At 46.9% G+C, this 135,494-nt stretch overlaps 2 protein-coding genes and 1 long non-coding RNA gene across 3 annotated transcripts; all 3 read right to left on the bottom strand.

The window, feature by feature from the left end:
• Positions 1 to 23,838: 23,838 nt before the first annotated feature.
• On the bottom strand, positions 23,839 to 118,200 carry Igf2r (insulin like growth factor 2 receptor). Its single transcript, XM_041680038.1, has 48 exons — positions 117,965 to 118,200; positions 94,158 to 94,297; positions 93,265 to 93,389; positions 92,411 to 92,509; positions 85,993 to 86,125; positions 83,803 to 83,932; positions 82,267 to 82,372; positions 78,027 to 78,189; positions 77,715 to 77,877; positions 76,819 to 76,922; positions 72,991 to 73,155; positions 70,657 to 70,797; positions 69,542 to 69,685; positions 68,540 to 68,677; positions 67,824 to 67,971; positions 67,133 to 67,310; positions 66,294 to 66,409; positions 65,686 to 65,854; positions 64,757 to 64,936; positions 62,653 to 62,754; positions 61,170 to 61,271; positions 59,289 to 59,484; positions 50,176 to 50,340; positions 49,427 to 49,570; positions 49,166 to 49,341; positions 48,813 to 48,900; positions 47,948 to 48,163; positions 46,158 to 46,288; positions 45,856 to 45,953; positions 45,254 to 45,390; positions 44,326 to 44,516; positions 43,197 to 43,323; positions 42,541 to 42,660; positions 42,063 to 42,319; positions 41,512 to 41,730; positions 39,080 to 39,229; positions 38,208 to 38,369; positions 37,172 to 37,379; positions 36,726 to 36,872; positions 35,789 to 36,023; positions 35,136 to 35,272; positions 33,609 to 33,723; positions 32,463 to 32,609; positions 31,782 to 31,969; positions 30,474 to 30,660; positions 28,821 to 28,964; positions 27,838 to 27,907; positions 23,839 to 26,618 (listed from the first exon to the last, which is right to left on the bottom strand). Exons 1-48 carry the CDS (start codon positions 118,120 to 118,122, stop codon positions 26,205 to 26,207), a joined length of 7,473 nt encoding a protein of 2,490 aa, XP_041535972.1. The 5' UTR covers positions 118,123 to 118,200; the 3' UTR covers positions 23,839 to 26,204.
• Positions 103,864 to 104,393, bottom strand: LOC121466373 (60S ribosomal protein L26). Its single transcript, XM_041680039.1, has one exon. The coding sequence runs from the start codon at positions 104,336 to 104,338 to the stop codon at positions 103,901 to 103,903; it is 438 nt and encodes a 145-aa protein (XP_041535973.1). The 5' UTR covers positions 104,339 to 104,393; the 3' UTR covers positions 103,864 to 103,900.
• Positions 118,201 to 131,183: 12,983 nt separating the features above from the next.
• LOC121466325 lies at positions 131,184 to 134,875 on the bottom strand. Its single transcript, XR_005976761.1, has 4 exons — positions 134,828 to 134,875; positions 134,570 to 134,638; positions 132,964 to 133,081; positions 131,184 to 131,311 (listed from the first exon to the last, which is right to left on the bottom strand). It is a non-coding gene; the product is annotated as an uncharacterized LOC121466325 (long non-coding RNA).
• Positions 134,876 to 135,494: the final 619 nt, after the last annotated feature.

Raw genomic sequence — 135,494 nt, 5'->3', positions numbered from 1 at the left:
TTGTGAGCCTCAAGAAGCAAGCAGCCCTGTTGAGAAGCTCATGCAGCAGGAAGTAAGAATGGAGGCCACACAGACTATGGCCAGTGACAACTGAGACCCTTGGCCCTAACCACAGGAACCAAATCCTGCCCACCACCAGGGAGCTCAGGGCCTCACCTCTCCTTACGCTCAGCCCTAACCACAGGAACTGAATCTTACCAGCCACCAGAGAGGTTCAGGGCCTCATCTCTCCTTACCCTCAGCCCTCAGTCACAGGAACCGAATCCTGCCAGCCACCAGGGAGGCTCAGGGCCTCATCTCTCCTTACCCTCAGCCCTCAGTCACAGGAACCGAATCCTGCCAGCCACCAGGGAGGCTCAGGGCCTCATCTCTCCTTAAGAGTTCAAACATTTAAAAATTCGCTCTCTTTAAAATGCCCAGTCTCCATGCTGAGGTCCATGACGCGTGTTGACTCGGCAGACCACATGAAGTTCACGATCCGTGTTGCCGCCGACTGTGAAGGGCAAGGACGCTACTGAAGACTCACAGTTGAGAAAGAGAAACATAGAAGGTTTCTGTGGTAATCCCTAGCCTTACTCCCCACTCCACCCCCAAGCCCCCCCAAATAACAGCCTAGACAAAAAGCCATCAAAAAGAACTCTTAAAGCTTGTGATAAGGATGCTGAAGTGTAGCTATCTGCAGAGATGGCTTCTGGAGGGGTGCGGGCGAACAGATTCGGTGTTCTTTAGGGAGCTGGCCACTGGGAGTTTGACCATGCCACAGTGAGGATATGGGCAACACAAATTGGACTTGTGTTTTGTTTGTTTGCTCATTTGTTTGTTTCTTCTTTTGAGGACTCACAGGGGTTAGAGGGCAGAACTGGAAGAACTGAGGAGTGAGCATGACCAGGGTTCATGATGTGAAATTCCCAAATGATTGATAACAATATGATGTTAAAAAAAATGTCCAGTCTTTTAAAATCCAACTGTGGGTCCCTACAAAAATAAGTTAAATACTTTCATACTTCAAGAGGGAAGAATCAGGGTACAGTCACAAACTGAACAAAGCCAAACCAAACTCTATCTGTAAATAACTCAGTATCTTCTGGGCTTCTTCAGAGATTGGGTGGCTTCTCCGGCTCCGTTGTCTGAAGCACACACAGCTCATCTTCCAGGCTCCAGCTGGGCTCCAGTGCATCACTGCTGCTGTTCTTGGTGGTCATTCCGTGGTACTGGCATCTCCAAAACACTGGGTTCTCTGCTGCAACCGGGCTGCACGTTCACCAACAGCCTCTAATAGGCTTTCTTCATGGTGCCAAGCCTCAACTTACCCTTTCAGTCCTGGGGTTACATCTGCTACTGAGGCTGTTCCTTCCCCAGTGGTCTATTCTGGCCTCTCACACTGCCAAGCCTCAGCTGCTCTCCAGACCCCTTCCTGCCTTTGAAACCATCACTACCAGCCCAACAGTGGTGGCGCACGCCTTTAATCCCAGCACTTGGGAGGCAGAGGAAGGCAGATCTCAGTGATTTCAAGGCTAGCCTGGTCTACAAAGAAAGTTCCAGGACAGCCAGGACTGTTACAAAGAGAAACTTTGTCTTGGGGGGATAAAAACCAGTACCACCTGGGTGAGCCTTAGACTACCAAATTCAGCTGCCAGCACGAGGGAAAACCTTGGCCACCTCTGGAACACAGCTTCTGTGTGCTGACTCCTAGGGAACCACTAACTTCTTAGCTCTCGCTGGCTAGCATCAATTTTCCCAGTAAAGGTTTTACATTAGTGTTTCTGATCTCTTATTAATCACAGCCAATTCTTCAGCTCCACATAACCAGAACCACAGATTCTTCACAAAAGGCCCAGTAGCATCTTTGCTTACCTCTGAAACTTCACACGGTCTCTAGCGTCTACATTGTTCTCAACATGCTTTTGTCTTCCAAGACAATGGTCTTTTATCCTGGTGCTTGTTATTATTTTTAATAAAATGCTGATTGGCCAATAGTCAGGCAGGAAATATAGGTGGGGCCACCAGGCAGGAAGTAGAGGCAGAGCAACAAGAATGCTGGGAAGAGGGAAGTACAGTCTGCAGTTGTGACCCAGACACAGAGGAAGCAAGATGTGACTGCCTTGCTGAAAAAGGTACCAAACCACCTGGCTAACATAGATAAGAAACATGGGCTACTCTAAGTTATAAGAATTAGTTAATAAGAAGAGCCTGAGATACTGGGCCAATCAGTTTATAATTAATGTAGACCTCTGTGTGATTTCTTTGGGACTTAACAACTATGCGAACCTCGGACAGGACATAAACCTCAGCCAGCAGAAGGAAGATCACACTGAACAGCTCACTGAGCTCTCAACACTCAATGGATTTTCTAGACCGAAGTTCCAAAGTCCTTCCACAGTCCTCCCCCAAACAACACGGCCAGGTCTGTCACAGCAACACCCCACTCCTGGTACTTGTCTTAATTAGGTGAAACACCACGACCAAAAGAAAAGTTGGGGAGGAAAAGAAGCCTTCCACTTCCACATCCATTATTTATCACTGAAGGAAGTCAGGACAGGAACTCAAACAGGGCGGGAACCTGGAGGCAGGAGCTGATGCAAGGCCATGGAGGGGAGCTGCTAACTGGCTTGCTCCAAATGGCTTGCTCAGCCTGAGTGCCTATAGAACCCAGGACCACCAGCCAGGGGTGACCTCACTCACAGTGGACTAAACCCTCTAACATCAATCACTAATTAAAATTATGGTATGCTTGCAGCCTGGTTTTATGGGGCATTTTCTCAATGGAGGCTTCCCTCCTTTCAAATGACTCTAGCTTGTATCAAGTTGACATAAAACCAGCTAGCACACATTGCTCAAATTATGCGATTTACAAGATTGAAAGACTGATTAAAGCTTGGGGCCGAGGATGTATCTCAGCTAGCAAAGGGTTTGCTAAGCATGCATGGAGTCCTGGATCCAATTCCTAGCACCTCACAAATCGAGGCTGGGACTTAGTCCTATATTCCCAGAACTGAGGAGGTGGAGGCAGGATGACCAGACACTCAAGGACGTCTTACACTCACCAGCCTGAGACCTTGTCTCAAAAAGAGAAAAATATATCAAACAAAGCTTAAAATGTAAGTGAAATTTAAAAATTAAGTGTGTGTGTGTGTGTGTGTGTGTGTGTGTGTGTGTATAAACACACACACACATTCTGGGCTCTAGGAGGGCACGTGACTGTAGGAGCAGGTCCCTGGGCTGGTTTAAATGAGAAACATCACCAAAGGTTCATGCATTTGAATATTTGCTCACAGGAGCTTTGGCTGGGTCCATGCCCCAAGGCACCTCCCCTTCCCTCCCCCCCCCCCACGTCCCTGTAACAGAGGAGGCCTCTCCTCTGTGGTGCTAATCTCAGTCTTCAACTTCCTGCTTGCTCTTTTCACCTCTGAACTGCAGTTTTCATTTCTTTCAGCCCTGCTTGTTGCTCTTATTATCTGTGGAGCTACATCAGGATTATCAGAAATAGCCAAGCCGCAGACTTGGCCAACGCTAGGCTATCTGGAAATTTCCCTCCGCCAAAGAAGCTAGTCCATCACGCTCTAATTCAGCTTCATGTCCGTTCTCAGAACATGGGCAGAAAAGAGCTTGGTATTGGCATAAAAACAGACACATAGATCAATGGAATCGAATTGGAGACCTTGATATTAATCCACACACCTATGAACACCTGATTTTTGACAAAGAAGCCAAAATCATACAATGGAAAAAAGAAAGCATCTTCAACAAATGGTGCTGGCATAACTGGATGTCGACATGGAGAAGAATGCCAATAGATCCATATCTATCCTCATGCACAAACTCAAGTCCAAATGGATCAAAGGCCTCAACCTAAATCCAGTTACACTGAACTTGCTAGAAGAGAAAGTGGGAAGTAGTCTTCAATGCATGGGCACAGGAGACCATTTCCTAAATATAACACCAGTAGCACAGACGCTGAGAGCAACAATTAATAAATGGGACTTCCTGAAACTGAGACACTTCTGTAAAGCAAAGGACATGGTCAACAAGACAAAATGGCAGCCTACAGGATGAGAAAAGATCTTCACCAACTCCACATCTGACAGAGACTGGTCTTCAAAATATATAAAGAATTCAAGAGCCGGGAGGTGGTGGCGCACGTCTTTAATCCCAGCACTTGGGAGGCAGAGGCAGGTGGATCTCTGTGAGTTCGAGGCCAGCCTGGTCTACAAGAGCTAGTTCCAGGACAGGAACCAAAAGCTACGGAGAAACCCTGTCTCGAAAATCAAAAAAAAAAAAAAAAAAAAAAAAAAGAATTCAAGATACTAGACATCAAAATACTAAGGAACCCAATTTCAAGATGGGGGATAGGTCTAAACAGAGAATTCTCAACAGAAGAGTCTCAAATGGACAAACGACATTTAAGGAATTGCTCAACATCTTTAGTCATCAGGAAAATGCAAATCAAAGTGACTTGGCGATATCTCACACCTGTCAGAATGGCTAAGATCAAATACACTGGAGACAGCTTATGCTGGAGAGGATGCAGAGTAAGGGGAACTCTCCTCCACTGTTGGTGGGAGTGCAAACTTGTACAGCCACTTTGGAAATCAGTATGGTGGTTTTTCAGAAAACTGGGAATCAATCTGGATCAAGACTTGTTGAGGGTGGTCCTTCTGCTCCTCCAGCCAATAGCCGCTGAGATACCAGCCCATTGGGGTCTGGTCTCTCTCCCTTTAAAAAAGCGGCCACTTCCCTTCTCACTCTCTCTTACTTCCTGCTCTGCTTCCGGGGACTAGACTCCCTTCCTGATTGCGCAGAGGGCTGTTGTCTGGGACGGTGATCTGTAAGTTTTTTCCCCTTTAAATAAATAACCATTCTATTAATCATGATTCTAAACTGGTGTGGGATTGTTTTTGACTTACACCTTCGCCTTCATCTGGCACCCAATGTTTGGTTTTAGGACCCCTCCTTCCCCCGCTTGGCTGCCTGCCGCCAGTTCAGCTTGGCGCTAGCCCTCCCTCCCTCAGCAGTGGCCTGTGCCTTGTGACCTGTGCCTTGCGGCCTGTGCCTTGTGCGTGGAGCCAGCAGTTTAATATAAATTATCATGCAGTGGCTTTTCTTGCTGCAGTTCTTTATATTTTCCCTTTAGACACCTCAGATTGACTTCAAGTCCCCACGTACCCTATCGTTTGCCTCCCCAAATGGATTTAAACTCCACAGGCCTGCATAATCTCTGCCCGCATGGTTTGCTCTTTTCTGAGTTGTTTTCAAATCTCCCTTGCAAGCGCAGCTCTTAAGCGGCGCAAAGCAGAGCATGCAGTTGCCGGTTGCCGAAAGCTGCAACCCCTCGGGAAGACTCTGTCACATGGAGGCATATTCTTTTGAATATTCTATCATTTAGGAAGAATATGGCACTCCTAAAAACCATACAATCTTTACTAGAAACTCATGCAGGTCAGGAGACTCAGGATTCAAAAGAGACAATAATAAAAAGACTTGAAATGATTGAAGAAATTATTGAAGCTGGTGAACAGAGTAAGAAGGCACAAGGACAGGATACAATGCCACCACCAGCTATTAGAACTGGCTTACCCAGGGTTTTAGCGACATACCCTATACTTAATTCTGACAAAGCATCAACTTCTAAAGGCTCAAAGGGAGTCAGAGAAGCTAGATGGACGCCAATAGCAATGAATGATCTAAAAGAAATTGAGCAAGCTATTGTTAATTTTGGCTTGCACTCTGCATATGTTAAGGAAATGATAAGGACTTGGACTTCTAATGCTAGAGCTACCCCCCATGATTTCCATCAGTTAGTGTCTGCAGTTTTAGATAATGGACCTTCCTTGATGTTTGGAATCTATTTCAGAGAAGAATCCAAGCATATGGAACAGCAAGGAAGAGCAAAAGGTGTCGAGGTTTCCCAAAATCAAATTCTTGGTGCAGGAGAATATGCTGATCCACAGGTCCAAGCTTGAAGGCGTAAGTCACAAACAATGCCACACCAATTCGGGGTTATGATTATTAGGGTGGTATTTATTTAAAGGGGAAAAAACTTACAGATCACTGTCCCAGGCAACAGCCCTCTTCGCAACCAGGAAAGGAGTCTAGTCGCAGGTAGAGCAGGAAGTGAAGAGAGAGAGGAGAGGGAAGTGGCCGCTTTTTTAAAGGGAGAGAAACCACGCCCCAGTGGGCTGGTACCTCAGCGGTGATAGGCTGGAGGAGTGGGAAGACCTCCCGCAACACCTCCCCCTTTTGTTTAAATAAGAGAGTTCTAAACCTACTATGAAATTATATACAATAAGTACAAATATCCTATTCTAACTAGCTTAGGTCTTGTATAATAAATAACTTGGCCAAGTCATGAGAGAAAGTAACTACATTTATATAGTCTTCAACCCCATCGAAGATCTGAGAAGGGAAATAATGTTACCTGGGTAATTAGGAAGTTCAGTAAAACAACTTCCAAACATGCAACAAATTACAGAGACAACTAGCTACCTGGGCAATCACCCAAAGTCACATTAGCAGCGTTGAAGCAACCAACTTTGGCTAAGGCCTAACATAACTGACATACCATTTTCTAAGGCAAGCAACTTTTCAAAACTATCTTACCCTGTCTTGGCAGGATATGACAGTCCTGTTTTATCCATTGATGCATGCTCTGTATCTTTGTCAGTTGTTGAGGTATGGGCATTTCTTTGCCCAAACTCCAGTTCTGCCAAAAAGAAAGGCTCCAGGTGGAGTGTCTTTGGTGCTCAACATTCTCTCGGGAATAGAGTGGTGTTGCCAGGAGCAGTTGTGTCTCACTACCACAAAATTCTGAGTTAGATTAAAGGCCATTTTCTACAGCTCTTTGAAGAAGTTGAAGATTATCTATCTATACTGAGTATAATCTCTATGTATCTAAAGAACCTGATTAGTCTATTATAAATGACAAACTTAGATGACTATTAGTCTATATAATTCTCAATATCTATCTAACTTAAAGACTAAGACAATAAACGACTATGAAACAAATGAGGACAATGACCTCCATATATAAACAATGTACAAATATACATTGCAGTAGGTAAATATATATCAATACACAATCATTATATAAGTATCTTAATCAGAGGTAGAAATGTACACTGCAATATGGTAAATATATAATATATATATATATATATATCAATACAATATATGTCAATACATAAAAAATGTTTTAAACAGAGGTAGAAACATGCATGCGTACGATAGTCAATATAATTTAACTTTGTATCAATATACAAGAATCTATACCAATGTATTTGTCTAAAAACAGTAACTCACAATTACAAATCTATTATCCCATCATCCCTCTTTTTTTTTTTCAAAATGATCCCTGAGCGTATAAAATTCCTCCCCCAACCCTCAACCGTATACTAATTATAATCAACCCCTAAATGATGTCCCTAAACCCAAGGGCAAGTTTTACTGGGAAAGGGGACGTCGTCCTCTAGAATTACTTCCAGCTGTCATGGGGGCGACGTTCTTTCTGGGGGATCCTGTGAAAGTGAAATGATGGTTAAATTTCAAGATCAATGTCTTTTAAAATTGCCAATAGTCTCTGAGTATTTTGTGCAGGTCTGGCCAAAATGTTGTATAAGATGTGCACCATTTCAGCTAACCAAGTTGGAACTGTCTTGTGCAGCTGGTACCAAAAGCAGGTCTTGTAGTAGCGCTATCAGTATCATGATGTCATATCAACCAGGTGGAGTTGTTGTTATGGGGCCCCATCTTCTTCCTGGAAACTTCAAATGTCACTTCAGGAAAAACTCATTGTTCATTATGAAAAACTTAAACATTAATCATATAGACATATATAGACATATATATATATTCAATGAAAGACATGATAGATATATTCAATGAAAAGTATGATAGATATGAAGAAAAGCAAAGATGTTTTCTAAACTCATATTTCTTTCTGTCCCATATCATGGCTCTTGACATGAGACAGAAACTCCAGAAACTCTGGGTTTTTCTCTTACTAACAGGCTTGGAATTGGAGAGGGAGTGAGCCAGAGTCCAACTTCAAAACCAGCTTTATAAATTTAGAAATATGGTTTAATATTACTTACACAACCCATTCAGTTGTCTTGATATTTCCTATTGGGCAGGTATTTTTCCATCTGTCAGTATCCAAATATCCAGGGTCCCTTGAATTTCTCAAAGATGAGTGTTTTCCTGTGGAGATAAGAACAGAACCCTGCCCCCATTCTATGTTTTTCTTACCACCTGTATGAATATCATCATTGTGGATGAGTTGTCATTTCTCCTTTCCAAGAGGTTTCTCCTCTTCAAATCGAAACTTTATTAATTTTGATGGTATCCACAATTTTTCTTCTCCTGTGGAAACAAGAGCAAAACCCCTTCCCCAACGTAGCACATCTCCTGGCTTCCACTGAGAGGTCAGCACATCTTTGAAATAAATCGGTTGATTTAGTTCAGCAGACTTTTCCATTATCCAATGTCTTTCTGCTGCTGTCGTTCCTTTCTCATTAGCGTTAAGAAAATTCAAGATTAATAAAGCATTATGTAATCTATTTCTGGGGGTATTTTCAGTCCCTTTCTGTTTGTTCAGCATATCCTTTATAGTACGATTTGATCTTTCTATAACTGCCTGACCTGTAGGATTATTTGGTATACCAGTAATGTGTTTTATATTATAATAATCAAAAAAGCGTTTCATTTTCTTAGATACACATGCTGGACCATTATCTGTCTTTATTTGCGCAGGTATACCCATGATGGCCATAACTTCCAATAAATGTGTGATTACTGAATCAGCCTTTTCTGAGCTCAGGGCAGTAGCCCATTGAAAACCTGAATACGTGTCTATGGTGTGGTGTACATATTTTAATTTACCTAATTCCATAAAGTGGAACACATCCATCTGCCAGATTTCATTTCTCTTAGTACCCTTTGGGTTACTCCCTGCAGGCAATGGTGTTTGATTATAGAAAGAACAAGTAGGGCATCTCTTTATAATGTCCTTAGCTTGTTGCCAAGTAATGGAAAATTCTTTCTTTAGGCCTTTACTATTGACATGATGCTTCTTATGAAATTCCGAGGCCTGCAACACACTTCCAATCAATAATTGATCAATCTCAGCATTGCCTTGGGCTAGAGGACCAGGCAGACCTGTATGGGACCGGATGTGTGTTATGTACATCGGACAAAGCCTGTTCCTGATTATGTCTTGTACCTGGATAAACAATGAAGTCAACTCTGTGTCATCTGGTATAAATTCAGCGGTTTCAATATGCAAGATAACTTTCTGCATATTGTGAATCTGTAACTATATTAAGAGGTTCTTTAAAATCCCTTAGCACCATAAGAATGGCATATAATTCTGCCTTCTGGACAGAATTATAAGGGCTTTGTTCCACCTTACTCAATTCATCTGACTTGTAACCTGCTTTCCCTGATTTATTTGCATCAGTATAGAACGTACGGGCTCCAGTTATTGGAGCATCACGTACAATTCTAGGAAGAATCCAAGAAGTTCTTTTTATGAGATTAAGTCTATCACTTTTGGGATAGTTGCTATTAATTTCTCCCAAAAAGTTAGCACAAGCTCTTTGCCACGGTTCATTGTCTTCCCATAACTTTTTTATTTCGTCAGTAGTAAAAGGCACTATAATTTCTGCTGGGTCTATACCTGCTAGTTGACGAAGTCTCAGCTTACCTTTTATAATTAATTCAGAGACCTTTTCCACATAAGTTTTTAATTTTTTACTTGGTTTATTAGGTATAAATATCCACTCTAAAATAATATCTTCCCTCTGCATTAGAATCCCTGTAGGAGAAATTCTGGAAGGCAATATGACTAGGATGCAGCTAAGATTTGGGTTCACCCTATCCACATGTGCCTCCTGTAATTTTTCCTCAATCATTGTCAGTTCCTTTTCTGCTTCAGCTGTCAGTTCTCTTGGACTATTCAAATCTTTATCACCATCTAAGGTTTTGTTTAAATGAACTATTAGATCAGGTGTTATCCCAACAGCTGGTCGTAGACTGGAAATGTCTCCTAACAATCTTTGGAAGTCATTAAGAGTCTTTAACCGGTCTCTCCTAATTTGTGCCTTTTGCGTTTTAATTTTCTCTAACCCTATTCTGTAACCTACGTAATTAATAGAATTTCCTCTTTGAATTTTTTCAGGGGCAATTTGTAATCCCCACCTAGGCAAGACTTTCCTTACTTCTTCAAACATCCTTTCTAAAGTATCTTTATTTGAATCAGATAATAAGATGTCATCCATGTAATGATAAATGATGGACTTGGGGAATTGTTTACGAATTATCTCCAATGGCTTACTTACAAAATATTGGCACAGTGTAGGACTATTGAGCATACCCTATGGGAGGACAGTCCATTGATATCTCCTATTAGGCTGAGAATTATTGTAAGTAGGCACTGTGAAGGCAAATTTTTCTCTATCCTTTTTTTGTAACGGTATAGTGAAAAAACAATCTTTCAAATCAATAACTATAAGAGGCCATCCTTTTGGCAACAGAGAAGGCAAAGGAATTCCAGATTGTAGTGGGCCCATAGGTTGAATTACTTTGTTGACAGCTCTTAAATCTGTCACCATTCTCCATTTACCAGATTTCTTTTTTACAACAAACACAGGAGAATTCCAAGGGCTGGTTGATTCTTCAATATGGTGAGCATCTAGTTGCTCTTGCACCAGCTGTTCCAATGCCTGTAGTTTATCTTTAGCTAGAGGCCATTGTTTGGTCCATATTGGCTTCTCAGTTAGCCATTTTAAAGTTAGGGCCGTTGGTACCTCTAAAGATTTGGTATTTGCTGTATGTTCTTGTACAGCCTGAATGGCTGGTGACCTTTTTCCATAATACCTCATCATATCCTTCCCAGAATTATGAGTTCCTGGAAATACAGGAATGTTAATCTGGGTATTCCATTGCTGTAGCAGGTCACGGCCCCATAAATTTATGGCAATATTGGCTATATATGGCCTTAGTCTTCCTATTTGCCCTTCGGGCCCTATGCATTCAACCCATCTTGTGCTTTGTTTTACACGAGATAGGGTTCCAATTCCCAGGAACTGAACATCTACCTCCTGAAGAGGCCAATTCGGATGCCAAGATTCTGGGGTAATGATACTTACATCCGCACCTGTGTCTAATAAGCCTTCAATAAAAGTGCCATTTATACAGACTCTTAGCTTTGGTCTTCGATCATTAATAGAAGTCTGCCAAAATATACGTTTATTCTGTCCTATTGGGTTTTTTGACTCATCCTCCACACGTAATTCTTCATTTAGACCAGTACTACTTTTTACAGCAGAAATTGGAGCTTTTAATTTTCTTGGTGAGGCACGTTCTCCACTGTGACTGGGAATGACTGGGCCACTGTTGGCTTGGGGGCCTGCGAGAGGCCCCCCAAGGAGTTTCCCGATGATATCGGATTGCCCCGTCTGTCTGTTGTTGACCTACATTCGTTGGACCAATGCCTGCCTTTACCGCATCTCCTACATATACCTGAAGGCCGAGGTCTCCTATTTTTGTCATTCCCAGAAGAGATATTATTCCTAGAAATTCTTTGCCTGCAATTCCTTTGCAAATGTCCTAATTTACCACAATTAAAACACCTGGCAGTTTGATGTCTCCTCATTGCTTTGGAAATCGCTTCTCCTACCCAAGATTCATCATTATAGCTAAACGTCTCAACATTCATCGTACGCTGAATCCATTCATCCATAGGTGCTGATCTAGACTTTGAAGGCCCAATTATCTTTTTGCATTCTATGTCTGCATTCTCAAAAGCTAGAGATTCAAGAAGTATTCGTCTAGCTTCTGGGTCTGTTACCCCTATGTCCAGAGCCTTAATTAATCTTTGCAAAAAGTCAATAAAGGGTTCTCTCTGTCCCTGCCTAATTCTGGTATATGATTCAACCCTTTTTGCTGGATCTTGTATCCTATTCCAAGCATTTAAAGCTGCTTGGTGACATAGACACAGTACTTCATCGTCATAAAGAGCTTGGACCTGTGGATCAGCATATTCTCCTGCACCAAGAATTTGATCTTGGGAAACCTCAATACCTTTTGCTCTTCCTTGCTGTTCCATATGTTTGGATTCTTCTCTGAAATAAATTCCGAACATCAAGGAAGGTCCATTATCTAAAACTGCAGACACTAACTGATAGAAATCATGGGGAGTAGCTCTAGCATTAGAAGCCCAAGTCCTTATCATTTCCTTTACATATGCATTGTGCAAGCCAAAATTAACAACAGCTTGCTTAATTTCTTTCAGATCATTCATTGCTATTGGCGTCCATCTAGCTTCTCTGACTCCCTTTGAGCCTTTAGAAGTTGATGCTTTTTCAGAATTAAGTATAGGGTATGTCGCTAGAACCCTGGGTAATCCAGTTCTAATAGCTGGTGGAGGCCTTATATCCTGTCCTTGTGTCTCCTTACTCTGTTCACCAGCTGTAATAATTTCCCCAATCTTTTCAAATCTTTTTATCATTGTCTCTCTTAAATCCTGAATCTCCTGACCTGTATATATTTCCAGTGATTTCACTGAGGTATCAATTTTTTGGTCCCCATTCTGCACCTGTGATTCCAAAGCTTTAATTTTTTCCTTCAAAGATAACATATCCTCCTTAAACTTTTCTTGTATATCATGTAGATTCCCATCTTGGAGGTACATTCTGTCTGTTACCTTATCAAAACTTTGTGATAAAGTCTGAACGTCAAATTCAACAGCCTGAACCCTTTCAGGTAACTTTCTAATACCCTTGGATATGGAATCAATTTTGTCTGTAATAGTATCCACTTGTTCAGATAACCTCTGATTTTCAATAATTTTAATCCTGTCAATTAATTGTTCATTATTAGTTCGTAAAGATTCTATCATTCTTAGGAGTGCCATATTCTTCTGTTCATTATTAGTACGTAAAGATTCAATCGTTCTTAGGAGTGCCATATTCTTCCTTAATGATAGAATATGGAAAAGAAAACTGAAGGCTAGTAACAAGCAAATTAAGGTATCCCCATAATCATATAAACCTTGTATGATGTAATTCATTGTATTAGTAAATATAAATTTACTAATCCATTGTATTAGTGAAAACAAAGCAGTAAAATTTGCGTTAGAAACAAAAACTGCAATATTACCTATTATCCAGCAGGTGGCACTGTTGCAGAGTCGCGGTGAAAACATGGTCCTGTTTCAGTGCCTTAGTAGATGTTAAAAACTGGAAAATGCAAGTTTCTCAACAAAATAAATCTAATTAAATCAATTCCTGAGACGGAACAAGTCACCCTGAGGGGTTGCAGCTTTCAGCAACCACGTGCTCTGGTCCGTGCCACTTAAGAGCTGTACTTGCAAGGGAGATTTAAAAATGACTCAGAAAAGAGCAAACCAGGCGGCCAGAGACTACGCGGGCCTGTGGAGTTTAAATCCACGTGGGGAGTCCAAGGCCTCTGGTGGCTGAGGAAGGAGGGGCTCCCGCCAAGCCGAACTAGAGCCCGCCAAGCCCGCGGCCGCCAAGCTGAACTTGCGCCCGCCAAGCCCGCAGCCGCCAAACCGAACTTGGGGCCGCCAAGCCGAACTCGCGGCTGTGAGTGGGGAAAGGAGAGGTTCTAAAACCAAACGTTGGGCGCCAAAATGAAGGCGTAAGTCACAAACAATGCCACACCAATTCGGGGTTATGATTATTAGGGTGGTATTTATTTAAAGGGGAAAAAACTTACAGATCACTGTCCCAGGCAACAGCCCTCTTCGCAACCAGGAAAGGAGTCTAGTCGCAGGCGGAGCAGGAAGTGAAGAGAGAGAGGAGAGGGAAGTGGCCGCTTTTTTAAAGGGAGAGAAACCACGCCCCAGTGGGCTGGTACCTCAGTGGTGATAGGCTGGAGGAGTGGGAGGACCTCCCGCAACACAAGCTCTTTATGAAAATGAAGTACTGTGTCTATGTCACCAAGCAGCTTTAAATGCTTGGAATAGGACACAAGATCCAGCAAAAAGGGTTGAATTATATACCAGAATTAGGCAGGGACAGAGAGAACCCTTTATTGACTTTTTGCAAAGATTAATTAAGGCTCTGGACATAGGGGTAACAGACCCAGAAGCTAGATGAATACTTCTTGAATCTCTAGCTTTTGAGAATGCAAACATAGAATGCAAAAAGATAATTGGGCCTTTAAAGTCTAGATGAGCACCTATGGATGAATGGATTCAGCATACGATGAATGTTGAGACATTTAGCTATAATGATGAATCTTGGGTAGGAGAAGCGATTTCCAAAGCAATGAGGAGACATCAAACTGCCAGGTGTTTTAATTGTGGTAAATTAGGACATTTGCAAAGGGATTGCAGGCAAAGAATTTCTAGGAATAATATCTCTTCTGGGAATGACAAAAATAGGAGACCTTGGCCTTCAGGTATATGTAGGAGATGCGGTAAAGGGCGACATTGGTTCAATGAATGCAGGTCAACAACAGACAGACAAGGCAACCCGATACCATCGGGAAACTCCTTGAGGGGCCTCTCGCAGGCCCCCAAGCCAACAGTGGCCCAGTCATTCCCAGTCACAGTGGAGAACGTGCCTCACCAAGAAAATTAAAAGCTCCAATTTGTGCTGTAAAAAGTAATACTGGTCTAAATGATGAATTACGCGTGGAGGATGAGTCAAAAAACCCAGTAGGACAGAGTAAACGTATATTTTGGCAGACTTCTATTAATGATCGAAGACCAAAGCTAAGAGTCTGTATAAATGGCACTTTTATTGAAGGCTTATTAGACACAGGTGCAGATGTAAGTATCATTACTCCAGAATCTTGGCATCCGAATTGGCCTCTTCAAGAGGTAGATGTTCAGTTCCTGGGAATTGGAACCCTATCTCGTGTAAAACAAATCACAAGATGGGTTGAATGCATAGGGCTCGAAGGGCAAATAGGAAGACTAAGGCCATATATAGCCAATATTGCCATAAATTTATGGGGCCGTGACCTGCTACAGCAATGGAATACCTAGATTAACATTCCAGTAGTTCCAGGAACTCATAATTCTGGGAAAGATATGATGAGTTATTATGGGAAAAGGTCACCAGCCATTCAGGCTATACAAGAACCTACAGCAAATACCAAACCTTTAGAGGTACCAACAGCCCTACCTTTAAAATGGCTAACTGAGAAGCCAATATGGATCAAACAGTGGCCTCTAGCTGAAGATAAATTACAGGCATTGGAACAGCTGGTGCAAGAGCAACTAGATGCTCACCATATTGAAGAATCATCTAGCCCTTGGAATTCTCCTGTGCTTGTTGTAAAAACGAAATCTGATAAATGGAGAATGGTGACAGATTTAAGAGCTGTCAACAAGGTAATTCAACCTATGGGCCCACTACAATCTGGAATTCCTTTGCCTTCTCTGTTGCCAAAAGGATGGCCTCTTATAGTTATTGATTTGAAAGATTGTTTTTTCACTATACCATTACAAGAAAAGGATAGAGAAAAATCTGCCTTCACAGTGCCTACTTATAATTATTCTCAGCCTAACAGGAGATATCAATGGACTGTCCTCCCACAGGGTATGCTCAATAGTCCTACATTGTGCCAATATTTTGTAAGTAAACCATTGGAAATAATTCGTAAACAATTCCCCAAGTCCATAATTTATCATTACATGGATGACATCTTGTTATCTGATTCAAATAAAGATACTTTAGAAAGGATGTTTGAAGAAGTAAAGAAAGTCTTGCCTAGGTGGGGATTACAAATTGCCCCTGAAAAGATTCAAAGAGGAAATTCTATTAATTACCTAGGTTACAGCACAGGGTTAGAGAAAATTAAAACGCAAAAGGCACAAATTACGAGAGACCGGTTAAAGACTCTTAATGACTTCCAAAGATTGTTAGGAGACATTTCCAGTCTACGACCAGCTGTTGGGATAACACCTGATCTAATAGTTCATTTAAACAAAACTTTAGGTGGTGATAAAGATCTGAATAGTCCAAGAAAACTGACAGCTGAAGCAGAAAAGGAAATGGCAATGATTGAGGAAAAATTACAGGAGGCACATGTGGATAGGGTGAACCCAAATCTTAGCTGCATCCTAGTCATATTGCCTTCCAGAATTTCTCCTACAGGGATTCTAATGCAGAGGGAAGATATTATCTTAGAGTGGATATTTATACCTAATAAACCAAGTAAAAAATTAAAAACTTATGTGGAAAAAGTCTCTGAATTAAGTATAAAAGGTAAGCCAAGACTTCGTCAACTAACAGGTATAGACCCAGCAGAAATTATAGTGCCTTTTACTACTGAAGAAATAAAAAAGTTATGGGAAGACAATGAACCGTGGCAAAGAGCTTGTGCTAATTTTTTGGGAGAAATTAATAGCAACTATCCCAAAAGTGGTAGACTTAACCTCATAAAGAGAACTTCTTGGATTCTTCCTAGAATTGTACGTGATGCTCCAATAACTGGAGGCTGTACATTCTATACTGATGCAAATAAATCAGGGAAAGCAGGTTACAAGTCAGATAAATTGAGTAAGGTGGAACAAAGCCCTTATAATTCTGTCCAGAAGGCAGAATTATATGCCATTCTTATGGTGCTAAGGGATTTTAAAGAACCTCTTAATATAGTTACAGATTCACAATATGCAGAAAGTTATCTTGCATATTGAAACCGCTGAATTTATACCAGATGACACAGAGTTGACTTCATTGTTTATCCAGGTACAAGACATAATCAGGAACAGGCTTTGTCTGATGTACATAACACACATCCGGTCCCATACAGGTCTGCCTGGTCCTCTAGCAAAAGACAACACTGAGATTGATCAATTATTGATTGGAAGCATGTTGCAGGCCTCAGAATTTCATAAAAAGCATCATGTCAATAGTAAAGGCCTAAAGAAAGAATTTTCCATTACATGGCAACAAGCTAAGGACATTATAAAGAGATGTCCTACTTGTTCTTTCTATAATCAAACACTGTTGCCTGCAGGGAGTAACCCAAAGGGTACTAAGAGAAATGAAATCTGGCAGATGGATGTGTTCCACTTTATGGAATTTGGTAAATTAAAATATGTACACCACAGCATAGATACATATTCAGGTTTTGAATCGGCTACTGCCCTGAGCTCAGAAAAGGCTGACTCAGTAATCACACATTTATTGGAAGTATGGCCATCATGGGTATACCTGCACAAATAAAGACAGATAATGGTCCAGCATATGTATCTAAGAAAATGAAATGCTTTTTTGATTATTATAATATAATACACATTACAGGTATACCAAATAATCCTACAGGTCAGGCAGTTATAGAAAGATCAAATCATACTATAAAGGATATGCTGAACAAACAGAAAGGGACTGAAAATACCCCCAGAAATAGATTACATAATGCTTTATTAATCTTGAATTTTCTTAACGCTAATGAGAAAGGAACGACAGCAGCAGAAAGACATTGGATAATGGAAAAGTCTGCTGAACTAAATCAACCGATTTATTTCAAAGATGTGCTGACCTCTCAGTGGAAGCCAGGAGATGTGCTACGTTGGGGAAGGGGTTTTGCTCTTGTTTCCACAGGAGAAGAAAAATTGTGGATACCATCAAAATTAATAAAGGTTCAATTTGAAGAGGAGAAACCTCTTGGAAAGGAGAAATGACAACTCATCCACAATGATGATATTCATACAGGTTGTAAGAAAAACATATAGAATGGGGGCAGGGTTCTGTTCTTATCTCCACAGCAAAACACTCATCTTTGAAAAATTCAAGGGACCCTGGATGTTTGGATACTGATAGATGGAAAAATACCTGCCCAATAGGAAATATCAAGAAAACTGAATGGGTTGTGTAAGTAAAATATATTAAACCATATTTCTAAATTTATAGAGCTGGTTTTGAAGTTGGACTCTGGCTCAGTCCCTCTCCAATTCCAAGCCTGTTAGTAAGAGAAAAACCCAGAGTTTCTGGAGTTTCTGTCTCATGTCAAGAGCCATGATATGGGACAGAAAGAAATATGAGTTTAGAAAACATCTTTGCTTTTCTTCATATCTATCATACTTTTCACTGAATATATCTATCATGCTTTTCATTGAATATATATATATATATGTCTATATATGTCTATATGATTAATGTTTAAGCTTTTCACAATGAACAATGAGTTTTTCCTGAAGTGACATTTGAAGTTTCCAGGAAGAAGATGGGGCCCCATAACAACAACTCCACCTGGTTGATATGACATCATGGTACTGATAGCGCTACTACAAGACCTGTTTTGGGTACCAACTGCACAAGACAGTTCCAACTTGGTTAGCTGAAATGGTGCACATCTTGTACAACATTCTGGCCAAACCCCCACAAAATACTCAGAGACTATTTGCAATTTTAAAAGACATTGATCTTGAAATTTAACCATCATTTTACTTTCACAGGATCCCCCAGAAACATCGCCCCCATGACAGCTGGAAGTAATTCTGGAGGACGATGTTCCCTCTCCCAGTAAAGTTTGCCCTTGGGTTTAGGGACATCATTTAGGGGTTGATTATAATTAGTATACGGTTGAGGGTTGGGGGATTAAGCTCAGGGATCATTTTGGAAAAAAAAAGAGGGATGATGGGATAATAGATTTGTAATTGTGAGTTACTGTTTTTAGACAAATATATTGGTATCGATTCTTGTATATTGCTACAAAGTTAAATTATATTGACTATTGTATGCATGCATGTTTCTACCTCTGTTTAAAACATTTTTTATGTATTGACATATATTGTATTGATATATATATTGTATATATTTACCATATTGCAGTGTACATTTCTACCTCTGATTAAGATACTTATATATTGTTTGTGTATTGATATATATTTATCATACTGCAATGTATATTTGTACATTGTTTATATTTGGAGGTCATTGTCCTCATTTGTTTCACAGTCATTTATTGTCTTAGTCTTTAAGTTAGATAGGTATTGAGAATTATATAGATCAATAGTATTCTAAGTTTGTCATTTATAATTAGACTAATCAGGTTCTTTAGATACATAGAGATTATATTCAGTATAGATAGAAAATCTTCAACCTCTTCAAAGAGCTGTAGAAAATGGCCTTTAATCTAACTCAGAGTTTTGTGGTAGTGAGACACAATTGCTCCTGGCAACACCGCTCTATTCCCGAGAGAATGTTGAGCACCAAAGACACTCCACCTGGAGTCTTTCTTTTTGGCAGAACTGGCCTTTGGGCAAAGAAATGCCCATACCTCAACCACTGACAGAGATACAGAGCGTGCATCAATGGATAAAACAGGACTGTCATATCCTGCCAAGACAGGGTAAGATAGTTTTGAAAAGTTGCTTGCCTTTGAAAATGGTATGTCAGTTATGTTAGGCCTTAGCCAAAGTTGGTTGCTTCAACGCTGCAAACGTGACTTTGAGTGATTGCCCAGGTAGCTAGTTGTCTCTGTGATTTGTTGCATGTTTTGGAAGTTGTTTAATTGCACTTCCTAATTACTCAGGTAACATTATTTCCCTTCTCAGATCTTCAATGGGGTTGAAGACTATATAAATGTAGTAGTTACTTTCCACTCATGACTTGGCCAAGCTATTTATTATACAAGACCTAAGCTAGTTAGAATAGGATATTTGTACTTATTGTATATAATTTCGTAGTAGGTTTAGAACTCTCTTACTTAAACAAAAGGGGGAGGTGTTGCGGGAGGTCCTTCCGCTGCTACAGCCAATAATCGCTGAGATACCAGCCCATTGGGGCGTGGTCTCTCTCCCTTTAAAAAAGCAGCCACTTCCCTTCTCTCTCTCTCTTACTTCCTGCTCCACTTCCAGCGACTAGACTCCCTTCCTGATTGTGCAGAGGGCTGTTGTCTGGGACGGTGATCTGTAAGTTTTTTCCCTTTTAAATAAATAACCATTCTATTAATCATAATCCTAAACTGGTGTGGGATTGTTTTTGACTTACACCTTCGCCTTCAAAGACCCAGCAATATTACTGCCGAAAATATACCCAAAGAATGCACAATCATACCACAAAGACATTTACTCATCTATGTTCATAGCAGAATTATTTGCAATAGCCAGAACCTGGAAACAACCTAGATGTCCTTCAACCAAAGAATGGATAAAGAAAATGTGGCACATTTACACAATGGAGTATTGCTCAGTGGTAAAAAACAATGACATTTTGAAATTTGCAGGCAAATGGATTGAACTAACAAAAAAACATCCGGAGTGAGGTAACCTAGACCCAGAAAGACAAACATGGCATCTTGTCACTCATAAGTGGATAGTAGATGTAAAACAAAGGACACACAGACAACAATCCACAACCCCAGGGAAACTAACTAAAAACGAGGACCCTAAGAGGGACACACATGGAGAGTGCCAGGAAAGAGAAATGGTTAAGCTCTCCGGGGCAAACTGGGAAGGGGAGTAGAAGGGGAGGGAGAAGGGTTGAGAACATGAGGGCTTGAGATCGCCCGAGTTGGGGGAGGGATGGAGAGGGAGAACAATGAAAGAAATATCTTGACAGAGGGAACTATTGTGGAGTTAGGGAGAAACCAGGTACTGGTGAAATTCCCAGGAACCCACAAGGATGATCAGAGACTCCCAGCAATAGTGGAGAGGTTGCCTGAACTGGCCTTCTCCTATAATCAGATTAGTGACTGCCCTAATTGTCATCATAGACCCTACATCCAGTAACTGATGGAAGCAGATGCAGTGACCCATAGTCAAGCACTGGGCAGAGCTCCTGGAGAGCTGAAGAGAGGGAGCAGGGATCATCATATGAGCAAGGGGGTCAAGATCATGACTGGGGAAACCATGGACAGCTGACCCGAGCTAGTGGGAGCTCAGGGACTCTGGACTGACAGCTGGGGATCCTGCATGGGCCCAAACTAAGCCCTCTGAATGTAGGAGAGTTTGTGGCTTGATCTGTTGGGAGGGGGGCTGGCAGTGGAACCACAACTTATCCTAGGTGCATGACACTGGCCTCCCTGTAGGTGGTGCTGTTTGGGGAAGCAATGAAACCTGTAGGAGGAAGAGCATTGCTGGAGGGAGGGTGTCACTGGGGGTGGTCTGTAGTCTCACCTCTCTCTCTGCCCCCGCCCCCGTATGTAGATTACAATGTGATCAGTCAGCTTCCAGCTCCTGCAACTATAAGCTCCTTGAGTTGCTTTTGGTCATGATGTTTCTATTGCAGCAGCGGAGAAGTGATGCCGCCCTACACACGCACACAGGAACACTGGGGAAACAGCCTCACAGACGACCCAGTGAGTCCTGTGTTTTCAAGAGTAGGTCCTTTTAGCCCAGGTATCCACTGGCTGGCATACTCAGAGCTTACTCCACACAGGAGAGAGCCAAAGATCCTCCCTCCCCACCATCTTTCTTCCTCTTCCTAAGAGCTCAGTCTATGGTCTGCTGGAAGGGCTCAGCACATCCTGGGAGAAGGAAGGAAAGCAGGAGGGTGGGGAAGATAGGCATGAGGGATAGAGTGGGAGAGAGCAAGGGAAGGAGGGCACTTGCAAGTCCCACCCCAAAGAAAGGTCAAGCGATTAACTCTGAGTAAGATACTTGTCTTTTCTGAGACCCTAAGATGTTCACTTCCCTGAGACGTGCCCTCATTTCTGCCATCCAACTTGGAACACACACCAGAAGAGAACAGAAACCAGCATCCCCACACCCCTCCCCACCACAGTGGGTCCCATGCCCACTTTTGACTCATCCTGGTCTTAAGAGGAGCTCTGCCTCCCATTGATTCAGCTGGCTCAGACCCTCTTTCTTCTGTTTGGACCAGGGGCCAGGGGCTTCTTAGTCTGTGGTTCTCGATGTCCTTACCCAGGTCCCTGTTTCCAGTCCACACACAGATGTCCTGATATCCCTGGCAACTTTAATTTAAAGACTCCTTCCTGAGAGGGACCCATGCTCGCTCTGATGAATTCCCAGGCTAACCCAATGAGAGGGACCCGTGCTCTGATGAATTTTCCCAGGATAACCCTATGAGAGGGACCATACTCTGAATTCCCAGGTTAACCCCATGAGAGGGACCCATACTCTGATGAATTCCCAGGCTAACCCCATGTTGTAGGTAAAAACCCAAAGCCAGAAGGGCAGATGCTGTGGTTTGGATGTGTTCTTTTGTCAAAGCTCAGGTTGATTTTTAACTGTTAATGGAACGGTATTGAGGTGTGGCAGGGCTGTTAAGACATAGTGGGTATTGACTAAGGCAGAAATTCTCAACTTTCCTAACGCTTCAACCCTTCACAGTTAGTTCCTCGTTGTGGGGACTGCCAACCATAAAATTGTTGTTGCTACTTCAGAACTGTAATTTTGCTGTTGTGAACCGTAATGTAAACATATGAGTTTTCCAATGATCTTAGGTGACCCCTGTGAAAGGGTCATTTGACGTCCCCCCAAAGGGTCTCAATCCACATGTTAAGAACCACTGGACTGAGGTCAGTCCCAAGAGACAGGTTTAGTTACTCCAAGAACCACCTATTATTTATTACACAGCACCCCATACCCATCGTCCCCTCTCACATGTGCCCACTGACTCTTCTTTCTGGCACGAGTGAGCAGCGTGGGGACACACCAGCTCGATATTCTTGAAATTTCCTGCCTCTAGTGTGAGTCCAATTGTTTCCTTTAGAAATGACTAGTCTCCAGAGTTGTGTCATATGCAAACAGACTGAGATCACAGGTCATCTGCCCTGAGTCATGTCTCAATAAATCAATTCACCAGACACCAGTGGCACATTTTCCAAAACAGTCTATGCATCAGCTTAATTCACCTAATGTCCAACTAGACACAAATTCCACATGGGTGCTTTCTGCCTCAGTGGACTCCAGGTACGGGTACCTCCTGGAGCCAAGGGACAGGGGTTGAAACAGATACAGGAGCAACTGAGGCTGGGTTCTCCAGGAAAGGGAGACTCCAGGCTGGAGGGTAAGCCTAAGTCCTATGAAGTACTGACTTCCTAGATTATTCTAGATGTGACCGAGGAAATCCAGCTGACCTTCCTAGTAAAATGGGAATGACCTAGTCCTGCCGAAAGGGCTAGTGGTAGGCTTTGGGGGATATGCTAGGAAAAGTCAGCAATGACTCAGCAGGAAATGGCAAATGGGCTTCAAGCCTACCCAGTGAGCCCCAGGGTGAGGAGCAGTTGGTCTCCCTATGCCCGCCCTGTCATTTCTCTCCACATTTTTCTGAGACTGCCCCGGAAGCTGCTTGACCCTCCCAGGGCTGTAAGCAAAGGTAGCTCCATTCTATCTATACAAATCAATATGAGCATTGGGTCTCTGGTGAACACCTTCCTGCTCCCTCGAGCCATGTGACTATGCGGTAGTTCTGGCCTAACTACAGCCAGAACCTACAGGAAGCCCAAGCTTAGGGTGAGAGCTCAGCAGAGGGTCCTGACCAGAGACGCACACAGCAGGGCATGGGCTCCTTGGAGGCTGAAATAGGGATTCTAGAAAGTCAGTGTCCTCTATACCATAGTCCCCAGTCTAAAGGCCATGATGCCGGAGGGGGAAGGGGAGTTGGAGGGACAGAAGGGACCAATGGGCCCTTGACTCTTAACCATCATCCACAGGTATTCTAACGGGGTGACTGCAGCCCTTCCCAAGGGCTTGGCTGTATAATGCTGAGTAGTGGCTGACACTGGGGCCTCAAGTGCTTTGCAGTGTCTCTGATAACCCATTCCCGCTTCTCCAGGAAGCTCAGTGAGGCTTTGCCTGCATCGTCCTTAACTCCCCATTCATTCCATCAGCATTCAACACTCAAACAGAGGCACAGAAAACCTTGACAAAAGCAAAATAAAATACGAAGGCAGCATTCTGTTCAATAAAATTTTTTCTGAAGATGCAACTTCCTCCTACTTGCTCTTAGGCAGGTTTTGCCAAAAGATTCTGTACCAAGAGCAGGCGAGGATCACTGAGCTATATTCTCCGAGGCTGGAGGGAGGAGGAGGCAGGGCAAAAGCATCCACACCTCTTGGCACATCCTCTTCCCTGATGAGGGCCAGAGCTAAGCCCACAAGACAGGAGCCAGCAAAGCCAATACCCTTCTCTGCTACTGAGCTTACCAAGGGGCAATGGGCCTCTGCAAAGGCCCCTGTGTATGGAGAGGAAGGGAGAATGGCTAGAAGATCCCCCACCCCCGGACAGACTACCTGGGCAATGGGCTAGAAATACAGCTCAGGGGTAGGCAGATCTTGTCCCATATCACAAAGCCCTGGGTTGGTCCCTAATACCACAAGTAGTGGGCATGGAAACACACATCTATAATCCCAGCACTCAGGTGGAGGCAGAACCCAAAGAATCCAAAGTTCAAGAACATCTGTGGCTACAGAGCAAGTTCTAGGCTCCATGAGACAGGCTACGTCTCAGAAGGGGTGTCAGAGCAGTCGGCACATACGTACCATGGCATCGAAGGGCTGGTCTGATAAGTGACATGTTGACCACGAGGTGGGCGAGTGGTACAGAGGACACATACCCTGGACACTCGAGTGGGACACACAAGATTTCTTCCCGTCACAAATGTTCTATTAAGACACATGAATTATGTCTAGTATCTTCAACTGGTCAACAGACACCTCAGACAGCACATTGATGACTATCAGGGGATGACTGGTGTCAACTCTCAGTTAAGATAAAGACACATGAATTTACTCAGGCCTAGACTGGGCCGCACACAAAGAGGCTTTACTGGTCACTGGAGAGGAATGGCAGCTTTGCTTTGGTAGATGGAAATACAGAGACTTATGTGCAAGAATGGAGCCTTCAGACCCAGGTAAAACTGACTTAGCACACAAGTGGGCCAGCTTCAGGAAAAGGCAACCCAAAAGCAAATGCCTTTTAAAATTTAGACAGAAAGAAAAACCAGGCAATCAGAATGACCACTAGCTCAGCAAGTGGCCATAATCAAGGGGGGGAGGGTCATTTACACCTAATTAATAATTTATTTTTTATTGAAATCGAATACTTTATATTACAGTAAAGTTGATTGAAAAAAATGAACAGAAAAATCAATTTTTAAAAATACACTTATGTTGAAATCAAATAAGCCAGCCAAATTGGCATAAACCAAGAAATCTGCAGGGTGGTTCGCTTTTCGGTCTGTAGTTACCACCTATGCACAACTCTACAATGTGAGAAGTCATTGACCACGTCAAGAAAAGCCCACAGCCAGTGGAAGAACACCGGGCCTGCCTTTCAATCCTGGGACCCTGCCCGGGCACAGGTCCACACATAACACTGGCCCACCGTGTTTCACACGATGTCTGTAAGTCACCCTGTGCAAATTAAGGCTTCTTATAGGTCAAATGGGTGATAAACACTTTTTCCCCTTAAAAAAAGAAAACAGCACAGTAAAGGTGGTAGCATGAGAACCTGAAGAGACCTACAACCCGAACTGGAAGAGCAGCTACTCTCCGTGTTGCCTCAACTCCAGTCACGCGTACAAAAGTCCTTCTCTGGGTGAGCTGCTGGGAAGGCAGCACCCAGGAGGATGCGTGCAAAGAGCTGCAGGTACAATGCGAGGCATGGAGCAGGCAGGCCTTCCCAGCCTGGGCACTCGGGGACCTGTGGATGTGCGTGCCCTACAACATGGAAAGCGAAGAGGAATACTGCAGCTCACTAGCGTGTGCATCCAGGACAGTCCAGGAGCCACACGGCAGCCCCAGCACACTGCCAGCTTCGCCTCATCACACCCTTGCTGGCAGAAGAAACTGGCTTTTTTCTTTTTGTTTTGTTTTCCGCAAACCTGAGTAGTAACTGTCGAAGTCAATAAATAGGGGAGAGAATTCCATTGCTAAAAATATAGATGGTCAGACACCCTAGAGGGTCTGAAGCAGCAAGGGTTTACTCAAACACAGCCCTCTGTGCTGAGATGCATGTGGCCTTGGCACCTGTTGGAAGGAAGCACACTGCAGCTATGCTTGGAAGTGAGGACTTGGGGCAAAACCCTGGCACAAAGTACCGCCCTTTGGCCAATTCAAGCAACACTTGTTCCATGACTGTAAACGACCATGAAGGAGGGGTGCCACCTCCTTCGCCCTCTCCCCCCGTCACAAAAACTCTTCCCTTTGAAGCAGTTTTTGTTAAAGGCAAAATGATAGAAGCATCATCGAGTTGAAGTCTTATTTGGTTGGAGGTGCTTGGCTGTCCCATTGCTCCACGTTCTCCTGTAGGCACCGCGGAGTCAGATATGCAAGAGGTCTTCGTCGCTGTCATCATGGAAGGACACCAGCGTGGCAGAGGTGGGTGACTTGTGCTGTCCAGGTCTGGACTTCCCTTTTCTGGCCTTCTCTCCTCGGACCAGCCCCACTCTATCGTCCTCCCTTTCCCTAAGGACCTTGCGCTGTGGGTTTCTCATGGGCTGTGAGCTTTCTACCTCAGCTCCTCTGCCCGAGTGAACTTTCACCTCTGGAATGGTCAGGACTTCGTCCTCACTGTCCTGGTCATCCCCATGCAGCGAAGTGAGAGCATCTGCTTTCACGGCCTTGGTGGTGATGTGGCCGTTCTCCTGTCCCTCTTTGCCTGGTCTTGGGGGCGGCTGGACCTCTTCCATCAGCCATTCTGTTTCATTCTCATCTGTCTCCTCTTCCTTGTTGACCTGCCAGGGAATAACAGCAGAGACCGTGTGAAACCCAGCAAAGATACCCACCTGCTGCCAGCGAGCTCTCCTGGCACAGCCCACCAGGGCCTCTCTGTGCTGGCATGAGATGAGAACCTGCAAAGTAGAGCCACTGGCAAGAGTCTCACAAGCAAATGAGCAGGCCAGGCGGACAGGACTTGACATGGCCCATGACTGCTAAGCCGTGCTGGCAGACAGGGGCTCTTCTGGGCAGCTGTGTACTGGGGAGAGGGCATCTGGTGTGCAAGAGAAGATAAAGGAAGGGCTTGGATCAGAGCATCAAATTTCTAAATTTTCTGTATTTATGTGTATGTTCAAATGTGCACAGGTGCACGTGTATGCACATATGTGTACACATAGGAAAATCTTGGCTATCATCCTCAGAAGCTATCCACCATGGTTCTTTTGTTTTGCAACAAGGTCTCCCACTGGCTAGAGTTCATCAAGGAGATGGGGCTGGCTGGCCAGCTGGCGCAGAGCTGCACTGAATACCCCTGGGCATTCTAGCATGCATCACCATGCCCAGGGCTTTTTTTATTTTTTAATGGGTTCTAGAGGATCGTGCTATACCAACTGAGTCATCTTCCCAATCTCAATTTATTTTTTAAAAGTGATCTGGCAATACGTCTGAGGACTAGTCCTTTACACTGTCTGACTACGTATCAGTGTAATTGGTTTAATAAAGAAGCTAAATGGCCAATAGCTAGGCAGGATTTTCAGGGCAGTGGCTAAGGAGTCTGGAGGATATGTAGAAAGAAGCAAGATGAAGATGCCGTGCTGAAAGAAGGTACCACCACATGGCAGGGGGTAGATAAGAGATATGGGTTAATTAAGTTAGATGAGCAACTTAGTAACAAGCCTAAGCTAGGGACCAAGCATTTACAGATAATAGTAAGTCTCTAAGTGGCTTTTTGGGAGCAGCGGTGGAACAGGAAAATTCCACTAACATATGTGTGAGGGCTATAAACACATCTGTGTCCTTTGGCCTCTTTTGAAAGTCTGAGAGAAACTACCCAGATACTTGGTGCACAGGGCTTCATCACTGGGGCTTACTCTAAGAGTTCCAAACATTTGGGGACAGGCTATCAGATGATGTGAGGAGGTTTCCCTCCCAAGACACTCTATGCCAGCATGCAGGAAGGCTCGGGCAGCACGGGCAGCGCTGCAGGGAGCAGCTGCCCCACGAAGCGGACAGTACCTTCGAGTACTTGTAGGACACACCCGAGCTTCTTCTGCAGCAGTTGGTTAGCTTGTTGACCATAGCTTCCCTGTCAAACAGAAAACACAGTAAATGGACAGAAGAATGAGCAGAGACAAGGCACCCAGCCGGTTGGCACAAGTCCAGTCTGCACAGCTCCTAAGGACTGTGTCCTAAGGGCGGGGCATTTGGAATGACCGACGGCACCGTGACAGCACCACTGGGACCACTGGGCTCAGAGCAGGCTGAGAAGTGCCAGTCTCGCTCCACCCTTGAGACGGACAAGGTCAGCAGCAGGAACACACCTCTGTGTGCCCAGACTACTCTGATGGCGGCTTCCACAGGTATATGCCCATTGCTCTGCCTGAGCCCCACCCCTCCCTCCGAGTTCACATCTGAGCATGGTTGACTCCAGTCTATACACTCATCCACTTTCCCAGGGCTGCTCTAATGTGTGACATAAAAATCTAACAAAAAAATAGAATCATGTAACAAGCCCTTCACCTAGCAAAGCAAGGCCAACAGGAGAGAGCACCTGACACACAGTAGGTGTTTAATAAATGCTCACTTTGTGTGATGTGGGGGAAGGATAGTCAGTTGATCAGTAAAAAAAAAAAAAAATTCGCTCATAAGATTCTTAACTTCTTATCAGTCTTTGGACTTCATAAGGCTCATGTGTCTTAGACCCATCAGCACCAACTGAGAAGACTGTGATGTGCACAATGAGCGTGAACTAGAACCTGTGGTGTGCACACCCAGTGTGAACTTGAACCACTTCAGCACCTATGAACAACGCCAAAGTTCTGGGCAATCTCATGCTGTGTCATGGAAATTAAGACATTTAAAGGCAGTGGTATCCACTGCTTAGAATTCTGAACCTAGATGTTTGCTGTTGCCAGGTTCAAAACCCAAGCCCAAGCTAAGACTGGATGAACTGCTGGCCCAGTCTGGCCCAGTCCCTCCTACCTTGCTGCCCACTTTACCTTCTCTCCTTCTTATAAAGCAGCAAGGCCAGCAAACAGCCAGTCAGCGCCACCAGGAGAAGGCTGAGGATGGCCCCGACAGCCTGACTTCGCTCTGAGAGTCCCTTGTACTCTGGTCCTGCATTGTCACCATCCAAGGCCATACTAGAAAGATATCCACAGAAAGGAAGCTGTGTCAGGAGCTGTGGAGAGCAATATTCCAAGGAAACTAGGTCCCAGAAGCTAGCCCCTACTCAATCCAGACCAGGACACGTGACCCACTAGGTTAGAGAGTAGCATCTAGAGTGTTCTGAGAATGTTTACAGTGGGAACAGGCCTACTGACAGAAATAGCAGGAGCTGAAGACATGGACCAGCCATGCACATCATCTCCTGTGGGTCTGCCTGGTCCTGCAGAGCCCTGCAGGCCAAGCAAAGACAGGGATTCTCCTGTACCAGGCCATCTTAGGGGCGTCTGGCTAGAGGGATATCTAGGACTGGCGTAGGCACAAATGCTGTGGAGCCTGCTGGTTCTAGCCCAGCTGGCCCAAGAACACTACTATGAAATGGAATAATTCCACCATGCCCACTCAATGCCAGTCCCGAGGGAGGAAGCAAGACATCCAGGATGCTCAGCACACAAAGGAAGCAGTTGTACATGGACACAGGCTGACTGTCCCTTCTGCTCAGGAGGGCTCAGCATGAAGGTTTGACACTCCAGAGCTCTCTGGTTTTCTGCCACTCAGGGCCACCACACATGATACGACACAGTGACACAATAGCATCTTCTGGCCCAGAGAAGCTGGGGCAGGGATGAAAGGAGTGACAGGGGGTATCTGGACTCCTAAGAGTTTTGGGGCAAACAGGCGGGTCACATAATAAAGACAATTACAGTGTAAGTTTGGCTCCAGAATAATGCAAATAAACTGGTGAGCACCACCAAGCAAGAGCTCTGATGGGCTGGTGTGCATCACAGCCACACAATCTCATACTAACACCAGGAAGCTAGGAAACAACGGAAGAGATTGGTGTTCAGACCGGCCCTAGCCCGCACCTCTTAACCTGTGCTGGGGTAGGAATATCGCATGCTAACGGCAATGTGGGGAGCCTGCAGACCTCCAAGCCAGAGCAGGCACAGGCGCTCAAGGGCACGTTAAGATGCTCTGGAACACTTTCGTCGCTGTTCACCTCTGAATTCTTCGAATTCTACCCTCAACTGCTCCTTTACACCAAGGATTACTTACAAATAACAGGTCTTAGTTTCCACATGCAAATAAAGATAATGGTCCCTGGACATGAAAACACCATGATTTCCTCCCTCCCTGGCCTGGAGTCCTTGGAGCATTCCCCTTCCTGCCCCCAAAACTCCAGGCTCTGGAGCGTATTCTAAAGACCTACAGAGTGCTTTGTTTACCCCAATACAGAAATGCTTCGCTCCAACTGAACTGCAGTCTGCCATGTAAAGCACACGGAGCACAGGGAAGGCTGAAGGAATCACAGCAGCCCTGCTCCCAGCAGCTGAGGAAAGGGAGGTGGTGTGTACGACAAAGACAATGGCACAGACCAAGATTCATCTTTTGTCCTCATCAGAATACATCCCAATATAACAGCAAGGGAAAACACAGAGGCTTAGCCTTGAACAGTGATGGAAAAGGGACATGGCTGCCACACTCACCCCAGAGGACAGACAGCCGCAGTGTACCAGGAGAACAGGTACTGGCAGTCAGCAGTCTCGTGGCTGAACTCTGGGATCCCATCCTTCACCAGAGGGTCACAGTGGAAGAAGATGGTGGAGGAGACAGACTTGGTCTTATCTTTCCCACACTTGGAGGACGAGGCAAACACTACATCCAGATCGCCATCTGTCACCCAGGAAAGGAGATCATACCATCATTGCCAGTCACCGCACGGACACTTCAAATGTCCGCGTGCACTCGACGGGTTTGTCCAAAGCATGGAAAGATTTTAACCTCATCTAACATGAGGTCTGCCCTTTGTCCTTGGCTAATGATAGGATTTACAGTGGGCTGACCAAGTCTCCTTCAGCCTAGACAACAGAATCAGCATGCCTAGCCAGCAGTGCTCCAGGGAGACATCACACATCACTGTAGGGATGACGGTACAGCCTATTTCCACAGGGAGGCCAGAGGAGGGTCTGCACCTGGCTCTCAGCCTTCCCCAGGAGCATCCTGTCACGGGTAACTACAGCCTACAACCTCAACTATAATCAACTACAAGCAGGAGGACAACAGCTCCCAGAGAATTCTGGGAGTTCTCACCCAAATTTCCAAATGAGAGTGACCTATGGAAACCACTGAATGAGCCCTTGGTGTCAGAAACACAGGAAGACTGAGTGGACCCTGCTCTAACCTCATTCTCCCAGCTCCTGTTCTCTTGATCATGGATCTGGAAACACTATGTTAAAAGTTAACTGTCACATGGTTCAAAAGCAAATCACAAAAGGTATATGGTGAAAGATGAGTTATTTCAAACAAAAAATACACACGGCCTTGCAGGAACACACACTCGTGTGATAACGAGAATGACTCTGGTGCCAGTCAACCTCCCCACACCTGTTCTCACTCAGCTTGATGGGTCCTCCACCATCACGGCAAATGTCTGAGGTCAGACGGCAACTTAGGGAGTTGGTTCTCTCCTTCTATTATGTGAGTCCCACTAATCCCAGTCCCTCAGGCTTGGCATCAAGCACCCTTACCCACTGAGCCAGCTCCCTCATGAACCTCTCCTTCTCTAATGACTTAGAGTTTCTAAATGAGGAAGCAGCAGTCATAATGTCAGGTCACAATCATACTATGCACCCTGTCTCCCTCTGTATTTGCCCACCAGGGCAATACCGGCTCACAAAGGGCTTTGGTTCTGGAAGCAGTCTTGAGATTTCCACGCAGTGGGTTTGTGGGTGAGCACACACAGCTCTCCCTTCGAAAAGCTGCACGAGAACCACTAACAGGCAGCAGCAAGTTACCTTGGATATAGTACTTGGTCCTGTCGGAGGTGCCCACTTTCCTGCTGAAGTGCTGGTCATTGGGCTTCACCTGGCAGATGTTGGCACCAGAGCAGGCAGGGTTAGTGGAGCTGGTGATGGAGGAGAGCTGGATCTCATACAGGTAGTTGTCCCCGTTGGTTCTCATGTCCCCAGAGGCGCTGAACAGCCTGAGGCAGAGGAGACACAGTGATTTAAAATCCTTCATGTTTCTTTTCTCCTGCATCCTCCAGCCACATGAGACTTCAGTCATCTCCCTGTCCCAGTGTCCCCTCCTGGAGTGACTATACCTTCTTATACACCGCAGACAGCACATGCAATGCACTCTGCCCCCACATGGCCAAAGACACTGCCGAGAGATGAACCTTTACAACATGTTGGTCAGTCCAGAAGAATCCTTGTTCCCCTACTCTTCCCGAGGCCCTTGGCTCCAACCCCTAGGCTCCCCAGCAGAAAGGAGAGGAGCTACTTTTTATAAAGACACACCACGGTGTTAGCCATAAGAAACAGTACACTTTTCTTCATTTAAATCAGTCCATGGTTACTCCAGTAACAGAAGCAGAAGCACACAGACTACTTACCTTGTGCACTTCTGCTAGGAAAAGTCTCGTTTTTGTTCACTTTTGACTACGTGTAAAGCCAAAGAGGCAATCTCCCACTTACTTAAAGTAGATGTCGCCGAGGCTGAAGCTCTTGCCGGTCACAGGGTTTATGAGGGTCCCATTCACCATGCTCACTTCCTGAGGCCTCACAGCGCAGGCCGCCCTCGAGTCCCAGCCAAAGTAGTAGGTGCAGGTGTCACTATCAAACCTGGGAGGAGGGGACGAGGTCACCGCTGGGGTCTGGAGAGTCCTTGGTGCCCACAGCAGAGTGGGAGTGACAGCACTGGGCCAGGACAATTATCTTGGGCCCCATGCTTCAGCACAGTAACAAAAGATAACATCAGTGGCATGGATCTGGTGCCTGCTGACCCTGGGAACAGCAGCCTGTGATTCTGGCCTCTCAGGAGGCTGAGGCAGAAGGTAGGAAGTGCCTGTCACAACTACAGAGCAAATCCAAGGCCAGCCTGGACACCTTACCTTAGTGACACCTTGTCCCAAAATTAACAAAAGGGAGCTGGAAATACCTTTCAAGAGCAGAGTCTTGATTAGCTTGCATGAGGCCCTGGGTTCAAGCCTCTGTTTATGAAAAGAAAAGCTCAACAAAAATGTCTTAACAAATCTTGCATCTAGACTTTCAATCTTCACTTTTACAAGCATCTGAGTCTCACGTTAAAAAGCCCTTTTATTTGTTATGGTTGCCTTTCAAAGCGCAGCTTCCAAAGCAGCAGCTCACATGCTCTCCCGCCACCCCCCCCCCCCGGCCCCGCCCCAGGCACCGGCCACTGCCTGGAACACACTATGTCATCACTCAAGAATATCCTATAACCTGTTTGTAGGTTCTAGACAAGCTGCTGGTGGTGGCCCTTAGAATTCCACCATGACATTCAAGGGCAGCAGTCAGCCCTGTACTGCTAGGCTACCAACAGGCAGCTCCAAAGCCAGTTCGGGGGCATGTTTCCTAAGGTAAACCAGGCTAAAGCGCTGAGGTAGCCTGGCTATGGCACATCTTAGCACTCTAGTGGGGGTGGGGTGCCTCCTGTGGGAAAAACACCGCACAGGCAGGACAATCCTCAGCTCTGGCCTCTAGGCCCTCAGTCTCAGAGTCTCAGCGACAGCCCAGACACCGTCATCTGTGCACATTTCCCAACTCTTGTGTAGAAATGGGAGGCAAAAAGTCACAGTGTGCTTGCACTGAGCATTGTCTCACCTCTTGAATGTCGGCCTGCCCACAGTCTTCGCACAGGTCAACTCAATTACAGATGATGCCGTCTTATTCCCACCACAAGGATAGCCTTTTGAGTAAGTGACAACGACCTTGTCACCTGAAACAAAACAATGAACTGGTGTTATTTCTAAGGCATTACGAAAGCATCGGGAGCTTAAAGTCTACTGTAAAGACAGGTGACAGCTCTCTAAAGGTGTCCGCCATGCTCAAAGACAGCCACTGGCCCATACCACCATTGTCATGGCAACAGCAGGATCATGAGCTTCCTGGCTCCTCAGAAATGCTAAACTTACACGGCCACACCTACAGGACGACCATCCACACCTACAGGACGACCATCCACACCTCCAGGACGACCATCCACACCTCCAGGATACCATCCACACCTCCAGGACGACCATCCACACCTCCAGGACGACCATCCACACCTCCAGGACGACCATCCACACCTACAGGACGACCATCCACACCTCCAGGACGACCATCCACACCTACAGGACGACCATCCACACCTACAGGACGACCATCCACACCTACAGGATACCATCCACACCTACAGGATACCATCCACACCTACAGGATACCATCCACACCTACAGGATGACCATCCACACCTACAGGATACCATCCACACCTACAGGATACCATCCACACCTACAGGATACCATCCACACCTACAGGACGACCATCCACACCTACAGGATACCATCCACACCTACAGGACGACCATCCACACCTACAGGATACCATCCACACCTACAGGACAACCATCCACACCTACAGGACGACCATCCAACTCCATAGGACTCCCTGGTTGTGCAAAATAGGATTCCTAAGACATTCCTAAGTGTTCCCACCAGGGTTCTCATGTTGGGAATTTAATTCCCAGAGGGAGGTACCTCTCAGACCACTTCCTGTCTGGTGAGTCTGCCAATCTGTAGAACCTGGGCTTCTGACTAAAGGCCATGGTGATTTCTCAGAATTCACTCTCCATCTCAATACCCATGTCAGCCTGTAGCTCAATCAGCACAACTCAGAACTCCACTCTAGCCTGACAGCAGAGCACCATATCCAAACACCCAACACAGTATAGATATTCTTAGCTAAGTGTGATGGTCCTCTAACGAGCAGATCTACCAATGACAGGTGAGCTTGTATTCAAACTACTAAAGAGTCATGATTACTTTCCAAGTGCTTGAGGAAGACATGTGTCTGTACCATGTCCCCTGCAACTATGGGTTTCTGAGGTGTGTGTAGACATAGATTCAGGAGCCAGAACATAATCACCAGAGGCGTTTTAAACAGACAGGTGGTCATACTTCAGAGCATACAGATGGCATGTACGTTCATATTCCAGGAAGTGGGTGGAAATGCTTCAATTAGTCACAGAGAATAGTCTCTCAAGTTTTCATCAAAGCTCAGGTACATTCCCCATCACACCAGCGACAGCCTCACCTTGCCAATCTTGGTACAGCAACTGAATCAAGGATGAGGACCCCAGAGCCTTACCTATGACATCCAGCTTTTGTGTATGAACAAGCCCCAGAACCTGGACTTGACCAGATAGACTCTTCTTGCAAACGCTGGCCCTTTCAGAACAGTCCAGGGGCCCTTTATATACTCTCTGACACAGATTGATAAAGTACCTACGGAATGAAACAAAGGAGTGGGAGAAAGGGAAGTGACATCTCTACCTAAGATACTCCAGGCTGCCTTGGGAGGTGGCTCCTAGAGCAGCGTTGGCAGTGCAGAAGGAGCAGAGACATGTCCTCAGGTATCCCTGGCACAGTGCAGAGAGGAGAGAGACGGCTGTGGAGGTAGAGCCGACACTAGGTCCTCCATTCACAGCCCTGATCTGCAGCAGGACCTGCAGGGCTCAGAGTGCCTGGCAGAGTAAGCACTCCCCACATGGAGCTCAAAAGGCAAAGGCAGAGTAATACCTGGCAAAAGTCTTAGAAACCCCATACTACCTCACACCTGTGCACCAGGAAGCCCTTTACAACTAACTGCCAGGGTTCCAATCTCCATGTGAGTCCACCAGAGCTCCCCACACTCTATGTCAGAGCCACTTAGTGACATTCTCACACTGAGAGCCCCGAAGACCACAGTTATGTGATATTCCTATCTGCAAACATGAGGGACCGTGATGGGTGCATACTCACGAGGTTCCTTCATGGACAAAGTCCCAGGACCCTGTGAGGGAAGAGAGCAACCGCAAGTCGTAGGTTTTGTGCTTCTGAACGAATTTGCACTCCATCTTCTTCGGAGGGCAGACAACTTTTGTTTTCCACTCAAATGTCACCTCACACCCACGATCTTCACTCAAGACTTCTGGCCTCCCAATATCTTCATTTTCATCACATGTAAATATGATGGCAGACATCCGGTATCTGTTGGCTGGAGAGCAGTGGCATGCAATGGTCAGACCTAGGGTGGGGCGAAGGCCTCGACTTCTCCACCTCCTATCTCCTGGCCATTTCCCAAGTACAGTACAGTCCTGGACGAGATCTGTCTCACTCCTGCAGATCTATCCACAGTTTCAGTTCCCGCAGACCCCACAACACCTTTAGGGCTCCTCCCAGGAAAGCACTCAACATTTGACCATACACAGATGGTGACAGTGCCACCCATAGGCCACAAGTATTACTGTCAACACAAGCCTCGAAGCTAGTCATCGCCCATAAACCAAACACTCATCCGTGGTAACTTAGAGAGCTACAAGGATTCTACGGTGCTTGAGTCACTCTTCCTCCGCCCTCAGTCACAAAGGAGCCAGGTGCTAAGTCTGTCTCTCCGTGAATACCACCCCCACACATGGTGTGTTCAGTGACTTCACACGGCAGACCCAACAGAGCTGCATGCTGGGATGTGAGCACAGTGACTCCACTACTGAGCGGACCCAGGTGAGCACTCTACGGCACGCCCACACTCAGTACAGCTCCACTGTGGTTCACATACACACCTGCCTTGTCATCCCATGGAGCATCTAAAATGCTCTCTGTAGCCAACAAGAAGAAACTTACATCATGGCCTTAATTAGCGTGGTCATCCCTAGAACAGCTGCCACCCTCGCATCCCCAGACTTGGTTCCCCACTTACTCTGTCTGCAGAAGCCCCACTCATGGTCGCGGTCGTAATTTGCACTTTTGCTACACCACAGCTTTGACCGTCCCTCCAAAGCACAGGCCTCATAGGTCTTCCTTTCATAGATGAAGGGGAAGACGCAGGGGTCGCCGTCTTCCGTTTCTGGAAGGAAAGAAGCAAGGAAGGTCATTTAGATGTATCAACACCTTACTAGCTGCCATTGCCCAAGGATAGCCAACAAGGAGTCCCTACGACGCTGTCTACCTGCCTGACAGCCAGGATGTCCTCGCACAAACACGTGAAGACAGCACGCATGTTCCAGGCATACTCACTCATACCAGGGAGGGCGCTATGGCAGGGTGGAGTGCTCACAGAGCTAGAGCTTCACTCCTCAGGGACTTTCCTGCTGAGTCTAATCTATTTACTAGGAATCTGAAAATTACCCTACAGTGAAGATTTACCTAGAGGGCAAGGGTCACCATTCACATAACTCAGAATGACTGCTTCGTCCTGGTGCCGGTAATCCAGCTGCATCGATGTTAGGCGACCAAAAGATGCCCCTTTGCTCCCAGAAAGCAGACAGACGCCGCTGTCCTTGCAGCCTCCCTGGTCCAGGCCATCTGCTGCAGTGCACACCCCGATACTGTACGTGTGAGAGTCGCGAGTGACCTGCAGACAAAGAGCACAGCCGGCTGTGGACAGTGTGAACAGAGCAGAGCTCCAAGTAAGGACAGAAACACTACTGCAGTTCACGTTCCTGTACCTGGATAGTGCCATGGCTTCCAGGGCCACCTCCAGGGGCAACCAGGAATGCCCTGTTGGCACTCTAGTTCCCTCTGGCCACTAGAAGAGGTCAAAATCCCCTCCCTCCAAGCCTCCTTTCCTTCCTTGTTCTCTCCCCTGGGCCCAGGCTGCCAATGGGTGCTGTTCAACTGTCCTCTCTAGCTAGATCCTGCTGCTTAGAGTTCCAGGCTTCCAGGCTGACTTCTTCGGCTGGGTAAGGAATGAGCTAAGAAGCTAAGCAGACAATTCCACAGGTAAGCATGGGCCTTGCTGTCTTTACTACTCACTGTGCACCTGGAAGGGGGGGGCTGTGCACCCCAGGCGCCAACTCCGGAGAAAGTTAAGAACTTGCCACTCACCAGCTGCCAGGCACAAGCAGTTGCTAAGGTGCTGTAGTCCAGTTCATACACTGGGATAACTTGGCAATAACCTTGCACCTTCACTGACAGTCCCCTATCCACAGACACATGGCTGAAGAGCTTTGCATAACACTAAGTCACTCACAGTCTGTGGTTGGCAAACTGCGGTCTCTTTACCCTGAGTTCAGGCTGGCAACTTAGCAATTCTCTGTGGATTTCTGTAACCAAACTAATGTGGCCCTGCTCCAGGGCTATGTGGTCCAAGGCATGCCCCCAAGCCTTTATCCACCTGTGCTACAGAATTTCACTGCCCACCTCCCTAGTCAGAGCCCCTGGCTACGGAAGGCAGCCTTGCCTTGAAAATGCTTGTAGAGAGGCTGGTCAGGTTGAAGCTGTAGAGAAGCTGCTCGTCCGTCACGGCACAGCCCTGTGTCTTCACTTCATCGGGACAGACGATCGGAGTTTCCCATTCAAACACAAAGTCACAGTCATTGGTCCTTATCAGCTTAGGAGTTCCCTGTGGACAAGAAGAGCATGAATCTTAAAAACCATAGGATGTGAGTTGAAGATCCACCACACTCTTGCCTGGGAGTGGTGAGGACATACAACCCTTCCACATACTACAGAAGCAAGCATAGGCAAACCAAAGCAGGTCTGCATTTTGCCAAATCTTGACACCAGGAATACTTAAGAGGACAAAATATAATGCAGTCAGATACTACACAGATTCATTCAACAGCAGCAGAAAGCAGCCAGTTGTTTGGCAATTCCATTTACATTTGCTGATGAGACCTTTCCTGAGTGACTCATACAAGGAAAGAGCTTCTACCACAGATGGCAAACACTGGGAAGGACAACCCTTTAAAACCTCTCCTGCTGCAACACCAGCATCTACCCAGGGAACTGGGAATAGCACAAGTCCCCTCAGTGCATCCCAGATGTCACAAGTTCAGAGCTGAGAACAGTTCCACTTGCTTATCTGGTCCTGAGAGAAAATAAGACTATCTAATGAATGATGGCAGGGGCCCTAAAGTCTGACTTCCTACTCAGAAAACAATGTGGCTTCTCTCCCCCAAAGTTTACATGTTTTTGAGTGACCAAAAGCATCCATGTTAACTCAGACTTGCTCACGCCTCGAGTACTTTTTAAATAGTTTTGAGAAAGGACTCAGGCACTCCCCATAGCAGGTGCTGTGGGTAAAGGTAACAGGTGGTGGCACACACATACCATGCTGACCCCTCTCTTGCAGTGAAACGCGATGAGTGAGGTGTAGTTCATGTATTTGTCCGCTAAGCAAGGAGTACTGCTTTCAAAGTTCAAGTAAACTTCGTTCGCCACAGGATTGAATATTGGAGGACCTGTGACTCGGCCAATGTCCTAGAAAAGGAGGAAGCAAACAATGGTCCATAACCATTCCAAGGTTGACAGACAAGGGCCTCACAGGGACTGCAGCGGGTCTGCATCATCAGCCCTTTGAGAAGCACTTTCTGCTGCTCTCACTATCAGGCAAGCAGGTCGCTGGCATGTGTACATTCCAGAGAAGCTTGGATGGGCACCAAGGGTGTTTCTACTCATATTCAGCTTTCAGATTCTAAGAACTAGGAATTTCTCTCATCATCCATCGCAAGAATGCCACTGTTCCCAGCCCCAGAAGGAGGAGGCAGGAACCTTGGCAATGTTCCTGCTGGGGTTCTGAGAACCACACCACCCTGAGACTGCTCCTTACTGTGGGACAATGCTCTTGTACACTATAAAGATTTGTCACTGGTGCCGTTATAATAAAATGCCTGATTGGCCAGGAGCCAGGCAGAAAGTATAGGTGGGGCAACCAGAACAGGAGAATTCTGGGAAAAGGAAATGCTCAGTAGATAGTTGTCACCCAGATGCAGAAGAAGCAAGATGAAAATGCCTCACTGATAAAGGTACCAAGCCATGTGGCTAATGCTGAAAAGAATTTGGGTTAAGATGTAAGAGTTAATAAGAAGCCTGAGCTAATAGGCCCAACCAGTTTATAAATAATGTAGACTTCTGTGTGTTCTTTGGAACTTAATGGCTGTGGAACCGGGAGGTAAAGAAACCTCTATCAACAAAAACAGCTCCTTACCCAGCTCAGTGGTGCCTACTGAGTATGACCACACAAGAGACAACACTTGTTCACTACATGCCATTGCTTAGGACAGCAGCTGACACACAGTGCCTCTTTAATAAGTACTTTTAAATAAGTGAATAAATGAAAGGCAGATAGACCAAAAACATGCCAGCATGTATGTGTACTATCTGTGTGTATGTGATGAGTATTGTGTGGAACTATGTGCATGCCGGTTCTGAGCATGAGTGTGTGCATATGGACATGTACATGGCAAGGATGTGCTTTTTCTCGTGGTTTTTACTCAGCTGCAAAGCTCTTAAATCACCACTATGGGGCATGTTGAGACCACATGACATAATGCCTTCGCCAATGAAAGAACGGGAGGCAAAATTTTAATCTTACAAAGGATGGCCAAGCAGAAAGACTCATTAGACGGAGCCTCTGGGAAATGATCCACAATCAGAACAGCTGGTCAGGATGCTACTGAAGAACTTTCTAGCAAAATATGGTCACGCCTTGGTCATCCTCTGCACCGTACTACATACACTTGACACCACTTTTAAAGGACATCCGGAGTCCACAATAGAACTCACTACTGAAGTGGGTCTAGAATTTAAAACACTGAAGGCCTTGGCAAACCATTAATACAATTTGAAAAACCCAAATCCAAAAAGCTTTCAAGGCCAAGAATTTAGTTATCATCATAATTGTTTTTTCCCTTAATTATAACTCATTACTAAGGAAAGAGCCTGCAGGCCTTTGGTGTTTTATTGCAGAAGCATCTGAAATGAAAACATAAGCTATGTTAGTGCCCTCACCACTCTGCATGAACACCTCTCCTGGTCAGTCTCCACCCTGAGGCTCCTAACATAACATGCAGAAAGCATATCTGGGTGAAAAGTGCTCTCATTGCTCCAGCATAGGACCTGGGTTCGATCCCAGCACACCTATCTGTAACTCCAGCTTTCAGGGATCCAGTATTTCCAGCCTCTGCTGGACACCACTCCCATTTGCATGCACCCCATACATGAATATATACACATAATCAAAAATAAAATAAAAATCTTAAAAGAAAAAAATGTACCTGGGCCCCGTGGTTAAGAGCACTATTCGCACTAATCAAAAGTACCCCCAAAACACTTCTACCAGCCAGCCCTGTCATGTGACCACCAACCTGCAAACTTAGGAGAGGATTCCTTGTACCTTCTTCTGGAAGATGCTCAAGTTCACAGCCAAGTGCCAATATCAGGGGAGGTCACAAGTGCTTGTAACCTCCCCTGAGGAACCAAAACCCCAGCCTAGCTCCACAGCACCTAAATACAGGTGGCCCACACTCACACATACACAGATTTTACAAATGCTTATCTAAGCAACTGTTCGGTCTTCATGCAGCTTGGACTTCCTGGTCAGCACTACTGGTTAGCAGCTCTGAACACTTTCGCACTAACCCTCCTTAGCCGTCTGAGCCTACACTCTATCCTTTCTGCTTGAACACTCCTCTGGGAGCACAAAACACAGCACACAGGCTACAATTCACGAAGACTCCTAACCCTTCGCCTTATGCACTTACTATAGGGGGCCCGTTCACAGGGACTTTGCACACTGCAGCCCCTGCAGGGCAGGGCACTCCGTGCATGGGATTCAGAGGCTGGCAGATGTTGATGTAGAAGTCAGGGGTGGTATCAGAGGTCCCATCCTCACTTTCATCATATGCCTCATAGCCACCAGTGCGATGAATGAGAGGGGACAAGTCAATAATTGAGCTTCCGTTCCGCACAGTGCATTCTGTCTGTTAAGAAAAAAAAAAAAAGACTACAGTTGAGTTTGTAATAATTTTCCTCCAGGGACCATGATGGTTATTCAAAAGAACTTAAGAAGCTAAACCCAGGTATGATGGAACATGTCTACATTCCCAGCACTCAAGGGCCTGAGGCAGGAAGGCTAGTCTGAGCTATACAGTGAGTTGAAGGTCAGTTTAGGATATAATGTGAGACTTCTACCCAAAAGAAGAAAAGGGGAATGACGATCAACTAAGGCCACCTAGCCTCGGACTGCTGGGGACCCGTGAACTGAAGACCCAGATGCAGGGGCGTGACGCAGGCATTCTCTGCCTCCACTCACCACTTGCTCACAGGCCAGGGGTGTGTGCCAGGAGAAGAAGAGTGTACACGTCTGCTTGTCCAAAGAGATGAGCATGGGCCTGTTGGCAGGTCCAGCCTCAGGCCGGCACACAAAGCTGATGACACTCTTGTACCTCAGGCCTGATTTGGAGGGACACAGGGACCCTTCCTCATACACCAGCTGCAAGACTTGATCCACGTAGCTCAGTCTCTTGCTGGCCTTACCCACACTGATTTTGGTCTGTCCAAAGCAGGCCCCTGCAATGCACGAAAGGACGAGAAAGCACCAGTAAGGGCCAGTGGCTAATTTCTCAGATCCACTTAAATCTGGCGTCCACAGTCTGGTTTCAGTTGTCATGCAGCCCGTATCTCCTAACTACTACAAGGATGGCAGTGTGGGTCTTGAAAGTAGTGACAGGGCTGAAGCCAGCTCTAGACAGCAGGGAAGGACAACGGGCAAGAGAGGCTATGGCACTCACCCACACCAGGGCCACAGTTTTCATTCTCTCCGCAGATGCTCATGTAGACCAACCCTTTCTCACTGTAGGAGGCCGTGGTGCCAGCTTTGCCACTTAAGGAACGCAGGTCAAACAGGTGGCCTGCAAAGTAGGAGATGGGAGTCGAGACTCAGGAGGGTGTCGCACTGGGAAGGGTCGTTGCCACTCTTCACCACTCCTGCACACACTGATCAAGAGCACCCTAAAACATTCCAACCAGCAGCACGCGCCTGTCATCTGACCACCAGTCTCCAGACTTATGAGAGGCCTCTGTGTACCACAGCAACTACCGGGGTTCCTGAGGGCCAGATGCATCTCTCCAACCGTCAACAGCCTGCCACCACGTTCCTCTTAGCACTTAGCATATAGGAAGGGCAGACGCCTTCTAGTAGCTATCCTGTTGGCTCTGAAAGGTGCCCAGATCTGTAGATGCTAGCACCAAGCCAGAAGCACAGCAAAAAACAAGATGGAGACTGGCTTTCAGAGGAGAGCAAGGGGCACACGGTAGCTTCCTCCTAGAATGAGCACAGGGCTCAGAGAAAAGATCAAAGATACTCAAAAATCAACTTCATCTCCTAGGTCTCTGCCTGTGCAGGGATTTGAATGCCTGTGCAGGGCTTTGAATGCCTGTCCCTTACCTGTGCTGGGGTTGGTGACTTGGCAGTCATCATGTATGTTGCTCTTCACGGGACATGCAGCAGGTGTGGGCCAGGAGAAGGTATACTCACAGTCCTGTATAGCACTGATGAACAGAGGCCTGGAGCTCTAGGGCAAGCAGAGAGAGCCTGCATTAGAGTAGCTGGTGCAGTACAGGGTGCACCCTAGGAAAGTTGTTTGGCAAAGCCAAGCATGGTAAGTCTTGGGGTGTCTTTATGGTATAAGCACAGGTCAGGAAAAGTAAAGGGAAGGTACCTGTGGGCTTTACACAGGAAGTCAGCAAAATACCAGGGGCAGAAGTCAGCTAAGGGAGCCAGACATTTCCTAAGGATAGCCCCAGAGAGCCCAGGCAAAGGGACTCTGTGACCAAGCAGAGAACTAAAACCTGTTCCAGTCAAAACAAAAGGAGCCACTAATACGAATGCTTCTGGAGCACCGGCTACAGCTCACTGCTGCCTCAGGCACACCCCACCAAATGGAGCTGAGACCACTCACTCAACTCGCAGCACTCATGCATTGAGGCCTCCCCGCCCTCCAGGGTATCCTGGGCCATAAGGCATCTGCTCCCTCGCAGATGAGAAGGAACCACGCAGGAGGTCTGACCTCCATCCCTCACTCTGCCTGCACACAGAGGGGCCAGATCTTACTTCCCCAATGCAGATCACAGACAGAATGCACAGGGGTTCCTCCATGTCAAAGACAAGCTACCCATACCACCCACGCCTGCTGGATGCCAATACCAGCCAACCAGAGAGGGAGGCAACTTAGAAGGTGAACCCAGCGAGGCATGCTTAGTACCTGCAGAAGAGACACGGGCACTTCTGGTCTCCTTTCCACATCTTACCACAAACACAGAACAAAGCCAATGTTAGCTGCCCTTCTATCTTTAAGGAACCAGACTAGACTCAAAAGAGTCAGCCCTGTGCCTGAAAGGCCCCAAGTAATTAACTGCCTACGGAGTCGACAAGGGGACACATTCCCAAACCTCAGACCTTCACAGCTAGCATGCACCATAACCATGCCACCCTGAGCTCCTCAGCTTGCACCCAAAGGAAGCCTGGCAGTGTCACTGGCTCATGGTCCCACATTCTCTGGAAGTCATTAACTCACCACTTGGCTGTCACTGCAGGTGAAGCGAATAACGGTTGACCTTTTCTGAATCTTGTCTGGACACAAGTCACCATCCACATACTTCAGGACAGTCACACCACCTGTCCACTTAGGACCATCCCTCACCTTGCCAAGGTTCACAGGCTTGGAGCCATCCAGCAAACACACGGCTGCCTCTGGAGGGCACGGCTCTGCAACACAAGACACACTCGGAGTCTGCTGGGGTGACTGCAGTGGAGACTGCTCCAGAACTGCAACCAGCACCACTCCCTGACAACCACACCCGCACTGCTCCATGACAACCACACCCACACCGCTTCCTGAAAACTACACCAGCACCACTCCATGACAACCACACCAGCACCACCACTCCATGACAACCACACCAGCACCACCACTCCATGACAACCACACCAGCACCACCACTCCATGACAACCACACCAGCACCACCACTCCATGACAACCACACCAGCACCACCACTCCATGACAACCACACCAGCACCACTCCATGACAACCACACCAGCACCACTCCATGATAACCTCACCAACACCACCACTCCATGACAACCACACCAGCACCACTCCATGATAACCTCACCAACACCACCACTCCATGACAACCACACCACCACTCCATGACAACCACACCAGACCTTGGGGAGCTCACCCTAAATGGTGCGAGTCCCCGACAGGATAAACAACTGGCTACCTAAGGATCTCTAGTCCCCTCCCATCTGGCATATTGCTTTCTTTCCACCCACAGTCCTGTCCTGTGATCAGAAAGGTTACTGTGTTCCCTGAAGTCCTCAGCACCAACAGAGCCTGGCCAGCCACAAGGGGACCAGTCACCAAAGCCCTCAGTCCTCTCCCTGCTGCTGCTAGGCCAAACTTCTCCCACCACCCACCAGGGGAGAAGACTGCTCACCATTGCCAGCCTGTGGAGACAGAGACTTGCACACATTGATGAGGTAGTGCTCAGGGGCTCCTGTCCTGGTCACAGCCTCCCAATTGTCACTGTATCTCGTCAGTGAGGAGAGGTCAATGGAGTTTCCAGCCCCATCCCTACAGAAAACAGAATATCATGGTCACCGCCTCTAATCTCAGTAGCACGCCAAGGTCACAAGAAACCAAGTGATGAAGGTCAGGAGGGGCACCGAGAGCCAGCAGGACAGGGCTACACTGTACGCTCCCTCACCCACCGCGCACCAGGCTGTGTGGTTCCCTCTATCAAACGGTAAGGGTTGAGGAAAGGGCCCACTGTTACCATGGCCCTGGCTCCTGACATAAGCAGTATCTTGAGGAATTGGTAGACAAAGGGCAGTGGACCACCCCATTCCTTACAGCCCCAAGAACCAGGAAGGCTTTGCAGCTCTACTTCTGTCCCTGTCACTTTTCCATATGTATCTGACGCACCAACGTCCTCAGTGTGGATAGAAATTAATGGACCAAGATACATACTCGCTGTGAAGCCAAATTTTGCCAAGGCAGGCTGACTGACTCAAAGAGCCAACAGACGCAAGAACTTACTGGGTGGAACATTCTGTCACGCTGTAGGGTGGGCAGGCGTGCTGTGTTCGCCACTCAAACAAATAGGAGCAGTCTGAAGTCTCCCTCAGAAACACTGGCTGCAAAGTTAAGGTGAACACAGATAAACACGGGAGCACTTGCAGGATGGCTATGCAGAGGTGTTCTATAAATACTGCATCTTATGGGCTCTGTGAGTAGACCAACCTGTACGTTCTTGTAAAAGAACAGCAGCTGGCGGGGGGGGGGGGGGGGGCTGTGGAAATGGAAGACAGGGGACCCTGTGTGGATGCCGCAAGGCTCACCTTCTGAGTAGTCCGGTCACAGTAGAAATAGATGGTGGTGGAGCGCTGGTACACCTTGTGGCAGGTGTCGCCCCCGGTGTAGTTAATTTTCAAGAGTCCATTTTCGTAAGTCAGCTTCTGAGTAAGGAGCCCTGTGCAAGGAGAAGCATACCTGTGGAACTCATAAATAACAAGTGCTCCAGGGCTGTCACATCACACACACCATGATGCTGGACTCCTCCTGTCTACATGACATGGCAGCCCACATGTGCAGCCTAAGATAACCATAGATAAAGTGGCATGTTGTCCTCTACAACCTGAGAGTTGCCACCTTCACTACGGCTCCCACGGGAGTGCTCATGCTGTCCGCAGCAGCCATCTCGGCCTCTTTTAAACATTCCTGAGCTGATTTAAATCTCATTCCCCTGCTGAATTGGCTTAAGTGATGTACTGCTTGTCAAATGGGGGATGGGGGGGACTGTTTGTTAATTGAGACAGGGTCTTACTATAAGCCTAAGCTGGAGGGGGCTGGAGAGATGGCTCAGAGGTTAAGAGCACTGGCTGCTCTTCCAGAGGTCCTGAGTTCAATTCCCAGCAACCACATGGTGGCTCACAACCATCTGTACTGAGATCTGGCACCCTCCTCTGGCGTGTGGGCATACATCGAGGCAGAATGTTGTATACCTAATAAATAAATAAATCTTGGGGAAAAAAAAAAGCCTAAACTGGCCTCCAACTCAAGATCCTCACACGACAACTATGACAAGGGCAAGCAGGCACCACCATGCCGAATAACTCTTAACAGTTTTAGATCTATTTATTATTTTATGAGTGTTCTGCCTGAATGTATGTCTATGTACCACATGGTAACTGGTGCCCTCAAAAGTCAGAAGAGAGTTGTCAAAGCCCCTGGGTCTGGGTTACAGGAGGTTGTCAGTTGTCATGTGGGTGCTGGGAATTGAATCCTAGTCCTCTGCAAAAGCAGGCATCTCTCTCCAGGACAACCTTGTCAGTTTTATAGCTAAGCCTTCTATGAAACACATTCCCTTTGATGCAGCCCTAGGGCACACTGCCCTGCAGATACCCATCCCTGGCTAGTTCAACGTGCCCCACAGCCGGCATAAAGAAAAAACTATGGGCTTAGGGTCAGAAATACCCTGTGGAAGTCACACAACCCTGACCCACCTGCTATGCACAACTGCCTGTCTACCTCGTGTTCCTCCTAAGCCTCCACCGCCGGACGTGCCAGCGTAAGGCAAAAGGCACAGCTTTCTTTCCTCTTCTCCAATCCCTTTCTGGCCACTGCCATGATTTCCACCTTGCCTTGCCCTGTTTTTTTTTTCTTCCAAACTCTAATCAAATTGTCTTCAGTAAGCTGGCAAGGTGGCTCAGTGGTCAAATCTGCCAAATCTGATAACCTGAGTTCAAACCCCAGGAACTACATGGTAGAAGGAGAGAGTTGGCGCCTGCAAACTGTTCTCTGACCTCCACTCATGCTCAGTGATACCCATCTTGCCGCCACATAAAATAAATTGCCCATAAGCAAGAGAGGGAGGAGGAAAGGAGAGAGGGAGGGAGGAAAGGAGAGAGGGAGGGAAGGAGAGAGAGAGAAGGGAAGGAGAGAGGGAGGGAGGAAGGAGAGAGGGAGGAGGGAAGGAGAGAGGGAGGAGGAAAGGAGAGAAGGAGAAACAGTTTGCTTGTATCACCCAGCATGTTCTGGCTGGAGGTGGCTCGTTCCTCCCATGTTAGAGAAACGTGATCTTTGGCATTATCTCTTGACATTTTACAACTCAAGAAGAAAAGAACAGTACCTGACACTTTCTGAAATCCCTGCGGTCCTTTCTTTTCCTGGCATGAAGAGACTACCTTGGATCCATCATGGCCAGAACAGACATTGGAGGACAGCTTCCCACAGACCCGGAAGTAGTAGGTGTACTCGCCAGCAGTGACGATGGTGTCATTGAAGGACAGGGGCTTCAGGTCATACAAATTGCCATGCCTGGGGTCTTTGACCTGGCAGTTGTCTCCTTCAAAAATGCAAAGGAAGTCAAGAGAAAATGCTATCACAATGCATTCCTATTTCTAAGGGGAAAGAATTTCTTTTGTAATTAAATTTCGTATTTACTTTGCAGTACTGAGAGCCCAGGACCTAGCACGCCCCATGCAAACATTCTATCGCTGTGCTACATTCTGAGCTCCATTTACTGATTTGAGACTGTGTCTCATTAAGTTACCTATACTGGCCTCAAACTCACAGCCCAGGGTGTCAGGCCTTGAATTTATATTCCTCCTACTTCCGCCTCCTGTGAAGCTGAGGTTATAGGCCTGTACCACCAGTCCTGGCAAGTATCAAAAAAGTGAGCTATGTCCATGCTGTTTTGTTTATGTGTAGGACAGATGAAGGAAGAAAGTCCAAAGACAATATCAACTTTCAAGACGACAAACCCATCCTGACTGCTTTATTGGTTTAAAGAGAAACCAAAAATTCAATCCAAGTACAGGAGAGAAAGGCTTAGTAAAGAACTCAAGGAGAAGCCGTGCGTGATCACCCCGCTCCCAGCACCTACTAACCCCACTGGCAGCCACCATCACAGGGCTTCCTATCTGAGACATCACGGGTTAGCGTCTACTACACCCTACATTTATAGCAACCCAGAGGCGGAACCTGATGCTCACCTTCCTCTCTGACCACAGGACAAGCCTCCACTGTTCTCCACAAAAACACATACTCACAGTCTTTCAGGAACTGGAATATGGGTGAGCCCTGCAACAGAAGCCAACAGTTTGCTTTGTTTTCTACTTTTTAAACAAAAACAAGAAAGTGCCTTGATTAATATCCAATCTTTCACTTGCTTAAGCCAAGTATTCAGTATTTATGAGTATTTCAGGCCCGAGAAAAACAGTATATTCTAGTAGAGCACTAGCAATGCCTCCAAACCTATAAAAACACAGAGAAACTTTAAACCACATAGAAGACTCGAAAATGAAGGGGAAATGGAATGAGAAGAAAGGCTGCCGTGCACACTCACCGACGTCTGCCCACACTCGAAGATTATCCTGGTGGAGTAGCGCTGGCTTCCACACTTGTCGCCATTGACGTACAGGATGCTGAGGGACCCATTGGTGTCAGCCTGGGGACTGATCTGCACCACACCCAAGTTCAGACCTCTGTCTTCTGACACCAAGCAGGACCCCACTGCAGTGCCTGAGGACAAAAGAGCAGTAAGTGAGCGAGGCTGCCCTTGACTCAGTCAGGTCCCAGACTCAGCAGGGTGAGGGTGCCAGCACACCGTGACATCTGGGGATGTACGGGAGGGGACTGCAGACACTCAGGTAGAAGATCCTCTTCTTCCCGTCCACCGAGGTATCCACAGCAGTCCACGGCTGCCTGGCCATGCTCAGGGCACTCAGGTCATACTCGTTCCCAGCTGGGTCTGGAATGGAAGGAAACACCATGGAAAACTGTTTCCTGTTTGTTACCAATTTCCTGTTTGCCCTGGTACCAGTTTTCCCGTAATGTAAAGACTGCCAAGATGCAGGAGCACCTTGCGAGACACAGGAAAACCCACAAGAAGCCTGGCCTACAGCAACAAACCAGTGTCCCTCTGGGAAAGCTGTTACAGGTCAGTACAAAGATTGAGGGTCAGGGCACAACTAAGGAACTTTTAGGTCTTATACCATGTTTCTTCCTTATATGAACTTCTGATATACATCTATATTTGATTTTCTATTTTATTTGAGTTTTCTTCTCAATTCTTAGGAGCAACTGACCACTGAACCATATTTTAAACCCTTAACTGTATGGTTGGGGGTCTCCTCAAGAGAAACATTTACACCACTAAGCAGTACTTAAAAACAGGCAACAATCACCATATTACCTATGAAGCAAAGTATACAGGCCCCATTGACAAATGGTCATCTTGCTTTCAAGCATGCTGACACTCACAAACAATATATACACACACGCACGCACGCGCACACACACACGCATGTGCGCACACTCTCACTCAAACCCTGCTTGCTAACTTCTAGGCCTCACCAGTCACTTGGCAATCTACTCGAGAAGGAACACAAGCCAATGCAGTTTCAAACTCAAAGAAAGTGTTCCGGATCCCTCGTGTAGAGTCGATGTCCTGATGCAGAAATTTGGCGGTTCCTGGGTAAATGTCATCGTTGCAAATGAAACGGATGATGAATGCTGTGCCTGTAGAAGAAGAGAGCCACTATTCAGCAGGCATCTCAGACTCGGGACAGCAAGGGCAGGAGACCTCACAGCCATCCCCAAGACCACACAGCAGGGTAGCAAGCTGTCCAGGAGCCTAATCTGAACAGAGCAAAGATATGCTACCAGCAATTCTGCCTGACACGACAGCAATTCTGCTTAGGCCACGGGGTCACATCCACGGCAGTTTATCAATCTATCAGAAAACAGAGCAACTTTTATTTCCTGATTTTCCCTCCAGCGAACTATACCTACTACTCCCCTGCAAGGCTGAAAGGAGCAGAAGGTACACCCTGAGTAAATACAGAGACCTGACTGGGCTAAGGGAGACATTATTTGGCAAAATCATACAGGACAAGAGACCACACAGGCAAAGCAAGGAGACCACCCCAGAGCTGACCACTGCTGGCTTCCACTCCATGTATAGCCTGGAGCCACAGGAGTACTCTAGCTGGGAGGAACACATCGAATCCGACATTGTAAAAATGCCACTGGCACTCTTCTGTGAGGCCAGAAGCAGGAAAGTCAAGAAAGCTGCTGTGGCAAGGTGGGTGGGGCTCTCATTCCAGAATTCCTGAGCCATCAATCAGCGGGCCGAGTTCCCATAAAACACACTTCAGTGCCCAGGAGCATCACCACCTCCCCTTTGCGTGTCTAAGGAGGTAAGACAAACTAAGGAAGCACAAGTGAGGGCCCTGGCACAGCTTTAGCGCAGTCAAGTCTCACAGCAGCCATTAGATGCTCCCCAAGGCTAATACAGCTCGGTCAGGAGCATTTTCAAACTCAAGCCTGAAAGGAAGATGACAGGAAAGTGATCAGCCAATATTATTTGATCTAGTGATCTACAACTGGAGAGCAAAGAACTACAAAATGAGCCGCACTGTGTCTTTGTGAGCCCTGAGGAGAAACAGATGCTGCCATCCTAGCATCAGAGACTGCCCGCACGGAAGAGAACCATGATCCCTCCATACTTTGTCAACCTGAGCTCCCAACCCCCACCCCCACCCCCGGAAAACTGCCCACGGCTCTAGTACTAGCCCCTTCTACTCAGTAAAAGGGCAGCAGGAGCCCGTCCTGTGAGGCACCCTGAAGCAGCGCTGGCTGGAGACCATGTGCTCATGCAGCCCTTCAAAGCATCCACAGGAAGGACACCAAAGGCTGGCCTGCTCACCCCCAAGCAGCCAACATAGCCACACATTTGGTCTAATTCTTTAGCCAACTATAACGATCCCTTGCAGCCATTGGTCTATGCCGTCTCCAGCCCACTTCCTTCTCTGGAAGAACCCCTTCCAGACCAGGCACTCTCAACCCTGCATGTACTCTTTTCAAAAGTTTATTCAAAACATTTTCAATTAGTTTTAATTTTTTTTATTTCTAACTGCCACAGAATAGCTATATATTCACTGGACACACATGAATTCACTGTTTAATCCATGTATAGGACAGGCAGTTATCAGATCAGAGCAAGCGGGGTGGGTACTTACTTCATCACCTGAACCAGTCCTACATCGGAACACCAATGTTCTCCACTGCTAGCTACTTAGAAACACAACAGGTGCTGTCAACTCTAACCACCTCTGCTGTATAGAACACCATTCCTCCTAATCAACACACTCCTACACCTGCTAATCAAACTCTGTCCATACCTCCCGACCCCAGGCTCTGATAACTACACTGTACTTTATGCTTCAAGATCAAGTGTTTACCACAGTTTCCACACACAAGTGAGAACAGCAGGGTTTCCCTGTGTCCAACTTACTTCACTTAACAAGTTTTCTACTGCCAGGCAAACTGATTCAAATGACAGAGTTTTCACTCATTTTTAGCACTGTATACTGAATAGACATGGGCACGGGGGGGGGGGGGAGACAGGGGGAGAGAGGGAGAGAGGGAGAGAGAGAGAGAGAGAGAGAGAGAGAGAGAGAGAGAAAGAGACAGACAGACAGACACAGGGGGAGAGAGAGAGAGAGGGAGAGAGGGAGAGAGAGATCTACGCGTTTGAAGAAACCCTAGCTGATTCCATACACGGGCTGTTGTGAAAAGGCTGCAATAAATGCAAGTACTGCTGCCCAATGTGCTGAGTTCAATGCCCCGGATACATACAGCACAGTGGAACGCTAGATAACACAGACACTGCTTCTACATGTAACTATTTTTCTAGACTTCTTGTCCTCAGTTTGTGTGGCTGTATGGCCTGTCACGGAGCTCATGAGGAGGGTAGAAGAGAAGTTTACAGCACCAGTTTTCTCCTTCCACCTGTACGTAGCTGGATCCAGAAATCAAGTCATCAAATCTCAGGTCATCAGATTTACAGCACTGACAGCTATTAACTAACTCAGCCAGCCATCTCTTTGGCTCAAGGTATTGGGGTATTCCAGGTAGGCCTCAAACTTGCAATCCCCCTCTTTACCCACCGAATGCTGGGCAGTGCAGCCATGTGTAATGTGGTGTAGGAAGGTCTTCTATGTATTGCTTTCATTGGTTGAATAAAGAAACTGCCTTGGCGGGTGGAGTAGAAAGAACAGAATGCTGGGAAGAAGGGAAGTGTAGCAGATGCCATGAATCTCCGGTCTGAGATAGACATAGGTTAGAATCTTGCCAGTAAGCCACAGTCATGAAGAGTCACGTAGAGATACATAGATTTAATAGAAATGGGTTAATCAAGAAGTGAGAGTTAGCCAATAAAAGGCCAGAGCTAATGGGCCAGGCAGTAATTTAATTAATACAATTTCTATGTGGTTATTTTGGGGGTTAAGCTAGCCAAGCAGCTTCCTGGGCTGTGCTGCCAGTGCGAACTCTGGCTATGAAGCATTTCAATGACATTTGGGGGCCCCAGGTGTTTCTGTGCCAGCTAGGGTTAGGAGAAAAATGGCTGAGACCATGTCTGTGACTCAGCGCTCCCTGCCTCAGCAGGTGGCAGGATCAGGTTGACTAGGTGTGCACAAGCAGGAGAGCATGGCGGATTTCTGCCACCGTACAGAGAGATGTTTCCAGGCTGCACAGTGCTCTGCGCGGCAGATTTGGCGATAACTCAGATAAAAGGAGTTTATGTGCTGCACGCTCATTCTCAGAGTTAAAAGTGCTGAGTGTGGCTCCTACCTGGCGGCCCCAGAGCTAACAGAAATGGTACGTCCACCATTTTCAAATTGGAGAGAGGCAGAGGCAACATCCAGAATAGCTGCAATCAAGCTGCTTACCATTTTAAAAGCTCAAGACAAAAGAGAATTACAGACAATGCAACAGGACCAATTCAGACATAAAAAGACCTCTAAATGGGTCACAATGTTGAATAAATGTACAGAGCCTTGAAAGATAAAAGATAGAGTATAGAGACTCATAAAATAAAGTTAATGCTTTTTAAAAAAAAAGGGTAAAGTCTTTAAAGAGAGAGTACAGAGAGTCATAGATTAAAAGAAGTAAAGAGAAACAAGCCACATAAAGATGGAAAATTCACAGAGAGTATGTAATATTGTGCTTTCCTTAAATTTTTTGACTGTGAAGGAACTAAGTACAGAGAGATGTTTCATTATATGGGCCGCCAAGCTAAACCAACATGTATATTATAAAGATATCTCGACTTCAGAATTTGGGTTTAAGGATACGATGCTTTGGAAAAGAGGTTCTTCTTGTTTTCACAGAAGATGAGACCCTGTGGATTGCTTCTAGACCAATATGGTATGCTAGATCACACCCTCCTGAAAGGTTGCTGTAAACACCCTCAAAAACTTACTTTGCTCAACTGCCAACTGAGATAAACCTAGCATACAGGATGCACCATGAAAGACCTGATTAACAGCGCCCCCATATAGCAGGAAGAAGTTTGGAGAGAAATAACTACGCCCATATTCACAAATAATGTTTATAAATGTTCTTTTACATTTAAAGGGGGATATGATATAGATATGAATAATTTGCATTGGTGTAAAACTTGGTTTATTGATACGTTTAAGGTCAATTTTGTTATATGTATATGTATTTCTGATCTTGATTAAGGTATTATGATTGTGTAGTTCACTTAAAAGTGTAATGTAGCTGGGCGGTGGTGGCGCATGCCTTTAATCCCAGCACTCGGGAGGCAGATGCAGGCAGATCTCTGTGAGTTCAAGGCCAGCCTGGTCTACAAGAGCTAGTTCCAGGACAGGAACCAAAAAGCTACAGAGAAACCCTGTCTCAAAAAAATCCAAAAAAAAAAAAAAGTGTAATATATAATTAGGGAATATAGGTTGCCTGGTCAGGTAACGAAAAAAAAAAAAGAAAGAAAGAAATATAGGTTGTTAATGGATAATCATCGATAGTAGTCAAGCTTGTAGTCATGTTAGTTAGATTTTCTAGATATGTAGAGATATATTTCAGTTAGATAGGCATTCTTCATATCTTTCAAAGGCTACAGAATATGGCATTTAAAATGTTTTAATAACTTTTAAGGACTTTTCATGACAATGAGACACTCTGCTCCTGGCAGCACCAATCTACTTCAAGAAGAAGATGGGCATTGAAGAGGATCCTTATGGAGTTTGATAGCCATTTGGGCAAGAAACTGCTCTTGCCTGGACTGTTGCATAAACTGGGCATAAAGAACTCACAGAGAGAGGACTGCTGAACTTGCCTAAAGGTGAGACGATTCTTCGGGGTTCCTGATTCATGAAAGAGTCTGCAAGACACTCTGCAGTATACAGAAGAAAGTGACTGAACTGTCTTTGAAATTTCCTGCTTCATGAAAATGTCTGCTAGATACTATGGGCCTGTAGGCTGAAGATGGATGCCCCAATGGTACAGAAGAACTTTGGGTGACTGTCCAGACAGCAAGATAGCTCTATCATTTCTAGAGTTTTGGAGGTTGCTTACTTCTTGTTTACTTAGGTAATATTATATTCTTCTGGAGTCTTTGATGGAGTTGAAGAATAGATAGATAATTATAGTTTTCCTTTGTTATGATAAAAGATAAAATAGATCTAAATATTGTAACTGTAATTCTAGCTTGATACCTGTTTTGTTATTTATAATTTTACTATGCTAAAGTGAAATCCTTTCTTTTTTACACAGAAAAAGGGGAAATGGTGTAGGAGGTCCTTCTGTTTATGTATTGCTTTCATTGGTTGAATAAAGAAACTACTTTGGCCTTTTGATAGGGCAGCAATTAGGTAGGTGGAGTAGACAGAACTGAATTCTGGGAGGAAGAAAGCAGGATCAGGGATTGCCGCCTTAAAGCCAGCTGCAAGGTCAGACATGCTGAATCTTTCCCAGTAAGCCACAACCTCATGGTGAAATGCAGATTATTAGAAATAGGTTAAATCAAGATATGAGAGTTAGCCAGTAAGAGGCTAGAGCTAATGGCCAGGCAGTAACTTAATTAATTCAATTTCCATGTGATTATTTCAGGGGTAAGCTAGCCAGGCGGGATGGAACAAAGGGCCCGCTCTCTCTTCAACAGTGATGCTCTATTGCAGCTTTGTAGAAATATCCAATACTGCTTCCCTAACAGCTCAACGGACCTACCCTTCCCCTGCATCGCCTGCTTCTCTGTCATGAAGAGCAGTCCTGGCTGATGAGAGAGTACCACTATGCCTTTTGATTTGTATCCCCCCATGCTTATTAACATTTCAATATCTTATTCCATTTTTTAGATTTTATTTGTTTATTATGCGTGTAGTATACATGAGAGAAGAGGGCACCAGATCTCATTACAGATGGTTGTGAGCCACCACGTGGGTGCTGGGAATTGAACTCAGGACCTCTAGAAGAGGAGCTAGTGCTCTTAACCTCTGAGTCATCTCTCCAGCCCCTCAATGTCCTATTCTTATCCTTGCCAATTAATCAGACTGATTTTTTGCTGCTGAGTTATTTATATGTCTGAAGGCTTCTTTTTCAGAAGTAATTGCAAGTATTCCCTTCCACCCAACTGCTTCTCCTCACTCTATTAACTGTCTTTGCTGCATAAAAATCTTTAAGGCTAATAATGAATCTATAGAATTTTCCTTTGTTGCCTAAACTTTAGGGTTTTTTTTTTTTAATCAAAAAAAAAAAAATCCTTGCCCAGGCTTATGTTCTGAAGTATCTCCCCCATATTTTCCTCTGCTAGTTTTATGTCTCCAATTTGCCATTAAGTTTTTGACTCATTTATTTTTATACATAGTTAAGATGAGGCCGATTCCTTTTTTATACACAAATTAATAAAGACACTGTCTGGTTTCTCTGATGTATATGCTCATACTGTCTTGGTGAAAACTGCACTGACCATCAATGCATGGCTTCATCTCTGGGCTCTGTGTGCCCATTCACTTGCTGGCCCATGCTATTCTGATGCAGGAGCTGTCATGCCTCCTGCACTGATCCTTTGCTCAGCTCAAGACAGCTTTGGTTGCTCAGGATCTTTTGTGATCCAACCCACCCATCTTCTAATGTGTATGTACACACCTGACTGATTGTATCCATCACCACATGAATGCAAGTGCCCACAGAGGCCAAAAGGACATCAGATCCCTTGGAGCTAGAATGACAAGTAGTTATGAGTCACCCGTGGCTAGTGGGAACTAAACCCAGGTCTCTTTCAAGAACAGTGATGGCTCTTAACGACTGAGCTACCTCTTCAGCCCCTTTTTCCTTTGTTAAAAACATTGGAATTTTTATTTAAATACACACACACACACGCACACACACATACACACACACACTGAATCTGTGGGTCACTGGGTAGAACTGGCTATTTCAATATATCTTCTCTCAGACCATGACTGGACTGTCTTCTCACTTATGTATGTCTTCGATCTCTTTCCTCAGTGTTTGTAACTTTCACTGTAGAGGCCATGCACTTCCTTGGTTAAATTTATTCCTAGGTTTGGTTCTTTTATTTTTGTGCTGCTTATTAATAAAATGTCCTCCTGGTTCCGACTGTCTGACTATCTCTTCTGAGATGAGGCATTTTCTACTGGAAAGGGCGGAGGCCCCTGAAACTCTCCAGTAAGTTACAAGGCTCACATAGCCCTAGCCGAGAGACAGAGTCAGCAGCAACTGCCAGCAGGGGTTCTGTAGAGCTTCCTGAAAGCTGCACACAGCACCTCTGGTGATGCAGCCTTCCCAGGTCCTGAGTCCACTCATCAATTCCAACAGTATTTTTGAGAGCCGAAATTTTCCCTGTATGAAGTCACCCCAGATGCAAATGTGACCTCACATCTGACCCTGCACCTGAATACCAATACTAGTAATGCTCTCTGAATGTTCTGTCCTACTCCTGATTTAGAGCAAGCTCCTTCAGTTTTCCCCATCCGTATAGTGTAAGTCATGGGCACTTGCCTTGATTTCCACTTATGGGGTTTTATCAAGGAGACATGCTGAACTTTGCCAAACACTGTCCTGCACTGAGATAACCAAGTGTTCTAGGCTTTCATTAGCTAACAATGTATCATTGTTCTCAATCTGCACTGTGTTGAGCCAGTCCTGACTTGTGATAAGTACACTGCTTTTAGGTATTGATAGATTTGACTTGCTATTATTTTGTTGAAAATTTCTGTGTCTATATTCATCAGAGATACTGGTCTGTAGCTCTGCCTTCTGTAATCTGGCTTTGTTATGGCATCATCAGCCTGTTTACACTGGGGAATGATGGCCTGGCACCGTGAGTAGCACAGGGTCTCTCCTGTTCAGTGCAGCACTTTCAGGGTCTTCCACAGTGCACAGATGAGGTTCAGTATGGAACAATCTGGTCCTCCCTCCTATCTGCCAGAGACAAATTCTTACTGCTTATTTGATCCTGTCACCCCTTACTGCTCTGTTCAAATTTTGTGCCTCATGATGCAATCCTACCAAGTTACAGTACCAAGAGCATATCCATTTCCTCTGCTGTTCTGATTCTGGCACGCAGCTGGCCACAGCGGTCCTTAGTGACCATTTGCCGTCTGTGGCAGACGCTGTTGTTAAAGTGCTGCACTTCCAACATCTGTGAACTTGAGACGTGAAGCAGAAAGAAGCAAGAAGACAAGACTGCGGTCTTCAGTGCAAACAATCTGGGAAGGCAGCTCCACTCCTTCCCGGTGCCCACTAAGATGGCTGGGGCATGTTGAGCAACCCAGCACACAAACATCACCTCAGTCCACTCAGATTCCAGTGATGGAAACGCACTGCCTATTAACAGTGTGACCTGGAAAGTAACCACACCCCTGGGCCCCTTTCCTCATCTAAGTCAATAGGTGGCAGAGCCAACAACATGACCCATCCCTCTTGGCTCTCACTCTGATGTAATCCCTCCATGGACCACAGGCTCTGTAGCAAACACAAGACCCTTCTGTCTTCTAGTACTGCAGATGTGCAACGCAGCAGTAATTGAGCACAAAAGGAGGCTAAGCCAGGTGTAATGGCCCAAGCCTTTGCTCCTAGCAAGGTGGACACAAGCAAAAGTGAGTCTGAGGACACCTGGTTTACAGAGTCAGAGCCAGGAAAGCCAAGGCCACAGAGTAAGAGCCTGTCTCAAATGGAAAAGAGAAAAGACAGAGCTGGGATGAGAACTCACCGTACATACAGTATCTTAACCAAGTCCTGGCACACTTCGCCTGCTGGAGCTATCCACTGACGCAGATGCTGGCATTATAAAGGGCTCAGAACTGACCTTGCACTAACTAACAAAAGACGGTAACAAATAAGTACTAACAAGCTCAACATCTCCAGACTGTTACACAGAACCACAGTGCCCAAGAGAGGAGACAGGAGGAAAGGACCAACTTAGAAAAATGAGTAACTTAGATCATTACTTATCACTTCTTTAGTACCTAAAGGAATGCAATTAACAACCCCCTCTGAAGAACTGGAGTGCAAGATAAAAAGAAGAGGTGGTCAGAGTGTGCACAAGTGCCCCCAAGGGAAGACATTGGTAAGTGCTCTAGGAGAAAGAATACCAGCAGAGATTAGAGGCAGACTTGGCAGAATGCGAATCAGCTCACCTTTGTCTGAGGAAGAAGACGACCCTTTGTAGGTCAGAGTGAGGAATCCCTCAGTAGACAACTGGAGGCTCTTTTCCATTCCCACTGGCCTTTCTGGTTTCAGGTTCTCCAACTCTGTCTGGGTTCCTGCCTCACAGCCAAAGGCTAGCTTTTCTTTGTCCGTTACACAGACAGGCATTGTACCACAGATATTGAACTGGAAGCCAAACAGGAAAAAAAAAGGAAAAGAAAAAGGAGAAAAAAAAACAAACAAAAACAACCATTTAGGTTCCAAGACTTACCACAGAAAAGCAGCCTAGAACCCAAAGTACTGCTGGGTTAAATATCTGGTTATCACCAGTCAGTTTATCAACTTTGGGACAGCTAGTTCTCAAACATAGAAAGGTAAAACCCCACGTCTAAATAACAATACCTGTGTAAATTCCTCTAGAGTTTAGCGCATGGTGTTTTATGGTCTTGTTTATACAGTGCTCTGTCTGTAAATCTAATTACTACAAGCAATTATGAACGATATACTAGGGAGTGATACAAACCACTTTACCGTGTCTTTAATCACATGGAGAAAGTGTATACAGTTAAGTCTTAACTGTAAACAACTGAAGCCCCTGATTTTTTAAAGACACTGATTCTATTTAAAAAGCAGACATGTTTGCTGTAGTTATGTAAAGAAATCAGCTCTGGGGAAGAGGCCACCAAACGTGCAGGGCAGCTGGACCCAGCAGGATGGGGGACAGGGCTGGACAGTAAGGGGCAGGAGTCTACAGCCCTGGCTGGGATGTGGTGGCCCCACAGACAGGTGACCTCCTGCAGCGCATGAGTGCAGGCGCTCTTCCAGGCAGCTGCATTGCTACTTCTGTTACCCACTCATCTGTCACCTGCAACCAAGAGCCACAACACCACACATGCTCCTAACAGCGTGGTTAGTGACGAGGCGGGGTCTCGCTGGTTTGCTTCTGGTGCATTCTTTATGTAGCCCGTGGTCATCTTTCTCAGCACATCCTCTATGTGGTGCAGCATCTGCCTATCACACTGATACAGGCTCTGACCTGTGGAATCCTAATCACTGTACCACCTGGTACAGACCACACACTCTGCAGCTACACTAGAGCTAGCTCTAACACCGAGACCCTTCCGTGTTCCTATCTGAGTGTGGGGTGGAGAGAGCCCATGGAAGCACTCAGGAGAGTGGGGAAAGAACGGGGCCAAGAGGAAAAATCCTTCTCTACATGTGGGGTGGAGAGAGCCCAGTTCTCCAGCTGGGACAGTTGTCAGAATGCTCCTCTCACTAAACTACGGTAGGGCTCTCTCACTCACCCTCCTGTTTTCAAAGCCACTGTCCCTAAGATGACTGCCAGAACTTAAAGCAATTGTTTTAGGGGCTCTCTCCCTTCGAGTAGCTGAAGTGATACCTTGAGAAGACTTTGCATAGGGCTCTAGGCATTCGCAGAACAGTCTACAAAGGAAGTACCCTTGGAAGAGTCTAGAACACAGCCCTCAGGTGGCCTCCCTTTAATCTCCATTTCTTCTTGACCAGTGTGTTTCAAACTTCAGCGAGCATCAAAACCATCTGATGGGCCTCCTGAAGCAGACTCGGAGCCCACCACAGACTAGTCAGGAGGCCCGCAGCAGGCCCAGGAATCAGGTTTTAACAAGGTCCTGACTGTCACTCTGCTGCTGCTTCTTGGGAACTCTGGACACACAGCAGCAGGTGAGGACTGGTGACTGCTCCCATCGGGCCCACGTGATGACGTCACTTCATTACCCGCCCCCAGTCTGGAGCTTCTTTCTGCCCTGGGCAAGCACTAAGGACACAGCTGCAAGTGCCTTGGGTGTGGTGAGCCTCATTTAAAGCAAACTAGAAATCTACTGCATCATTCTTACCAAAAAAGTCTTTCCAATGCCAGAGACCACGTATCCTTGAGAGCTGTTCAGTGGGCTAAGATTAAACACAAATCCACTGTTGGGGTCCCTTATAGAGCAAGCCTATCAGAAACAAGAAAGGGAAATAAACACATTCAAACTAATTCTATAGGAGCAAAACAAACATGCAGTCTGGAAACTCACATCAACACTTAGAGGCTGTACTTCCTACTCACTTTAAATCCCTATGGAGCAACAGTGTGTTTGTGCCCAGCCGGCACCAATGTAGGACGCATGTGCAGAAGAATAGAACTCACCCCATGGGGGCTAAGCTACTACAATACCCAAATAAGACCACTGTTAATCCTAAGGTAGGTGGTACAACAATCATTTTTACATCCAAAAATAAATAAAACTTAAGACTTCTCTCTCATTGCCATGAATGCACCTATGAGAATATAACTGGGTCAACTCACAGGCAATTTCCTCCCTTCCTCTAAGTATATCCTCAGCCTCCCGTGTCCACCAAGTACAGGCTAGCAGTCAGAGCCCTGGGCATGGACAGGGTAGGGTGCCTGAGACAACTACTGGCCCTGAGCTGAGGCCATCGCTTTGTGTACCAGTCCAGGTGTCTGCTGCCAAACTCTGCAGTCTGGTAGGAAATCAGAAGGATGGGAGGGAAACATGTCCCACTATAAAGAATGCACATGCAGTTCCATAAGAACAACTTATTGCAGTAGCCCAGGAGGGCAGCAAAGAACTCAGAGAGCAGGGTACTCTACACTGCACAGGGCAGGATGAGCAGCCAGCCTTCAGCAGAGGATAAGGATCTACCATACAGACATCGGCATGAGACCCTGGCTACACACTGTGGGTGAGGGAGGGCACAGTACACAGGTAAACTCTATTCTGTGTGTGAGGTACCATGAGTCGCTGAGTTCCACCCTGTGTAAAAGGTCACAGCGGAACACATGTGCTAACTCTTAAGATCCATGAAGCACTGGGTTCCTCCTAATAGGTAAAGTCACAGCAGACACGTGGGCTTTACTCTGTCAATGAGATCCCATGAGGCAGTAGGCTCCACCCTGTGGACAAGGTCATAGCCCTCTCATGGGTCTCACTGTATCAGACACTGATATGTTCTGGAATGGAGAAATGGGAATCTACAGACCCCTGGCAGTGATGGAGAGCCCACTAGGATGCACCGCACAGGGAAAGGATAGTGAGCGAGGTGGAGACAGAGGCAGGTGGATCTCTGTGAGTTTGAAGCCAGCCTGGTCTACAAAGCAAGTTCCAGGACAGCTTAGACTGTTAAATAAAGAAACCTTGTCGGGGGTTGGGGGGGGGGGGGGATTTCAGTGAGCAAGGCATAAAGCTGGGGGTCCTGGAAATCTAGGTACCAAGGGTAGGGAGGATGCAGAGGGTAGTGATGTGTGAATCAAAAAGCAGGGATGGAGGCAATGCAAAGTCAGTCTGAGCATGGGCAAGGTGACAGCACACATACCTGGTCTGTGTCTGTGATCGTCTGGATAGGGCAGGCAGCCTCTGTGTTCCACAGGAAACTGACCACACATTCCCAGTTGTAAGTGAAGATGGGGTGGGTGTTCTGGAAGGCCACAGCGCAGAGAGAAATCAGCAGGACAGCAATACAACAGGCCGACATGCACTAACTTCCTCCCTAGAGCACAACGCTCTCATTGCCCCATAGGAGAGGTCAGCTCACATGCCTGGACATTAGCACATCTGAATTCACACCAGCAGTAAATAGGAAAACTGGGATCCAGATAGCTGAAACCGAGCCTACATCCCCAGAGTCGAAGCAACCAGAAAGCTACTAGACAAAACTGGTTTGCATGTCAGGGAAGGGCTGAGAAGCCCCAGAAAGAGGTATAGGGCAGCTTCTAGGTGGGACACAGCATGTTTTGTGACTTGGGTCTGATTACACAGATGTGCTAACTTGTGCTATTACTGGCTTTTAGTTTGTGTGTTTCAACAAGAAGTCTCCTCCACAAGACACATTCCATCTCGAGTGCTGTCTCCATCCCAGGCAGCAGTGGCTCACTCTTAGCTAATGAGACAGCACAGCAGAGACTACTGGAAAATGCACTGGAACTCTGTAACCAATAGCCACAGCCCACATACAACCACCCTACCTATAGGCCCTACCCACGCTCTCCTCATCAGTCCTGAAAGCAAGCAGAAAGACCCAGGCTTTGCCTGTGGTAACTCCCGTGAGCCTGACCTCCCTGTATCTCCTTCAGTAGTCTTGCCTAGGCCCGCACTATGCACCAAGCCCACAGGACACCCAGCTCAGCCACTGTGGGAAAGCACTTGAAAAACTAAGAAGGGGGGGGGGGGGGGGGGCTGGAGAGATGGCTCAGTGGTTAAGAGCATTGCCTGCTCTTCCAAAGGTCCTGAGTTCAATTCCCAGCAACCACATGGTGGCTCACAACCATCTGTAATGAGGTCTGGTGCCCTCTTCTGGCCTGCAGACATACACACAGACAGAACATTGTATACATAATAAATAAATAGATAAATAAATAAATATAAAAAAGAAAAACTAAGAAGGGTCTGGAAGAATCTTCTGGAACTAAAAGAGTAGTCTATGACAGGGCTCCTATACACCCAGGACACAGGAAGCCAGGAGTAGATGGACATGAAACCAGCAGCTGTCCACCTATGTAAGGCAAGGAAGGGGTCCTCAGGGACCACAGGCCCAGGATCACTCAGCCAGCCATTTCATACCCTCAGAGATCTGAGCAAAGAACAAGTTTCCTGTCTGTGCGATACCGGATACCAGGCCTCACATCCACTGGATTAGACCCCAGCAGAGTCCAGAAGCATCTAATTCCTGTCAGCAAGTCAATCTCAAAACTGATAGCAAAAAGCCGGGCGGTTGGTGGCGCCCAGCACTTGGGAGGCAGAGGCAGGCGGATCTCTGTGAGTTCGAGACCAGCCTGGTCTAGAAAAGCTCATTCCAGGACAGGAACCAAAAGCTACGGAGAAACCCTGTCTCAAAAATAAAAAAATAAAAAAAAATAAAAAAATAATAAAAAAATAAGAGCCTAAATCCTTGCGAAAAAGCACCTGGGTCAGAGAATTATGGTACACACCTTTAATCCCAGCTGAGTTTGAAGCCAACATAGTCTACATAGTGAGTTTCAGGATAGCCTGAAATCCTAAAATCCTGCCCAAAAACAAAAACAGGGAGGGAAGGAAGGAGGGAAGAGGGACAACTAGTAGCCACAAATGTGACAAAATAAAAGTTCTATACATAAGACGGGCACCACAGCCCACACCTTTAACCCCAGCACTCAAGGGGCAGAGCTGCAGGAACTCAAGGCCAGTCTGGCTGCCAGTGAGCCACACAGTGAGACCCAAATCTCACACAATCAAAACCTGATCCCTAAAAGCCCTACACATCTGGTGACATGTGTGCAGTACCATGATGGACATAATGTTCTTGGTAACCCAAAAATGCCTAAAGTGACCAATTTTATGCCCTAGGTATTTTGCTGCAAATTTTTTTTTCAAGTATAGAAGTGCACACGCTGGCCCTGCGCGCTTTTCCGCAGCTCCTGCCACAACTCAGGCACAGCACTCACCAGGCGTCCCCGACCACAGACGAGATGGATCCTGGTGCTGTAGGTGGTTAGCCGGCCATCACTGGTGGTACAAGCAGAACCGTTCACATATTCTAAGAGGAGGCTGCCACTCTCCTCCACCACAGGGCCTGTCTTTGCAACTCCCAAGTTACTGATGGATACAGTCTCAGCCAAGGAGCCCTGCAACATAGTGTGGGTGAGACTTCTCCTGGAAAGCTTTACTCCTCAGCAAGTCAGCTTGCTGCTCAACAGTAGTCAGAGCCTATGACGTCACCACTAACAACTGTGTGAGCGGGCAAACACAAGTGAGGAGTCCCCAAGCAGGAGGACAGCTACGCTCAGAGGCTACTGCTCTGGGGAAGAACATATCCCCGTGAGGTACAGCCTCAGACACCTCTGAGCACCAGAGCACACCACTAGAATGTGCTAACAAAGCAAATCCTCACACTGCTTCTGCAGAAGTCAACTTCTGGAGTCCACCTACAACTTTCATGGCCCACGACATGTGAGGACCACAAGGAAACGTACGAAGCCCTGCCAATGAGAGCAATCAAGCAGATGATGACGTGTTAACAGTCAGAGTGGTACTGACGCATGCACCTGAGCCATCTCAGCAATTCTGTCAAATCCTGGAGACCTCTGGGCAGCTGAGGCTCCGAGCTGTGAAGTCTGCAGAGTCACTCGGGCACCTGAATTCGGGTCAGACATAACCAAGAGAGCCCTCTGCAATGTGCTGAACCAAAAAGCGGCCAGGGGACATTTTAAGACTGAACAAAGACTCTAAGCCTGCTCAGGAGGCTCACTGTGCGGCCACTCTCCTCAGAGGCTTCAGCTGGGCAGCAGGACAGGCCTGATCAAGAGCTATACAACAGCTACCTTCACACACTAAGCCTCAGACTCCAGAGAAAATGTGAGAACGGCAGACACACCTCCTTGTTTTCATATCTCATCTGGCAAGCAGAAGCGTATCGATCACAGCCAGGCACAGGATTCAGAGGCCGGCACACGTTGAGATAGTATTTCCTCCGTGTGACATGTTCCCGGGAGTTTTCCATGGCGTACCAGTTTCCTCCACGGCCACCTTCAGACTTCACTAGACTAAAGTTTTAACACAAAGGTATGCTTTTAAAACTTCGAACCAGATAAGGTTGGGCTGTTAATGTTTACTCATTAGAGAAATAAAGACATTCTCAAAGGAGACACACTTGAATCAAGTCACAGATGGTGACCACAGGACACGCCATAACACTGACATTCTGAAGCTCCACACGCAGAGGACCCTTCAGAATTCACACACACACACCATACACTGAACTACCGTTTTAGACAATGAAGCTACACATTAACTTTGCTGTGACAAAGATCAATTACTGTCACAAAGGTGGTGAGATCAGACCACATCCACCTCCTTTCTGCTCTGTCTCTCATGGTCCTGCACCCCGAGGCCAACACAATGCCTATCACCATCAACTGAACCATTTGCTCACCAGTGACCACACCTGAGGAAGGCCCACGGCCAACTGCTGGCTCTGCTCACCTAGAGAGGTCATACTGTTCCATCATGGAGGGGTCTGTCACCATGCACTCCAGGGGCTCTTCTGGGCAGGCATAACTGGTGTACCACCGGAAGTTGTAGGTAGAGTTATCCTCTTCCTAATCCCAGGACAAGGAAACATGAAAGGGTACGGCTGGAGACTACATCTGGAGCATCCCCCAAAGACCACCCAGGGAATCCTGGCCCTCGCTCAACACTATGGAGCATGATGGAACCTTTAAACACGTGCACGAAGGAGAAGCAGACATGCACAGAATAGCTCTCCAGCTCTCTAGTTCCTTCCTTGCTCTCTTGCTTCCTGGTTTTGAAGTAAATGGTTCACTCTCTGTCAGGCCCAAAGCAATGAGCCAACCAACCACGAACTGAAACCTACAAGACTGGGTGGCAAAATATCCTTTCCTAAACTGCACACCCGTGTGTTTGCTCCAGTTACAGAAGCAGAGAATGGAAGAAGAAAAGAAGATACTATGCAAAGAGCTTTAAAAAGAAAAATGACTCTAAGTAAAAGTTACTAAAAAGACGGCCTCGTCAAAAACTATAATGGAATCTTGATAAGGGAAAAATGAGGGTGATTTTTTTTTTTTAAGCTTTTGCAAGTTTTCTAAAAGAACAGGGCTGTGGACTAGCACTAAGATAGATGGGCCTTTGAATAAGCAGCTTAACATGTGACTAAATACTGCCTAGGCACCCTGAGAACTGCAAAAGGACTAATTACATGACGGTCTGGCCAGAAAAACAGACTAATAATAGCTCAGTTTCTACAGGAAGGGCAGGCAACTGGCCCAGATCTGCCCAGGCCAACTGCCTGAGACTTTCCCCACCTGATATTCCGGGAAGCCCACTCCAGCGTCTCGGTCACAAAGAAAGGTGATCAGTGTAGCTCTTGGTGTGTGCTTTTCATTGTTATAAGGTGTGCCGTCCCTGTAGCTCAGCTGGATCATCCCATCATAGTAAGAAAGGATAGTATTGCTCAGGCCCAGGTTCCAAGACTTCTTATCACTACAGTGAATACAGAAATGTCACTCGGGAAGTCCCATGGATCAGGAGCTCGCCAAGGCTGCACAAATGGGGGCAAATGCAGTACCTGGGAATCTCATATGCAGCTCTTCAGACTGTAGGAGGAAAAAAGCAACACACACATTCTCTCTCTCTCTCTCTCTCTCTCTCTCACACACACACACACACACACACACACACACACGTCCAACTTTCAGCTTACAGTGCAACTCAATTCATTACAACTAACACTACTCAGTAAGGAGAAATACATATATGTATATGTATGAAGTGTAAAGCTCAAAGTTCACAGAAGTGGGTATCAAATGAGCCCAGACCTTTCTCTACCTCCTAGGATAAGGCTTGCCCCTTCTCTGGGAAGTTCAGCTCCTGGCATCCTGCAGGTTTTTCTGACCAGGTCTCCTTGTCAAACGATGATGTTCGAGGGGAACCTAACTCAGTGAAACACGCGCTAGCACAATACCAAGGAACAGATCACAATGAGAGGCGACTTGCCTTTTTGCTACCTGGCAGGCCCCTGAGTTTGGCTGGCAAGGGTCCATGGATACAGGGCCACAAACATTTATGTAGAAGTCATACTTCTCTGTCTCAACTTTATAAGCACCATTCTTCTTTGTGAGAGGAGACAAATCAAAAGAGAACCCTAAAACAGAAACAGGGACGTACGTTAGGTCAGTGAGGACACGGGAGACTGGTGAGTGCATGTGTTCTCTGAGAGCAATCACTCCGGGGCAGTGACAGTGAAGAAGAAAGGTCACTCTGCCTTCATGCTGCCATTCCTGCAGTGACTGCCACCTACTCCCTTGGACACAGGTCCTCACCACTGCCCTTTTTCATTGTGGGAACTCTGAAACCCTATTAAAGCCTGCAACTCCAGATCTCACAAACATGGCATATCCAAGCACGATGACCAGACTGTGAGGGTTTTCTGTAGAGTCCCCTAACAAGGGGTTCTTGCCTAGGATTCACCCAAAAAGCCTTCCAAATGTGGATGTGGATCTCCTATTGCTCAAGTATACCCAGCCCAGCTACAAATTCAAGATGGGCTCTGCCACAGCTCAAACACACAACAAAAGATGCTTGGCACTCCAGTTCAGTAGCACTAACAGAGTTCTAAAACAAGGACCTCCAACAGTCATATAAAGTGTTAACAAAAGCTTTCTTTGGCCCCAAGTTACATTAGACAACAGAGACATTGCTTAGGCACACACCTGCCTGGGCATCAAAGACCGTGCAGTTCTCTCCTTCTGTCTTCGACAACACACAGGCAGCAGCTGTGTGCCACTCAAATTCATAGAAGCAACCATCAGGTCCTGTAGTTCTCAACACTGGAGCACTTTCTAGATCACCTGTCAAAGGGAAAGGGGAGGGGGGAGATCAACCACGAATCTGTTGGTTCTAATAATTTTCCCTGTTCTAGCTGTTTTGAAAGTCCTGGGAAAGATAAAATTACAAAATGGTCCTAAAGAGTTGGGGATGTGGTCCATTTAGTAGAGTGTGTGTCTAGCATGCACACAGCCCTGTGTTCAATTTCCAGCCCCGCATAGAGCAGACATGGTAGCACACACCTATCAATAATACCAGTACTCAGAAGGTGGAAATATGTTCTACCAAAATAAAACAAGAAACAAAATAGTCCTAGCATGTGACCTCCCACGGCTGGGAATTTATACAAAGGAAGCTTTACAGGACAGATATAGAGAGGATGTAAAGCATCCAAACTCCCAGCAATGAAATGTTCTAAAATAGTTAAGACTGTGCCATGTCAATAAGGAAATCCCTGAAAATTATAAATAGAACTGTGAAGCATGGAATGCACAAACACAGCATTCTGAGGACAGCAAATACATGCACAGATGCAGATCTTAGCAAAAGGACCAGAAACTCCTCAGTTCACAGCTCAGAGGGTGAGATCAAGGAAACATTTTAAGGCATTTATGACCCCTCCCAAGGAAGTTCAGCATTCCATACCCCTTATCCTCTCTCAGGCCTTAAGAACAGGATATTATGCAGAGAGACTCACGACTCTCCTGGAAAATGTCAACACCACTCCCTGAGGACAGCATATGGTTTCTCCATTTCTAGGCTGAAATCTAATCAACTTACTATTCCCATCAGCAGAGACTAGAACCAGTGGTGCTCAGCTCTGCCCCTTCCGCCCCACCCCACTGCAGCTGATGGGGAACGTGGACACGCCTCTCCTGTGACAGTACCTGGTTTGCACACGAGTGTGATGTTAGTTGTTATCTTCTTAGCATTACCACAGTCGTCACCATCAGAGTAAGAGAGCTGCATGTGTCCTTTCTCTTTTGTAGGAGAAGAAACAAATTTTCCGAGGCTCTTACTTCCATTCTTATCTTGAAAAAAGAAGGAGGGACCATAAGATATGCTGGGAAAGTCTCATTGCATAGACATAAAATTACATCAAAACTCAGCCAAATGCTAAACACCCTCTTCTCAGCCCACCTGACCTGGCTCGAATGGAAACAGGTTTTCTTGAAAGAAAAAATAAACAGTCACCTAAGACCACCTCCTGACTCCGCAGGGTCAGGCTGGGACTGACATGCGGGATTCCCCCAAAGACACCTTATGGTCAGGTTGGTGTGTGCACCATCACTGTCTGTGAGAAACACTATTCCATGCCCAGGGCCTCAGCCACCCTGAGACACGGGATGCTGGAAAGCACAGCCAAACCACAGGCTTTATTCACAAGCAAGCAGAAACACACATATGTGGCACCCACATTGAATTACTGGCTCAGCTGCTTTTCAAAGATGTTTATGCCTGAGTCCTTAGTAAGACAAGAACAAACACCACGTACTTTGAGACACATCTCTGGTTCTGAACACCAGGGTAATCCCCAAATCCGACTAAGCCTAATTCTGCGTCTGTGTTCCTAACAGAGTCTATGTGCTCTCTTCCTGGAATTTTCAAATTGCGCCATAACTGACACACAGCTCTGTGACACACGAGATAACAGAGACAGCAAGAACCCAAGACAGGCTGCTCAGCTGGAGGCTCCCCTAACTGTGACGAAGGTTGCTGAGAATTCAGTTAGTTTTCTGAGCACTGGAAATACTATTCTTCAGGTCACAAGATGAAGCCAGACACTGGGCATTTCCTAACACGGCTCCTGCTGCCTGGGTGCACCTGTGCTGACCTCAGGACCGCAGAACCGCAGGGAAAACTGGTTCTGACACTGAAACTGTAGAACATTTAATCATCCTTAATATCTACATCCAAAGGCAGGAGGCTTACGCAGACTACATTCTACGTCTCTGCCAGGGAAGCGGTTACTAGAAAGAGGACTCCCCTCCAACTGACTCACCCACTGCACATACAGCAGCATCTTCAGGACAGTTCCTGGCCTGGCCCTCCGGCAGCACTCGGTGACAGACATTGATGAAGAAATACTTCTTCTCTGATTCAGCCTGGCCACCATCCACTGCTTCCCAGTTCTTCTCCGATTCTGCAACCAAACCCAACATCTGTTAGTCCTTAGGGACTTTTTTCTGATGGTCACATCTTAAAACAGTGACTAAGTCAAGGTCAGACAACCCCTAGCACTCCACTAAGCACTCCTAGAAAGTCATGGCGTCCCCACTTTGTCACTAAGAGTGTCAGGGACAGACCATTCATTCCCCCCCAACCTGCTTTCTGCAGAATGAAACCACAAACTTCTCCCACACCCTACAGAATCAAAAGACTGACCACATCAGAAGGTCAGTCGCTGTCTTGAGCCTGGTGGAAGGGCAGTGGTCACATGGTCACTTCAGGTCCCACAAGGGCCTGTGCAGCTAAGAGAGCTACTACTTCTACACAGGCTGGCTGGAGCAGAAGGCTGGCTCACAGGTGAGGAGGATTCCAATGAATCCAAAAGAACAGGTGCTGATGGGAAGTGGGGAGGGGAGGAGCTAGGGGTAAGGACACTAGGTAAGAAAAGAGTAGTCCTGAGAACGGACCTCCATCCCACAGACTGGTACTGCAGAACACACAGGCACACATTCTTATCAGAAATGGTCCCTTGGCAAGCCGGCAACAAGGACTTAGAAGTAAAATGCCACAGCTTGCCAGTGACAACACACAATGCTTTTGGAAAGCTAGGCTCCCAAGTCCACAGCCTTGAAGGACAGAGTGTGCCCAAGTTTCCCCCAAAGTGGGCATCGGCTGGAGCGGGCGTGGGCTGCAGGGCAGGGCAGGGTTTTGTGAAGCAGCATGGAAAGATTTCAACTAAAACCCTTCAGATTCTCCCAAAGCCAGGCAGTGGTACCCGGTCTGCTAAGGGAATTAGTGTACCTCTGCATCAATCTTCAAGATCCTAGTTTATCTTGTAACAAACTGATACTTAAAATTTAAAAAACCAAAAACAACTGTGCTTCCCTCTGCTCCTGACTGCAGGTGCAATGGGACCAGCCATCCATGTTCCTGCTGCCAGGCCCTCTTTGCCATGACAGACTGTATCCCTTCCTGAACTACAAGTCAATATACCCCCTTCCCTTGAGAAAATACAAAACCTCATGTTGCTGTGTGTGTCTCAGAAGTACACCATGAAGGAGGAGGGGGGACCACAGACTCCCACCACACTCGCACTTCCTTTAAAAGGCCAGCACCTGGCGATCTTCCTGAAGCCCACATTGCTGAGCTACACAAGTCGTAACAGGGTTCTATTCAGAAATCAGAGCTCTTTCCACATTGCAGAAACCCACCCTTTCATTAGCACATATACCTGGGATTCACCACGCCTTCCTGAAGCTATTTTAACTTTTATAGAAATTTCCTGTGTTCCTACAGCTTCCAGGATGCTTAACTACTAAACCATGAAGATGACTTCCTTACTCCTGAAGCAATTAGCTAACACAGATCATTTACTCTGGACCCTGAATTCCTCCAACAGTGCTTTCACACAGATGGGACTCCAAAGAGGATGGGGCAGGCAGCTATAGCTGGTACTGGTGCAAGTTAATTCTATCTTAGGAGATGCAAGGCTCCTACCAACCTACTCCAGAAACCCCCTAGGAGGGTCGGGTATTTCTGGGCATAAGCTCTCATCTACCTCACCTACTTTCAGCAAGAAGCCACCCATGAAGGCAGTTGACACGGGAGGCTTCAGCAGTTTTCAGTCACCTCGCACCTTCCCAGTGCCTACCACCTAGCAAACGTACACCAGTCTCTATGATGAACACCTTCATACTGACATACACTGTGGGGCACACCACCATCCATGCTGGACAATCCTCCCCGATCTAGAGACCAGGGACATGCTAATCCCTTTTCAGTGGGAGCAAAGAGACAGTCATACAAAAGGGCAGAACACGGGCTGTAGACATGATGGAGCACCAGCTCCACCAATCCCCTCAGTCCCTTGTTAAATGCAATCACTGCCCTAAAAGGCTGCTGGAGAAAACTGTCTCAAAGCATACAGCACAAGGCCTGGCATGGCTGGTCCCTGAAGTTCCAAGTGAACTGGTAAGGTGAGCCAAGACAACTCAACTACAAAAAGTGGGGCTTAGATGCCAGTAGTCTACGTCTTAATTCGGTGTTCCTTATAGTTTGTGCTACTGCTAGAAGAAAAAGGGGTCTATGACAGCTGGCAATTAAAAATGTTCCCCCAAACCATTGGGATCAAATATCTTGTGGTCCCCAAAAAGGAAAGCAATACTACCTGAGTGGCGAGCCAACACAGACAGGTCATAACGGTTCTTGCCATCGGTCGCCCCGCAGAGGAGATCTTCCTTCTCTTTGACACAGGCATACTTAGTGTCCCACGTGAAGAAGTAGGTGCAGTCCACCTCACCTGTGAACACAGGCTCTCCTCTTCCATCTTTACCTGCACATGCAATGCCACAGGAGAACGTTCGATTCAGTGACATGACCCAAACCCAGGGGCTTCTCAAGAGCCAGGGAAGAAGCAGAAATGAGGACCAATGCCAGCTGTCTGGCCAGTTGTCCAGAGACTAGAATGTGACAGTCCACGCCGCCGCCCTGTCTTATAGCGGAGCGGTAGGGACTCTCCAAGCTTTACGGAACACTGTTCAGTCTCTCAATGAGGAGACGGGAGGAGAACTATTAAGCACAGGGAAGGTAGCGTGGCTCCAGGCGGCAGTCATGCTGTGAAGGAGGAAAGTGGAAAGACCAGAGCCCCAGGTCCAAGAGTACAGGATAAGGATGAGCAAGACCTGAGGTTCCCCCAACACCCGCACCATGGAGGCAAATGGAGGCAAATGCATGGAGATCCTGCGCAGTTACTTCAGATAAAGCATGGCAGGGTCTCACATGACCACAAAGTTAGGGGTACCTCTCAGTGCTGTTGGCACCCACGCTTGCAAACTGTCAGGATACGTGTCAGGAAGGTCACACTAGAGTCAACACCACCTCTCCTCCACCCACAGAGGCCCCATCCATTGCACAGAACAGCAGGGCTCTTCTCTTCCTGGGCCTGAGACAGGGCAAAGCACTGGCCCTTCCTCTGGAAACCCTAGCCCTTGGCCGTTCCCAGCTGGTGGGCCACTGGGACAAAGCTGCCCTTTTTTTCCCTTGGTGGTTTCACAGTCCCAGCTGGCTGCACCTCCCACATGTCTGCCTGCATCCTTAAGGTGTGGTGCATGGGCATAGTCACGTTTTAAGGAAAAGGGAAATTAGGTTTTATAGCCAAAAAGCAAATGAGTTCTCAGGTGTGATTTCTAAAAGAAAAGCATTCATCAATTCACTAGGATTGAAAGATCAAAAGTTTACCTATCCCATATTAATCTAAGCACTAATACATTAAAGCAAAAACAAATCTGAAAAACATTAATGATTGTTATAGAACAGCGGTTCTCAGCCTTCCCAATGATGCAATCCTTTAATACAGTTCCGCATGTTGTAGTGACCTCCAACCATAAAATTGGTTCATTGCTACTTCATAATTGTAATTTTGCTACTGTTATAAATCTCGATGTAGCCGGGCGGTGGTGGTGCGCACCTTTAGTCCCAGCACTCGGGAGGCAGAGACAGGCGGATCTCTGTGAGTGAGGCCAGCCTGGTCTACAAGTGCTAGTTCCAGGACAGGCTCCAAAACTACAGAGAAACCCTGTCTCAAAAAACCAAAAAAGAAAAAAAGAAAGAAAAACAAATCACAATGTAAATATCTGATATGCAACCCCTATTGGGGTCATGACCCATGGGTTGAGAACCACCGTTATAGAGGCAGCTACATAAAATTTCATAGTAATATTCTTCCATACTGAAAACTTTTGTAATAAAAAGAAAACATGAGGGGGCTGGAGAGATGGCTCAGAGGTTAAGAGCATTGCCTGCTCTTCCAAAGGTCCTGAGTTCAATTCCCAGCAGCCACATGGTGGCTCACAACCACCTATAATGAGATCTGGTGCCCTCTTCTGGCATGCAGGCAGGCATGGAAGGAATGTTGTATACATAATAAATATTTTTTAAAAAAAAGAGTAAAAAAAAAAAGAAAGAAAACATGAAAAAGAAAAGGGTTTTGGCAATGAATTCCAATCTACATGGTCAAGACCTCAGCAAGGAGTCCAGGACCCCACCTTCCCAGCATCCCACAGGGAGAGCAGCCTGGGCAGGTGAGCAGGACTACAGGAGGACCTGAGCAGAAAGAGACCAGAGGAGCTGGCACCAGCCTGGTGGCTGCTGGCTGAGGACAGAGAAGCAACAACAGGCTTCGTGGGCAAGGGAAGGAACAGGAGCAAGTTGCCTAAGGTCCATTCCAGTGAGTATGGAGAGAATAGATATGGATATGGGGAAGAACCTAACAGCCACGGCATTTGTCCTACTCAGCCAGAGGCACATCTGTCATGATTCTGCCCCAGAGGCCTCACAGCCTGCGAGAGACAAATACACCATGCAGACAGAGCTTATGTGAGGAGTTTGTTGAGATAAAGGGAGTGTGGGGGTACGGGACAGAGATCTGCTTGCCTCTTCAGAAGAAGAGCAGGAAGAAAGCTGGCATGGGTGGAGCTTGTCTCTTAAAGGGACCTTTTGCACCTGTGTACAGACTATGAAGAGACCTAGCAGCTATAGGACCCTGGGATGGCCAGAGTATTGCCTGAGTGCATCCTGCCAGGTGACAGGGGTCAACATATTCCTGAATCCGAACAACATCACAGCCCTACTGAGGTTCCTCGTGACGCCATCCTATATGACATGTGTCAGCCTCTCTGCAACCCATGACCTCCAGCAGACTTCCCACGCTCCTATTCGGCCTGTCTAGGCAAGCAGACACAGGTCTAATCATAGCTCTCCAGTCCATGCCTTTGAGGGCCCCACGTCCTGGGCCCCACAGCCATTCAGGCACCAAGCTCACTATCCCCATCCTGCAAACTCTCCTCTGGCCGCCTGTCCTTGGCTGTCCCAGAACCAGCTATATACTCCTGCTATACAGCCCTACTGACCTGGAGGACCTGGAGCCTCCTTGGGTAAGGGCAGATAACAACTTGCTCTATAGATAGTGGGTCAACTCTAGCAGTTTTCCCAATACTCAGACACAAAACCCCTTAGCTCTACTTTTAGTCTGCAGACTCCCTGAGAGCCATATGCCACCCTCAGGCCCCTGTGGAGAGAGCCTTAGCAAACGGGCATGGAAACATGCAAGCACTGTGAGTGATAAGAGGCCACTGAAAGACTCCAGTGTAAGAAGAGGGCCCCAGTGAGGCACAGCCCTCAGGGCCCTTTGCTTAGAAACCAGCAGAGTTATGAGAACCTAACTCCAGGCATCTTGGTTGCTCCCAGATCCTACTGTGAATCAGGCAGGAACCACCCAGGACTGAGCAGAGAGACAGAAACAAACACCCTCAAGGAGCAGCCACCCATGAGACTGGAAACCAGGCCCAGTCTCAGGATGAGAGCCTATTGAGGAAGAAACAGCCAGGGGTGCCTGGGGCAGAGCCAGAGGCGCTTGAACACGACAGTTCTCTAATGACGGAACTTTATTGACTGTCTCCAGGTGCCAGGAATGTCTGAAATCAGGCCCTGAAGAGCAGGCAGCAATCCAGTGACTCAGGGATCCCTCTAGTCACTCAAAGGGAGCCATGCCTACAGCTGGGACTTGCCCAGCGGCATCCCAAGATTCCCAGATTCAAACTCTACCAATCTAGCACTCTGTAAAAATTCTTATGACATGATAGAAGTGGCACACACTTGAAGCTGTTGAATGAGGCTACCTCTGCTGGGCCTGCTCTGCTGAGTGTGCCTGCAGCAGAATTCAAGACACAGACTCTTTCCAGCAAGCCCAGCACTGGGCAGATTCCCAAAACAAACATGGAGAGCAGAGGAAGATGGAAACAGGATGTATGTATGCATCCTGGAGAGGAGCGGGGGCAGGGAGGATAGTGCTGCGACAGAAAAACCTGGGGACTGGAGGTGGCCAGGCCCAAAGGCAGCCAACTCACCCCCCTGTTCAGCACCCTCCTTCCAAGACAAGACCCGTGTGCACATGCAAGCCCTTAACACAAAGCGGGGTAGGCAGGGCCCACGCACTCACCTGCGGTTTTGTTGCACTCAAAGTTGATGACGCTCATTCGCTGGAAGCCAGAGCTGCACTCATCACCTCCAGAATAGATCAAGGTGAGGTCTCCATCTGAGTACCTAGATTGTCGTGAACACAGTGCTTTACAGAACCAAGGAATTCAAGGTTTCAAAAACTGCTTTGTTAAGCCTTTTGCACACCACCCACAAATCCCTCCTGACATAAAACAGCAGGCTCTCCAGCCAGCTGGGCAAGCGTCCCGTGGAAATGAGTTCCGAATGTTCAGGCTGTCAGCCTCTTGCCGTAGAGTACTAAGGGACCAGAGAGAGGGAGGCCACTTTGCTGGCAGCAGCAGACTGCTCTTGCTGTCACTCGGGGACTTTACTCAACATGAATAATGCCCACAAACCAAACAGCCCCACTAGCAACTTCCAAAGGTACCACACCTCTACCAGATCTGGTGTAAGACTCAATTCAAAAACTGCCTCTTCTTACTGCTTTCGGGAAGCCAAATGCCAAGTTAAAGTCCTAAGAATTATGTCAAGTGAGGTTTTTAGCTATTTAAATCTAGTATATAATGCTAATGGTATTTCAAGTCCTCAAATTGCCAGAGGAAATTAAAAAGGAAAAAAAAGACTTATCAAAAACATAAATTTCAAAAACAATAGCCATATAAAGTGTTAGCTACCTAAATTCCCTCCGATGCGTTTACAAAGCAATAGTTCTAACAGATGTGCTCTTATCAGAGTCAGGAAGCTGCCCAACTGCACAGGAACAAATGGCAACTTGCCCAAGTAGCACAGGAAAGCATGTTAGGCTCTGACTTTCTTGTGCTGGGGGTAAAGGGAAGAGGAAGAGGGAGCTAGAGTCATGGCCTAAAAGGACATACAATGCACTTGACAATCACCCACCGGAGGGTCTGGTTCTGGTGTCTTCCTGCTATTTTGACTTGGGTGGAATCCATCTTCTTCTCTTGACAAACAGCAGCCTCTTTGTTATTACAGAGTCGGCCCTTTGTCCCACAGACATTTATATAAAATGTATACTCTCTTCCATCAGAAACATAGGAAGGCCCTAGAGGAAGGACCAACAAGAAGAGAGTGTTTACTGGCACCTGTCAGAAAGCATGGTATTTCTTCTAAGCACACCGAAGCCCATCTCTCCCTCTTCCAGCCAGGCTCCTCCAGTGAAGCACAGGACAGAACAGAGGACCCCACACATACCGGCATGCTGGGCCAAGGGACTGAGGTCAATGGTGATGTCATGCTGCTCACTGCTTAGGGAGCACGTTTCACTCTCCAAGTAATCTCTGTGGCAGGCATATTCGGTGATCCACTCAACCTCATAGCGACAGTTGGACTTGGCCGTGAGTTTGGGAATGGTGCCCTATAGGGAGCAATCAGAGAGTCTTAGATGCAATGCATTTACACACCTCCCATGTTCTGGGAAAGTCCAAACACAGGCTGCTAGAACTTTTTGTTTTTCTGTTCCTTATCCCTGGCACATTCTGGTTGTCTAATTCTATTACTCTTACCAAAACTCAGGTGTGTGTGCAGGTGCACTCACCTGTGTGTGCATTGGGAGGCCACAGGTCAACTTCAGATGTCTTCATGTACCACTTTCCACCCTGTTTTTTGTGACGGTTTTGCAGGAAGAATATCAGATGAGCCCGGAGAGTGCGGCTCTGCTGGATTGGCTGGTCAATGAGACCCAGGGACCTGCCTGTCTCCTAACACACCCAGCACTGAGGTCAAAGAAACGGGTATTTGGGGTTCAAACTAAGATCGTCATGCATAGAAAGCCCTCTGCTCTCTGGGCCACCTCAGCATAATCTACAACTTGTTTTTAACCTTTTCTCTCCATTTGACCTGTCACTGTGAGTGACACCCAAGCCATAGTTAGCAAATCCACTCTGAACCTCATCACTGAGGAATCGGTGCACCCTGGTAAGCATTATGGGTGGCTCCACACCCTGGAGCTGAGGGAACACTGTCATGCAAGAGCACCACCATCTGCTGCCCTCAAACTTCTCAGAGCCAGTTTGCACACCTGTTGTGCCAGCCCTTGAAAGGTTAAAGCAGGAGCACTGTAGGTTTAAGATCCGCCTGAGCTGACCTACAAAGCAAGACCTCTCAAAAGAACAAATATGGGTTGGAAAACAGCTCAGTCAGTAAAGTGTTTGCTGTCCAAGCATGAAGACCCACGCCAAATGCCCAGACCCACGTAACAAGCCATGCACAACAGCACACACTCTGTAATCACAAGGCTGGGGAGGAAGCAGCCCTGAGCTCAGTGGTTGGCTAACCTGGGCCAATCTAGCAAGTCTCAGGTCCCAGTGAAATGCTTTCTCAAAATAATAGGGTAGACAGCTCCTACGGAACAACACCCAGGGTCCTCTAGCCACCACACACAACTATGCACATCACATGCGTGCGCGCGCACACACACACACACACACACACACACACACACCTCAAGGTGTAATGTACACCTAAATAAAAAGTTCTTCTAGGGCAGGTGGGATGGCTCAGCAGGTCCCTGTTGCTAAGCTTGGCAGCTGACCTGAGTGCCATCTCTAGGACACACATGGTGGAAGAGAACCAAGCATATGACCCTTACACACACATGTGCAATTACACAAATGTAATTTTAAAAATTCTTTTAAGAAGCTGCTCTGGATGAAGCTAGGTTTCCCCAGCTGGAGCAAATGTGCTCTGCCATCTTGTGCTTTGAGCTTTGATGGGAACCACGGAGGATGCTAGCAGGTTCCCAGCTCATGAGTCACACCTCCTTGGTACCCCCAGAGGAACTGGTCGTGGCACCAGAAGAACGATGCTGCTCTGGGCACCTTAACCCCTCAGAGCTTTCTGCACACCTGCTGGAGGCCAGTCCCAGTGCACACATGGTTCACAAGCTGCAGCACTGCAGCCACAAGCCTCCTCTGCTTGACTAAAATTTGGTGCTCCTTCCCAGCATTAGGCTCCGTACAACCTGCCTCGGGGCTGCAGAGCTGAGTGCTCAGAGTCAGCACCAGAGACCTACACACTACGCAGCTCCGTTCATATGAACTATCCAAAAAGAGCAAATCCTCAGCCACAAAGCAGACTCACGCGGTGTGCACGCTGTGAGGAGGAAGGGAAAATAAGTGACTACTAACAAGCAAAAGCAAAAGCACCCTGGAGCGTGGGGCAGGGTCAAGATTAGACTGTGGGAAAGGATACACAAAGCAAAAATGCTAGGACTGTCGAATTGTATAACAAAACAGGTGAATTTTACAGTCCATAAATTCAGTGAACTTTTAAAAAGAACATAACAAGGCGAATATTTATTAGATACTAGCTGCCAAAGCACTCAACAAGCCAACAAAATGCATAAGCAAACTTCTCAAGGACAACACAGTACACATTCTGTCCAAGCAACAGCTTGAAGAAGAAACAAACAGCACCAAGAAAAGCCTTGGATCTCGGAGTGTGAAGGAGGCAGGAAGACTTCTGGTAGTCAGTCATTCTGGGGAAAGCCAATTCTCTCCATACACAGAACAGATAAAATGGGAGTCCATCAGCACTGATCCCTAGAGCATCCACCAGGATTGAGATTCTATGTCTACAGGCACACTGCACAGGCACATGACTTCCTCTCCATACACTCAGAACACCAAGAAGGCATCCACTAAGCTAATAGCAGTAAGAAACTAGATGGAGTGCTTGATGGCAAGCTGAACCTCGACTGGTTTGTATCCCTCCAACCCCCACACATGGACCAGACAGGCAGTGACTGACCTAAAACCAGAGCAAGCTCCATATTTGTTCAGCAATAGAATTCACTCTTCTTATTTCTACTACAAAAGGGAAGCCCTTCCTTTTCTCACTCAAGTGGCAGGCCAATGTGGACAGGCACCTGTGGAGACGACTCGAAGGACTCATGACATTGAGGTCAAAATAAAGATAAAATGGAGGCCCTCCTGCTCCCTGTCCTGAAATCAGGATGTGCTGACAGCAACACACTGGGATCAGGTGACCCCTATCAATCAGGAGCAGAGGCCAAAAGGTCTGCAAAGACAAGAAATCCTCAGCAGGGTCATACAAACCCAGGCTCCAAGAGGCTCAGCAGACGCTGGTCACCTCCAATGGACCTCAGCACACAAGAGCCATGCACACACTAGCAACAAGAGACCCTTCAGGTGACCACAACTTGCTGATAGCCTGGCTCTGTATTGAACGTCCCACGCCACGCTGACCTGACTAAGCACACCTGTGGCTGCCTTCAAGGAACACCTGTAGTGGAGCTAGCAGCCACTCACCGTCCTTCCCACCAGTGGGTGTGGACGTGGGGGTCTGCTGGGCACTGGGCCTTCAGACTGGTAACCTCCTTGGTGCCACCACCTCTACCAACTGTCCACGAATGAACTCTGCCTCTGGATATCGGTGTCATCATGTAGAGCGAAACTGTTAGGTTGTTAGGTTTATTTCATGGGAACTGTTTCCCTCTTTTATTATGTATGAACAACAAACTATTCATTCAAAAAAGATACCTGACCACCTGCCTCTCTCCAAGATTTAAAAGCAGCTCTGCAGTAAAAATAGCTGCTGGCATGTCCAAGGCCCTGGTTTTCAACCCCAGCAACCAAGAAGTAAATAAATAAAATGAAAATTAAACACAGCCAACAGACAGAGTAATAAATCTGTCTAGGACTGTGAGTGAGAGAGATGGCAGGCAGGAGACAAAACGGGAGGGGGGGGGACACAAAAGTGACTTCCTCCCTACAAGAATCCCAGGCTTCAGGGGTGGGAAGGTAACTCAGTATGTAAAGTTACTGCCATGTAATTTTGATCTCCAGAACCTACTTTTTAAAAAGCCAGACACTGTGGTGCATACCTGTAATCCCAGCACTGGGGAGGTGCAGACAGGTAGATCCCTGAGGCTTACTGACCAGATCAGCAAGCATAACCTGGCTGTGGGAACCTGAGAAATGACATGCTAGGTTCTCTGGCCTCCAGATTTATCTACACCACACACAAACTAAACTCATACACAGAAACACCCACTGAAAGAAGAAAAGAAGTCTCAGGATTCAGATTAGTTGAAGCTTTTCAACTATTTGCTGAACACATACACACATGCACATTTACCCATAAACTACTCGCCTCATCCAGGTGACAACAAACACTACTCCACGCCTTCCCAGTTGGTGTGACGAGAGAAGGGCGTGAGGGATGCACACTTGCACCCCAGCACTTGGGAAGCTGAGGAACCACAAGAAGACCCTACCTCTAAACTAGCCCACAAGGACGAGCAAACTGGGCAGCCCAGGGAGCCCGCGCTCATAGAAGCAGTCTCCCCACTGAAAGTCCCAGATCCCTTTAGTCCACCACCCTTGCATGTCTCAAACACAGACACACGATCATTTGGGCCAGTCTCCCTGAGGATCACATCTTTAAAGTTACTTAGAGACAAGTCACTCACCTCTCTCCGCTCAGATGGGCACACAAATGTTATCGTCACTGCAGGGCTGTGACCATTACAGAAGTCTGGCTTTTCACCCTCTTCCTTCACATAAGTCAGAACAAGCCTGCAGAAGCCATGTGGAGAAACTCTATTACAGAAGGGCAGATCACATTCAAACAGATGCATTGCCCTGGGCAGTCAGCACATTTGAGGACTGGACTAGCAGAGGGAAATAATAAAACAGTCACATTTCCATTTTAAAAAGCATCAAAGTGTAAGCTTCAGAGATCTCCCTGTTGAAAGTCAGACCAACATGACAGTCAGTGAGCACATACAAATCCTGAAGGAAGTTTCTCCATAAAGAACACTTCTGTGAAAACCTAAGAAAACAGATCAACGTAGCTGGGGAGGCCTAACAATTTTCTGCACAAGGTCACATGATCTTCCCCTGACATCCAACTGCAAACCAAAGTGCTGTATGTCAACCTGTCAATCTGTGGCTGGTCAAGATGGCAGGCACAGCAGTCACAGACTAGGGCTGCTATACCCAAAGCCCAACCAAAGTCCCTGCTAGGAAGTGCTCAAACCAGTCAGCAGGCTCCTGCCTCAGCTGTGGGACATGCCCTTATCTCCCACGCACCAGCGCACAGTGCTGGCAATAGACATGTCACGCTCTGCATGGTACCCTCCATTCCCTGAGCCCTCAGTCAGTCACCAACCTGCCGCTCTGAACTATCCCTCCCAACTCCAAATGCTGCAGCCCTAACAACATGCTTCATCAGTTGACTACCAGACCCCGGGGATGTTAAAGAAGCAAACAAACAGGACCCTCATGCAACAGTTCCGTTGTTGAGAGGATATGAGGCCACGGAAAACTCCCAGCCTTTTCCAGTTCAGGCCCTGCTGTATGCTGAGGGCCACCAGCAAACTGCCTCACGTACTTCTCCAAAAGAAAGGTCAAGGCTAACGCGACAAGTGATACAAAATGAAAAACATGAGCAGGGTTAAGGACCCCAAACTACTTTGAAGCCGGGAGGTGGTGGCGCACGCCTTTAATCCGATCACTCAGTGGGCAGAGGCAGGAGGATCTCTGTGAGTTAGAGGACAGTCTGGTCTACAAGAGCTAGTTCCAGGACACGCTCCAAAGCTACAGAGAAACCCAGTCTCAAGAAATCAAAAATTAAAAAGAAAAAAAAAAAAGCCTGTGACACTGTACCCAGCTCATAAACCAAGTTCCTCTGAGCTGCACAGCAAGACTGTCTCACAGAGCCAAATGAATGTTACCTAATAAAATAAGCTTGAGACAGGCCAGAGAACCTGCTGGAAATGGGATGTGCCTCCCTAGCTCCTAGAAGTCAAATTTGTTCCTGTCCTCCTCTTTTACCAGTATTAACTGTACAGACCAATGGGTCTCACAATGGCATCTTCACACGGATCATGCCAGCACCCCCAATACCAAGCTTCCATTCCCTTCTCTTCTCCATCAGTCCTCCTAAAAGGCAGACTCTCTTGCTGAGGACCTAAAATAAGCCACCCAGGTGGCTACAGACTGACCTGTCCTTGCTCACCAGCTTCAGTCCCTCCTTCGGCCGGCCAACGTCAAACGCCTGGTCTCCCTTCAGCAGACAGGCGGCAGTGCCAGCAGGACAGGCTCTCAGCTGCGAGCTTGGATCCCGAAGGGAGTCTGCAAAACAGCACAGATGACTTAAGGCAGAGCAAGTGACAAAAGCAGAATTCATGTGAATCCTTACGTCCAGGTCTCTAAACAAACAAACGAGTTTTCACAACCCACCCATTACATTCTGAGAGTCTGCCTGAACCAATCAACTTTCCACCTAGCGTGTGGGCGAAGAAATACCAGGTACCAGTCTGCCTGGCACATAAGGGCGCCCAGGTGACAGACATTCCTTTGTCACCTGTGGTTACAAATGTTCACATCTGCGCTAAGTCTAACTCTAGCATTGTCCCTTTAAGTTTGAGATGCTAGAAAATTGGGTGTTATAGGGACAAGTTAAAAGACTCTCCCTATCTCTCAGCGCCCTCGCTCCCCACTAGTCCTTGGATCATACTGTGTTTACTCCTCCACCAGGTACTTCCTCCTCCCAGCCCTAAGCTCCAAGACAGCAGAAACTTTAGGATGATAAGGCTATGATGGAACCTCTAAAGCAGCCAAGCCACAGAAAGTTTTAAACAGCACTATACATGGAAGGAACCTGCAGCACCTCCCCAGGACCTCAACAACCACCGTAATCACAGTGAAAGGACACCCTGCCGCCTGCCGGCTCTCCAAGCCCCACTGGAGTCAAAACAGCTGCTTATTTCCACACACAGCAACTGCCATGAGGGGCTACCACTTCAGAGCCTTCACGGCAGGCAGACTGCTGGTACCCATGGGCAAGAAAAGACAAGTCATTAAATAATAGTCACAGGTCTAATGTAGACATGTGCCCTTAGGGACCCTCAAAGTTAGTATGGGATAACTTCCTAGGGCTCAAGAAGGAGCAGCGGAAAACACGAGACCACCTTTAAAGACCATAAAGGATAATTTCTCCCAAAACTACCAGAAAATTGGAAAGAAAAACTGAAGTATTTATTGAATTAAAGCAATATTCAAAGGTTTGTTTTTAAGGAACACAACTTTGTTTTCCAAATGGAATTTAAGAACTAGAAATTTCGCCCGGCAGTGGTGGCGCACGCCTTTAATCCCAGCACTTGGGAGGCAGAGGCAGGTGGATCTCTGTGAGTTTGAGGCCAGACTGATCTACAAGAGCTAGTTCCAGTACAGGCTCCAAAGTCACAGAGAAACCCTATCTCAAAGAAACAAAAAAAGAACGAGAAAGTTCAATGTTTTCCAGATTGAAACATCACAGTGTTGCAGAAGTTTAGGATCAAACTGAAGTTATTGTAACCTCACACGAAAAGCCTGACGTCACCTCTGGTCACTAGCAGTCCTGGGTAGGGTCTAAATATTATTTTAGACAGCTAATTAGAATACACAGGTAAGATGAATGTGCTTGTACTCAATATAAAGAACTGACATACCTACCACCCACTAAGTGTCGTGTAGTACTGAACTGGTATTTTTTCCCCAAAATTTTTCTAAGACCAATATCGCATATATATTAAGAAAGAAACATAAGGAAAACAGAAAACTATGGCCTCCTATTTCTTTCCTTTTTAAATTTTCTTACTTGTCAGTACAGTTTCTTTCTGGCACAATTGCAGTTAGCAGAGCAGAAAGAGCAGTCCTGGTCTACAGGGCTCCAGTGCTGAGCCCATGAGGAAAGCACAAGAACTGGGGCGCATAGCAAGTAATAAATAAATACGCAGTAAAACTAGACGGCCCTTTTGAGATAAAGGCCTTCATTTACAGCCTCTGGTTATCAGGAAAAGATATGCTGGCCTCTCACAGTTCTCCAAAGAAAACCAGAGTCATTCCCACCCCAGCACACATGACAGCCACACTCTCAAAGCCTTCTCATTCCTCGTCCCTTTGACCCAGCCTCCAATCCAAAGCCTCGGGGCTTGGGTAAACACAGCAAACTGAAACAAACCTCACCATGGAGCCCCAAATCCCAAAGTATCTGGCAGAGAAAACCTTCAGCAGAAGCAATTGCTTGAGCAGAAGTTGCAGGGTTGGAGGAGGGAAGGATCAGATTTGCTGAGGGAGAGAACGCAGTTCTCCAGAGAGAACTAATGGGCAAGTGACGACCACTTCCCACCCTGCTCCCGTAAAAGACTTACCTATGTCTCGACACACGTTGATGAACAGAGATGTGTCAGGATCAGAATCGTCTACCAGGTAGCCACCACTCAACTTGATCAGTGGGTTTAAATCATGCTTCTTTAACTTCTCATCAAATGCATAGCATGGCACCTAGGGAAGCAGAGGACAGTGAGCCAGCCTTCCTTTACCCCACAGCTTGGGGCCGGCAGACCACAAACTTGGGATGGACACCACACAACCATGATTTCTATCCCTTAGGTGCAAAACAAACATGGTTCTGTCAGGTGTGGTGGCACGCACTCAGGAGGCAGAGGCAGGAAGAACTCTGTGAGTTTGAGGCAAACCTGGCCTACATAGCAAGTTCCCGGGCCAGCCAGGACTACATAGTTAAGACCTTGTCTCAAAAAAACAGTTCAGTCTTCTAGAGCATCTCTAAGGCCTTTGCCCCTTCTTAGGCTGCACATCCCTAACCACCTCCTCTCACCTCCCATCACCATGGTTCACCAGGCCTGGACCACGTCCTGCAGTATGCAACAAGATCCGCCTCCTTACCAGTGACTTTCCTTACAGCTATCTTCTCTTCTCTGCACCTCAAGAGAAAAGTCCCTGAGCCGCCCTGTCCTTTGTCTCTTCTTCCTAGCACTGTTATATCTGGAGCCTGCCCCTCACCCACCAGAGCCACACCTGCCAGGTGAGTTTGCCTCTTGCCAGATCTGAAGCTCATTTCTTAGGTCTGTGATAGAGAATGACCACAGCCTGAGGCCCTTCACTCCCCTTTCCCTTAGATTCCTGTCCAGAGGAAACTATTTCCTTCTGCCCTGGCTGCATCCTCACCATCTTCTGATTCTAAATCCAGAGGTGGTTCGAGTAGGGAGGCTGAGTGGGTAAAGGTGCTTAGCACACACACACGCCTGGCTGGAGACTATATTTAATTCCCAGAAGCCACCGAAAAGTGAAAGGTGAGAACCAGCTCCACAAAGTGTCCTCTCAGATCTCCCCAAGTGCAACCCACACATACCATGCACATGCAATAGGCAACATTTAAAACAATCACAAACACAGAGGTGCTCCCAAATAGGCGCCTGGCCCCCCTCCCCAGTGCCGGCTCAACCTTGCTGCCATGTGAATGGCTCAGACACCTGTCAGATGATCCAGATCTGAAGGATCTGCTGCTCTCACCACCACCACCCGGCACAGAAACCACTTCAAAATATTCACGTGAGCATACGGTTTCCCAACAGCAGCAGTCCTCCACCTCAGACAATTGGGGATGGGGTGGGGGGAGATCAGCAAGTAGCCTGGGGTCAAAACCATGACATCTGGCTGCGGCCAAGTTCCTTCATATCCCATATCCAAGTACTAGCTAGTTACGTCAGTTGATTCTCCGAGTCAGCCCCTGATGTCCTACTTTCTGTCACCTCCACCATGACCACCCTTGTCCAAACTACCAGAATCCAACAGTCTCTAACAGGCTCCCCAATTGCAGCTTTGATCCCCTACACACACCCCTAGCCAATGACTTCACAACATGACCAATCTTCGAAAACCAGAACACCTCTCCCTGCTCAAAAAGGTTCCTACTACTCAGGGAGCAACAGCCAAATTCCACAAGACTCCCAGCCTCCTCCACACACATAGCCAAACAGCTGCTACAGTAGGCAAGCCATTGATGGGGGACTTCAGCCAATCACCTTCTGTTTAGGGTGTGTCCCCCTGGGGCCACAGAAAACAGATAAAATACCCAGGTGCGCTTGTTTCTTCCTCTTTGGTTCCCAGCGCTCCTGGTGTTGGGGGGGGGGGGGGGGGATCTTTGGTCCTGTAAGTTTTCCCTTTTTCCTCAATTATTAAAAACTAAATCTTTTGCCGGGCAGTGGTGGCACAAGCCTTTAATCCCAGCACTCTGGAGGCAGAGGCAGGTGGATCTCTGTGAGTTCGAGACCAGCCTGGTCTACAAGAGCTAGTTCCAGGACAGGCTCCAAAGCCACAGAGAAACCCTGTCTCAAAAAAAAAAAAAAAAACTAAATCTTTTGTAATGAGCTGGTCTGGTTATTTATCAATCGACCAGGCCCCTTCATTAGCCATACCAATTAAATGTTTTCCTTATAGAGCTGCAGTGATCATGGTGTGTCTTCACAGCAATAGAAACCCTCTGATGGGCGGCGTGAAGTATCCTTACTCCACTCTCATTCATGACCATTCTCTCATCTCTGTGAACTAACGGGCATTTTATAATAAAAATATCAAGGGGTCCACTACTGTCAGCAAAATCCTGTGCTTTGGAGTTTTGACTCTTTCATAAACAAAAACATGCACATTCAAAGATGAACCCAGGAGTGAAAAGGCCCTGGCCACCAAGGGAAAAGTAGCTACTGATAAGATTTTATTTGAAATTGCATGAAAAGAATGTATCCCAAAATACTCTTTCCTCCCCAAGCTGCTATTAGCCATGGTGCTTATCACAGCAGTAGGAAGCACACTATCACACCGCCCAACCAACCAGTCTGAAAATCCAGTCTCTACAGCCATTTCCAAGTACATTCTCTGTAACAAAACGCTCTAATGTTTTATCTCTTAGATGGCAGGTGAGGGTACAACAGTTAACTGTTTATCACCCAGCTCTCAAATGTCTCTTAGACATTATCAAACCTACAGGAAGGTTCTGTCCACTGACCTTTTCCCTAGACTGGCCTTGTGCGATATCACAAAGAGCTAAGAGATCACATCAAACCCCACACTCCCCTACTTCACCTCCAAGAGTGGCCGACTAGCCGAAGACCCTTAAGCAATCTACCACACACGCCCTGCTTCTGACTCTCTGACAACGGGGTGGGGTGGAGGAGCCTGTGACAGGAGGGAACTCCAGCTGAACACCACATTCCCCTAGAAAGACAGCAAGAAGTCTGACTAACTGGGTTGCGTCAAAAGCAACCAAGGTGCTGACGCCCCTGCACTCAAGAAGGCAGAGTAAGAAGCACTGCAAACGTGAAGACGGCCTAGGCTATGGAATGAGGTCCAGATTGCTTCAAAGAGCCAGAAAGAACAGCAAACATAAGTGTTTCAACCCCACAAATCAGTGTCCCCACACAAGCAAGAGACACACAGCATTTACTCAGAGCGCAACGTGCCATGGGCTGTGAGAACGGGAACAAGCAGCAGCCCTCTAGCTAGGCAAAGACTGGAAGGCAGGAGTAAGGCTGGGGAAAGCCTGTCCCCAGAGGCCTTGGGGAAGGTCTGTCTGAGAGACTTAACCCTGAGCTACTGCCTCTGCTGCTGTTTGTCTATTCACTGTTCTAGCTTTAGCCAGGCTACCAGCACCACCTCTGCAACGTCTCCCCAGGTACTAGGAGAGGGGGTGCAGAGACACAGATCCTCCCAGAACCTACTGGATTAGGTGCTGATTTAAAAGGCACCATCTGGGGCAGGCACCCCAGCTGAGGCTGGAGCTCTAACGAAGAGAGCAGACAGCGGCCAGGCTCACATCCGCAGCCCCAGTGCCTTTCCTCCTCTTTGAGGCACTTCAGGAAGGGGGCTTATTTGGCTCTCTGTTCATCACGGCAGACAACAGGCATGTGTGGCTACTGTCACATTTAATTCACAACAAGGAAGCAGACACGTTGGTGCTCAGTTCAGTTCCTGCTTTCTGCTCACTCCAGGACCTGAGCCCCAGAAAGGTTCCCACCCACAGTCAGGTCTGCTTTCCCACCTCAATGAAGTCAATCTAGAAAGCCCCATACACACCCAGAGGTTCATTTCCATGGGAACTCTAAATCTATCAAGCAGACAATCGGGCTTAACCATCACAGGAGGGTAGAAGGATTAAAGTTTCATTCAGGTCATCCCCAGCCACGTACCAAGTCTGGGGCCAGCCTGGCTTACATGAGACTCTGGCAATAAAAACTGGCAGATCCCTGACTTCAAACTCTATTACAGAGCTACAATATTGAAAACAGCTTGGTATTGGCATAAAAACAGAGAAGTCGAACAATGGAATCGAACAGAAGACCCTGACTTTAACTCACAAACCTATGAACACCTGATTTTCGATAAAGGAGCTAAAAGTATACAATGGAAAAAAGAGAGCATCTTCAACAAATTGTGCTGGCAAAACTGGATGTCAATCTGTAGAAGAATGAAAATAGATCCATATCTATCGCCATGCACAAAACTCAAGTCCAAATGGATTAAAGACCTCAATATCAGTCCGAACACACTGAACCTAATAGAAGAGAAAGTGGGAAGTACTCTACAACACATGGGCACAGGAGACCACTTCTTACGTACAACCCCAGCAGCACAGACATTAAAGTCATCATTGAATAAATGGGACCTCCTGAGACTAAGAAGCTTCTGTAAAGCAAAAGACACTGTCACTAAGACAAAAAGGCAACCCACTGACTGGGAGAAGATCTTCACCAACCCCGCAACTGACAAAGGTCTGATCTCCAAAATATATAAAGAACTCAAGAAACTAGACCATAAAAGGCTAATCAACCCAATTATAAAATGGGGCACTGAGCTGAACAGAGAATTCTCAACAGAAGAAATTCAAATGGCCAAAAGACACTTAGCGATCAGGGAAATGCAAATCAAGACAAGTTTAATATACCATCTTACACCTGTCAGAATGGCTAAAATAAAAAACACCAATGATAGCCTTTGCTGGAGAGGTTGTGGAGAAAGGGGTACACTCGTCCATTGCTGGTGGGAATGCAAACTTGTGCAACCACTTTGGAAAGCAGTGTGGCGGTTTCTCAGGAAATTCGGGATCAACCTACCCCTGGACCCAGCAATACCACTCTTGGGAATATACCCAAGAGATGCCCTATCATACAACAAAAGTATATGCTCAACTATGTTCATAGCAGCATTGTTTGTAACAGCCAGAACCTGGAAACAACCTAGATGCCCTTCAATGGAAGAATGGATGAAGAAAGTATGGAATATATACATATTAGAGTACTACTCAGCAGTAAAAAACAATGACTTCTTGAATTTTGCATACAAATGGGCAGAAATAGAAAACACTATCCTGAGTGAGGTAAGCCAGACACAAAAAGAGGAACATGGGATGTACTCACTCATATTTGGTTTCTAGCCATAAATAAAGGACATTGAGCATATAATTCGTGATCCTAGAGAAGCTAAATAAGAAGGTGAACCCAAAGAAAAACATATAGGCATCCTCCTGGATATTAACCTTCATCAGGCGATGAAAGGAGACAGAGACAGAGACCCACATTGGAGCACCGGACTGAAATCCCAAGGTCCAAATCAGGAGCAGAAGGAGAGAGAGCACGAGCAAGGAACTCAGGACTGCGAGAGGTGCACCCACACACTGAGACAATGGGGATGTTCTATCGGGAACTCACCAAGGCCAGCTGGCCTGGGTCTGAAAAAGCATGGGATAAAACCAGACTCGCTGAACATAGCGGACAATGAGGACTACTGAAAACTCAAGAACAATGGCAATGGGTTTTTTTTTTAAATATTTATTTATTTATTATGTATACAATATTCTGTCTGTGTGTATGTCTGCAGACCAGAAGAGGGCAGCAGACCTCATTACAGATGGTTGTGAGCCACCATGTGGTTGCTGGGAATTGAACTCATGACCTTTGGAAGAGCAGGCAATGCTCTTAACCACTGAGCCATCTCTCCAGCCCTGGCAATGGGTTTTTGATCCTACTGCACATACTGGCTTTGTGGGAGCCTAGGCAGTTTGGATGCTCACCTTACTAGACCTGGATGGAAGTGGGTTGTCCTTGGACTTCCCACAGGGCAGGGAACCCTGACTGCTCTTCCCCACAGGGAAGGGAACCCTGATTGCTCTTCGGGCTGACAAGGGAGGGGGACTTGATCGAGGGAGGGGGACTTGATCGGGGGAGGGGGAGGGAAATGGGAGGCGGTGGCGGGGAGGAGGCAGAAATCTTTAATAATTAACTAATTAATTAATTAATAAAAAAAAAACTGGCAGAAAAAGAATCATCCAAGTGAGATCTACCATGAGTAGGAAGCCGGAGCAGAGGAAGATGAAGCAGTTAGATCCCTGAGGGCCCCAGAGGTGGGACCCTCAGGACAAAACCTAAACCCAGGCCTGGCTGTGTGTGTCATGTACACTACCAGAAGCCAGACTGGAAGTAATTTTTAACAAATGAATCTCATAGCTTCTCTGTACAAACAGACCCTGACATCCACAAAAATAAAACCTAATATTTGAAACCTCTCACCATCCCCAGTAACAACCTTCTATGAAGTTTTTTTTTTTCCTTTTCTTGAAAAAAAGATTTTTCTTTCAAGAAACATTCTGATTATGGTTTCCCCTCTCCTAACTCCTCAAAATTCTTCCCCCTCCTCTCCCATCCAAATCCACACCCTTTCTGTCTCTCAGGGTCTCCAGAGTAGATTTCATAGCCAAATAGGCCCCAACCCCATTACCTCCTTATCAGCTTTAAATATGTCCTTCTTGCAGGCTGCAGTAGTCCTCCATTCAAAGTAATGCACGCAGTCTGTGGCAGTCACAAACTCAGGAGTTCCCTGTTTAAAAAGAAAGTTACCATACCACTTGATAGTGACCTCACAGGTAAACTAACGGTGTGGCAAGGAGTCCTAACTGCTGTGTAACAAGGTTACCAAGAACTTCCCCAAATGGAAAGGCTGGGATAGGAGAGTCTCCAGACACGCCAGCCGCTCCAATTCCACAAGCCAAGTAAACGCATGGGAGTGAGTCTTCATCTTCCTCTCAAGAGCCCAATGTTCTCTGACCAAAAATCAGCAAAATCAAAGCCAGAAAGTATGACCTCATACATCCTGTGAGGAGGTCCCTAAGGAGCCCTGTAGACTCACCAGACCCCACCCCAGGCAGTCCCTTCTGGCAGCCAGGGATGACTCCAGATCAACAGACCCTCGGTAACTTCTACCTCCCCAACCCATGTGCAAAGCCCCAGTTCATCTTCAAACCCTGTTTCCCATACAGTGAACACCAAACCCTTAGAGCAATCGGCAGAAGTCAGCAGCTAGCTTACTCTACATCACCACCTCCACAGTTCATGATGCCACCCAGAGACATTAAGATCTCAATGTGTACAATGAGCAGTTACGGGCTGATTCAAAATTAACATTCATCCTAACTCAAGTCTCACCATGTTTAAGATTTGCCTACTTAGTGGTTCTGGATGGGGTGAGTGAATGTGGACCGAGTCTGGCTGTTAATTTTAGCCTTTATCCCTCCTGGATCAGGACTTCTCTCACAAGAATGCCAGAAGGGAGACCACGCCTTGTGGCCCACTCACCAGGGTCTTCCCACACAGAAACGTAATGCTGCTCTGCGTTCTGTGCTGGGAATCTGAAGGGTGGCAGTCCGTGGTGGTGTTGAATTCCAGGAGGGATCTGGATGAACTTTTCAAATCAGAGTCGCCTATTCCGAGGGAATCAGGATGAAAATAGTGAACACACATACGACATATAGGGCCTTCTGCTCACAGATAAGCTCTACACAAACCAGGAGCGTTAAGCATGCAGGGTTGTCTTTTCAAATGCAGCCCAGTTTCCAGCCCAGAAGGCTAGGTCCCTTTCCATCTGAGCTGCAAGATTTACAAAGAACAGCGATGGATCTCACTGCGCAGCTGCAGGGGGACAGTCACTCAGCACTCTGTTGCCCCAGAGGCAAGCTTTGGCCAAGCCCAGCTAGGCGTGAGGGGGACAAGCTAAGTGCGGTGAAGCCAAGCCTGAGCCACACTCCACATGAGGAGACTTCCCAGAGCCTAGCAGAGCGAAGGGACTCCATGAACCGAAAAAACAACACCTCAGGAACCCACAAACCCGCGCTGCGGGAATCCAAACCCGAAGCTAGGGGCGCCGCAGAAACCGGAATTTCGAAGCCCTGCCAGGCCGCACTGCAGAAAGCGCGCGCGAGCAGAAAGCGCGGCAAGAACCGAGATCTTGAACTGAAGGCGTGCCGCAGAAACCAGAACCCATGCCGCGGAAACACAAACTCGAACCTGCACCCGCACCCAACCCAAAGCCAAAGCTATGGGAACCCGAATCGCGCAAACACATGGCCAAAATAATCTTTTTAAAAAATGTCTATTAAATTATTATTTGTTATTTATATTATAATATAAGCATACAGTTGTGTACACCACTAGAGCCATGCATTATGCTTACATAATGTTATTTTACTTACCCACTGATCGACAGGTTTTTGTCTTTAAGTCACACATACAAACAGCACTTGTCGGCCCACACTCTGGAAGATCCACATTTCCACAGACGTTTATCTTATAAACTGCGTTGTTTTTGGAATCAACAGCTTCCCAAGTGTAGCTGGAAAAGAAGATAGGCCATTTGTCACTGTCACTGACCTGACAATTAACTCCTCTCTGATTTGACATTCTAGCCATATTTGTTTCAACTACTGCTAACAAGAAGATACTTTCATTAGCCAAAAATACCAAGTCAAATGTTGCAAATTGAAAAAACCGGGCGGTGGTGGCGCACGCCTTTAATCCCAGCACTCGGGAGGCAGAGGCAGGCAGATCTCTGTGAGTTCGAGACCAGCCTGGTCTATAAGAGCTAGTTCCAGGACAGGCTCCAAAACCGCAGAGAAACCCTGTCTCGAAAAATCAAAAAAAAAAAAAAGAAAAAAAGAAAGAAAGAAAGAAAGAAAGAAAGAGTGGCCAGGATAGAATCTACCAAGTGCCGCCTTAAGCCTTACAGCTCGGATGGAAAGGGGTTCTAGCAGTCAGGAGCCAAGGAATACCACAGGTCACTGTAAGCGTAGCAGCTTACAGCCCTGCTCCAGCAGGAGAAGGCTTCCCCAGCCAAGCTGTTTCAGCCCTGCTCAGTCTCTGCTCCCCGTGAAAGAAGGTCTCACTCAATCCTCATTTTATTGGAAGGGAAGAACCCAGGAGAGCGGCTGCCTCTGTCAGGGTGGAAATGCTTACACAGGGCTCCTTAGGAGATTTTCAGGGTGGAACTAGTCAGATTTCAGTCCCTCGAGCTCAGATTGGCTAGATCTCGTGCTCAGTGATTGGTCCGTTCTCTGCTTAGTTGATCAAGGGCAGAATGGCTCTGGTTTCTGGGCCAAGGAGTCTTTCTTTCACTGGCCCTTTTTAGCCTTTTGGCTCTAATTTCAGGGCCAGGGTGGGTTTCTTTCACTGACTCTGAGTCTAGAGTCAAAAGTGTGTTTCTTTAGCACTGGTTTCAGGGCCAGGGTGGGTTTCTTTGGCTGGCCCTTTTACCCCACACCACCTGGCTGGGAAAACCTGAGAATACTCAAATCCATCCTTACTCTAAGAACATCAACTCAGGTGAGCTACTACTTAAGTCACACTGTGTGAGGTGGGTCCAGCCCAGTCACCCCAGAGTGCTGAAGACCCAGAAGACTGCTGTATTTTATTCTGTGTTAAATATTTTATATGTATGGGTATTTTGCCAGCATGTACATCTGTGTATTACATATGTACGGTGCCCAAGGAGCCCACAAGAGGGTGTCAGTTCCTCTGGAACTGTAGTTGCAGGCATTTGGGAGCTGCCAGGGCTCTTAACTACTAGGCCATCTCTCCAGTCTTTCCAAGGGATTGTTTTTAACTCTCAAGCTTTTTCCTTGACGACCCTGTCCCCATCTCCTGAGTGCTGAGGTCAGGGGCCAAACCTAGGCCCCCTAGCTGCATGTTAGACAGGGACTCCATCAATCGAGCTCCATTCCTCAAGTTTTTTATTCTGTTATTTTTTTAAAAACTAGCTATAATGTGTAAAGCGGGCCTGTTTCTGGCAGACTATAGTCTGGACCTCAACTGACTTGATAACTCTGCTCACCACGAGACAAGATCTTCTGCAGGCCGGTTCCCTACAGAGAACTCTGCAGAACCCTCTCTGACTATTTGCTACTGTCAACCTGAACACCTCAAACAAAATCATTGGGATTTTTTGGTTCTGCCAAGTAATTATCTACTCTTCCTCTACTCTTCCCTGGGAGAATGCTTGCCCATTTTATAAACTGGGGTCCATTTTCTCAGCAAGGGTAAAAAGAAAAGGAAGAGAGTGGGTAAGAAGTTTCTTGAGAATGTGCTTTAAAAAAACACACACATACTAAAGCATGATTAATAAAAACTCAGAGAGAGAAATTGGACCTGAAGGTCAGAAAAGCAAAACAGCCAGCCACTGGCTCTTATCTCTACCTCAGTCTGAAGTGGCGATCCTGCCTCCAGGATCTCAGAATGAGACTGTGACTGAGAGCTGTCTCCTCCCATCTTATAATCCTCTCTAGTTCTAGGATTAAAGGCATGTTACCACACAGTTTCTATGGCAACTAGTGTGGTGACTGGGATTAGCAGTATGTGTTACCACTGCCTGGTCTGTAAAGCTGACCAGTGGAGCTGTTTTATTCCCTGATCTTCAGGCAAGCTTTATTTATTAAAATACAAATGAAATATCACTACAACATACACACACACAAAACAAAACCTCTGATTAACTTTGAACAGTTCTGATGAGAGGAGGAAAGAAAGACTAAATCAGACTTATTGGGATAAGCCTACCCAGAGGTAGAGGTTCAGAAGTGAGACAGCTCCCACCCATTTCTAGTCATGTGACCCTGTGACTATTGCCCCACGGAAACACCCACAGAAGTTCCCAAAGCTACCAGGTACTGTCCGTAGCCTTCTCTGACTAGAATTTACTGCCCAAGCAGTACCACTAGCATCACGGACAAACAGCTCTCTTAACCTTGGGCCTGGACTCCAGGATCAGAGGCCCCTGCCCAAAAGAAGGGTGTGTGAGCATCTGGCAGGTGACGGAGTGTCCTGGGAATTTGTGGCCACTAAGCTACTACAAACCTGAAAAACTGGTTACTTAAGTGCCAGGCCTTTGAGGTGAAGTCAGGCTTTAAAGCAGCGACTACTCAACAGACTTGGTTACCTCCAGAGCCAGGAGGATCATGTATGAAAAAAATCACTCAAGCACTGTAGCTGGCCCAGAGAAAATCATCAATAAAACCTGTTTCTTCTTCCTCGGGCTGGAGGGGAGGGGGGACATGCGGGGTGGGGGTGGATTCCAAACTTGTAGGCATCCCTATGCCCGTGTCCCCCTCTCCCCAGTGCTGGGATTACAGAGGCCCAGCCACAAGATTTCCCAAGAGGTACAGAATGACCAAGTTCCCAGGCCCCTGGAAGAAGAAGAAAGGGAAATAAGTGAGCAGTACACACAATATATATAAGCTCTGATGGAAACTGAGTCAGTGGGGGCGAGCAGTGGATCACTGAAGATGACGGCACAGCTGTGCCAGGCTGGGGAATTACTCTGAGCCCTGACAAGTAGCAGTGACTTCAGGGGTGAGGGGGAAAAAAGAAAGAGAGCAACTTGGTTAAAGCTGGAGGACTAAGTCGGCAGCGGGTAGCCACGCCCATCCTGCAGTAAGCAATCTTGATTCTATGTGAAGAAAGTGAAGCTTTCCTTAAAGCGGTCAGGTAGCAATTTGCAGGACACTAGCACATTTCATTGCTATGGGGAGTTTCAGAGAAATGCTAATCTCTCATTTGCGAGCTGTAATTCCAAGTTTATCCAAGCTGGCAGGCAGGCAGGCAGTTCACTGAAAACCTTAGCCTGACATCAGTACAGCTCCTCACAGCCCAGTGACTGAAGTACCCACAGTGCCACAGAAGTCTGCAATGAGAACCAAACATAAGGAAATGCAGATGGAGCGAAATGAACAGGGTTCAGTGAGGTGCGCAGAAGTCAAAGAGAAGGCTGCTTTCCGAAGACATACACTTGGTATCTCACACAAATTTATCAAATTGAAGTGATGATATAAACAGGGAGGGCAGATCCTGTTACCTACTCAAGTCTTTGAACACAGCTTCTTCGGAATTGATTTAGGGGCTCATGGGCAACCCTCCCCGGCAGATGCCCTCGGCACCATGGAACTCAACTCCCAGCTCCCAGGGCGGTGTGCTAGTTTAGCTCTTAGTCATACCGCCTAAGCGCAAAGACTCGGTCACAGTGTCTTTTAAACTGAAACCCAGCAATCTGCAGGCTGTTAGCGAACACTACAGCTGCTTTAAAACAATCCAACATGACAGGCCTGGCACCTGTGCACTGTCACTCAGCGAAACACCACGTCAGGAACTCCCAGGAGCCGAGTCAATCCTGCAGTGCGGTGAGAGCGAGCTGACCCGAGGGTGTGTACAGCTCTCAATAAGCTGAAGAGAGGGAGAAAGAAGCGCCGTGTTAATGAGGAGGGGCTGCACGTCTGAAGTCAAGGGCAAGGTGCAGTGATGGACACTGGGCAGCCAAGGAAGGAGGATCAATAGTTTAAGGACAAACTGGCTACAGAGTGAAGCCTACCCTAGCCTGGAATAGCCGAGAACCCATTTCAGGCCAAGCATAGTGGTCCATGCCTTTAATCCCAGTGCTCAGGAGGCAGGTCTCTGTTGAGTTCGAAGCCAGCCTTGCCTACATTGAGAATTCCAGGACAGCTAGAGCTGTACAGTGAGACCTTGCCCCAAGAAAGAAAAAGAAAGCAAAAAATAAACAGTAGAAGTTGTTACATTTAAAATCATGAACTAGATGACTGTAAATTTTCTGGCAGGTCAAAGGCCAAGCAGTCAAATGGCCCGGGCTGTAACCTTCCTCAGAACGGAGTCTGTAAAAGCTGAAACCTCAGCATGGGACTGGCCATGCAAGCACCTGAGAATGAGAGCCCCAGAGAGTGAAGTGAGCGGACAACAAACTGGCATTTTATCTTTAGAAAAGAATTCTCTATTTGAAACAAATACGGACAGTCAAAACTAAAATTCCATCCCATAGCAACAGTTCACTGCTAAGCAAGAAAGGCGCCCAAAGTCCACCCTTTACCAAGTTTATACAGTGAAGACTGGACAAAGGCGGCAGGGCAGGCAGTTCACTAGCTCAAAGGGAAAGCAAAGCCTTAATCTTCTAACTCTACCAAGAGGCACAGTTTTGAGGAGACACCAGCAGCTGAGCACACGAGATGTCTCCACGCCTTCCCGAGGAGTGAGGTCCAGGGGCATGCTCACAGCTCTCCACTGTTACTCAAAGTCATTTGAGGGACTGCAACAGGCAGTGAGGAGGAAGAAACACCAAGGTTAGGGACATAGTTGGTCAACTTGAAACACAGCCTGAAATCTGCCCACTGTCCCACCCTTGCAAAATTCAGTCTCTCTCCTCAAATGAGGACACCCAATTGTAAGTAGAACGACCCCTCTGGGCACACACATCTGAACACGTGATTCCTAGTTAGGGGTGCTCTTGGGTGGGTTATGAAACATTAGGAAGTGGAGCCCTGCTGAAGGAAACACGTCATTGGGAGACAGGCTTTCACAGCCACACCCAGCTTCCAGTCTGTTCTCAGAGCTCCCTGCCTGTAGACCGAATGCCTGGATGGGAATGTCTCAGCTTCTTGTTCAAGACATCCACTGCCGTCTTTTTCCACCATTACAGAGCGTCCCTCTAGAACCCTAAGGTGAAATAAACTCTTCCTTCTATAAGTTGTCTTGGTCATCACAGCAACAAAAAGCAACTGCTTCAGAGGCCCTGCACCATATATAAACCAGGATGGCAGTACGAGCATGGGAGGTAAGAGTCAGGAACTCAAGGTTACCAATGGCTACATTACGAACAGGATGATTCTGGAACACAAAACTGCTCTCTTCAGTTAAGTTCTTCAGGCTAAGTCACTAAGATCTGTCTACTTTTATGGCCAAGGCCACCTGAAGGTTAGTTCCAGGTTACTACTATTTACCAAAACATTAGGAAGGAAATGGGCTGGAGAGACAGCTAAGGATAGTGAGCCTGGCATACAGAGGCCCTCCCCGCATCCTCAGTACCAGGGAACGAGAGGGAGAGCAGGATGCCAGGCTATGTGTGCCTCAAGACAAGGCTCCTCCCAGGGCCAACCCCTAAGTAGCACCCACCCCAACAATTGCTCCATCTTCAATACTCTTGAATTCCTCGGCTTAGGAGGCAAAACACCAAGGCTCAGAACAAGTATGACCTCGCCCAATGCCATTCAGCTATGAAGTGGTTAGGCCAGGAAAACCCAGGTTAGCCAAGCTCCAAGGATAAGAGCTGTACCTCTAGGGTCGACTGTCTCATTTAGTCTACATTTTTAAGATAATTTACATTTTCTGGAAAGTATTTAGTTTCAATGACAACACTGAAAAGTTCTCACACACATGAGCACACATAACTCCCACACGCACATACCCACTCACACATGCAACACTCGTGCACATACTCACATACGCGGGCACACACACATACACAAAGCAATTAAGATGACAGATGTAGGGGCTGAAGAGATGGCTCAGTGGTTAAGAGCCCAGGCTGTGCTTCCAGAGGTCCTGAGTTGAATTCCCAGCAACCACATGTGAGCAAGGAGCCCACAACCACCTATAATGAGATATGGTGCCCTCTTCTGGCTGCAGGCATACATGCAGGCAGAACACTGCATACATACTAAATAAATAAATCTTAAAAAAAAAATGACAGATGTGATATAGAGACTCCCAAGTTCCTGTTTCACAGCCACCCGTGCACAGTACCATCTTATCCAATAACACAACATTAAGTCATTCTTTTATAGGCACATCCAAGATATACTCCCTTTCTTGTGTATGCTGTCAAAACTCATTTGGATCTCGGAGGAGGGCGACTTCTCAGAGTGACCTGGAAGGGAACACTAAGCCCAGACCACCTGGCGCTCAACAGCAGGCTACTTGTGCCTTGGCCTAGAGCTGCCAAACTGCAGACCAGACTCCTCACACCCGGCAGGTTCCTTCCCTCTGACCAGGCCACTGGGCTCTAAGCTTCTGAGCAGAGAAGCATCCTCTCCACTGCTCTCAGACTCACTCAGGCTCCTTCTTTTAGAGGGACTGTAAACACAGATACAAACCAAGAGGTCCGGATATCACAAACATGCTGTGTATTTGATGAGCTATCTCTAATTTTAAAGTGAGCGTGGTGGTAGAAACACACTCAACAGGAGTGGTTAGCAAACACACCTACTTCTCCAGTACCATGTCTGCCTGTGTACCACCATGCTTCTGAATTGTAAGTCAGCCTCAATTAAATGTTTTCTTTTATAAGAGTTGCTGTGGCTGGGTGGTAGTGGCAGACACCTTTAATCCCAGCACTCTGGAGGCAGAGGCAGGCATATCTCTGAGTTCAAGGCCAGCCTGGTCTACAAACCAAGTTCCAGGACAGCCAGAGCTACACAGAGAAATCCTGTCTCAAAAAAACCCCAAAGAGTTGCTGTGGTCCTGGTGTCTCTTCACAGCAAAAACCCCTAACTTAAGACTTGAAGGGTTTTCATTTTTAAAATCTTAAAAGTCTGTGACACTGTAGGTCAGGAACAGTGAGTGTGTGTATCTTATTATCTCAGCACTGCAGAGGTGGAGGCAGGAGGAGCCCACACAGCCAAGATTCTGACTCCAAGGTGGTGGTGGTGGTGGTGGTGGTGGTGGTGGTGTGTGTGTGGGGGGGGGGGGGGGGGGGAACGGTAGAGCCAGGACAGGAGGGTCATCATAGATTCAAAAGAAGAAAACGAAAAAGAAAAACAAAAGGGGGCAGGGTAGCAACATGGCTTGTGGGGCTAAATCATTTGCTGTCAAGCCTGACAACCTGAGTTCCCTGGGATCCACATAGTAGAAGCAATTTCTACATACCTGACCTTCACACATGTACCATCGTAAACACATATCACACACACAATAAAAAATAATAAATTGTTCTAAGTATTTTTAAATTTACACACAAAACCAAATCTATATACTCTTAGGAAAAAATCCCCAGAACCCACCTAAAAGCCAGACTCAGTAGTGCAAGGGTCAGTTAGTTCAGCCCTCTAAGGAGATAGATACACGACAGAGATACACAAGAACCCTTGTCAAAACCAGAGGGAAGGCAAGGACACCCAAGGTTCTCTCTTGATCTTTCCATTTGTGTGCCTGCCCACACACGCGCACACGCGCACATACACACAACAGGGGAGCTAGTGTGCACGCACACGAATACTTCTATGGTCAAATTATTTGCATGCCAATCCCTTAATGAAAAATACCTTAGAAACTTCTTGGGTCTCTTTCTGTCTTCTAATAGGTACATCTCTGTTAACTCAACCTCTTCCCCATTCAGTTATGTATCCTCCTAGTTCCCCAACCGCCTATAAGTCTTAAGATGACAGTGACAGCTTGCAATCATGTAGCTGGTCAATATTTAATCACTGGCTTAAAATTATCAGCACACAAAGCCGGTATGACAGAATCAGTCATAAAATTAACAAGCACATGAGTCAGTAATTTGTCTTCCTTTAAAAAATGAGAAAGTTGATGATCCGCACAACAAGATACACACACAGCGCTAGCTGGGGGTGCTTGTCGTGATCCTCAGTGAACATGAAGCTGCCTCTTGGGGACAAAAAGAATCCTGAGTCTTTCCAACTCAACTTCCAAACATGATTCTGCTTTGGAGGCATGTATCCAAATCCTCCAGTAGAGTGTGAGGCTGTCTCCTATCTTCAGGGTCTCAGCTCATACATGCAGCACACTGGCCCAAAAGCCAGACCAGTCTCTGAAAGATGAGGAGGAGACAGGGTCCCTAGTGGGCCTACAGCAGGCAGCCAGCAAAGAGTGGACCTTGGGGGCTGTGTACTAGAAGAGACAAAATCTGGCCTGGCAGAGTGACTCAACCCTGACCAGACGATGACACTGGGAAACACATGAGTTTGACACAGCAGGGCCCAGGATTATATAGGAAGTACTTCACTTCCTATTCTAGCCAACCACAAGACTGTGGATAAAGATACGAAGCCAGCTCAAAGAGGAAGAGAAGATCCTCATGGAGAGTCAGCCTTTAGTCGGCTTTTCCCAGAGAGCTACAGAGTATCTAGAAGCAGGAATCACCTGGGTAAGGAAGGATCCAGCCAGGCTGGACCAGGGCTGCAGGCAACCAGGACCCAGTGGTCTTTGAACCATGTCCTACGAGAGTGATAGCAGAGGCAGGTGGGAGAAAGGAGCCTCTGAAAAGGAGCCATAATCACAGTGAAAGACTACACAACACATCCCTGCTCAAATCCACCCCTGCACCCCAGCCTATAGGCGGAGTGGAATTCATATACTCTAAACCCCAGCTTCCTTATCCACAAACCAAGCAAACCCAAAATGTTATGAATAGGGAGGAACCTGGATGAGGAACAGCATTTGAGAGCTGTGATGTAACAGAAGGATGCAGATTGCTTAAGAACTGAGTTCACACGCACAGAAAAGGACAACTGCCACATGACACAGGCAAGGAGCTGAAGAGGGCAGGGAAGGGCAAAGGGGGACCCTTGTCCACACTCACCATGAAGCAGAAGAATCTGAGCCTCCAGATACAACTCCAGGGGTGCTGAGACACGGCAAATACATGCACAAACATGTGACAAACATGTGGGAGACAGTGTTAGAGGAAAGACTTCTCTGTTCCTAAGGTCTTGGTGCACAGTCGTCTGTCCCACTGCTGTGCCAAGCTAAGACCACACGTCACAGAAACAGGAGTGTGTGATGGTAGCCACGAAACACAGGGAGGGAAAGTGGGACACACAGGCAGGCCTGGGATAAGATGGCTTCCAAAGATGTGCCCCCAATGATCCTCTTTCTCCAACTAGGCTAGGCACCACCTCTGAACATTCCTATCCTCTCCCAATCATGTCATGAAATTATGAATATGTTTGTGAATTAATCTCTTGATGATGTCAAAGCCCTGATGTAGGCAGAGTTTCTGTGTCCCAGCAGCTGCTCCCAAATAACCAGAGACTTTATATTAATTATAAATGTTCAGCAGACAGCTCAGGTTTATTTTTTTTTTTTTTTTTTTTTTTTTTTTTTTTTTTACTCAAGCAGTCTTTAATGAAAACTGTATGAGACGCCCCTACTCCTGCATCTTCTCAATCGTTTCTTCCTTGTATTTGCCCTTCTCTTTTCCTACTTGTCGAGACTTGGCTTTCCTTTCCAGGATCTTCTTTCGGTCTTTGTCCAGCTTTAGCCTGGTGATCACCACCTTGCTGGGGTGGATGCCCACGTGGACAGTTGTGCCATTAGCCTTTTCCCGCTGCACCCGTTCAATGTAGATGACGTATTTCTTCCTGTACACTTGGACCACTTTGCCAATCTGCTGGCCTTTGTAGTGTCCCCGGACAACCTGAACTTCGTCATCCTTTCGAATGGGCATTGAGCGAACATTGTACTTCTGTCTCAGCTCTTTGGAAAGTGGGGAAGACATGATCTTCCTCCGAATGTGAGAAGGTGCATTGAAATGCCGTTTGCGGTTCTTGCTCCGGTCAGAAGTCACAAAAGGATTGAACTTCATTTTGGCGGCTGCGATCCAGCGATGGCCGCAAGAGGAAAGAGGTCTATACGCGACTTCCGGTTCCGACAGCTCAGGTTTATTACTAACTAGCTCTTAAATTAAATTTAAATTAGCGTTCCCCCCCCCTTTGGTGTTTTTTCAAGACAGGATTTCTTTTTTTTTCTTTTTTTTTTTTTCAAGACAGGATTTCTTTGTGTAGCTGTCCTGGGTGGCCTTGAACTCAAGTTCAACTGCCCAGCGTTAAATGAACCCATTTCTATCTATGTGCTTTTACCTCCCCTGTATGTCCTGCTTCCTCTCCACCCGGTTCATGGATTCTTGTGGCTTTGCCCTTCTTCCCAGCATTCTGTCTGCCCTGAAAATTGTGCCTAGTCAGCGGCCAATCAGCTTTTTGCTAACAATGAGAGTAATACATATTTACGGTGTGCAAAGACTATTCCATAGCACCCTGATGAACCAGCCACCTCTCAGTGACTTCACCTACCGCTAGAGATCAACATTTCAAAAGCATAAGCCTTTCGGGGGAAGGGACAACACACTTCACACCCAAACCACACACACCAAAGTTCACTGGGGGAAAGCAGGGCACACGGACAACAAGACACCAGACCACAGAGACAAACAGACAGCTTCTTCCTGGTTGTCCCCTCGGGACAGGCCAGCAGCCGAGCCTCCCCAGCCCGAGCAGCTACCACCAGAGTGCCCGCCTGGGAAAGCTGAACTGCCCAGCAGCACAGGAGCGAGGATTCTCACCCTCAACAATTTCACTACAGCAAACAACACCTGCCCTCCAAGACATAGAGCTGCCAGGAACCACCCAGAACATGGGCTTGCCCAGCTCAACCCCAGCACACAGGCTGCAGCTAGGGTCATCAGGTGGGCCCCCTGTGCCTGTGCATCTGTAACTAGGATTACGTTCTCCTCCTGAACTTCAAGGAACAAAGAAAGGGGCAGCGGAGCCTGGTTAAAGCTCAGTAGTGCAGCCTCTCCCTCAGGGTACCCAGCAGGATATAAACAGCAGTAGTGGCCTACAGCTGCGATTCCAGAACAGGGCAAGTGGAGACAAGACGGTCAGATGCACAGGGTCGACCTTGGCTATACAGCAAGTTCAATGCCAGCCTGGGTGAAATGGCACACCTGGGACATGCCCTGCAAAGCTTCTGAACGTAATCACTTAACCCTCACTGTCTCAAGAAGCACGCAATCTCCCCCATTTTTAGAGAGCATGGGAGTAACCTGGCCTGCAATCTCAGATCAGAAAGGGACCACCCACAGCAGGGACTCGCCATGCCCTCTGCCCCCAAGCAGAAGCCACTTCCCACTGCATCCTGGCAGCAAAACTGTCACCAGTCTCAGGAACCTGAAAGACATGAAGCCACTCTGCACAAAAGCAAACCAATCAAAACTTTTGAAGTTTGGGGTTTGCTTTTGAGTTCATGCTGGCCTGGAACTCAGGGCAATCCTCCTGCCTGAGCATGCCAAGTGCTAGGATTATAGATATGAGCCACTCAGTCCAGCTTCCTAATTTCCACATCTTCCTGATCCCCAGTAGCTCCAAAGTCATCACAGTCACCTCTGGGACCCAGTCCCAGGGTAACACTCTTGACATCTCTCCTGTGCCCACCGACATGGCTCTTCCCTGTCAGAGGCACAGTTTACACCCTCACTTCCTCCCAGACTCCCTTTCCATCATCACCTTACAAAAGAGCCTAGGCATAGTGGACCCCTGCCCCTGCTCCCCTGGGAGCCCCTCATCCTCTATCACATTATTAAGGAATGCTGGGCCCCATGACACCACTGGCTCACACGCCTCCTCTAAGAGTCAACAGGAAGAGATGTTGGCTTTCACTTCAGAATGGAAAGTAGCATATCTACAGCTGGTCAGGTGAGAGGAGGGGCCCAGAGGAACAATGACGATGACTCAACGGGCCCTGCCCTTGTCACTTCTAAGAAACCCTCTTCTGTCATTTCTGGTCTGGTGGCTTGTTCTATTCGCAGGCCAGGCGGAGGAGTAGGGAGTTTTCACATCTGCTTTAAATGTGCAGCTGGCGGCCAGGCTTGTCAGCACAGACTTGGAAAGCCAAATGCCACGGCGGCTGAGGGCAGGAGGCTGAGGGCAGGAGGCTGAGGGCAGGAGGCTGAGGGCAGGAGGCTGAGGGCAGGAGGCTGCAAGCCTGAGGGTTGTCTTAGGAAACTCAGTGAGACGTGTCTCAAAGTTTTTGTTGTTGTTTAAAAAAAGGGGGGGGGGGACTGGAGATACAACTCAAGGGCACAGTGCTCGCCACCTTAGAAACCAAGACCCTAACTTCAAACCCCAGTACTGCCCACAAAAGGGAGTGAAGACTGATTTTGGAGTCAGCTGGAATTAGAACAGCTTTACATTCAGTCAAACCACATGGAAGCTCTGGACAGCACAAACCCAAAGTTCAGACTAAAAGGCTGAGACTTACCTCCCAAGCCACTGCGATGCAAGGCAAGTTGGAGGTCACTGTTGACTGGTGCCTCCTACCCTAGAGCATAGCTAGGACCAGCAGTTCCACAGCACCTGCAGGATCAGTCGATCCTGAGGAGAGGAACTCACCCTACAGCGCTGACTGGGTAAGGGGAAACTCCTGCCAAAGGCCAGTGGCTGATGGGAGGGCAAGTTTCACACCCCTGGGGACAGGACAGTTGGATTTTCCTCCACTGTGATGACCCCTCCACATGCTATCAGAGACCAAAATAGAACATGACAGCCCTTGGCACCTCAAAAACCTTGCCAGTAACAGCTGGTTTGCAGTTGCAGAGCAAGGTGAAGTGACCAAACATTTTTTCACTAACCTCTGGGGCTCTACCACCAGCAGACAATCCCAACCCCAAAGGAACGAGCAAAGTCCAGCTGATGGCAGGGGCCACTGGTGGGTACCTAAGCCAGTCAGGCCTTCCGGCCTCCCTCTATAGATAAACAACCACAGGGCTTGGTGGCTCATGGCTCACGTCTTTAATCCCAGCACTTGGGAGGCAGAGGCAAGCTATCCTAGTCTATACAAGAGAGACACTAATTAAAAATAGATAGATAGATAGATAGATAAAGAAATAAAGAAATGGCACAAGGCCCAGTCCAACATGGGGCACCTGGACCTGGCACCTGCCCAAATTCCACACCTCCTGTGCCAGGGAGTTTTGTGCTTGGGAAAGTCTTGCAATCTGCTAACGCGGATCTCAGAACTGAGTGTGAAGTAGGACTGCAGAGCCACAAACCCACAGCTTCAACCTTTTCAGAAAAGACCCTTTTCTTCCGCAAAGGGAAATCTCAACCAGCAAGCACTCGCCAACTGAGGCAGCGACTCCTGGGCCACTAAGGGTGTGTAACACTGAGAAAGTGACTTCTAAAGGAAACTCCCAGGCCAGCACCTGCCTGTAATTCCAGCACTCGGAATGCTGAGGCAGGAGGTCCTCGCATCTCGGCTACAGAGAGCCAGTCTCAAAACATAAGTAAGGCAACTGTGTGGAGGAGCAAAAAAGACCCAGAGACGGCCTAGCCCCAGTTCCATCATCCAGACCTGTCTCAGCAGGACTCATCCGGACTGTCAGCAGGCAGCACCAGCACTCTGCCAACAACTGTCCCCAGGGGCCAGCAGCTGCCTCCAGCAGGAACAGTGTGACTGAGTGGGTGTCTCATAGCAAAATAAGAAAAGATTTCAGGCTCCACAACCAGCCCCTGGCATGTCTTTCCCATCTCCCCAAAAACAATTTATAGCCAAGTTCCAACGAATGCTTCCAGCCCTGCCCTGAGCAGCTGCACGGGGCAACAGATGTCCAAGATGAGATTTACTGTAAAGAGCACCATCAGGAGCCACCAGGGATCAACGCAACATGAATCCAAGATAACCACCAAAGAAAAGGCCCAAGGGAACAAAAAGATAAGAGCCAGGCAAGTCAGGCAGGGTACTACCTGCTTGTAACCCCAACATTCAGAGACTGAGGTTGGAAGATCATACAAAAAGGCCAGTATGAGCTATATAGTAAAACCAGGTCTCAAAAAAAAAAAAATAGCTGCGTGATGGTGGCACACTTTTAATCCCAGCATTCGGAGGCAGAGGCAGGTAGATCTCTGAGTTTGAGGTCAGTCTGGTCTGCAGAGTGAGTGAAACCCTGTCTCAAAAAACCAAAAAAATAATAAACAAATACATAAATAGAAAAATGGGACATTTAGGAGGCAAAAGCCAAGTGGGTCTCTGTAGGTGAGGCCAGCTTGGTCTCCACAGTGAATTCCAGGACAGCCAAGGCTGGGTGAAGGGGGATGGGGGTGGGGGGAGAGGAATGAGGTGAGGGCAAAGGCTGGGGATACAGCCTGACTGATATGAAACAGAGTACTAGGGCATGACATTATTAGGAGGTGTAGTCTTGTTGGAGTTACCATAGAGGCGAGCTTTGAGGTCTTATATACACTTAAGCCACACCCAGTAAGACAGACCACTTCCTGTGAGTCAAGATATTGGGCTCTCAGCTCCTTCTCCAGCACCATGTCGCACCATGATGATAATGGACTAAACCTCTGAAAATGTGAGCCACTCCAATTAAATGTGTTTTCCTTTATAAGAGTTGTTATGGTCGTGGTGTGTCTTCATAGCAACAGAAACCCTAAAGCAGAAGCTGGTACCAGGAGTGGGGCGTGGTGTGATAGGCCAGGCCGTGCTTTTGTTTGAATGGGAACGTAGATTAGGAAAGCAGTTGAATATTTTAAGTGTTGCTTATTGGGCCAAACTAGTAGGAGCATGGAAGACAGTGATGTGGGGGAGCTAGCTCAAGAGGTTTCTGAGGAAAAAATTTTAGCATTTTGCCTAGAGATCGTTCTTGTGATATTTTGGTGAAGAATAAAGTGGCTTTTGTCCTTGTCTGAAGAGTCTGCCTGAGACTAAAGTGAAGAGTTTGGATTAATCCCATTAGCAGAAGAAATCTCAAAACACAGACTCTGTTGTGTGGTTACTAGCGTTAACTATAATTAAAATATATAATGAAAATGAGCAAGCTGAGCAAATAAAATACAAAACGTACAGACTGAGAAAAGGGGCACCAGGAAGTAGAACAGAGCTAAATCCTGTGTTCAAGGAGATAAACAGATAAAGAAATGAACTAAAAGAATAGTGACCCCATTCACCTAAGTTTCCAACTTATTTAAAGGAATTAATGAAAAAATTTAGAGCCAGGTGTGGTGGGGCACACCTGTAACACCAGCACTGGGAAGTCAAGAGGTTGGCAGATCTCTGAGTTCAAGGCCAGCCTGGTCTAGAGTTCTTCTTTCAAGGCAACCAAGCTTAGGCAGTGAAAGACAGAAAGCTGTGAAGATGTTATTGAACAAGGGGGTCATGTTCCAGCCCCTATAGGAGGCTGCTAATCACATGGTTCTGGCTTTAGAATTAAGGGTAGAAGAAACAGATTGTGGTATTTGCTTCGGTAACAAAGGAAAGTCATTGAGGTCAGGCATGTGTCAGGGTGTCCCTGAATGGAGGCCTGGAGAGGTCAGGAGAGGCCATTGTGTGAAACTGAAGGAAAAGTCTGGATTGATTGCCTTGGAGACCCAAGATGTTAGAGATGCCAGAGATGTAGGATATCTGTTGAAGAAAGCTGCTAACAGGGAGTGGAACCTATCCAAGAGAAAGGAGTGTGTTTCAGTCAACAAAGCTGAAAGAAATTGGAGATCTAAATAAAAGCATTTTTGTAGTGAGCCAGACAGGATCGCCATTACAAGATGGCGCCGACATCCTGTCTTGTTGGTTATAAACAACTCCATATTTGGCTTTGGCTTTGAGAGCTGCGCGTACCCGCTTCCCGCATGCGCAGTGGATGAGGATCCTTGAGCCTATCCCGATGCGGTCTGGTGTCAGCTGTTGTTGGCAGCCAATCACAGGGCTACCCGTGTGCCAATTCCCTATTTAAGCGGCTGCCTTAGGGCACCCCGCCCCTTCGCTTCCTGCTGCCTCTCCCGTCTGCTCCCTGTTCCTCGTTTTCCCGCCCCTCATTCCATGCTCCCCGTCAATCAAGGGCACTCCAGTAAAAGCGTGATCTGAGTGGAATCCTGGTGTGGTGGTCATTCTTCATTGCCGGTCGAGAGGTCCGCCACACATTTTGATATCAGACATGGAGATAAAGTTAGGCGTTTGCTCTGTTTTTTGGTCTTGCTTTGGTCCAGTATTTCCTCATTATTCTCCCTTCCCTCCATTTTGGAATGGTAATGTACATCCTGTACCATCGTATGTCGGAAGTATGTAGTCTGTTTTTTTTTATTTTGATTTTATAGAGGATTACAGTTAAGAAATTGCATGAATCTCAGAAGATTTTGGACTTTAGACTTTTAAGTAAATTTGAGACTATGATATATTATGAGGACTTCTGAAGTTAGGCTGGATACTTTTTTGTATTATGATATGGCTACAAGCCTTTGGAGGCCAGGGAGTGGAAAGTGGTGGTCTGAAAGAAAATGGTCCCCAAAAGGGAGTGACACTATTAGAAAGTATGGCCTTGTTGATGTAGGTGTGGCCTTGTTGCAGAAAGTGAGTCACGGTGGAGGCGGGCTTTGAGGTCTTATGCTCAAGCCACACCCAGTAAGACAGACCACTTCCTGTGAGTCAAGATGTGGGCTCTCAGCTACTTCTCCAGCACCATGTCTGCCTGCACGCCACCATGTCGCACCATGAAGGTAACAGACTAAACCTCTGACAATGTAAGCCACCCCAATTAAATATTTTTCCTCTAAAAGAGTTGTCATGGTCATGGTTTCTCTTCACAGCAATAGAAACCCTAAGGCACTAGTTCTTATGAGTTACTAAAATGTAAACAAGCCTTTGATGTAGTGAAGGAAGATGTGCACAATTTAAGGCCAAGGGTTTCTTAGGGGCTGGAGAGATGACTCGGCAGCCAAGCGCACTGGCTGTTCTTCCAGAGAACCCAGGTTCTATTGCCAGCACCCACAAGGTGGCTCACAACTGCTTGTAACTCCAGTGCCAAAGGATTCAACACCTTCTTCTGGGGCCTCCAAAGACAATAAACACACATGGTACACAGACACATATGCAGACAAGACACCCATACACATAAAATTTTTTAAAAAAATCTCAAAAAAAAAAAAAGCCAGGTGTGATAACCAAACCACTGACTGTCGGCACTTGAAGACAAAGTTGGTGGAGCACAAGTTGGAGAGACTGGGCTAGACAGTAAGACTCTGTCTTTAATTTAATTCTTAAAGAAATCTTGAGGATGGGAAGGTGCCTTTGCCAGTAAAATGCTTTCCTTAAAAGCTGAGAACATAAGTTGGAGCCCCAGACCCTGCATTAAAAAGCCAGCAGCACACACTTATCCCATAGATGAAGAGGTTGGGAGTGGAGGAGGGAGGAAGATCCCAGCTCAGAGGCCAGCTAGCCTGGGTGGAGTTCACTCAGAGAGATCTTGTCTCAAAAAGAAGGCAGCACATGAGGTTGCCCTCTGACCACACACACACACACAAACATAAAGAGGCACACACATAACAATAGAGGCACAAATACAAACACATACATATATATGTATACACACACCCCATATAATCACATACATACACACAGATGCACGCCTGCACACACATGCATGCACACCTGTGCTTGCGCTCTCTCTCTCACTAGAAAAACACAGTTTATCAAAACTGGCTCAGGAAAAGACAAGAAATCTTTTATTTATTTATTTATTTATTATCTATACAATATTCTGTCTGTGTGTATGCCTGCAGGTCAGAAGAGGACACCAGACCTCATTACAGATGGTTGTGAGCCACCATGTGGTTGCTGGGAATTGAACTCAGGACCTCTGGAAGAGCAGGCAATGCTCTTAACCACTGAGCCATCTCTCCAGCCCCAAGACAAAAAATCTGAATAGACAAAAATGGAAACTGAAACCTGAAATGTTGGGAAAAATGACAAATGCTTCTAACTCCAGAGACTGAGGCAGGAGGATCCCAATTTCAAGGCTTGCTACCCTACACATGAGACCATGCCTTAACATAAATAAATAAAATAAGTAACAGGCACCATACTCTAGCTCCTCCCCCTGTTCTACACCTCCTCCCCCAAAGTACCAGGTTACTAGAACATTACTAAATTGTACCAAAATGTATGGAAAAGAAAACATCTAGTTCATACAAAAACTGATCCCAATGCATTAAAAAAAAAAAGGTTGACTGATTCCACAAAACTGTCACACTCCTAATAACAAAAATGAGCTGAGAACACAGCAAAGAAAAATTACAACACGGTACCAGTTAAAAACTCAGCTGCTGCCCAGCATTGGTGAGGTAGAGGCAGGCAGACCTCTGTGAATTCAAAGCCAGCCTGGTCTACAAAGCAAGTTCCATGACAGCCAGGGCCATTACACAGAAAACCCTGTCTGTTGGGGGGGGGGTAACCTCACCCAGCAAACCACACCCAGTACAACAAATAACAACAACACATGGGGGGCGGGGGGGGGGGGGGGGGACGACGAACATTCACCTTCTCCTTGCTAAGAGGAGAAAAACTCTGTGACCTTGGGGTGCCCATTGATTGTCAACGGGAGAATTTTTCACGATTGGGGGGGTTCATCTGAAATGTTTGGGAACATTTCCCTCTCTCTATGTGGCCCAGGTGAGGAGCATGGGGTGAAGAGTCTTGGGACCTGCTGAGCACAGACCAGGAGCACGGCTAACACCCTGCAATGCACAGGAAGGCAATGCTCTTCCAACAGTGAATTCTGCCACAAGCTAAGATTTCTTAGCTTCTGGGCTTAGAAGGAGAATGGCCCCCAAAGGTCCCCATATTTGAAGAGATGGTCCCCAGCTGGTGGCGATATTTGGGAGGGCTAGGAGGTGTGGCCTTGCTGGAGGAAGTAAGGCAGGCTTTCCTTCAGGCTGCGGTTAAAGATGCCACTTGCTGCCATGCTAAGCCCAGCCAAGATAAACTCTTTTGGCTATATAATGTCCTAGTCATGGTGCTTTATCACAGCCACAGAAGGGGGGAGGGGGGAACAGCGCACACATCTGAGGATTTGACCCTGAACACCTTAGAAACTCCTAAATTTCTGCAAGTACGTGACTAAAAACAAGTTGCTAAGGGGTCAAAAGACAAAGTATTATTTACAAAAAAAAGAAAAAGAAAAAGGTGTTATTTTAAGATCTGATAGAAGGTAGAGGCTAGAGGACCGGGAGCTCAAGGTCACCCTCAATTACCCTACTGTGAGTGAGCTGTAGTGAGGGCATAAAAGACCCTGTCGAAAAAGGAAAACAAAAGCCACAATGTTACCATAATTAACCATCCTAGGCTAACACGTACTCACGGTTAAAAGAAATGCATGCACACAAATGGATGGGATCCAGGCTAACATGTGGCCCAAATTAAACATATAAGCATTGTTCTTTTGGAAAAATTGCAGGAGGGGAAAAAATCTCCCTAGAGATAGCAACTAAACTGACTGAGACTCCCAGCTGGCTTCATTATTCTCTTGTCCTCAATATAATAAAAACTCTCCAGCATTCATACCCACACAATTTGCAGAAATCCTGTGCTGTTTAAATTTCAAAGTAGTTAAACCACCAGACCAAGCATTTTACAATCAGTTCCAACTGTTACACTTTCCCTATGAAGGATACTGTAAACACCTAAATCAAGGGTGGAAACACACGTTTAACATACGTAACATGGCATTCTGCAAAGTTTAAAGGAATAAGTTACTCCACTGAATGGCTATGCAGGAGCATGACTCGGCCCTGCCATTGCCCAGCCTCTGACCCTCTCTTCTTCTCACTTATCCTGCCCCACTGACCTTCGCAAGTTCTCTACCCCAGACCTTATCAAGGTTAGTGCCATCAACAGGCTCACCAGCCTCACAAAGTAAGTTCTTCATCCACAGCACATTGTCCTCCAGACATCTGACAAGCATGTATTATCAGCCAGGTCTAGTTTGCCTGGAATCCTGACTGCAACAGAGACAGGGCAGGACAGGGCAGCCTAGGCAACTTAGCAAGCCAAAGTCTCAAAATAAAAAACAAAAGAAAAGGGATGCAGCTGAGAGGTAAAGCACCTACCTACCATGTGTGAGACCTTAGGTTCAGTGAGTGCTCACTATCTGTGGGAAGCAGGGGTGTCTCTGTGTGTGTACAGTCTCTTCAAAGAACAAACAGTTGTATCAAGTGCTGTTGCGTACACTCGCCTCTGCCACGTCTGCTGCACTTACGCATCTCACAGAGCAGGCCTCTCCATTGTGCAAACACCCTAAGACCTGCTGCTGGAATGGTTCCTTCACCCCTCCCCAAGGCTAAATGCAGTAGGAACTATGTGTGCCCCGTCCCAGCAGTCAGAGCCGGGTCAAAGCTCTGAACCAACCTGAAGTTCCCACAGGAAGCTGACACTCCAGAAATAGGCCAGGATTTCCCTCCTGTTCTCTGGAAATTAGCCTCTCTTGGGAGAGGCTGTCTGAGAACCCACAGCTTGGGCTTAGAAAGAGCCCCGTGAAGCCTGGACAGGCTGATAACATTACAGAAATAACTTCCGGAACTGCCCTGGGCACCAAACCACGTTTTTCCAAGCAAGGAGAAAGTAGTTCGCTCCGATGGTTTACAAACACCTGAATAGTACTTGCCACACAAGGAACTGCCTCTGTGACCAGGTGACAGAAGCAAACACAAAAAGTACCAACTGCAGGAGCCTACTGCTCACACTGAGGAGACCCATGCCGGCTGTTTACACCGCAGCCATGGGGCCTGTGACAAGAATAAGCAGGCGACCAAACACTTCATGCTCCCTTGATATTGATGAAACTCATACTGGATTTAGAAAGAATTACTACCTCCTTCCTTGTACAGGTGGTACCTTAGGGGCTGGAAGGCCACTTTATCTAACAGTACACAGATAACTGCCCACAGTCTCGAGGAAGTGGTTAAAAGCACGAAGAGATTCTAAACTAAAGGGCTGTGTAAGAAAACAGCTGCTTAGCTTGTCCTAAGCCTGGTTTGATCTCACAGAACACAAAACTAAATGGCAACACACAAGACAAACTACACTCTGCAGACACTAAGTTTGGAAGAGACACTAAAATTTATTCCAAGCAAGTTTCTTTTTTTTTTTTTTTTTTTTTTTTTGGTTTTTCGAGACAGGGTTTCTCTGTGGTTTTGGAGCCTGTCCTGGAACTAGCTCTTGTAGACCAGGCTGGTCTCGAACTCACGGAGATCCGCCTGCCTCTGCCTCCCAAGTGCTGGGATTAAAGGCGTGCGCCACCACCGCCTGGTCCTCAAGCAAGTTTCTTTGTACAAATGGAACACAGTGACAGGCAGGAGACAGGTATGAAGGCCTGGGAAGTTCACCGTACCTGAGGAAATCTAGAGGAACCACCTTAGAGATAGCCGGAGGCTACGCCAAGCACCCCAAATGAGGCAGGGTCTACCTCTCCTGGAGGCCCCAGGATGTGGCTGCAAAGGCCATTCAACTGGGCTAAGTACCAGAACTCCCCTGGCCCAGATGAGAATGAACACAAGTTCAAGACAGTGAGATGACCACGCACAAGTGAGTGGCCCTGAGACACCAGTGTCTTATCAGTCTCCTGCCAACGTCTAACCAGTTAAGAAATAAATTCTAAGTCAGGCGGTGGTGGCGCACACCTTTAATCCCAGCACTCAGGAGGTAGAGACAGAGTGAGTTCCAAGGCAGCCAGGGCTACACAGAGAAACCCTGTACTGAAAAATTCTTTAAAAAGGAGGGAAGGAGGGGAAGAAGCTAACACAATGGGGCTGAAGAGACAGCTCAGCAGTTAAAGGCATTGTTGATTCTGCAGAGGACCCAGGTTCAGTTCCCAGAACCCACATGGTGCCTCTCGACCACGGAACTCCAGTTCCAGGGAACCCAACAGCCTCCCAGGACACCTTGAAGGCATGTGGTCAACAGTCACACATACAAACAAAATACTAACGCACGCAATAAAATCAAAATAATTTTTTAAAGAAATGAAATCTACTACAGCTGGAGAGTGACCTGGTTAGAGGGGACCCAAGTTCAATTCTCTGCACCCAGACAACCTGTTACTCCAGCTCCAAGAGATCTGAGATCCTGTCCCTGCCTCTGCATGGCAGACACACACACACACACACACACACACACACACACCACTTTAAAAATAATAGTGTCAAAATAGAATTCTAAGGAAAGGGCTTTAGGTCAGTGGGAGATTGCTTGCTTGGCACGTCTGACCTAGGTTCGAGCCCCAGTATCACCCCGTCTCAAAAGAAACAAATTCCAATTAACTAACAAGACTACTTCCACACTAGCCCAGCTGTGTTAATTCTTGGTCACTGCAGTACTTAATCCAAAATTTCCTGTTCTAAGTGCCCCAGAATTGTTTAAGGGTCACCCTTCCTCCGTATTATGGAGGGGCAGCAATTTCTCTTTGGACAGCTAATTGGTCTATAAACCGCAGTGCAGCAGGCTCTGCCTCCAGATACTCTCCAAAGTGGGAAAGAGAAGTCTGGTCTACCTAGTTCCCCTTAAAATAATGATGCCTACAAGTGGTGAAGTCTAGGTGAGAACAAAACTCTCTGACACGAGCGGGGAGAGAGAAGCCTGTAACTAACATCAGAAACTTGAAGCTCAGCTCAGAAATATCTGACTCACTTCTGAAAGTCAGGGCTAAGGCTGACTTAAAGATTTGCATCCCGCTTCCTCCTTATCCAAGTTCTAAAAACAAGAAAGACTTCCTATCACCCTGAAGAGTCCAGAGGACACCAGGAGGTGGTAGCCACATCTTTAATCCCTGCACTTGGGAGGCAGAGGCAGGTGGATCTCTGTGAGTTCAAGCCCAGCCTGGTCTACTAATTCCAGGACAGGCTCTAAGGCTACAGAGAAACCTTGTCTCAAAAAAAAAAAAAAAAAAAAAGTCCAGAGGAGGCCAGGAGTTCCCAAACCCCTGGTATTGGAAGTTCCCTCGACCCACGAACCTGTGTCCAACACTAACAAACTTGAACAAGACTGGAGATTATACAACCTCGGTTCCCAGAGCAGAAGACTACACTAGAATAATACACTCTGGAGACAATGACATCATGTGAGCAACCAGACAGGAAGCGGACTGGGAGAACTGAAGGGTAAAGTCTTTGAAAGCCAACACGGATGACCACCCCTCTACACCCGTCAAAAGAAGAAAAAGCGTCACCCACTGACAAATAGCTACTCTAAATCAGATAAGAAAAAAAGTGTGAGAGAACTGCCACAGACGGGGTCAACTACCCAACTCCAAAGCCATCGCGTGGGCTCGCACTCCCTGGAGAGAGTCTGCACACTGGAGGGGACGCCTCCCGAAGCCCCGCGGCTGGAACTTCAATGAAAACGTGCAGTGGGACAAAAGCCCAGCCGGAGTTCTTGCCCCCTGCAACTTCCGACGGGCACATCCCGGCCACGGGAGTCGCACAAAGCCGCCCGACTTATGACAGCCACAAGTGGCCTGGCACGGGGCTCCGTGGGCCAGCCCCACGGCGGTGAGTCCCCCCGCGCATCGCCCCGAGACCGTCGCAGCCACCAGGCGGGCAACTTTCCCGCGGGGGCGGGGCGGGACTGGCGTCTGCGTGTCCCCCGGCCCGCGCCCGCCACGCAGGACACCTACCTGCACAGAGCGGCCAAGTCCGCGGCCTGGGCCTGCGCGGAGCCCGGGGCCGCCACGAGCAGCAGCAGCAGCAGCAGGAGCGGTGGCGGAGGCAGCAGCGGAGGCAGGAGAGCGACGCGCCGCCCGGAGGGCACAGGTCCCGGCTGAACGGCCCGCATCGCGCGTGGCGTGGGGCTCCCGGCGGCGGGCCCGTTCGAGGCCGAGCCTGGGACACGGTCGCGCCGCAAGAGCGGGGGCGAAGCTGCAACGGGAGCCGGAGAGCGAGAGCCCGAGCCTGGGGGTGGGGAGGGCGGGGGGGGGCGGGGGGGAGTGCGGCGAGGAGGCGCTCGGCGGCCGTCCCGGACCGTCACGTGAGCGGAGACGTCCCGCCCCTGCCCCGCCTCCCGTTCACGTGATGTCCTTATTCAGGTGATCTCCGCCCAGCCCTGGGTCACGTGAGCACCGCACCCGCGCGGGACAGGAAGTGTTGCGGGCCGGGCGCCAGCGCCAGGTAGCTACTCGAGGCCTGGGTCGTCCCCAGAGCGGCTGCTCACGGCGGGGTAAGGGGTGTCGCCTCAGAGCCCAGACCTCGGTTTCCCCGGCCAGCATCCTGGTCGCGTCGGCGCGTGGGCGCCCCGTAACTCTCCCTTCTTCAGGCTGGACTGGTACGGTGGCCGAGATGGAGTTAGGTGGAAAGGCCCAGGTTGATGCTTAGTGTTGCAAGTCGATGCGGGGTAACTGGTCAGTGCTTCTAGAAACCTGCCCTGGAGGGCCTCGCAAAGAACTCTGTGGAAATGTGATTTCCCAAGCAGGGCTCTCTGCGGCCAGTCAGGCGACAGTCACGGGCCAGTATGCAGTGTACAGCAAACGGAAGGGTAACCAGCGAGTGACACTCAAAACTTGCGACTGCTTCACTATGTAGCTGAGGCAGGACTGGAATTCGGATCCTTCTACTTAAGCCTCCCGAATTCTGGGTTTATAAGCGTGTACCACCACCTCTGTCTATAAAGTTGTATTGTTATGCTCAGATATGTGTGCCTGTATTATACACAGCGGTGGCCTAGTGAACATAAAATAAATGCGGGGCTTAGGAAATGGCTCAGACTGTAAAAGGCTGCATAAACTTGAGAGCTTGAGCTCAAGCCCCAGCACCAATATAATAAAATCTGTGGCTGCAAACCCAAGTAACCTCAGTGGGGAGACGGGGACAAAAGGATCCCTGGAGTTTGGTGACCAGCCAGGCTAGCTGAATCTGGCAAGGTTTGGGTACAGTGAGAGACTGTAGCCGTAAGATGGAAAAGCAGACAAAACATAGTCCTCTGCCTCCGCGGTAGCGTGCTAGCATATACACAGAAATAATGAGATAAACCTACTTACTAGCTGTGGTGGCATACACCTTTAATTTAATCCCAACCGTTCGAAGGCTGGCAGATCTCTGTAACTTCAAAACTAGCTACGGCTACATAGTGAGACTGTCTCAAAAGAAAAACAAAATACACTCTACTCTATGGCCCATCGCTCTCTAGACTTCTGCTGTGATTATCAAGAAGTGGTCCCTGAGCCTGACTGCGGTGGTGCCTGCCCTTGATCCCAGCACTCGGGAGGCAGAGGCGGGCAATCTCAGAGTTTGAGGCTGGCGTGGTCTACAAAGCGAGTTGAGGACAAACAGAGCTGTTACACAGAAAAACCCTGTCTCAAAAAAACTAAATAGGGGCTGGAGAGATGGCTCAGAGGATAAGAGCGCTGTCTGCTCTTCCAGAGGTCCTGAGTTCAATTCCCAGCAACCACATGGTGGCTCACAACCATCTGTACTGAGATCTGGCGCCCTCCTCTGACGTGCAGGCATACATCGAGGCAGGATGTTGTACACATAATAAATAAATAAATTAAAAAAAAAAAAACTAGCCGGGCGGTGGTTGGGCACGCCTTTAATCCCTGCACTCCCGGAGGCAGAGACAGGTGGATCTCTGTGAGTTCAAAGCCAGCCTGGTCTACAAGAGCTAGTTCCACAATGGGGACACTAAGAGAGACTTACATAGATCTAATCTACATGGGAAGTAGAAAAGGACAGGATCTCCTGAGTAAATTGGGAGCATGGGGACCTTGGGGGAGGATTGAAGGCAGGAGGGTGGAGGCAGGGAGGGGAGCAGAGAAAAATGTAGAGCTCAATACATATCAAAAAAAAATTCAGACTTGTGCAACAATAACCATAAGAGTAAATTCAGAATGTAAGTAGCTACGGGTTATTTTGTATCCAGCACTGGCTGTCTTGGAACTCCCTTTGTAGAGCAGGTTGGTCTCAACTCACAGAGATCTGCCTGCCTCTGCCTCTGGGTGCTCTGCTGTGAGGATAAAGATGTGAACCAGTGATGTGGGATTCCCCTCTGGATGCTGTGAATATGTTTTATTCCATTGGCTAACAAAGAAGCTGCTTTGGGCCTATGGCAGGGCAGAATAGAGTTAAGCAGGAAAACTAAATGCAGGGGGAAAGAAGGTGGAGTCAAGGAGACACCAGGTAGCTGCCAAAGAAAAAGGACACCATAACCTTACTGGTAAACCACAGCGTCATGGCAATACACAGATTAATAGAAACGGATTTATTTAAGATGTAAAAACTAGATAGAAATATGCCTAAATCACTGACCAAACAGTGTTGCAATTAAAAGTTTTATGTGACTATTCGGGCCTAGGTGGCCAGAAACTAAAGCAGTCTCCGTTTACAAAAAAAAAAAAAAAAGAGCTAGTTCCAGGAGATCAGTGGAGTGATCTTGCCTTACCACAGTGTTAGTTTCCCTTAGATCATCGCAGATTAAAATTATTACATGGAAAGTTCCAGAATTAATAATTCATAAGCTTTCAATAACTTACTAATATAGTGTTATAGTTGTTTTAGTTTATGGGTGTGCTGTGCTCTTATTGGGCCTGTTTTATAAATAAACTTGGGGGCTGAAGAAATGACTAGTTCTATTCTTGCAAAGGACCCAGGTTCAATTCCCAGCACCCATAGCAAGTGGCTTACATTGGGGGGGGGGGGGGAATCGAAAGACGGTTTCTCTGTGTAGCCTGGCTGTCCTGGAACTTGCTCTGTAGACCAGGCTAACCTCAAACTCAGAGGTCCTCCTCGCTCTGCCTCCCAAGTGCTGGGATGAAAGGTGTGCACTACCATGCGTAGCCCAAAACTAAATATTGTTTCTAAAAAGGCAGAGCCGGGCAATGGTGGCGCACGCCTTTAATCCCAGCACTCGGGAGGCAGAGGCAGGCGCATCTCTGTGAGTTCGAGACCAGCCTGGTCTACAAGAGCTAGTTCCAGGACAGGCTCCAAAGCCACAGAGAAACCCTGTCTCGAAAAAAAAAAAGAAAGAAAGAAAAAAGAAAGGCAGAAACATTACTTTGAGGCCAATTTTGGTAGCACACACTTGTAATTCAAGCACTGGAGAGGCGGGGGCAGGAGGATCAAATGTTCTGGGATGTGTAGCAAGACCCTGTCTAAAAGCTCTGGATGTGAATCCAGAAATTCTTCCAGGCTAGAGACTGAACCCAGGGCCTAGTACAGGATAAGCGCACAAACTATCATTGGCTTCAGCTGCCAGATTCTCAAATGTAGTCCAGGTTCACTGTGAAATCACTGAGTAGTCAAACATGACTTTGGCCGTGAAAGCCTCTTCCATTCCCACCTTTCAAGTGCCAAGATTACAGGAGCCATCACTCCTTACACACAGGAAAACACTAAAACAGCTGTCCTAAATTAAAGGAGGCTAAGCCGGGCAGTGGTGGCACACTTGGGAGGCAGAGGCAGGAGGATCTCTGTGAGTTAGAGGCCAGCCTGGTCTACAAGAGCTAGTTCCAGGACAGGCTCCAAAGCTACAGAGAAACCCAGTCTCCAAAAAAGAAAAAAAGAAAAGAAAAAAGAAATTAAAGGAGGCTAAAGATGTAGGACAATAGAAGACAATACAGAAAGATTCCAAATGGAAGCATTTTAGCACAATTTGTTGGACATAGTAATCCCAGCTCTGGTGCAAGCAGGAGAATCAGACATTCAAGATCATCCTTGGCTACCTAACAAGTTCTGGGGAAGCCTGGGTTATATAAAACGCAATATTTAAAAAAAAAAAAGGTCAGGGGGCTGGAGAAATGGCTCAGTGGTTAAGAGCATTGCCTGCTCTTCCAAAGGTCCTGAGTTCAATTCCCAGCAACCACATGGTGGCTCACAACCATCTGTAATGAGGTCTGGTGCCCTCTTCTGGCCTGCAGACATACACACGGACAGAACATTGTATACATAATAAATAAATAAATAAATATTTTTTTTAAAAAAGGTCAGAGTAAAACAAAAACCATTAGAAATGTCAGGTGTGGTGGTACATCCCTTTAAACCCAACACTTAGGAGGCAGAGGCAGGCAGATTTGAGTATGAGGCTAGCCTGTTCCACAGAGTGAATTCCAAGACATGATAGTCAGGGCTATACAGAGAAACACTGCCCCAAAACCAAAAAGGAAAGAAAAGAAATGCTATCACTGGCAAGTGTGGAAGATGTTGGCACACAAGAGCCTCTTTTACGGGTTGAACTATGTCCCCTACTGGCTATTAGAGCCCAAGCCTTTTACTGCAGAATGTGTGAATATTAGAAAAGAAGGCATTGCGTTGTATTAACCAAGATAACGTACTAGAACAGGCTGGGCTCTTCAGTCAATATGGCTAGTGTTTTGTAATAGGTAGGGATGAAGAGCTATACTATGAGAACAAACTGAGGAAGTCACTCAAGGGGAGGCATGATGCCTCAGCGAGCCACGGGATGATGTCTCAGTTCACCAGAAACCCAAGAAACTCAGAGAACAGCCTGGAAACAATATCTCCTGAACCTCCAGGAAGAGCCTGGGCCTTCCAGCACCTTAATTTTGGACTTCTGGCCTCCAAAACCCGGAGAAAATAATTCTCTTTTGTTACAGTTCCCCTCCCCCAATGGTACTTTGCTGTTATAGCCCTAGGACACAAATAGTCCTCCAGCCCACAAGCAGTCGGACTAGGAATCCAGGTGGCCCAACCGCTGGCTCAGTCATTTTGTCCCTGCCATTTTGACCTGACTCTAGGCACACAGCTCAAGTGGCAGCTCACCCCAGTTTCATGTGGGGAGCAGTAGCACAGGCAGCCAAAGCTAACGGTTGCCTCTGTGGAAGACTAAAGCCCCAAGCTGTCAAGCTGACAGCGTCCAGAGGACCCTGTGGATCTCAAACAGAAGCTTAAAGAAAATCCCACACACTTCCCAGAACACCCAGGAGGAGCCTGATTCTACCAAGATTCTCAAATCACTTTTCCATCCCTTTTGTCGTTCCTTGCCTATCGTGATAAATGAACTGCTTCTCAAGATGCAGTTGGAGGGCTGGTGGTGTAGCTCAGTGGTACAGTGCTTGTCGGGCATGTGTCAGGCTCCGGGTTCGATACCCAGCTCCGCGGTGAAAATTCCATAGCCGGTAATATTTCATCAGTGAGAGATCAGTGCTCAGCTGTGCAGAAGAATGGCTCTTAGGTGATACACACGGAGATGAGGGATCAAAATATTGGCAACTTTTGAATGCTTTAGGGAACATAGACTGAAAGCAGATTTAAAAACACTTAGAGTTCAATGTAGGAGAAACTGTACTGGTGACCTTGTACAATCATGCCGCCTTTTCTGAAGGTTTGGCTTTTTATTTTTTCAAATGAGAAATTGAGAAGAAGAAAAAAAATCTTAGTGTAGAAGAAATAGCTTTGAGATGAGCCCAGGAGAGAAGGTTGAAAATATAGAGAAAGGACATCGCAGGTGAGTGCAAAGTCACAGGAAGAAAAAAAAAAAGACAAACAAACATGAAAGACATGTCTTTCCTACAAGGCCTTTAATGTGAGAGAAATCACACGGGAACAGAGGGTAACTATTTTTGGCTGAAAACAGTGCTAAATCCTGAGCTTATAAAACATAATCCTTTCCTCAAGCCGATCAGGTTCAGCTGATAGTCCATTTAATATGAATTTGGAGAGAAATGTATTCTAGCTATTCCTAGAGGCTCTGGTTCTTTAATAGAGGTGCATTAAATTAGCCATGAAGTAGAAACAGCGGCAGATGACAGCGGTACCTCCTGAACGCTCACTGTCAAAGCCGCTCTGATGGCACCGTTAATCCAGTGGCACGAGTCCTTCCATTCTCTTCATTAACTTCACCTGAGCTGGCGTGAGGCTGGAGAAGCTGAACCCCTGGCCAAGGCCGTACAGTTGGGAATGACAGTTTTCTTCAACCCACCAATTTCGTCCTCTGAGAAACCCAGAAGTTCTTTTGCTGGGTCTGTGCAAACACCTTTAATTCTAATCTGAGTTCAAGGCCAGCCTGGTCACTGTAATCCTAGCACACAGAGGTAGCCAGACCTCTGAGAGTTCAAGGCCAACCTGGTCTACAGATGAAGTTCTGGGTCACCCAGAACAACAAAGTCAGAACCTGCTGGAAAGAGAAAAGAAAAAAAAAGTTGAGAGACTCAGAGAAAAAGAGAGAAATGGTCACCGGGACGCAAACCCATCTTGTTACATGATTGGCTAAAAGCTGCTTCATTAAAAGGATCAGGATTAGCTAGGCATAGTGGGCACTCTTATGATCTCAGTCCCAGTACTTCCAGGCTGGAGGCAGAAGGAGTGCCTTGAGTTCAAGATCACCTTGTGCTACACAGTGAATTCCAGAAAAGACTAGACTACAAAGTAAAACTCTGTCTCCAAAAAACAAACAGGTGGTGGCCTACACCTCTAATCCCAGGAGGGAGGTGGAAGCAGAAGTTCAAGATTATCCTTGGGTACACAGTGAGTTCAAAGCCAGCCTGGGCTACGTGAGACCCTGTCTTTGAAAAACAAAATTGCTGGGTGTGGTGACGCATGCCTTTAGTCCCAACAGTGGGAAGGCAGAGGCAGGCAGATCTCTGAGTTTAAGAATAGCCTGAACTACACAGAGAGTTCAGGTCAGTTGGGGCTACATAGTGAGACACTGTATCAAAAAAATTAAGATTCTTTTAAGTGTGTGTGTGCGCGCGCGCGCGCGTGCGCATACAACCAGAGCCAAAATCACTGCCCTGTCCTGGCCATAGGACTTGGTGGCAGTGACCTGGGGCCTGCTGTCATATTTTTTTTTCTCCAATAGGATAAGATACAAGAAAGTGTGCTATATATACTAAAGAATTGCCTTGATCAGATTGGCCTGTGGGTGTGTCCCTGTAGGCATTTTCTTGATTGCTAGTTGACTATAGGCAGTACCTTCTCCAAGGAGATCGGCCTGCACTGTGCAAGACAGAAGAGCGAGCCAATAAGCAGTGTTCATTCGTGGTTTCTGCTTCAGACTCCTGGCCATGAGTCCCTGCCTTGATTTCCCTCAGTGAAGGACTGTGACCTGGAAGTGTAAAACAGATCTTTTCTCCCCAAATTGTTTCTGGTCATGGTTTCACAGTAACCAAACCAGAACTAGAACAACAGCCAGCAAAGTAGGAACAAAATGAAAAACACCGAGGTCCTGGACCACACTGCTGACCACTTCCCTCAAACCTTGGAACCTCAGACCAAAGAGCAGTTTTTGCCTTGCAGGAGAATCAGTGCATTTTCCAAAGCCGCACGTGCCAGTCATCAGTTGCAAATACAGCCCTGATAGCCGATAGCACACTTGACTTTAGTTTGTCTGTTAAAGGAATGTGGTGCTGAGCTTTCTAGCTTTCCAAAGGCACTGTGAAGAGGGTCTCCTGCAGTGCCGGGCACATCCATCCATACCCGTGTGTGCTAGTCATCTGTTCCGGACTTGTGCTACCCAGTGGCTGTTGTGTGGCTTTTCCTGAGGCCATATGGACAAATGTCTGCCCACTTGGGACAGCGCACTGAGGACAAACAGAGACATTACTGCACTTAAGTCCATCTTGGAGAGGCAGTGACTTTATAGTAGGTCATATAGGACCTTGGGGGACTGGGAGCAGCTGCCTCACCAAGACCACTTGACCATTAAAGCTCATCCCTGGATCTTCCTGAACAACATGCAGGCAGCCCCACTGGACAGCCCTCTCCGAGTCTGTTAACTGCTCGGAGGGCCTTGAGGTGGGGCGTTATGAACCTTGCAAGGACCAGAGCTTTCTGGATCTTAGGAGGCCCCATTGCACCTACTACAACCCCAGAGCAGTTCCAGCGCCAATGGAAGGAAACAGCTAACAGCAGCGCCCACTGCAACCACGGAGCAGCTCCAGCGCCAATGGAAGGAAACAGCTAACAGCAGCGCCCACTGCAACCATGGAGCAGCTCCAGCGCCAATGGAAGGAAACAGCTAACAGCAGCGCCCACTGCAACCACGGAGCAGCTCCAGCACACCTGATGCAAGGCGCTTCTGTTCCATGTTGTGCTGGCTACAGCTTCCTGTGAAATCTGAGCCCCTTCTAAGCCATCCATTTCTGGGCCACCACTCTGAGCTGTGTTAGGGGACCCACATAAAGTTTCTTTGTATCTTCATACATAGTCTCCAGTTAGTTCCTTTTTTAATGATTTATCTGTTTTTATTTTATGTACACTAGTGTTTGGCCTGCATGTATGTCTGTGTGAGGATGTCAGATCCCCTGGAACTGGACCTATGGTCGTTGCAAGCTGCCATGTGGGTGCTGGGAATTGAACTTGGGTCCTTTGGAAGAGCAGTCAGTGCACCTAACAGCCCTCTCCTTTTAGTTAAGAATTCTCTTGGGGAGGCAGAGGCAGGCGGATCTCTGTGAGTTCGAGGCCAGCCTGGTCTACTAGAGCTAGTTCCAGGGGCTGGAGAGATGGCTCAGTGGTTAAGAGCATTGCCTGCTCTTCCAAAGGTCCTGAGTTCAATTCCCAGCAACCACATGGTGGCTCACAACCATCTGTAATGATGTCTGGTGCCCTCTTCTGGCCTGCAGACATACACACGGACAGAATATTGTATACATAATAGATAAATAAATATTTAAAAAAAAAAGAGCTAGTTCCAGGACAGGCTCCAAAACCACAGAGAAACCCTGTCTCGAAAAGCCAAAAAAAAAAAAAAAAAAAGAATTCTCTTGGGGATTTTAAATTTGAAACGGAACATTAACTTTAATTCAGTGTCTACTCAGGTTTCCATTAGGCTGTAGCATAGAAAGTTCTCATCAAGCTCTCTGAGGTTTAAGAGAGTTTGAATCTTCTTCATATCTGAAAATGTCCTTTCATGACTGCTTCCCCCTGAATCTCCTGCCACGTCGCTAACCTCTGCTTATCTGCTTTCCGTATATAAGGCTTGTTTTTTTCTTCTTTTTCCTTCTTTTTGAAAACCATTCTGCAGGGCAAGCAGTGCATATAGGCAGTCTCAGCTGCTCAGGGCTGAAGACGAGGGGATCACTGGATCCCACAAGTCTGAGACTAGCCTGACCAACACACAGTGAGATTCTGGTGGTTTTGTTTGTTTGTGGTCTTGGTTTTGGTTTCTTTGAGACAGGATTTCTGAGTAAAACAGTCTTGACTATCTTGTAAACATGACTGTGGAGACCAGGCTGGCTCGAACTCACAGAGATCCGCCTGCCTCTGCCTCCCAAATGCTGGGATTAAAAGTATGTGCCACCACCTGCCCGCTCCTAGCGAGACTCTGTAGAATGCACATACATCAGAAGAATCATTAACATTGTCAATGTACCTGTTTAGACTTGCTTCCCACTCGGAAGCAGTCGCCTGAAGTTCACACAAGCTCTCTGTTATCGCTGAGTAGGGGCTCCGTGGTGTGCTACAGCGGGGTTTACTCATTCTCTCCTATCTTGCCATTGCAAATGAAGCTTCATGAATGTTTCTGTGCCACTTTTTGTTAAATACAATAAAGATTTCATTGACCTGGGTCACCCAAGAGCCACGTGGTACATAAATTCTTTTATTCACTTACTTGTTTATTTATTTTTGAGAGAACAGCCCTGTGTTGCCAAGGCTGAGTTGGAACTTACTATGTAGCCCAAGCTAGCCTCAAACCCATGATCCTCCTGCTTTGGCTTCAGCCTACGATTACAGGCATGCATGCCCACATCTGAAATGAATGCTGCTTTATAAGAAATTGCAATTTTTAAATTTTATGCCATTCATTGTGGTGCAATCCTACAACCCTAGCAGCTAGGAGGTAGAACTAGGAGAATCAGAAGTTCGGGGTCAGCCTCAGCTATATAACCTATTTAAGCTAACCTGAGCTACCTGAGACTCTGTCTCAAACCACTCCCCACAAAAGAAATTGCAAATCTGCAGGACATGGTAGCACACACCTTTAATCCAAGCACTCGGAGGCAAGGGCAGGTGGATCTCTGTGAATTCAAGTCCAAGAGGTCAGCCTGGTCTATATAGTGAGTGCCAGGGCAGCCAGGGCCATGTAGAAAGATCTATCTCAAAAAAGAAAAGAGGAAATTAATTGCAAATCTATAATCAAATACATATAAATTAAGAACTTATATATCTAATACACTGTTATCCCTGTGCAAATGGAAGAAATAAGTTTAACACTTCTAGGCCAATAAAATTATGGTATGGTATCAAATCAACATGGTAAATTGGCAGAGTTTTTTCAAAGCTGAGAGCATGACTGAAGTTCCTAGAAAAATCTGAATCTCAGAATAGCATTTCTGACATTTATTCCGAGGAGCAGCGTATGACATATTCAGTTTTTCACATCCTTATCAGCACTTGTCATGGTTCTTATTGGTTTTCATGGTTTGTGACCTCAGTTTGGAAAGCTCCCCATCCTGGACTCCAGGAGTTCCCAAGGGCAGATCTGGGCAAACTCTCAAACTTCAGCAAAAGTTTAGGTGGCCTATTAGACCTCCATACTCACCACCCCATCTCCTTTATTTACACAACCCCAAAGATCATTCAGCAAAGCCAGTGACGCTCTCTGAGCAAGCACAGGCTGAAGACCTCAGTGTGTGGTTACTGAACTTCTGGCCATGGCAGACAAGAAGCCCCACCCCCTGAGAAACTCTCAGGTTTGAGACACAAAAGGAAACAAGATTGACATGTCAGGGTGCCAGGCAGGTAGCTTTAATAATTACCCCCTGGGAAGGCAGGGAGACAGCCACCTATAATTCTAACTCTGTCTGCAGGAAGCAGAGAGATTCCCAAAGGAGGGTCTTTTTATCTGGAGGAGAAAAGACAGGAAACTTAGTTTTTAAAACTTCAAACTTCATGAATAAGGGAGCAGGGGACGTACACTATATATATAATGTAATATATATATATGTAATAAATGTAATAATGTAAATAAATAATGTAATAAATGTAATAATGTTTTATTGTCAGTGGGAACATTGACAGGAGTAGCCTTAGAAGCATGTGGACCAGCTAACCTGATGTATGCAGCAGCTAACAGGAGACTGTCTCACAGGGTGGAAGGCAGGGACTAATGCTAGGGACTGTCCTCTGACCTTCACAGTCTGTGGCATACACACCATATGCACACACACACACACACACACACACACACACACACAGGATTCATGAAGATGGGGAACAGCTTACCTTGGACTGATGTCTGTGATAGACCTGGGAAGTGATCTGGTGTGGCTAAAACAGACAAGAGTGGGGGCAGGGTAGAGTGTTTAGGAACTTGGAGTTTTGTTAAAGGAAGTGAAACGCTGGAGACTTTGAGTCAAGTCACCGCATAATCCAGTTTTTATCATAAGTAGATCACGGTGGTTTTGGGGGCTCTTTCCTCAGCCTACTAGCTCATTTATTCTCGGGTGCTTTTTTCCTAGAGTGCTGCCCCCAAACCAGCTATTATATAAGTTCTGCTGACGTCAAGTGATACTAAGGTTCCGAGCCCCATGACGTAACAATGTGACTGTATCTGTTACTTTCTGTGGCTGTGATACACATCCTGACCAAAAGCAACTTGATCTGGGAAGGGCTTATTAAAATAAAGTTCACACTTCCAAATCATATTGTCACTGAGGGAAGTTGGCAGGAACCTGAAGGCAGGAACTGAAGCAGAGACCAGGAAGAACTTACTGGTTTGTTTCCTCATGACTTGTTCAACCTGCCTTTTTTGGAGGGGTTGTTTTTTTTGTTGTTGTTGTTGTTATTTGGTTGGTTGGTTGGTTGGTTGGTTGGTTTTTTCTTTTTTTTTTTTTTTATTTTTTTAAATATTTATTTATTATGTATACAATATTCTGTCTGTGTGTATGTCTGCAGGCCAGAAGAGGGCACCAGACCTCACTACAGATGGTTGTGAGCCACCATGTGGTTGCTGGGAATTGAACTCAGGACCTTTGGAAGAGCAGGCAGTGCTCTTAACCACTGAGCCATCTCTCCAGCCCGGTTGGTTGGTTTTTTGAGACAAGGTTTTTCTGTGTAACTCTGCCTGTCCTGGAGCTCACTCTGTAGACTAGGCTGGCCTTGAATTCACAAAGATCCACCTGCCTCTACCTCCCAAGTGCTGGGATTAAAGGCATGCATTCATAAAACTCAGGACCGAACCCTAAGAGGGACCTACATGGATCCCTCTGGGAAGGGGAAGTAGACAAGATCTCCTTAGTAAATTGGCAGTGTAGGGGGAGGGGGGAAAGGGGAGTGGGGAGGAGAACTGAGGGATCAGGAATGTTGAGTTGGGTGAAGGACAAAGAGGAAGAGCAAAGAAAGAGATACCTTGAAAGAAAGAGCCATTATGCCTATAACCCAAGCGCTGGGGGTAGAAATAAGAGGGTCCTGGGAGCCTGATGGCCATCTAACATAGAAAACAAGGCAAACTTCAGACATTTACACACATGTGCATGCAGAGATACAGAGACAGATGTAAAATAATCGAGGAAAACACTAGATCTCCTCCTCTGATCTCTGCATATATACATATGTATATACTCGTGTACACACACACACACACACAAATAAAATAAATAAAAAACAAGATTGGAAGTCACACCAATCTCAAAGCAGAAGTAGGTGGAATTCAGTGAATTCAAGGCCAGCCTGGTCTACATTTTGAGATCCTGTCTCAAAAGAATTTTTCAGAATTGTGGTTAATACTGAATAGATATTTTTTTAATGCCATCAAAATAAATATGGATCAACATCCTGTCTGTAGCAGCCCTGGCTGCTCTAGAACTCTTTATAGACCAGGGGCCTCAAACTTGGAGTTATCCTCCTGTCTCTGTTTCCCAAGAACCGGATTGCAGGCGTGTACTACCACACCTAGATAAAGTTGTTTTTTATATTTTTTTATTTTATCACACTGGTCATTGAAATATTCTGGCATTCCAGTTGGTGTTTGTGTTTTTTAAAAATTGGGTGTCAGTATCTACCATGTCCCAGCCATTAGTTTAAGCAATGATGTCCTTCCTCTGGGCCATGCTCTTTAAAACCATGCACACGTGAGCCTGTGTATAGGAAATGAGAGAGAACATTACTGGAGGCTATGGGTCATAGTGGACATCTTTTCCCTTTCCTCTTGCCCTCTTCTCAGTCCCCTCCTCCCTTTTTACATTTATTTATTTTATGTGTTTGCGTGTTTTACCTGCATGTATATACACCATGTGCATGCCCGTTGCCTGAGGTCAGAAGATCCCTGAACCTGGAACAGTTCGGATGGTTGTGAGCTACCAAGCTGGGAACTGAACCCGGGTCCTCTGCAAGAGCAACTAATACTCTTAACCACTGAGTCAACTCTCCAGCCCCTTTTCAGATTCCCATGGATTTTTTTTCTTTTGGGTGTATGGATGTTTTGCCTGCATGTATGTCTGTGTACCATGTGCATGCCTGGTGCCAGAAGCCTGGAGATGGCCCTGGAATTGGAGCTCCAGCTGCCAGATGGGTACTGGAAATCAGACCCAGACCGTCCAGAGTGTAGCCAACACTCTTACCTCTCTCTAGCCCTGGAATAGTTGTTTCCAAGATCTGCATCAGTTGTCACAGACATTTATTTCAGCAGGTTTAGGTCAACATCATTCTATCTGTAAGGCTCTATTGCTAGACATGGCAAAAATGCCATGTCTTTCAATCAAAGGAAGTCTCCTGGCAAACCTGGGGACAGTGCGTATCTGGGCTCCCATCTCTGCCCTGGAAAACCAAGGGACAGTGGGTATCTGGGCTCCCATGTCTTTCAATCAAAGGAAGTCTCCTGGCAAACCTGGGGACAGTGCGTATCTGGACTCCCATGTCTGCTCTGGCAGACCAAGGGACAGTGGGTATCTCGGCTCCCATCTCTGCCCTGGCAGACCTGGGGACAGTGGGTATCTGGACTCCTATCTCTGTCTGCGGTCAGCCCTTTGACTTTGGACTGGTTATTTAACCTTAATTCTACTTATTCATCTAGAGCAAAGGTCAGCAAACTCACCAAAGGGTCAGACCATAAATTGTTAGGGCTGTATGTGTCCTATGGTTTTTTGTCATAGCCTGTCACCTCTACCCCCGTGGCATGAGAGCTACCCTCAGCAGAGTGGAAGCATATGTACATGGCCATGCGCCAGGAAAACAGCCAGCCTGCCAGATACGGCCCAGTGTCTGTAGCTGGCCAACCCCCACGGAAGAATGTGGAGGACATTATGGTTGACTGCTCAGTGTCTGCCAGACTCCAGCTGATAGCCTAAGTCCAATGAAGACATTCCAACCCCAGACACACTTTGGCCTGCGCGGGAGGGATGTGGGGAAAGGATTACCAGAGGCTTCTGGGAAGATAGCTTCCATACTGCCATGGGAAGCTGGCCTCTCTCAAGACAGGCATGGGCAGGAAGCTGACAGGGTTAGGAGGGACTGGCTCTACCGTCAGCTTAGGACACTTTGATCACAAGGCTAGCAGAGAGGAATCTCCCCAGACCTCTTTTAATGTGAGCTAGAAAATCTTCTGCCTTCTCTTTATTAACTTGGAACTGGGTCACCTGTTATTTCAGCTAACAGCCTCCCTGGTGGAAACCACGTTGGCAGAGTAGTTCTGAGACCGGATGGGAAAGTGTGTGACTGTGGCATGCTAATTAAAAAGCCTGCCACCGAGAATATCAGCAGGCACCTCACCGCTGGGGCCATTCGCACATACCTCTGGCGCGCGTGTCCCATGGAAATGGAAGCCTTTCATCTTCTTTTCCATAATTTTTTTTTTAGTTGCAAATTCTTGGTTCTCTTTGCTTGAAATTCCCAAGCCGTGTAAGAAATAACTTAGTGGGAAGAAAACAATGATTATTACTGGGAGGAAACAGCCTTGACCTAAAGGCCACCACAAGTCTGTTCCTTTCTCCCTCCCTCTTCCCTCCCTCTTCCCTCCCTCTTCCCTCCCTCCCCCATCCCCAGGTTGGCCTCTAGCTCACTTCACGTGAGACTCCTGTCTTTGCCTCCTGGGTGCTGGGCTTACAGGCATGAACCACCATATCCAGGTTTGACTACCAAATTTCTGTTTCTGCATAGTCCGGCGTAATGCCAGCTCTTTCAAGGTTCTCACTGTACCAATCATGGATGATATCATGCAAGAGTGTGTTAGGTCTGGCCAGACAGGAAGCATGAGAGAGGGATAGGCCCAGACTCGTACCTTCATAATTAACTCCCTCAGGAGCCAGCCAGGGTATCCTGGGCCCTACATAAGCTCCTTCCTTGAGTGCCGGCCAGCGTGGCAAGGTTCTGCCTCCTATGGAGCCCACCACACTAAGGACTAAACTCCCAAGTGTGAGCCCTTCAGGGACAGATAGGATCCAAGCCACAAAAGATTGAGGTTGCTTATTAAAAGAAAAAGGTGAGATAAGCCTGTGGCAAGGCTGAGGCAGGAGAATGGTTTCCAGTTTGGAGGCAGTCTGGGCTCTAGAACAAGTACTGCGTTAATGGGGTTATAACCCTGTCTTTTTTCTTTTTTAAGGAGAACAAAACCAATAAAACATGTTAAGTATAAAATTAACATACATAGCCTCACCCCAAATGTTTAACAGGAAAAAAAAAAACAGTATTTTTTCCATTTCTTTTAAAATTTTCCATGATGACCTAGATCCACGGGCTTTAAATTTTTAAGCAAGGAAATAAATCTAGCATAATATGTCATAATCTGCATTTCTTGCAACCATGTTGGACAGGTCCTATAACCAGGGATGAAGAACAAATCACGGCTCCAATTCAGATTGTCAAAGTCTGCGAGCTAATAGCACCCTGAGAACAGGGGTGATTGAGTCAGTGATACCTGCCAGGGATGGTGACCTTTATCAATGACGTTTCCTACAAGTTTGGGCCCCGTGTGTAAGGTTGTGTAATAAGGAAGTGGAGGGGTCCAGAGTTGCTTCTGCGGCTGTGAGACTTCAAAGACATTTCAGAATGCTCAGCTCGGAGCTGAAGCTTTGAGAAGTAGGGAGCCTCCCGCTGGACTTGTTTACAGAGCTCAGTCAGCTGCAGAACTCAGTTCAAGGGTTGGGCAGGGTGTGCGAATCTAGAGAGGCAGTGCTGACCCTTGAGCAGGCCAAGCGACAAGCCACCCAGCCAGTGAGACTGCAGGAAGAGCTAGGATTAGGGCACAGGACTCAGGTCACCAGCCTTGGTCCCCAGAGAAGGGTGGTGCCAAGCTCCAGTTCAGCCAAGTCTGATTAACAACAGGAGGACCCAGTGGAACCCTACCTTCTGACTCACATTTTCTCCTCTCCATTTTGCACATGTAAACCCCAAATGCTCACCCCATCCGTTGTTACCCATGCTTGCAACGCAAGGGCTAGGAAGCTCCAAGAAATCGTCCAGGCACCCGGCTAGAACACAGGAGAACAGGGTTCCTAACCAGGATGCAAAAATAAACATTTCCTCCTTTGGACTGATTTAGACCCAGTGTTTTTCCACAGCAACGAAACCTGAACAACACAACTTGGTATGAACCTGAAGAGCTATTTAACCAAGGCAAACAGGAATTCGCTTCTTTTCTGTATTATTCATGATCTCACCTTTCGGTTTCTTCCTTTTCTTTCTTCCTTCCTTCCTTCCTTCCTTCCTTCCGTCATTCCTTTCTTTCTCTTTTTTTAGATAGAGTTTCAAGTGGCCTAGACTGGCCTCAAGCTCCCTACATAGTGAGAATAACCCTGAACTTCTGATCTCCCATCTCTACCTCCCCGGTGCTGACACGGCATGCACACAGTTCCCAGTGTTTGCGCTACTGGGGAGCAAACGCCAAAGAACCTTGCCCACGCCCAGTCTACCAATGAAGCGTCGTCCATAGCCCTTATAAGACAGTCTTCTGATGGGTCTAGGGAAGCCAGGCCTGTCTTTATTCCTCCTAAAATTACTTGTTAAGTGAGCAAGGGTGGAGGACCTACAGACATCAGGACAGACCTACAGACATTTTCATGGGGAAAAAAAAACAATGTTCTATCTAATTTTTAAATAACTTTCAATTTATTGTGTGTGTGTGTGTGTGTGTGTGTGTGTGTGAGAGAGAGAGAGAGAGAGAGAGAGAGAGAGAGAGAGAGCCGTGTGAGTTTATGTGCACCACATTCGTGCAGAGCCCATGGAGACTAGAAGAGGGCTTTAGATCCCCTGGAAAGGGAGCTGCAGGTCATTGAGAGCCACTACCTGGATGCTGGGAATCTAAAGGAAGTTCTCTGAAAGAGCAGT

Source organism: Microtus oregoni, unplaced genomic scaffold (assembly GCF_018167655.1).
Source record: "Microtus oregoni isolate MIOR12 unplaced genomic scaffold, Mior012 000033F_ref0000390, whole genome shotgun sequence".
NCBI lineage: Eukaryota > Metazoa > Chordata > Mammalia > Rodentia > Cricetidae > Microtus > Microtus oregoni.
Note: the sequence above shows the minus strand (reverse complement) of the source record. Positions and strands in the feature narration are given on the sequence as shown.

Coding starts and splice junctions, on each gene's coding strand:
- LOC121466373 (XM_041680039.1), bottom strand. CDS start 104,338: ATGAAGTTCAATCCTTTTGTGACTTCTGACCGGAGCAAGAACCGCAAA.
- Igf2r (XM_041680038.1), bottom strand. CDS start 118,122: ATGCGGGCCGTTCAGCCGGGACCTGTGCCCTCCGGGCGGCGCGTCGCT. Junction 92,510..93,264: donor TTCTGTGTGGGAAGACCCTG/GTGAGTGGGCCA, acceptor CTTTTTAAACAG/GGAACTCCTGAGTTTGTGAC. Junction 68,678..69,541: donor CACACTCGTGTGCAAACCAG/GTACTGTCACAG, acceptor TCCCTTTGACAG/GTGATCTAGAAAGTGCTCCA.